At 34.6% G+C, this 124,761-nt stretch overlaps 6 protein-coding genes and 1 long non-coding RNA gene across 15 annotated transcripts in view; 3 read left to right on the forward strand and 4 right to left on the reverse strand.

Annotated features, from left to right (window-relative positions):
• Positions 1-16,271: 16,271 nt before the first annotated feature.
• Positions 16,272-17,496, forward strand: LOC108553504 (uncharacterized). Its single transcript, XM_017908427.1, has 4 exons — positions 16,272-16,467; positions 16,543-16,761; positions 17,171-17,261; positions 17,319-17,496. The coding sequence occupies exons 1-4, from the start codon at positions 16,272-16,274 to the stop codon at positions 17,494-17,496; spliced, it is 684 nt and encodes a 227-aa protein (XP_017763916.1).
• A 1,232-nt stretch (positions 17,497-18,728) lies between these two features.
• kkv (hyaluronan synthase-like protein kkv) lies at positions 18,729-73,787 on the reverse strand. Of its 4 annotated transcripts, XM_017908455.1 has the most exons (24): positions 73,583-73,787; positions 73,128-73,228; positions 72,187-72,918; positions 47,809-47,925; positions 46,343-46,587; positions 42,674-42,967; positions 41,291-41,500; positions 40,266-40,610; positions 38,018-38,409; positions 35,571-35,838; positions 34,969-35,231; positions 34,229-34,439; positions 33,872-34,119; positions 33,175-33,367; positions 32,458-32,612; positions 32,052-32,357; positions 29,011-29,258; positions 27,567-27,879; positions 26,686-26,862; positions 25,925-26,101; positions 21,812-21,979; positions 20,811-21,039; positions 19,915-20,193; positions 18,729-19,103 (listed from the first exon to the last, which is right to left on the reverse strand). In XM_017908455.1, the coding sequence occupies exons 4-24, from the start codon at positions 47,922-47,924 to the stop codon at positions 19,021-19,023; spliced, it is 4,920 nt and encodes a 1,639-aa protein (XP_017763944.1). In that variant the 5' UTR covers position 47,925; positions 72,187-72,918; positions 73,128-73,228; positions 73,583-73,787; the 3' UTR covers positions 18,729-19,020. The 4 variants fall into 4 exon arrangements, with proteins under 4 accessions (XP_017763944.1, XP_017763941.1, XP_017763942.1 ...); XM_017908452.1 differs by lacking the exons at positions 25,925-26,101; positions 32,052-32,357 and adding an exon at positions 31,187-31,492 and having other exon boundaries at positions 73,583-73,785; XM_017908453.1 differs by lacking the exons at positions 25,925-26,101; positions 32,052-32,357 and adding an exon at positions 31,187-31,492 and having other exon boundaries at positions 72,187-73,019; positions 73,583-73,785.
• A 10,007-nt stretch (positions 73,788-83,794) lies between these two features.
• Positions 83,795-94,256, forward strand: LOC108553510 (sterol O-acyltransferase 1). Its single transcript, XM_017908438.1, has 9 exons — positions 83,795-84,354; positions 85,142-85,215; positions 85,854-85,981; positions 88,058-88,228; positions 88,776-88,924; positions 89,021-89,160; positions 90,373-90,536; positions 92,105-92,378; positions 93,416-94,256. Exons 1-9 carry the CDS (start codon positions 84,273-84,275, stop codon positions 93,857-93,859), a joined length of 1,626 nt encoding a protein of 541 aa, XP_017763927.1. The 5' UTR covers positions 83,795-84,272; the 3' UTR covers positions 93,860-94,256.
• Positions 94,257-99,815: 5,559 nt separating this feature from the next.
• On the reverse strand, positions 99,816-106,506 carry MED1 (Mediator complex subunit 1). 2 transcript variants are annotated; one of them, XM_017908463.1, is made up of 8 exons: positions 106,273-106,506; positions 105,889-106,034; positions 105,686-105,819; positions 105,466-105,604; positions 105,167-105,386; positions 104,862-105,087; positions 104,551-104,782; positions 99,816-104,478 (listed from the first exon to the last, which is right to left on the reverse strand). In XM_017908463.1, the coding sequence occupies exons 1-8, from the start codon at positions 106,301-106,303 to the stop codon at positions 100,150-100,152; spliced, it is 5,457 nt and encodes a 1,818-aa protein (XP_017763952.1). In that variant the 5' UTR covers positions 106,304-106,506; the 3' UTR covers positions 99,816-100,149. The 2 variants fall into 2 exon arrangements, with proteins under 2 accessions (XP_017763952.1, XP_017763953.1); XM_017908464.1 differs by lacking the exons at positions 105,889-106,034; positions 106,273-106,506 and having other exon boundaries at positions 105,466-105,575; positions 105,686-105,757.
• A 1,579-nt stretch (positions 106,507-108,085) lies between these two features.
• Positions 108,086-116,939, reverse strand: dysf (neuronal PAS domain protein dysfusion). Of its 5 annotated transcripts, none has more exons than XM_017908457.1 (9): positions 116,873-116,939; positions 116,177-116,358; positions 110,791-110,852; positions 110,610-110,699; positions 110,246-110,422; positions 109,832-110,016; positions 109,632-109,738; positions 109,279-109,432; positions 108,086-109,046 (listed from the first exon to the last, which is right to left on the reverse strand). In XM_017908457.1, the coding sequence occupies exons 1-9, from the start codon at positions 116,881-116,883 to the stop codon at positions 108,122-108,124; spliced, it is 1,893 nt and encodes a 630-aa protein (XP_017763946.1). In that variant the 5' UTR covers positions 116,884-116,939; the 3' UTR covers positions 108,086-108,121. The 5 variants fall into 5 exon arrangements, with proteins under 5 accessions (XP_017763946.1, XP_017763951.1, XP_017763947.1 ...); XM_017908462.1 differs by having other exon boundaries at positions 116,177-116,353; positions 116,873-116,892; XM_017908458.1 differs by lacking the exons at positions 116,177-116,358; positions 116,873-116,939 and adding an exon at positions 112,072-112,388.
• Positions 115,258-116,258, forward strand: LOC108553525 (uncharacterized). Its single transcript, XR_001890638.1, has 4 exons — positions 115,258-115,312; positions 115,447-115,671; positions 115,913-116,065; positions 116,158-116,258. It is a non-coding gene; the product is annotated as an uncharacterized LOC108553525 (long non-coding RNA).
• Positions 116,940-121,963: 5,024 nt separating the features above from the next.
• The window catches only part of Cp190 (centrosome-associated zinc finger protein CP190), a 4,450-nt gene continuing 1,652 nt past the window's right edge, over positions 121,964-124,761 (reverse strand). The window contains exons 4-6 of the mRNA XM_017908456.1: positions 124,537-124,676; positions 124,175-124,435; positions 121,964-123,968 (exon numbers count right to left, since the gene is read on the reverse strand). Of these exons, the coding sequence (XP_017763945.1) occupies positions 121,964-123,968; positions 124,175-124,435; positions 124,537-124,676 (2,406 nt within the window). The remainder of the gene's footprint in view (positions 123,969-124,174; positions 124,436-124,536; positions 124,677-124,761) is intronic.

Raw genomic sequence — 124,761 nt, forward strand, 5'->3', positions numbered from 1 at the left:
GGAACGAGTGGCAAGCAAACCCTTTCCGTCATCATACCCTTGGAGTACTTTCCAAGAGATTTGCCCTTCAAGACGTTCAAACAGATCCTCGTTGTACCTCTATCCTCTGCTTCTTGCTCCTTCATCTCATCGTGAGGAGGCTGAGTGATCTTCGTTATACTAGTCTGATGCTTTGGTTCAGCTATTGTCACTTCCCGAATGTCTATGGTTGTTCTCTCCGTGGGTGGTAGCTGCGAGAAAGATGGCGTCGAGTGAGTCGACTCTTCGAAGTACGGTTCCGTGGACCAGGTGATCTCTTCACCCTTGGCCAATCTCTCTTCCATCTCGCTCATCTTCTTCTCGAATTCCTCCTTATCCTTCTGAAGCTTCTTCTCTCTTTCCAGTAGCACGTTCTCTTCCTTCTGCACCTTTTTCTCCTTCTCGGAGAACTCTTTCTCTAGGTTTCTGACTTCCTTTTCAAGATGATCCTTCGTTGCCATCATCGAAGTCACTGTATTTATAGACTTTGTTCTATCGACGTCTGTCATGAGATACGCAGGTTTGACACTAGGTGTGGTTTCGCGAAGAAGTGGTGATTTCTCAGTGACGTGTTCATCTTTCGCTGGAGTCGCGGTTCCAGGGGTAATTTTCTGCCTCTTTTGCTTATCTAGGATCTCGCGTATTCGTTTGCCTTTCTCGTACCGCCATTTCTTCTCTTCCATATCGAGTTCCTTTGCCTTCTCGCGAATCTCTTCCTGGACAACATCCAGCTCCTCGAGCTTCTCCTCTAATTCCACTTTCATCTCGCGGTGACGAATATCCTTCTGTATTTTATCAGTTGTAGGTTTTATGCTAAGTGTGGTTAGTTCGGGTGAGTAGGTGACTTTAGTGGTAATTTCTCTAGGTCTCGTTATGTTTCTTTCGAAGTAATCCAGAGGCAAGTACTCAGTGGTGAATTTAGGAGTGGCGGGTAGAGTGTACGTGAACGTAGTGAAATTAGTGATTTCCTTCGTTGTACTGACTGTCGATGTTTCTTCTTTCAAGGGTGTTTCCAAGGTTGTTTTTATAGTTGTTTCATTCTCTTTCTTGTATGGTGAAGTTAACGTCGTAGATTCAATTTTGGGTATGGTCACAGATGGAGTGGTAATGGTTAAATCTTCCTTGAAGATTGTCACTTCTATTCTAATAACTTCTTTCGTGGTTGTCTTGATTGTTGACGTTGTGATATTTTCTTCGGTGTAGTCATACCAGATAGGTGTTTCTCCTTCTCCTTCTTCTTCTTCTTCTTCCTCTTTTTCGTATTCGTAGTCGTGCATTGTAATTGTTTCATAAATTTCTTCTTTGATTGTCGTAGTAATTCGCTTAGTCGAGGTAATAGTTTCTATAGTAGTCACTGTAGGAGCAACTATAGAAGTAACTGTGGGAGAAACTGTGGTGACTTCAATAATTTCGATAGGTGAAGTAACGTTTTCGATCGTAGTCGATGCAGTTGATATTGTTGGTGTAGTGGATTTAGTTGATTCAGTAGTTGCTACAGTTGTCGATTCAGTTGTAGATTCTGTCGTCGACTTTGGAGCTTCAGTCACGGGATAAGGGGTGGTAATATTAACTTCCCAAATAACTATCGCTGTTGTTGTTTCTGTTGTTTCAGGCAGTGCAGGTGATTCAGTTATTGTGGCAGTAGTAGGGAATGGAGTAGTAACATATTCTGTTGTGACAGTGGTAAACATGGATTCGGTAGTTTCCATAGTTGTCGATTCCTCCTCTGCATAGTCATAATATATTAAATGTTCCGTGGTAATTACTTCTTCGTATTCTTCATAAAATGGAGTAGTCTCTACCTCACTGATCATTTCAGTTTTTATGGTGAATTCGGTAGGCGGTTTTATGGATGTTGTAGTTACTTTGAATACTGTGGTTTCCAAAGTGGTTGGAACTCTTGTCAAAATCATAGGCGGAAATGGTGGAAAGGTATGAGTCACTTCGAATTCTGCAGTTATAGTTGAAATCGTTACATCGATTAAAAATATATCGATTGTTGTATTCCAGACTTCAGTTGTTGCTGCTGTGAGTTCAGTTGTAATATACGGAGTTTCCACTGACGTACTTTCAGTTGTAAATAATGGGGAAATAACTTCAGTTTTGGAAGTTGCAGACTCAGTAGTTTCGACGGATATGTTGGTGGGTGAAGTTTCTGTTGTTGTAATTGTAAATTCCGTTGTAGATTCCGGGAATTCAGTAGTGATAGGAAGGGTTTCTGTAGTGACATTTGTAACTTCTGGCGAAGTAACTTCAACCAGTATAGAGAACGTTGTTTCCATTCCTTTAGTGGTTACACTGGTTGGTATTACTTTGGTTGTTGTAACTGAGGATTCAGTAGTTTCAGTGGTAATAATAGGACTTTCGGTAGTGATATTCGTAACTTCAATCAGAACAGAGAACGTTGTTTCCGTTGTTTCAGTAGTTACACTGGTTGGTATTACTTCGGTTGTTGAAACTGTTGACTCAGTGGTTTCAGTGGTAACAATAGGACTTTCCGTAGTGATATTCGTAACTTCGATTATTGGCGAAGTAACTTCAATCAGTACGGAGAACATGGTTTCCATTGTTTCAGTTGTTACAATGGTGGGCAGTACTTCGGTTGTTGTAACTGGGGATTCAGTAGTTTCAGTGGTAATAATAGGACTTTCGGTAGTGATATTCGTAACCTCAATTTGGACAGAGAATGTTGTTTCCGTTGTTTCAGTTGTTACAATGGTGGGCAGTACTTCGGTTGTTGTAACTGGGGATTCAGTAGTTTCAGTGGTAATAATAGGACTTTCGGTAGTGATATTCGTAACCTCAATTTGGACAGAGAATGTTGTTTCCGTTGTTTCAGTTGTTACAATGGTGGGCAGTACTTCGGTTGTTGTAACTGGGGATTCAGTAGTTTCAGTGGTAATAATAGGACTTTCGGTAGTGATATTCGTAACCTCAATTTGGACAGAGAATGTTGTTTCCGTTGTGGCCGTTGTTACATATGTTGGCATTACTTCGGTTGTAGTAACTGATGATTCAGTTGTTTCAGTGGTAATAATAGGGCTTTCGGTAGTGATATTCGCAATTTCAATCAGTACAGAAAATGTTGTTTCCGTTGTTTCAGTTGTTACAATCGTTGGCACTACTTCGGTTGTAGTAACTGATGATTCAGTTGTTTCAGTAATAATAATAGGACTTTCGGTAGTGATGTTCGCAATTTCAATCAGTACAGAGAATGTTGTTTCCGTTGTTTCAGTTGTTACAATCGTTGGCACTACTTCGGTTGTAGTAACTGGTGATTCAGTAGTTTCAGTGGTAATAGTCAGACTTTCCGTTGTGAAATTCGTAACTTCGGTAATTGGCGAAGTGACTTCAATCAATACAGAGAACGTTGTTTCCGTTGTTTCAGTTGTTACAATCATTGGCACTACTTCGGTTGTAGTAACTGGTGATTCAGTAGTTTCAGTGGTAATAATAAGACTTTCCGTTGTGAAATTCGTAACTTCGGTAATTGGCGAAGTGACTTCAATCACTACAGAGAACGTTGTTTCCGTTGTTTCAGTGGTCACACTGGTTGATATTACTTCGGCTGTTGAAACTGTTAACTCAGTGGTTTCAGTGGCAACAATAGGACTTTCCGTAGTGATATTCGTAACTTCGATTATTGGCGAAGTAACTTCAATCAGTACAGAGAATGTTGTTTCCGTTGTTTCAGTTGTTACAATCGTTGGCACTACTTCGGTTGTAGTAACTGATAATTCAGTTGTTTCAGTGGTAATAATAGGACTTTCGGTAGTGATATTCGTAACTTCAATCAGTACAGAGGACGTTGTTTCCGTTGTGGCAGCTGTTAAAATGGTTGGCAGTACTTCGGTTATTGTAAGTGGTGATTCAGTAGTTTCAGTGGTAATAATAGGACTTTCGGTAGTGATATTCGTAACTTCAATCAGTACAGAGGACGTTGTTTCCGTTGTGGCAGCTGTTAAAATGGTTGGCAGTACTTCGGTTATTGTAAGTGGTGATTCAGTAGTTTCAGTGGTAATAATAAGACTTTCCATAGTGAAATTCGTAATTTCGGTAATTGGCGAAGTAACTTCAATCAATACAGAGAACGTTGTCTCCGTTGTTTCAGTTGTTACAATGGTGGGCAGTAGTTCGGTTGTTGTAACTGTGGATTCAGTAGTTTCAGTGGTAATAATAGGACTTTCCGTAGTAATATTCGTAACTTCAAAGGTTGGCGAAGTAATTTCATGTAGTACTGTTGTCGATATAATCGTCGATTTTGAAATCTATGGATTCAGTAGTTTCAGTGGTAATAATAGGACTTTCGGTAGTAATATTCGTAACTTCAAAGGTTGGCGAAGTAATTTCATGTAGTACTGTTGTCGATATAATCGTCGATTTTGAAATCTCAGTCACGCGATAAGGTGTGGTAATATTAACATCCCAAGTAACAACTGTCGCTGTTGCAGTTTTTGTTGTTTTTGGAATTGAAGGCGATTCGGTTGTTGTAACAAAAGTTGGGAATCGAGCAGTAACATATGGTGCTGTGACACTGGTAAATATTGATTCGGTAGTTTCTTTAGTTGTCGTTTCCACCTCTACATAGTCGTAATATATTAAATGCTCCGTGGTAATTTCTTCTTCGTATTCTTCGTAAAATGGAATAGTCTCTACTTCACTGAACATTTCAGTTTCTGCGGTGAATTCGATAAGCGGTCTTATGGATGTTGTAGTTACTTTGAATACTGTGGTTGCAAAAGTGGTTGGAACTGTTGTCCAAATTATAGGCGGAAATGGTGTAGAGGTACGAATCACTTCAGCAGTTATAGTTGAAATCGTAACACCGGTTAAAAATATATCGATTGTTGTATTCCAGATTTCAGGTGTTGTTGCTGGGGTTTCAGTTGTAAGATATGGAGTCTCCACTGTTGTACTTTCAGTAGTAAATAACGGAGAAGTGATTTCAATTTCGGTAGTTGCAACTTCGGTGGTTTCAGGAGTTGTTCTGATGTACGTAGTTTCTATTGTTGTGATTGTAAATTCCGTTGTAGATTCTGGAACTTCAGTAATGATACTCGGGATCTCTATAGTGATATTTGTAACTTCTGGCGAAGTAACTTCGATTAGCACAGAGAATGTTGTTTCTGTTGTTGCAGTAGTTGCAATGGTTGGTACTGTTTCTGTTGTTGTAACTGTGTGTACAATAGATTCCATAGTAATAATTGAAGTTTCTGTAGTAATATTTGTAATTGCCGTGGCTGGTGAAGTAATTTCAAGTAAGGCAGGGACAGTTGTTTCAGTTGTAACGGTAACTGGAACTATCTTTGTTGTTATTGTTGTAAATTCTGTGGTTTCAGTAGTAATTATTGGACTTTCCGTAGTGATATTTGTAACTTTAACCGTTGGTGAAGTAACTTCAGTTACTACAGAGAGCGTTATTCCCATTGTTTCAGCAGTTACGATGGTTGATATTGTTTCTGTTGTTGTAACTAATGATTCAGTAGTTTCCGTGGTAATAATTGAAGGCTCCGTAGTGATATTCGTAACTTTGACAGTTGATGAAGTAATTTCAATCAAGGGAGAGAGCGTTGTTTCAGTTGTAACAGTAACTGGAACTATTTTTGTTGTTTCTGGTGCAGTTTCCGTGGTAATAATTGTACTTTCTGTAGTAGTATTCGTGACTTTAACCATTGGTGAAGTAATTTCAGTTACTACGGAGGACGTTATTTCCCTTGTTTCAGTAGTTACGATGGTTAGTATTGTTTCTGTTGTTGTTACTACTGATTCAGTAGTTTCAGTGGTAATAATTGACGGTTCCGTAGTGATATTCGTAACTATAACCGTTGGTGAAGTAACTTCAGTTACTACAGAGGGTGTTATTTCTGTTGTTTCAGTAGTTACGATGGTTGATATTGTTTCCGTTGTTGTTACTAGTGATTCAGTAGTTTCAGTGGTAATAATTGACGGTTGCGTAGTGATATTGGTAACTTTGATGGTTGGTGAAGTAATTTCAATCAAGGGAGAGAGAGTTGTTTCAGTTGTAACAGTAACTGGAACCATTTTTGTTGTTTCTGTTGCAGTTTCCGTGGTGATAATTGAACTTTCCGTAGTGATATTTGCAACTTTAACTGTTGGTGAAGTAACTTCAGTTACTACTGAGGGCGTTATTTCCGTTGTTTCAGTAATTACGATGGTTGGTATTGTTTCTGTTGTTGTTACTAGTAATTCAGTAGTTTCCGTGGTAATAATTGGACTTTCCATAGTGATATTCGTAACTTTTACCGTTGGTGAAGTAACTTCAGTTACTACAGAGGGCGTTATTTCTGTTGTTTCAGTAGTTACGATGGTTGATATTGTTTCCGTTGCTGTTACTAGTGATTCAGTAGTTTCAGTGGTAAGAATTGAAGGTTCCGTAGTGATATTGGTAACTTTGATGGTTGGTGAAGTAATTTCAATCAAGGGAGAGAGGGTTGTTTCAGTTGTAACAGTAAATGGAACCATTTTTGTTGTTTCTGTTGCAGTTTCCGTGGTGATAATTGGACCTTCCATAGTGATACTTGTAACTGTAACTGTTGGTGAAGTAACTTCCGTTACTATAGAGGACGTTATTTCTGTTGTTTCAGTAATTACGATGGTTGATATTGTTTCCGTTGCTGTGACTAGTGATTCAGTAGTTTCAGTGGTAATAATTGAAGGTTCCGTAGTGATATTGGTAACTTTGATGGTTGGTGAAGTAATTTCAATCAAGGGAGAGAGAGTTGTTTCAGTTGTAACAATAACTGGGACCATTTTTGTTGTTTCTGTTGCAGTTTCCGTGGTGATAATTGAACTTTCCGTAGTGATATTTGCAACAGAGGGCGTTATTTCCGTTGTTTCAGTAGTTACGATGGTTGGTATTGTTTCTGTTGTTACTAGTGATTCAGTAGTTTCAGTGCTAATAATTGAAGGTTCCGTAGTGACATTCGTAACTTCGACGGTTGTTGAAGCAATTTCAATCAAAGGAGAGGAGGTTGTTATGGATGTTTTGGTTGTAACAGTAACTGGAACTATCTTTGTTGTGATAGTTGTTTCTATTGTGGGTACAATTGATGCTGTTTCTGCTGTTGTGACACTTGTTACAGTACTGACATATAGGGTTTCTGTAGTGATATTTGTAATTTCAACAAACGGTGATGCAATTATAATTACAGGGGTAGGTGTTTTAATTATTTCAGATGTGACAGCAATGGAAACTCTTTCTGTTGTTTCAGTTGTTTCCGTTGTAGGCACAATTGTTCTTGTTTTCGTTGTGATTACTGTGGTTTCCGTTGTCTCCGTAATGATATATGGAGTTTCAGTAGTAATATTTGTAATTTCAACGCTCGGTGATGTAACTTCAATTACAGGAGATATAGTTGTTCTGCTCGTTTCAGTTGCGAAGGTGATCGGTACTGTCTCTGTGGTTTCAGTGGTTTCAGTCGCAACAGAGATTGTAATTGTTGGTTTTGTCATTTCCGTAGTAGTGATGGTTGGTGTCGTTACAGGTGTAATCATCATCAATGATTTGGTAGTTCTAGTTGTTATATGTGTTGTTTCTGTCGTAATATTTGTAACTTCAACTATTGGTGAAGTAACTTCAATCTCCGAAGTGGCTATCGTTTCTGTTGTTTCCGTTGTGACAATACTTGGAATTATTTCTGATGTCACAATTGTTTCTGTTGCAATATAGGTTGGGGCTATTACTGTTACTGTTACAACTGTTGATTCGGTTGCTTTGGTAGTCATATACGGAGTTTCTGTTGTAATATTTGTGATTTCAGTGATAGGTGATGTAATTTCAGTCACAGGGGACACAGTTGTTTCGGTTGTTTCAGGTGTGATGGTAACTGACACTGTCCCTGCTGTTACAGCTGTTTCAGTTGTTACAGTGATTGGTATTATTTCTGTTGTAAGAGTGATTGGTGTTGTTATTGTGGTTACAACTGTCGATTCGGTGGCCTTAGTAGTGACATACGGAGTTTCTGTTGTAATATTTGCAACTTCAATTGTAGTTAAGGGAAACGTGATTCTAGCTACAGGAGAGACAATTGTTTCCATTGTTTCTGTTGTGGTAGTAACCGATGCAATCTCTGTTGTTATTATTGTTTGGGTTGTTTCAGTTCTGACTGTTAATGGTACTATTCCTGTTGTTACAATTGTTTCTGTTGTAATAACTGTGGGCGTGGTTGATATTGATGGAATTGTTGATTCTGTTATTTCAGTAGTGACATATGGTATTTTTGTAGTAATGTTTGTAACTTCAGTGATAGGTGACGTAACTTTTATCACAGGAAACACAGTCGTTTCGGTTGTTTCAGTTGTTTCAGTGGTTACAGTAAATGGTTTTATCTTTGTTGTAATAGTGGTTGGTGTTGTTGCTGTTATAACTGTTGATTCGGTTGTTTTAGTAGTAATATGAGGAGTTTCTGTTGTAACATTTATAACTTCAATGGTAGGCAAAGGGAACGTAATTCTAGCCACAGGAGAGACAATTGTTTCAGTTCGAATTATGAGCGGAACTGTCTCTGTTGTTAATGTTGTTTCGATTGCTTCTGTTGTAGTAGTAATCGGTACAGTCTCTGTTGTTATTATTGTTTCGGTTGTTTCAGTTGTGACTGTTAATGGCACTATTCCTGTTGTTACAATTATTGTATATACTGTTGTAATAACAGTAGGCGTTGTTGTTATTGTTGGAATTGCTGATTCTGTTGTTTCAGTAGTGATATATGGTGCTCTGGTAGTAACGTTTGTAACTTCGACGATAGGTGATGTAATTTCTGTCATTGCACTGGAAGTTGCTTTTGTTGTTTCTGTAGTTACAATTGGTGGTGTTGTTTCTGTTGTTACAACTGTAAAAATAGTTGTTTCAGTAGTAGTAGATGGTGTCTCCATGATTGTAGTAATAATTTCTGTTGTTGTTTCTTTTGTTTCTCTGATTACATAAATTGGCACTGACACAGTAGTCAGAACTGTAAATTCGGTTGTATATTCTATGGTTTCAGTTGTAATAGCTGGTGTTTCACTCGTAGCTTTTGACATTTCGGTGGGAGATGTGCTTAATGTTTCTTCTGTTTCCTTGGTAGACGGCATAATTGTTATAGTAATATTTTCCGCGGTGATTGGTGAAGTGGTGATACTCTCAGTCGTGGTAAATGCCTCTGTCGTAAATTCGGAGATTGTTTCTGTGATTATTGGCATTTCTATTACGGGAGTAATACTTTCAGTCGTGACTTCAAATATAGTTATTTCAGATACAGTTTCCGTTGTTAATGTTGTCGGAATCGATGTACTTATGAGCTCAGATGTAAGTTCCGTGAGTGTAAACACTGCAAATTCAATTAAAATTTCAGAAGCATGCCCTTTAAATAATGTTCAAATAAAGAAGATTCAGTATCAAATATACCAGAAATCATTTCAGTGGGCGTAATTATTTCGACGTCTGTTACTGTTGTTGCCATTGTAGTCGGAAAAGTTGTAGATGCAATTTTAGGAGGAATTCTTGTGGTAGTTGTAACAAATTCAATACTTGCAGTAGACTCTGTAACTGATGCTGTTGTATTAGGCTCAACAGTTGTAACGATAGGGGTCACTGCTGTGAACGGCCAAATTGTTGTTGACGATACAGTTAATTCTTCTGTGGTGGTTCCGATTGTGGTTACTATTGGCAACATTGCAGAGATCGTTGTTGCAAGAAAAGTAATAGTAGAGAAAGATGTTTCAGTAGTTGTTATAAAGAATTCTGCAGTTGGTAATGTCGTTAATCCCAAAGTATAAGCTTCACTCATTGTTGGTGTAAATACTGCAATAGTGGTAAGCATTTCCGTTATAAAAGATGTTATATTTGTTGTTGTTACAGGCATTTCAATTATAGTGGCTACAGCAGTTGTTGTAGTGGGTAATACAGAAGTCGTTGTACCAATTGGAATAACTGAGGTGGCGTAAATGGATTCAGATACAGTTGTGTGCACCTCAATAGTTGCTAATTTCTCAGTTGTTGCTTCGAAACTCGTGGTTATTAGCGCTATAGTGGTTGTTGTAAAAGGCATTATGGTTGTAACAACAGGAAATTCGCTTGTGACAAGCAGTGTTGTTGTTCTCACTATCGCTATCTCTTCTGTGGTGGTCATATTTGTCGCCATCGACTCTGATACTGTACTTGTAGTTGTAGTGGGAAGGATAGTAGAGGTATACGTTGTTTCGGATACAGTTGTATAGATTTCCGTAGTTGTGAATTTTCGAGTTGCTTCGATGCTTGTAGTGACTAACTCCGTGGTAGCTGTTGTAACAGGCACTGTAGTTGTAGTGACGGGTACTGCTGTCGTTGTCATTACCGTTGTCACTTCTGTGGTTGTGATATTGGTTGCTGTTGTTTCTGGTACTGTAATCATACTTGTAGTGGAAAGGGTAGTAGAGGTATACGTTGTTTCGGATACAGTTGTATAGATTGCCGTAGTTGTGAATTTTTCAGTTGCTGCTTCGATGCTTGTTGTGACTAACTCCGTGGTGGCTGTTGTAACAGGCACTGTAGTTATGGTGATAGGTAATGCGGTTGTTACAGGTACTGTTGTAGTTGTCATTACCGTTGTTTCTTCTGTGGTTGTGATATTGGTTGCTGTTGTTTCTGGTACTGTACTTGTAGTTGTAGTGGGCAGGGTAGTAGAGGTATACGTTACTTCGGATACAGCTGTATAGATTGATGCAGTTGTGGATTTTTCAGTTGTTGTTTCGATGCTTGTTGTGACTAACTCCGTGGTGGCTGTTGTAACAGGCACTGTCGTTATAGTGACAGGTAATGCGGTTGTTACAGGTATTGTTGTAGTTGTCATTACCGTTGTTCCTTCTGTGGTTGTGATATTGGTTGCTGTTGTTTCTGGCACTGTACTTGCAGTTGTAGTGGGCAGGGTAGTAGAGGTATACGTTGTTTCGGATACAGTTGTATAGACTTCCGTAGTTGTGAATTTTTCAGTTGTTTCGGTGCTTGTAGTGACTAACTCCGTGGTGGCTGATGTAACAGGCACTGTAGTTATGGTGATAGGTAATGCGGTTGTTACAGGTATTGTTGTAGTTGTCATTACCGTTGTTTCTTCTGTGGTTGTGATATTGGTTGCTGTTGTTTCTGGTACTGTACTTGCAGTTGTAGTGGGCAGGGTAGTAGTGGTATACGTTGTTTCGGATACAGTTGTATAGATTTCCGTAGTTGTGAATTTTTCAGTTGTTTCGGTGCTTGTAGTGACTAACTCCGTGGTGGCTGATGTAACAGGCACTGTAGTTATGGTGATAGGTAATGCGGTTGTTACAGGTATTGTTGTAGTTGTCATTACCGTTGTTTCTTCTGTGGTTGTGATATTGGTTGCTGTTGTTTCTGGTACTGTACTTGCAGTTGTAGTGGGCAGGGTAGTAGTGGTATACGTTGTTTCGGATACAGTTGTATAGATTTCTGTAGTTGTGAATTTTTCAGTTGTTTCGGTGCTTGTAGTGACTAACTCCATGGTGGCTGTTGTAACAGGCACTGTAAATGTAGTGACGGATAACGCGGTTGTTGTCATTACCGTTGGCCCTTCTGTGGTTGTGATATTAGTTGCAGTTGTTTCTGGTACTGTAATCACAGTTGTAGTGCGAAGGGCTGTAGAGGTATACGTTGTTTCGGTTATAGTTGTATAGATTGATGCACTTGTGGATTTTTCAGTTGTTGTTTCGATGCTTGTTGTGACTAACTCCGTGGTGGCTGTTTTAACAGGCACTTTAGTTATGGTGATAGGTAATGCGGTTGTTACAGGTACTGCTGTAGTTGTCATTATCGTTGTTTCTTCTGTGGTTGTGATATTGGTTGCTGTTGTTTCTGGTACTGTACTTGCAGTTGTAGTTGACAGGGTAGTAGAGGTATACGTTTTTTCGGAAACAGTTGTATAGATTGCCATAGTTGTGAATTTTTCAGTTGTTGTTTCGATGCTTGTAGTGACTAACTCCATGGTGGCTGTTGTAACAGGCACTGTAAATGTAGTGACGGATAACGCGGTTGTTGTCATTACCGTTGGCCCTTCTGTGGTTGTGACATTGGTTGCTGTTGTTTCTGGTACTGTAATCACAGTTGTAGTGCGAAGGGCTGTAGAGGTATACGTTGTTTCGGATACAGTTGTATAGATTGCCATAGTTGTGAATTTTTCAGTTGTTGTTTCGATGCTTGTTGTGACTAACTCCGTGGTGGCTGTTTTAACAGGCACTTTAGTTATGGTGATAGGTAATGCGGTAGTTACAGGTACTGCTGTCGTTGTCATTACCGTTGTTTCTTCTGTGGTGATTACATTGGTTGTTGTTGTTTCTGGTACTGTAATCACAGTTGTAGTGGGAAGGGTAGTAGTGGTATACGTTGTTTCGGATACAGTTGTATAAATTGCCGTAGTTGTGAATTTTTCAGTTGTTGTTTCGATGCTTGTTGTGACTAACTCCGTGGTGGCTGTTGTAACAGGCACTGTAGTTGTGGTGATAGGTAATGCGGTTGTTACAGGTACTGTTGTAGTTGTCATTATCGTTGTTTCTTCTGTGGTTGTGATATTGGTTGCTGTTGTTTCTGGTACTGTACTTGCAGTTGTAGTGGGAATGGTAGTAGAAGTATACGTTGTTTCAGACACAGTTATGGAGATTGTCGTAGTCGTCAGTTTCTCCGTTGAACAGTTGTAGCGGGAATGGTGGTAGAAGTATACGTTGTTTCAGACACAGTTATGGAGATTGTCGTAGTCGTCAGTTTCTCCGTTGTTGTTTCGACAGTCGTAGTACCTAACTCTGTAGTGGTTGTTGCATGAGTCACTATAGTTGCAGTAGTAGGTAATTCGGTTGTATTAGGAGTTGATGCTGTTGTGATGGTCACAATGGTTCTTGTTTGTGGTATTATACTTATCGTTGTAGTGGGAAAGGCTGTTATTGTATATGTCGTTACGGATGTAGTTGTGTACATCTCCGTAGTTGTCTGTTCCTCCGTTGTTGTTTCGACAGTTCTAGGGACTAACTCTGTAGTCGTTGTTATAACAGGAGGAGTTGTTGTGTCGGATGCTTCTGTTGTGATCGGCGTCGTTATTGCTTTCATTGTTGTCAGTTCCACTGTAGTGGATTCAGTTGTGCTTGTTGTAGGTAACAGTGTACTTGTTGTAATAGAGTGAAGAGGAGTAGTGGTATAGATCGTTCCAGATATAGTTGTATAGATCTCCGTAGTTGTTAATTCCCCATTTATGGTTGCGTTACTTACTGTCAATATCTCCGTAGTGGTTTCGACACTTGTTAGCTCTAACTCCGTAATAGTTTCGATCCTTTTTGTCATTAACTCTATAGTGACTGTTGTAGCAGGAGTTACTGTGGTTGTCGCAATTGATGTCTCTGGTGTTTTCTCTTTCGTAGTTGCCTCTGTGGTTGTTGTGGTTGGTAATGTTGTACTTATCGTTGTTGTGGAATGAATATAAGTGGTATATTTGGTTTCAGTTTTATTAGTATACTGCTCTATGGTTGTCATCTCCTCAGGTGTAATTCCTGTAGGTGAAGCGACTAACACCATAATAGTTGTTGCTGCAGGCATTATAGTTGTAGTTAGAGGCGCTTCTTTTGTAACCAGTGGCATTGTTATGTATGTTGTTTCAGCGTGAGTAATCGTCTGCATTGTCGTTTCAACAGTCGGTATTTTAGTTACAGTTGTTTCTTGCAGTATAGTTCTGAATGTAGTTAATAATGGTGTTGTGGTTGCTGTAATTATTGTTATTGTTGTTGACGGGATTTGCGTTGTTGCTTCTGGCTGTGTGGTTCCGGTTCTCGTAGTTTCTTGTGTTGTTTGTTTCATGCTAGTTGTTAATGTTGTAGTGGTAACAGTTGTCTGAAACATTGTTGTTTTTCGTTCCGGTGTTGTTTCTGGCCACGTCATTTTTTCAGATGTTTTCGCTGCTGTCGCAGTCGTTAACATTGTAGTAACGAAAGTCGTAGGTATTGGCGTTGTAGTTTTTATCGTAGTTTCAGGCGATTTTGTTGTGACAGTCGTTATTTTCTCTGTTGTTGTTCTCACAATAGTTAATGGTATCATCGTTGTTGTAGTGGTAGCAGTCGTAGCTATTGACCTTTCCGTTGATGTTTCCGTTGTTGTCCGAAGCAATGTTGTTGCGATTGACGTTATCTTTTCTGTTGTAACTGTAGTTGCGGTTATAATAAAAGAAAGTGTCGTTCCACCTATTGTTGTGGTTACACTAAATGGAGTAGCAGCTTCAGCAGATGTTATTTCTGTTAGAATTGTACGATATGGTGTATTTTGCCTAGGTGCTTCTGCTCGAGTTATCGCCATTGTTCCGATATGTTCGTCGTATTCATACCAACCAGTGTGTTTTATAGTTGGTTCTGTTGTATATTCATCATATTCCTCTATATATTGTTTTTCATATTGTTTATCACGAAATGTTTGTAATTCTTCAGTGACATCTTCTCCCATATCTTCAGTTTCTTTCATGATACTTGAAGTCACAGTGGTCATTCTTTGTTGCTGATCCAACCAGCTCAGTGTTGTTTGTAATACGTCTATTTCACTTTGATATTCTGTATTGTAAGTTAATTGAGATTCGATATCCGGTATTTCAGTTGTTTCCAGCAGTTTAAGTACATTCAAATACGCAGTTGCTTCTCTTTCAAAAGGGTCTGTAATTACTTCATATTTGTCTCTTTTATTTCTAATATTCCTTTTTCTCCGTTTCTTAACGAAAGCAGTCGTTTTCTTAAGACCTAAATTCAATCTCAGTATCCGATGCATATCTAAACTTTGACTTATAGAAGATGAAGTAGGTTCATTGGTGATTAGTCCTTCGTGCGATACTTCTACCAACTTCGTCAATAAAAACGTTTCATTCCACTGATCTTGCAGTCTGAAGTTTTCATCCACCGTTGAGCTTTCATTCGACTTTCTTCGTTTGCCACGAAAAAACGAGTGCAACGATCTCCACGCTCTTTTCGACTTCTCGCGTTCGTGTCTTAAATTCGATTGATAATTAATCGATTTTAGGTTCCTGATTAGTCGATGCTGCGGCTTGCTATAAGTACTTATGGATGAAAAATCGGCGCAAAAGCGGCGAGGATGAATATAATCTGTGAAAGGATAAGGATAACTGACTTCATGATCCCTCATAGGAACAGACTTCGATTTGTACCGTGCCTCTTCGATATTTACTAAATCTAAATCGTTCTCAGAGATCCGAACGAGATTCTCTTCCACTGAACTGCTATTCTGTAAAACTATCTTTCTCCTCCACTGTTCGAATATCGCTGACAAGTCGGTGCATCCTGCTCGATACGATTTTACATTCTCGTTATTTACCATAATACCTTCTTGCGACTTTTTCACTGTTTCCGTAGTATAAAAATTAACATTCTATAATACACAACATTACTTAGTGATAGCAAGGAATCAACGGTGACTGTAACGGTAGTCTTCAACAGCGATTGCCAATTGGTTATGTTTCCGACACGAAGGACATGGTCGGTACCGAAAATGTCTTTTGTCGAATATCAATGGCAACGCTTTTGGACAATGCTCGCTATTTGTACTTACAGCTGTATATTCCATTATAGTTCTATTAGTACTGTTAAAGTGAACTGGATAGTTATCAATGTTCTCACTGACGTTGACAGTTGCACGAACGTTCTCTGCTGCTATTACCATGTGCATCGCAATCAACTTACAAATCACAATGAGAAATTTATTTTGCATAGCGTCATATCAAGTACGTTCATTGATATTTTCCCATTTCTCGAACGCATTCATATCAATTCTGTCGCGAATCATCGTGTCAAACGAACTGTTACGCCGACGTATCTCGTCTTGCTGCAGTTCGACCGACTATCGATAACTATCGATTTGCATATAGGTTAACTTTGTTGAATACGTGTCTTCGATGTATCGATATACCTTCAAACATCGTTATATTCGCCTCGTTGCATACCAGTCACGTTAAAGTCACGTATTAAACATTTATCTCCGCGAAAATCACGTTATTTCAGCGGTGAGCACAATGGAGATTAATTTTGAGGCTAGGTACGGAAACAAAAGCGACGATTATTTTCAAACGATTTAGTCTGACGTTATCGATTAATGTCGATTCGATGACATTGATCGCAGATAATTATCCTTGGTTATTGTTATTATTCGACAATTCAGAATAGTTTTAAATACCTGAACGATATTGTATATCCACATATTCAATCGCAGACGCGATAAATATAGTAAAATCGATCCCATGATTTTGGAATCCATTTTCTCCTGCACAAATTTAACTCTGACATGCGGATCCTCTATTTATATCCTGGTGAAACACTCTTATGCACGACACTCCAGGTTCTTTACCCATCTCACGTATGCCTGTATCGGGATCGCGATGATTGGGTCCCGATCCCTGATCGTCCTGGCGTACAAACTCTTCTTCAAGGAGTATCGTAAGTGGATCTCAAGTGGATTAAAAGTGAACCGGTTTCGAGGCTTGTCTCGCCACGAGAATCCTTATTTTCCAGCGTTCGATCCGGTCATGATGGAGTTCGAGGAGGAGAAGAGTAAGGGAAGACTGAATGTTTTAGACGAGATCCTGAGGACATTGAGCATGGCCGGCTTAATTTATTCCCTGTATTCTTGTCACGGGTATTACGTGCTAGGTGTCTGTGTTGTAACTACCTTGTCAATTTTAGACGCGATCAAACTGCATAGGACGAGGAGACAGTCTGAGGTATTTCTGAGCTGTTGCGTGAAATTTTTTCGTCAATTCTTAACTGTCAGGAATCGAAAAACATCACGTATAAATTAATTAACTCGATTATTCTCGTCACTTGGAAACTATAAAATAATAAATAGGAAATTATTGTGATACAAGGCTCTTCGGGAATATAAAATAATATAAATATTGAAGTACATAATATTTTAATATTTAATATAAATATTGAAATGTTTAATATTTTAATATTTAATATAAATATTCAAATATGTATGTAATAAAATTGGTAGCATCGTTTAATTTTGTCACTCTGATAAAGAAGATTGCTATGAATTCAGTTGCACGTTTAAATATCGAAATGAAGTTTTAAGACAATTTTTCTTTTTTTTTTCAGGAAATTAATATTCAAGGTTTCGTCGATTATATTTCACGAGGTTCGCGTTTCGAGTCACCGTCCCAATCGAAGCCACTCTACGACACAAAGCTGAATATTTTCAGTTGGGCGATTATCAGTGGATGGTTCGCGTAAGTTCGTCTTTAATGGTAAATTAATTGCAGTTGGTCAGACTTTGCGATATTCAGGTACGCGGTAGGTAACAATTACGCGGTAGTAGCGAATTATCCTTTGCTTCTGGCAAACTGGGCCCTATCTCCTGAGGGATTTTATCAAGGATGGACTGTACGTCGCAGCATTAACGATTACTTGATGGCGAGTTACGTTATGTGCATGACAGAAGCCCTGCGACAAACTGACACGTGAAAATTTCTGATTATTTTACACGTGTGTACACTCTTCTCAATCACTTTAAATACAATTAATAAAATTGTATTGCACGTATTACACTATCTGACAATATTTTTTAGAATCGAGGTTCCATTTGTTACAAGATAATCTCACACTTAGTGTCAAGATAAAATAATTTTTGATTATTTATTTCCTCGTTTTAATTTAGTATTATAATTATTTAATCGCCTCATTGAAAATGCATATAAATAATAAATCAAGCACGCAGAAGAAATAAAGAAAAATCAAAGAAGAGTACGAAATTAATCGAATCGTGTGTTCAAAATTTATTTCCGACTCTCAAATCTTCGACTATGAGAATCTATGTAATTAATAAAATAGATACAGAAGAATAGAAATAAATAGAAATCTTGGAGCAGCATAAAAATGCTCGAGTTAAGTATTTTAAATTAATTTTCAATTTTCAAGTGTCCGATTTTAATATTCAAAATTCATTCTCGACATATAGATCTTCGAATAAAGATCTGTGTAATCCTCAAATACAGCGGAGAAGTAAGGAAAGATGAGAGAAGAAGAGAAACTAAGCCGAGTGAATGCAGAATTGGCTGCTGGTGGTTCGAACTTTATTTCGTTTCCAACCAATGCGATTTTTCTTTACAGGCTTATCCTTACATGTACGCACGCGGTATGTACAAAAATTTGTATATCTATTAAATACAATACGTATATTTATATAAACGGCGGTATCACGTTTACAAGAGTAGAAGGAATGTAAGCGTCGTCGCTGTGATTACTGTGTCACACGTGAGTGATAACGTATGTATACCGATTGACACGACACGAGTTAACAGGGCTATTACGTTCGATTAACACCCAGAGAATTCGATTCACTATTCTGTGGGACCGTGCATCGTCTTACGGCAGTAGCTGCATCGGGTAATATCGCTATTCACCGGTCAGTTCATTTTCCTTAAACATCTAATCACGAGTAAAAAAAAGGAAAGAAGAAGAGAGAAAAAGAAAGAAAAACGAAAGATAAAGATAAAAACGTTTCCTCCTCAGGACTGTCTTTAACCCGTAGAATTTTGAAGGCCCTCGCGTCCATCTTGGTACTATAATATATAATATTTATTACACGATAACGCAATAACCTTCGTTGCGTGTATTTCTTTTTTACTTTTCTTATTTTTTTTCTTTTCTTTTTTTGTGGAGTAATATTTATTACACGATAACCTTCGTTGCGTGTATTTCTTTTTTACTTTTCTTATTTTTTTTCTTTTCTTTTTTTGTGGTCGAGTTTAGAGAAGAAAGGAATATTTTCTATCTTCTTTTCTGTTTCGCATAATAAATAAATAGGGAGTTTAAAGACGGCCCTGTTCCAGTTCACTTCGTCATAAATTAGTCTACTCGAAGGCAGTCTTTTCGTACTTTTCTATTCGCTCTTACATCGTATGTAATCGAATAATTAATAGGTAATTGCTAGAGGTTGCGCTAGTGAGCGCGATGGTATTCAAATGGAATCTTCACTAGGATCGAGTTTTAGTGTCTACCAGAGAAGCTGTGGCCGTTGATGTCTTCGTTCCTGATTCTCGTGGATCCTCCAAAATGGCCATAATGTTCATCTGGAAAGATCAAAGAGAAGTCTCTCAAGTTTCAGGTCGATTAATAAAATGTTCTTGCTATTAATTGTTAGATTATCTTACTTGGTTAGTATCGATGGTTTCAAAATAGAAAGGATATGTAGTAACTTGTAGGAAGATATTAGAGTGTTAAATGAATGCGCGAAATAATTAATGAAATAAGTAGTTTATTTCTTTTATGTTAATTTTAAATTTAGCGAATATTTAATAATTTCAAATATAATCGTGGTTTAATAATTGAAATTATAATAAATATGTTTAATACAAAAGAAATAATATTTCATAATTTTAAATTTAGTGAATATTTAATAATTTAAAATATAATCGTGGTCTAATAATTTAAAGTATAATAAATATGTTTAATACAAAGAAAATAATATTTCATAATTTTAAATATAATATTGAATTAATTAAATATAATATTGAAATCTGATAACTTAAAACATTCTTAACATACCTAACAAAAAGGAAATTAATATTTTATATTTCTGAATATAATTGAAACCTAGTAATTAATATTTAATAATTTTAAACATAGTTAATATTCAACACCGACAACTTCATTCAACATTGAGCAATTTTAATTCTTTCTAAATTGTTAGTAATGATTAAAATATTATTAAAAAAGGAAATATGTATATTTGTTATTGCAATAAATAATTTTAAAAAGTGACATAATTATCTCTCGATAACCAATCACTACTTGATTTAGTACTTTTGCAAGGATCGTGCACATTCGTGAGAATTTTTTTAGTCAAATGTTTGCGTTCGATTGTTTGAATTTAGGACGTACTCTGTCCTAAATTGTGAAGTCTGAGGCTACTTCCGGTGTTTTCGTCCGGTTCGTAGGCAGAATTCGTGTGGCCCCCATGATTATCGAATACATCTTTGACTGAAATCTGACTGCTCCTAGAGGGACGACCCTGTATTCCCAAAGGATTGCCAGCCACACCGAAGATGTTATTCGCTCCTAAGGTTTGCATCTGCGATTTTCGCCTCAGTGCAATCCTACGATCCTCGAATGCTTTGAAAGCCTTTGCAGAGCATCTAGTTGACATGTTCCTTGGCAGATCTAAGAATAGCGACATCAATTCGTCGATGAATGTTCCCTTATATCGAGATACTTTCGGAATTTTATTAACGTTCAGCATAATATATATTTTAAAATTATTGGGAATTATAAAAATATTAGGTTATCCTAATATTTGGAAAACAATTAAATAGTTAGTAAATAAAATAACGTAAATCGAGAATGGCAAAAGTAGAGTAAGAAAAATAAATAAAATAAAGTAAACTAAGTGAAATAAATAAAATAAACAAAAACGAAATAAATAAATATAAGTAAAATAAATAATTAAATTTAAATTAATTGTACATTTTATAATTATTCATCATCTTTCTACTAAACTTCCAAAGTCTTCTGCATAAGAGAATACTATGCTAAGCTTCATTGTTTAAAACTCAGCTTTTACAAAATGTATATCACTCAATGCAATCTTACTAAATTACTATAATTATTAAAAAAAGATTGAGAAAATGTACGATTTTCAACGTGTTTTAACATTTTATGTAATTTTGTTCTTATAGATCATAATGGTTGCTAAATTTTGGAAAATTTATCCGCACGAATTTCATCAATTTTATCAATTTCATGACGATGCAAAAATATCGTGGAAACGTTTTACATACCATTACCATTGGACAATCTGCTAAATCGTTGCCTGAAGGCGACATCAAGTGTATTGATTGCCTGCGTTTTTCTACGGCTCTTTTCGAGGTTCCTTATGGTTTTTCTCCTTCCTGGACCGCTACCACTACCCTCCTCGTAGTCACCCTCCATACCGTGTAATCTTTGCAAATCCCTGGCAATTTCCACCGCATGCTTAGACAATAACGCTTCCTCTGACAAATCCTTTGCCTGGAGAATTAAACGTACAAAGTTAGAAATCAATCGCGTCAAATCTCTATTTAAAAATTTTAATTATCTTCATAATCTAGAATCCCTGTTCCACCCCTGACACTATGAAAGTAAAAGCAATGAAATGAAATAACAGACTAAGGATAAGTAAAAATAGAATAGCAAAAACGAGGAAGAATAAAATAGTAGAAACAAGTAAAATTAAAAATAACAAAAATAGGTGAAATAATTAAAATATCTACAATTTTAATATGTACTCTGCATTTAAATCTCCACTGTCTTATAAGAGATGAAACAATTACGAACCCAAAACTCATAAAGAATTAAATAGCTCATTAACACGTTAAGTACCACGCTGGTCCTCAGGAACTGGCCCAAACTAGGACCAAAAGGTGCTAATTTTTGGTATTAAATTCTTGGCCATTTTTTGACCTAACGTTTGGGAATTCCTGTTATAATAATTAGTACAGTATCTCCGAGTTTTATGAACACTTCGCCGAATCTGGGCTTGAACAGAACAGCAAACAAAATGGACTGGACACTTAACGTGTTAATTACAATAATCATGACCAATTACGAAATTTGTGAAACTAAGTGAAAAATTTGAAAGAAAGAAATTTTTCCCTCATTTCGTACTATGATATATTTATTATTCACACCATGAGTCTATATAAAGATATTGATGTAAAAATATTGATTTCAAATAACACGTGACAGTCTTAGGGAAGTCGAACTTCGGTGAACGTGACCAGGAATGTCTATTGACACGTACCTTCCTACAACAGTACCAATCCAAGCTGGTGCTGGCTAAAATATGAGCGAACGTTCCAAATCGATGGAACAGCATCGCGGTGAATTGAATAACCAATATCAACGCAAAGAAGAACACAAACACCAGACCGATTGGCTCTAGCTGTAGGTACTCCTTCGTGATGTGTACCTACAAGACATGTTCATCGTTAAAAAAGAATTGCCAATAAATGAAGCATGGTACGAGCCGAAATATAAATGGAGGCGTAGGAAGGGAACACGTAAAATAGTTTGCGGTCTTTGTTATTTTTCTCATTGTTACCTCACTACGAAATGAAACACATACTTTCTACCCTTTGGGTAAAAATACCTTATTATATAGAATTCTCTACTCTTATATGTATATTAAATAATTATTAAATAATTAAAGTGGCAATTATATGACAGTCATTGTTGTAACTATCGACGTTAACGTAGTGAAATAACAATTTCTTTCCTGATCGTACTAAAGACAGTTTTCAGAAAATAGTATAATATTATGAAATTTTGTGGTTTAACCCTTTGTGATTTAACAGATCGAATACATCATATCTTTTAAATAGAGTAAAATTGTGTGTTGAAGTGTTATGTATGTATATATATGTATAAAATGTTAGGTAAAAGGTATTTTGTAATTTATGATATTGTTAAAGAATAATAGGAATTTTTTGAAAATATTCGATCTAGAAAGTAAAAGGGGTTATCACTCTTGGGGTAACTTTCGATCGCAAAGGGTTGGTCAAATTTTAGATAAACAATAATCCAGATTTTTTTGTCAGTATGATTAATAGATCGAAATTGATCTTTTATTTTAACCCTTCATGTGCAAACCAGAGAAATTCGTGTCCTATCGAGTCTAAATTATTTGTCTTCGAATTTGTTTAACTATATTTAAATATATTTTAATAAAACATTTGTTAAAATTTTGATCGCGATTTTATTTGGAATATCTAAGTGTTTCAACACTAGAACTACCAAGAAGATCAGAACAATTTCCTCCAGACATTTAATTCTTGTAATTTTTTAAAACACAGCTATTTTTAATAAAATTAAATGTATCTTCTCTTTAACATGCAAACATGATTATACATAGCTATTTATTTTCGTCATATTATCTTCAGTAGCTATTTATCTCTATTTAACTACTCGCTGTAGATCAGTAGCTCTAGTATTAAACAATTATTCGTTAAAAAACATACAGGACACAAATTTGCATAATTCTCTGGTTATAGAAAAAAAAAATCGCGTGTCACATTTTCAAAAATCTTAATATTTTCATTAACTGGCATACAAAGTATACTATTTACATATTTGCCAAAAAAAGAAGTGGATGAAGCACATTTAATACGTTCAAAAAATTATGAAATTTAATAGTATACTAAAGATAGAAAATTCGGAATTTTAATAAATATCTGGAAAGTGAAAATATGTAACACACGACGTTCTTCTTTACGAGCACGGAATTAGGGTAGGGAAAAGACGTTTCCACGATAAGGGCTAAACGAAACTGGTCGTTGATACGATCAGGAGAACCGCAGAAAACACACATATCGTAAAACAAGTCTAGACACATATACATATATAAGCCACCGTTTAGTTACATTGACGGTAACTCGTTAGTGGTGCTCCTCTGCTGCCATACCTAGCAGTGCGTTATCAGAATTAGACACATGAGAGACGTGAAACGGAAACCTGTGTAATAATTCCTCCCTCGTTCCTATTCAACCAGGTGAGCGTAAAAACGGGCCCTCGGGGTGCTTTCTCGGCTATTTCGTGGTTTGTAAACCGTGCACGTGCTACTGTTCGTCGAACAACAAGAACTAAGTTTCTAATACGAATCTGTGCTCGACCACGAGAGAGCCAAAAAGTGCATAGAAGCCAAGAGAACGTCGAGTAATCATAGAGAAAGTCGAAGGAATTTCTTGCTGAATAGAAGCTATAATTTTTATTATAATTTTCATTATATAAGTGTATTATAATAACAGAAGATGAGATTCCAAATTTCGAATATGTAAAGATAACTAGAATAAATATTAAGTATATTTCTTTTTTATTAAAAAAATTACAATTTCAGATTTTTTGATTTTAAATATTTTAAAATATTAATAGCAAATTAAGTTAGATTGATCTTGTTTATGCTAATGGGAGTTATCATTTCAGAGTTTGTTTCTTTGAATATTTAGAAATTAATAGTACATTTAAAATGACGAATATTTAAAAATAAATGGGTACTTTGAATTAGCAAATGTTTAAAAGTTAATAAAAGATTTAAGATAATAAACGTTTAGGAACGATTAATAAATTTAATACAGTAATTGTTCAAAAATAAATAAATTTTAAACCAATCTTTTTAAAATCCGATCTAATAAATCGTAAGATTCCGGATTTCAGTTTCGCTTTTATGCAACATCTCGATTCGCCCTCAACCCAATTTTCCAAAATTATTTACACAGCCTTAAATTGCCATTCGGATTATTGGTCACAAATTACAAAAATTCCTCGCTCGTTCTCCAGACCTCGGCAACGTTAATCGACAAATATCGTTGTTAGTTAAGGTGAAGACTGGTGTGAGCGATCACGCTTAACGACCACAATATCGTTTTACTTTTTAAAAAAGAAACAACAGATCAAGGGAAGAAGGAACGAGGAAGGATTGTGGGATTTTAATTAACAAGGCGATCGATGTTATTTGAGCTAACTAGTTTCTAGTCAGTTGCCTGGTTCCGCCCCAAGTTTTCCATTCGTTCCGGGAGTACCTGTGCAAACATGTTAATGGTAACTCGCCACGTGCTCATGATCCACGTTATTGACAAAACACAGACATGTCCCAGCAAGTGCAACATTATCACCGGGTACCATTTTCCAGCGTGCTCCGATGCTCACTATTACTGCGATCCTTTTCTCCGTGTACTAACCGTGTCCTGATTTTTAGCAATTTCCTTGAAGCTTTTAGATAAGGTAATTCTTAAGATGATCGAAAACTGAACAATATGGTGATATAAAAATATCCAATTTGGTTAAATTTAGTTGACAGTAAGGGACATTTTAGTTTGACACTAGAAGTACTAAATAAACTATGTATCTAAATATAATAATATAATAAATATAAGTATAAAATATAACAAAAATAAATTACTACAAATATTATTAATTTAGTAAATTAATATTAATATTAATAATAGCAAAAGTAATATTAATGGAAATAAATATAAAAAGGGAACATTTTGAATAAAAATTTAAGATATTAATTTTTCCAAAAGTAAATTTTCCAATTAATTTTTCCTCACCCTTTCGATAACTACAGAAATGAGAAATGATATATGTTTTCGTTTTCTATAATTTAGTAATTCTAATGCCAAGAGGGAGAGAGAGAGAGAGGGGTCTAGTAGAAGTCTCTCCTCGGTAATTTCATATTGCCTCAATTAGGTAAATTAATGTAACGATATAACGCATTATCTCTTACCAAACTAAGACGTATAAATACTCGATGTTAGTAACAACAAAGATAACAGATTAGATCACACACGCGAAACAGTGGGCTCGGAAATTGCTAAAAATCTAAACGTACAGAAGAAGCAACTCGGGCAGCAAACTCTCTATGCCTAGAATCTGATCTAAAAGGCAAAGGGTACTAATAAATCTCGCAATCGCAAGCTCGATTCTATGATATCTAAACGAAAGCTCTAAACCGACGATGTCTCTCCGCTACGTGATCCATCTATAGCAAATTTCTAGAAGAGCGACACTCAGAAAAAGGAATCTTTCGTATAACTCGCTCGATGATCCGTGGAAAACGAAGGATCCACGCTCGAATATCTCGATCTGACGATTCAACAGGCCCTCCTGTTCCTCTGTAACATTACGTTCACGCGCGAGACCGATCAATTTTGATTCATTGCCGCCATAAAATCGCGCAAATTCTTCACATAATGAAACGAACGTAAACGACGACGTGAGATGGAAAAAAAAATAAAAAAAAAAATGAAAGAAAGAATAGGAAAATTGAGAACGAGCAACGGAGCACACGGAGGTGTTAGTCTCCCGAGGCATCAGTGAGACAGCATCTCTGTTTTTCGTTTGGAACACTAGCAGGTACCTCCGAGGTCTCTTCAATGAAGGTGATATTCGTCTTGACGCCGAGTGGCCAGACAACGTGCAGCTGATCTTTGTTCAGCTGCAGCAAGAATACGATCAGAACGAACAACGCATTGAACATAAAAAACGCGAACACGCTCTTGTTCCGCAGCTCGATTAGGTCACCGGCAATGCGAGCCTATGGTGGGCGAGTGATGAGAGAGAAAAGAAAAAAAGAAAACATAGATTAGCAAACATATGAAGAAAAATACGCTCCGTCCGGTCGATCGTTGATCCGTCGGCTCCTTTCGAGTGGGATCCTCTGCGAGATCGTGTAGTCCTTTAGAGGTCTAGCGCTCTTTGGAGGTCTAGAAAGCGACTGGATAAGCGACGAAAGGGGAACGCGAGAAAGGTGCAACGAGATTTTTCACTGCAAAACCATTTCAATGCTTAGACTTCTACCTGATGCTGAAATTCTTATTGATCAATTTCGTTCGTGTTTACGTTGGTGTCTTTCATCGTCTTCTCGGGTTAGACGTCTCTTTTAGGTATAGATTCTTTAGCATTTGAAACGTTTTGCCGAGGAGAAGCCAGACAATCACATGGACGAGTCGACTAAGTGGATAGACTCTGCTTGTTTTTCTCTTTTTAAATGTCTGTTCACATTTTTCTTTCTTTTTTTTTTTTTTTTTTTTTTTTTTTTTTTTTTGTTCTTTTTGTTTTGGGCAGGTGGGACGAGATCAAAGGAGCGGGACAACTCGACGTGGACGGAGCGGTCTTTACCTCCTGCGAGCGCTCGTCAAAGGTGATGTTCGTCTTGATACCGAAAGGCCACTTCACGTGCAACAAATTTTTGTTTAATTGCAGCAGAAAGACGATCAGGACGAAGAGGGCGTTCATCATAAAAAACGCGAAAACGCTCTGGTCACGTAGGTCCTTTAGATCTTTGGCGATTCGGGCCTGACGTAAGTAGCATGGATCGATTATTTTTATTCTGGGACTTGCAAAAGTAGCTTGCGTTAATTTCTTATTTTATCCGCGAAATGATCGGCTGGCAAATATTTTTGCATCTTTTTCTTTCATATTTCGCTGAAGCGTAAAAATTTCGACAAATTTTGTAAAAGCTACTTTACATGACACGCGAAGTTACTGTTACTCTTTGAAAATACTGTAAAGAATACTTGATGGAGAATTTGGAAAGCGTTTGCAAGAGATAGTTCCATTTTGATTCGAGAAAGTTACATAATCAAACTGTTTCGAAAAATTGGAAATGAAAACTATACTTTTCGGTTGTAAAACGTATTATACTTTCACACGAGAGAAACAAGTTTCCAATTACCTGGCAAAATAAACAAAATTGAATTAATAAATATATCGTTTATTCGATTAACAATACTAAAAAAAATGAATCGACGACTAAAATAATTTGCATAAATTACTTTAAATAATCATCTTTTATTATCGAATAATTACTAGTATTTAGGAACTTCGAGCAATTTTAAAATGAAACAAATTTGTCATTCGAGATTTTCAAAAGTATCGTGAATCTATGTTTAATTGAATTTTTAAATTAAAAAAATAAAAATAAAATAAAGATTCTTTTTAAATTCAAAGAGACAAGTGTGAAAGCTACGAATTGCAACATGCGAGTTCAAACCTCTTACCTTTTCTGCCTGGTCCTCGTCTATAGGGTACAGATACATATCCAACAGATCTTTCCAGAATTGCTCCTCCTGCAGGGATAATACTTCGATCTCTCCTTTCTTCAGCCCTTCGTCGCTCAGCCAATATGGCCTGCTGAGGAAGCCGCTACCCTCGCGATTGCCTGCGGAATTTTGACTGGTCACCGTTTCCGCGTCGCTGTGAGAATCGCTATTCTTCGCAGGATTCTCGTTAATGGGGTCCAAGTGATCTCCTGCCCGTGAGCCTGCAGATGATACGCGACGACGACTCGCCACTCCATGGGGATCTGCAACTCTGGATCAGAAATTCGGATCGAATTAACACTAGAACTGGCAATCTACGTTGTGTATCTCGATATACAAGTAAGAATAATTAAGGTGGTATGACGAAAATTAATAGGTACAGTCGATTATAGAAGTATTAGACTTGGACAATGATGTCCCAGATTTTTGTAAATGAAACAGACTTGTTGGATTTAGACTTTGAAAATGAATGATAAATAAAATAAACGAGTGAAATAGTGAAAAGAAATAGGTATAGTTATTAAGAAGAAAGAAAGAGAGAGAGAGAGAGTGAGAGAGAGATTGAAAAATTAATTAGAGGTACGTTATAAGAAAAATTGGAGGCCAAGTGACAAAATTTTAAATAAAAAATTAAATTATATAACATATATAATATTTTATATTAATATTATTAATTATAACATACTTCCAATAATTATAAAAATAAAAAGTCCGAGATTTGGTCATTTCGACTACCTTGGTAAAAACGTATCCTCGTTATCGTTGGAGAGATCTCGTTATGTAACGAGTGTCTCGTGTTTCTATAAACGAATGGAATGTCGTGCAATCATTGTGACAACATTTTTCCCGGTTTGGCGCGATCGAACCAGGAAATGCATGACATTTGAAACTCGATTTCACATGAAGTATGCGCAACCAGTCGGTCGGGTGCATTTTAGCCATTTCAAGGAGTAAAAGTAGGAATTTGCGACTATCTTTAAATGTCTACTTGATTATGGAGAGTGAAATTAATTAGTAAAGTTTTATTTTGGAGAATTTCATTGGATTTCACGTGTTCCTAAATATCATGGAAACTTAATTGACGATATGAAATTTTTCAAAGTAATTGATAATTTGTTTGAGCACAAATTATGCATTTCAGGAATGTGTCTTAGGAATTACATATTTAAGTCTCTCAAAAGCCATTGGATAATTAAAAAGAAAGTATTACTAAAAGAAATATCAAATGTTAATATTATTATTAATAAATTATGAGTATTATGATATAATTAGTATTAAAGCATCTAATTAGAAAAACGAAGAGAAAAATATTATGCTCTATGCTTTGAGTTCATTGGCTAAATAATTTGTGAAATTAATTAAGAAATGCTTGAATTTTAAGGAGAATAAAAATTGACCAAACCTTTCGATGACTTCCAGACGTTTGTTCACAATTTCCAAAGACTCAGCAATGGCGACCAATTGTTGTTTCTCATTGGAGGTTTGTCCATGAGTGCAAAACATGCATTTGAACAACCCTGCCAAGGAAATTTCTATCGATCCTTCGTCGTCGTCGTTCGAACCTACGCCATTTTGAAGAAATCCTAGCAAAGACTTCTGCTTTGCCTTCCGTTTCGCTTCCTCGGCTTCCTTTTTCTCTTGTTCGAGTTCCTAGCGATTTAGCGAGAAAAGTGTGAAATATATTTATTTTAATTTCGATCATATGTACATTAAGCGATAAGAAAATATTTCTAGAACTAGGCGCAAAGCTCTTAATATCAAGAAGCTTCCCATTTGTGGTTACTGTAACTATTTGGGCACATGAAAGTTAAAATTCGTTGAAAAATAAAATTACATGCGTATAAATTTAATAAGGAATTCTATATGTATATTTTTTGGAAATTAATTTATATATGAATAATAAATATGTAAATGTGAACCATGTAGTTACAGTAAGCACTGCTTCTAAATAAAGTATGAAAGGCAGTACCAAGTGCGTCAAGAAATTATTCAGTGCATATGCTGCTAATTTATTAGTTACAATTATTATTGCATCTAGAGACGTGATACTAAATATTGTCAAATTTGGTACCTTGAAATAACTATCTTAGAGTAACAACCACCAGAATGTCGATAAACACATGTACATTTTAATTCATTATATGGAAAATATAAAAATTAATTCGTACAACCAAAACTAATCAGATTATTAAAAATAATAATTGATTAGCTTCCTCTATTCTTGAAGAATTTTTCGCTAGGCTATTTCCATGACAGATACCGTTCTCACAGGATCTAATTCAGTAATCCCGAGTGAACACGCATACACGTAATGCATTTAGTCGAATCGAGTGGATTTAATCGCATGGTTTAGTCGATTGATGTAGCTACCACTTACCCACCACTTATCTCAAGATAAATTACATCGATCGAATAGGGATTTAGGCGAGTATAGGTGTCAGCTACAGGAGCTTAGCGTTCCATATGAGAATGACATGAATTCACCAATCCCGTAATCGGAAGCACCTCGATCGTTTATTAATTTATTTTTCATCATTTTACAGTTATCACGATACGAAAATTGAAGTCTCAGAGAGTTTTCAACAATTTTCTTCTTTTTCCCTTTAAATAAATAAAACATAAGGTAGTGATTTGAGAAAATTTTAAAGAAAGCAATTGAACTAGATTTTTCCCTATGTAACTATATTACTACCAACTTCGTCGAATATCAAATTATCAATAGATTCGATTAAATTATCAACAGGTTAGATCGAATCAATGCATTACGAGTGCTTTACAAAGGAAATATACCAAATTAATTCTTTCCCAACTAAAAAAATTCGTACCTCTATTCCCTACATCTTACGCAGGAATGAAATACACTGTCGGAAGTAATTAATTATGAATTTAATTATCAATAGACTCCCTTCCGATATTGTTCTTAGAGTTTATTTCAAGGTACCTTTTATTAACCCTCTCGCTACGAGAAAGTATATCCTTCAATATCAAATACATATTTAATCACTAGCTAAAAATGTATATACACTTATTGACAAAGGATTAAGAATTTTTGTAAATTTGTTATTTTCTGTAATACGTCTATTAAAATTAAAAATAAACAATAAACAATAATTTCCACTCGAACACCTTGTGTTCTCATTGGAGGCCTACTTAAGCCTACCTTTAATTCTACTCTACCAGAAGGTAAATAATACACAAAGATTCACAAATCATTGATTTATACCTAAACGATACCATAAAGAATGTCATCGATTTTCAAAGCTTCGAATTCCTACATACCTACAGGATAACAAGCCGTCAAGTAGCAAAAATAAAAAATTATTTCGACAAACCGACGTATCGCAGTAAATTTTGCTTAAAAATGACCGATGCATACCAAATATGATGGAATTAATACATTAACCACGTAAATATTCGTGTTCATATTTCTATCCCTTCTCTTACCTGTCCCCCGTCCCAAAAATACTTTCAGGTACCGTAGCGAAAGGGTTAATGGCTCTCATAGGAAGAGCAAAGAAGAAGAAGAGGAAGAAGAGATTAAAGAATCGATTAGTCGGTTAAGAAGTGGAGATAATTACCAGAGGAGTTTTCTTTTTCACCACCTCTCTCGTGCCCCATGTAATGTCATTTAGATTAGCGATGGAATAAATGACAAGCAGCACGTACATCGATGGGACGGTGATGAAGTATATGAGGCTGTATAATAGACAGTACAACTCCGCGGGATGCATTAACCCGGTTATTGCCACCTGGCCTATTAGTAACATTAGAAACATCGTAGTCGGCGACAACACACCATCTGCGGAGATGCTAATCGCTGTCCCAACGACCACGGCGATCATCACCATACCGTACACGGTGCTGATCAGGCCTGCCACAAAAACCTACCACACCATTGTTAATTTCAGCTGTTATTAGTGACCGCGTGTGCGCGTGTGTCTATATGCGTGTGGTAATTTTCGGTTTTAGATACGTGTAAAAGGATTGATACGTTGAGGATATTGGAGTAAAAATTTCGAGCATTGGGGTCATAGCTAAACTGTGATAAATATATCACAGATGTATTTGACGTATTAGAGGTATTGTAGATCAAAGAGTTGTAAATTATTGTTCAATTATTGGTATTATTAATTATTATCAACGTATCCTCGACGTATCACATTCATAGCACGTATCCTCTGCAAACAAGTTAGAACGTACACCTGCAGACGAAGAAGCTGTATTCCTGCTCGTTTATGAAATCAAACAAAGCACTCGTCATCCAAAAGGATCCTTCCGGATATACGCGATTTACCACCACCACGTGTTCCCTATCCAACGACGTCATGATAAATTTACAGCCCCTCGAAAGTGACAAGCCTAGATTTAGCCAAGTGTCCTTCCCTTACTTTCAGAGGCAAATAAGTGTCAATTGAAAGCGATATGGAGGACTTTCTAACGAACCTTTTTGGTCTTTTTCACTTGGACCTCACGAGTTCCCCACGAGACGACGTTCAGGTTTATAATCGAATAGAGGATAAGGAGGAGGTACATAGACGGGATGGATAGGAGATAAATGATACCAGGGACGATACACCAAAACTCTTGAGGGTGCAAACAGGCAGCTATGAAGAAGGAACTGGACAGGGATATCAAGAATATGGCCGAGGGTGAACCGATACCGTCCTCTCCAAGTTGGAGGGCTGTACCTACGATCACGGCCATCATTATCATTGCGTATCCTGTCGAGAGTATCTGCGCGCACAGAAGCTGGAAGACAAGGACAAGAAAACAGAAACAAAATTGCTGGAACAGTGAAAGCTACGAGGGATTTTACAAGCTGAATCGTATCAGTGTTGGATCGACTTACCTGAATGTTCGCTTTACAAGTAAAACATACGATCATGAAGAGCAGAATAGGGATAATGTTATAGTAGAAGCTGGTCCAGTTGTCGATCTTGAAAGCTGCCACGAAGGCACCCACCAACATGAGGAAAATCGTACCTGGTCCTAAGATGGTCCCACCTGGAAAGATGTCGAAGGTTTGTCAGATTTATTTCTATTGTTCTAAGTTGTTTTCAGGATGATTTTATGAACCTTGTGAAGATCGAGAGAAAGATGGAAGGATAAGAAAAATATAGCTTAACCTAGTTTTTAAATTAATCCTCGTTTTCAAATTCTAAAATTCTCAGAGAAGCTGGACTATACTCTTGAATTGTTCTTTTATATTATTTATCTCTATCTATGGCCTGTGTTGTCACTCAAACTTTCAAATATCTCACTTAACACTCAAATGTCAGATATCAATGTGGCTGTCAAGTTTGATAGTGATCTCATTCTTAACAGTTGCTTGAAAGTAAGTAAGTTGCTTCGAGCAAAAATTCTCAATCCTTCTCTATTAAATGATCACCATAAACTTAGGCCATCTCAAGACCTGTTTAGCTTAGGACAAGAGACATCTATGCAATACTCACTCTGTTACAATAAATTATGGAAGATCAAATCATGGAAGTGATATATGTAGAAATTGTTACAAGAGTAATAAGAGAATAATGGTACAACAGTATTTAAAAAATGTACCACGTACCCATGAGCAAGATCTGATAAGAGATATAAGGCAGAGAAATATTATCGTTGATTTTAATCGTTCGTTTCGCGTCCATGAGAAGATCCATAATGTTTGCTATGGTAGAGGGTACCCATCGACGGCGTTGGTTGTAAAATTCATTGAAGCCTTCAGGTGCGTGGGTGTAGGCATCACTAGCTGCTGAATATTCTACCTGCAACATCAACGACACAGTTAAAATTATAAATAAAAGATACTGCAAAATATTAATTATTATCAAGCCTTAATTAAAAATTCAACCAATATTCTTTCATATACATCTACAAAATTATTATTACTCAGAGAAATTCGAATTAAATTAATAAAAAATATATTCGAACAAATTCGAGTATAAAGATCTATGCATTAATACTTCTCATAATTCTCATAATGTCTAACCTTGTCCAAGAATCTGTTTCAAAATCTACTACACTATAGTATGTAAAAATATCAAATATAATTATATTCCCAATTAAAATTAGATATATATGGAAAATATACAAAAGCTTGATTTAATGTTCATTTATCTGAAGAACTTGCATTACCCAAAATACCGTAATTCATGAAAAGAAGTTAGAAATAATACCTCGTACCAGTTAACTTCATTATCTCGTAACGTTGTTATATATTTCTACGTTTAATGAGATTCGACGACTCAAAGACCTTTCTCAGCACTCACCCTGTAACCACGTTGCAGAAGAAGCGTACATAGCCATCGATCCTCTCCTTGATCGTACTGAACATAATGCCTGGCCTCGTCGGATCTCGTCGTGTACTTCTTCATCACGTTGTCGTCCATCAAAGCTTTTCCTCTGAAGAGTGAAAAGCACCCGGGACTACAAAGTACACAACCAATCATGTGTTCGGTTGCCTTTTGAAGCCAGTGACCGATGGCGTACTCGAACATCTGATACCACACCATAGGACCTAATATCGTAAAGAAGGGATATTATTCCTCGAGAAAAAGTATTATCCATAAATTCCGAGCATGATCGCATTTTTACTGCCGGGTCGGGGGTGGTTTCGCGAGACCTACCTGAACCGACTGGATGGATGCGACCGCAAGCTGCGCCGAGGTTCTTGTTCTTCTTCATCAAATCCACGAGTAGTTTCACAGCGGCTGGTTGGAAGTCGATGTCACCATCGAGAGTCAGCAAATAGGTATTCTCCGCGATCACTTCCTTGCGGTCGACGCTAATTGGCAGCTCCATTAACCGATGTCCCAACAAATAGTACATGTACATGACCTGTGAAAGAACGAGTTAAAAATGTCTACTTATTTGTTATAAAATTCGCGTAAAATTTCTAATCCTTAGCACTTGATTTGACAAGCAATTACTCGATACATGTATGAAGTGTCAATAAACTTAAGAACCCTAGGTGTAAAAGGGCTATGAAAGAGAAAAGCAGTGATAGCGAGTAGGAAAGATGAAAATCAGGTGGGTCTGTAATATTTTCAGCGATTAAAAGGGTGAGGGGATTTCTAAAGAAAAAATTATAAAAAGAGAGGGAGAGATCCTGTCAAGATGACAGCATTGTGTCGAGCTTGGTAGCGAGAGGTTAGAGGAAGTGGTGATGAAAATTGTTTGGAGTTGCCTTTGTCTTTATATTAAACACATATACTCGTCACTCTTCAACCAACCGCTTTCTTTATATAACCTTATTTCAATAATAGTATATTTCAATAATAGTAGTTACTACATGTATCACATATATGTACACATACGAGTGCAAAGTAGAATTATAATATTTCTAATTTCGAGATAAAATCCCTACCTGACTCCAACGTTTTCGGTGACGAATCTTGCTCTTATCCTTCAAATGGGCGATCATCTTCGTTTTCCCAGGTAGAGTCCAAACTAATCGTCCTCCATACGGTGTCGAGTATTTCTTCGGTGCTCTGACGTGCATTCGCGTTTGATGGACGTCCGATGCAGCCTCGTCCAGAGTGCCCACCAGCAGTTTCACGAACCTGTTCACTTGCGACTCGTTGTTATCGTGATCCGATATCTCGAAGGCGTCATCGAAAAAGATGTGAGCTGTGTGGACAGAATTAAACGTCGTATTAACATAATAAAATTAGAACCAACATCCTGGTATACTATAAAACGTCAGCGTTAGTTGTTGCACAAATGGCTTCCAATCTTTTAGGACTCTAATTCTAGGATTTTAACTTAGGACTCTAACTCGCCTTTATTACAAGCATTCACTAAAGATACAGATCAAACTTAATTTTTCCCTCGCTATTCAATCGTCATTTTGTTCCCAATTATTCAGCAATATTACGATCTTTCACGACGGAAAGAGGGAGAAGCGAAAACGAGCTTTGGTCGGTACTGCGCGACTCAAGGGACCTTATAGGTTAGGTCTGCACTTACTCTCGAATTCATAGTAGTCCGGATCGACAACCTTGAGGTACTTCTGGGCGACACGTCGTGCACATTGATCCTCATCCAGCCGCAGGATACTTTTCAAGAATTCCATCATTTCTTCCTTGTTCTCGTGCCACATGGTCGCGCAGGCATATATCCTGGTTACATGATCGCTACTCTTTACAGCCGACGGGGGTGTAGTCGAGCCGTCCGTTTGCTCGTAGATGGTCTCATAATCCCCGTCTCCCTTTTCTTTCTCTATCTCCGCCAGATCCTGTCCAACAAAAATACCGCTTACTATCTCATGCAAACGATCGTGATTTCAAAGTCACTCGAGACTAGAACCTCCTTCGAGGGTTCGACGCGACGTCTCGAGGGTCGAGAAGAATTGCGATTCGACTTTTGATAATTTTAATGAGATTTTAACGAGTGCAGGATATTTTTAGTATTTAAGAGTGTTAGATCAGAGAGAATTGTATGTTAGAATTATAAGATAGTTCTTAGTCTTTAGACTGACAATGAGTTATAGTCAAGTTGTATTAATATCAGTGATAGATTGCTAAATTAGCCTTAGAATTATAATAAGCTCATTCATTTGCTTTTAATTATACATTATTGTTTATGATAATTAGAGATGGATTTGTGTCTGTATTGTGTTATGTTGTTTTTGTGTGTTCCTTTTCTATTCTGTCCCCTCTTTTTGTACTCTACATAATAAACAGCAATGTAAATATATTTATACTGTATAATACCATTGAATAAAAATCAGGCTATAGAGTAAAAATTGCATTCTAATAAATTATTGTAAGTCAGTATAATAATACGATTTAAATCCATGTGTGATGTATGATTGAACGTGAGTAAAAGTTGAAAATTGAAGATAGAAAATGACGATCATATATCGGTAATATATGAATTCGTATTATTGTAGGAATTTTTATAACATATTTCTGGAAGTAAATGATTTATTATTGGATCTAGCTTAACCCTATATTACTTAGAGTAGAACATTCTCGATATCCAATATGAGCTGGAACAATCTCTTATTACTGCTGCAAATAGATAGGACGTAGTCGAAGACAGGTTCACGATTCGAAGCGTCAGATAAAATGGTAAAAGGATTGTTTATGTCACGAGCACCTGTGGAAAATCGATTCTTGCCTTCTAAATAAACTCGTTCTACAGAATTCTGTTGTTTAGCACGTTTATGTAGGACAGAAATAGAATTTCGTAGATATCTTCTATCCAGAATCAAATCGCATAATTTTTCCTTTCAAAGGGAGAAACTTAATGGAAAACAAACAATTATGCACAACTGTTTCTATACAACGTACAACTTAATATTGTCCTTATGTTTTTGTTATATTTTATCATATTTTTGGAACTTTATATGTTATCTTAAAAATGAAACTACTTACGTTCTCTTTGAAGAATTAAAAAGTCAGATCTGAATTTAACTTAATTCTTGTTTTAAACCGTCGAATATATTAGTCATTCTTACGTACTATCTGTTCACAAGTATAAATCTTATGTAAAATCTCACCTATAAAAATATTATCACATTTTTATATCAGACGAAGCTGATATCCAGAGTAATACATTTTCCTATTTCGAATTCATGAAACTGAACAGTTATTTTCAACGAGGGTACGAAGAGAATCCGTACGATTCTATTTAAAGAGACATCCAGCACTGTTTTAGGGTTCGTGACGAAGGTTGACGAAAAGTGGTCCTGGACAATAAGGATGGGGAAATAAGAAGCTAAAAGTACACTTTGCCCTAAACTCGGTACTAAATTCATCAAGGAAGTTACTTAGTAGACCTTTCTCTCAATGAAGAGACATTAAATGCCGAGATAAGAGATTTACTCGAAGAAAATAAGGGTCAGTCGAGAAGAGACTCCAGCAGGAACAAAAACTAACAGAGAAGTGACAATATAAACGCAGAAGACCTTAATAGCTAAAGCACCCACTGAGAAACTCAAAATAATCGAAATATAATCCAAAATTATTTTTTTTAAACACTTTCTGCAATTAATTAACATAAATTTGAACAAAGGTGATTATCCTGACTCGCACTAGTAAAATGGTTACTAGCAAAGCTTAAAAGATTGAAAGAAATTAAACTAGTAATTTTATGGTGATCATGAAATGGGAAATTACAAGATTCTGTAAACGAGATAGAAAAATTACAGATACTCTTTTTAAAAAATATCAGTAGCCTTCATCTGTGAAAAAATTAAAATCCGATATTTTCTGACTCTAACCAAAGCAAAAATATAGTTATTATAGTTGCATGGACCACCCTGTATAAGCTTGTACAGACCAAAGTATAAGCTGTTTCGAGTTCTGCAAGGGTGAACTATTAAACGTGTCGGGGGACAACTACCCCTAACTACCTAAACTCTGAACATCGTTGCGTTAAGGGGTTTGAAGTCGTTCAAAACTGGTTACCTCGACTTTCACCTCCGGTTGGTCATCCCTCTTCCTGTTTAGGCCCATCGACTGATCGATCAGGAGTGAGTTGTACATGGGTACGACGAACAGCTTCTCCGTGGAAGCCAGACGTTCGCATTTCGGTGTCCACACGTGCAGGGTAATCCAAGTTTGCGACAGCAACCACAGCAGCCACACCCAGGCATATTGCTGCGACACGAAGTCGTTGAGGAAGTGCAATGGCGGCGACTCGTAGAATAGATAATCCGGAATGGTCCCGTGAAATATGCAAGGATCGCCGTTCCTCAGGCCACAGGCAGCGATCAATAGAGAGATCGACACTGGAATCGTCAGATTTACCGGGAACGCGTAGCTGAAACCTTGTATCAAGATCTTGCACGCGAATTTACCTGGAACAGACGAGAATTTTTGTTTAGGTATGTTTACTACACGTTTATCTTTTGTTCTTAATTTTGTCTGGTTTCGTGTTCGAGGATTTATAATATCCTGAAGATCGCTGAGTCTTCCTTGGTAATGTTCTTTCAAGGATTTCTTTTGAAGAAGGAATTTTAAAATTCGATATGATTTTGAAGAAGCTTTGCATCGACAAGACTGTGATTTTATTCAATTCATTAGTTAACCAAAAAGCCTTTGATTCTCTAATTCTTTTTGTAAGTTTGGGGAGTAATTTGAGATTCGAAAATTTATTCTTTGTCGAAGATAGGTTTTTGATTAAAATTTTTAATTGTACTGACGTTTTCGACTAATATCGTGGTGAGCTAATAATTTTACATAAATGGAAGGATCAGAACTTATTGGATTAATACATTATATTTAAATTTTTCATCGTTGTAATGGAATCGTACAAAACGAATATTAAAAATCATTTTTGTGTATATATATTTTTAGAGTAAAGTTCTGTTGCAGAATAATTACTATTTATAATCTTCTATGTACACAGCCAGGAAAATTATTTTTCAAAGTATTTATTTGGTGACAAACGTAGAATATAAAATGATTTGATTTATATACCTTATTCGATAAAAATTTCTGTTTCTAATTTATCATTAAATTTTCAATATTCCTTAATTTATATTAATTTGGGAATTAAAAATACTACGAATGGGTATCTGAAAGATTCAAATGACCTAGATTTCGTTATGTAAGATACTGATTCAAACGATGCCAAGCGATAATCAATCACCCTTATAAATCGCGCATAAATCTATGATCTAACAATCGCGAAGAAACGGAGGAAGTGTGTCACTCGTCGCGTAAGCCTTCTATGCTAAATTCCATACGAACGGTCTTGTGAATAAATAATAGCGGACGGTGAACTTATTGGTATTCACCCTACCAATGCGCTCGATATTAAGCCGGCATACGTTGAAACAGAAACGAAATCCTATTTCCAATGGACTCCGTACACTGTCGTCTCTTTCAGCTCATAGCAGTGGTTTGAATCAGCCATAAACGTAATAAGATACTCGAGTTCTAAAATATATCGATTTCTATTTGTTTATGTCAATAATTCATCGATCTCCGTTGATTCGACATGTTAATAAATAATTTCGTATCAATTAAATCCGATTTAATTTCGAAACATTGATAAATCTGAGTAAACTATACATTAACGATTAAAAACAAATATTAATAGAATTAATTTCAAAACTATAATAAAATTTTAATTAATATATATAATATATACTCATTCATATTTTATTTCTATTAAAAAAATTAATTATTTGAATATATAAAATATAATTGTATTTTTTTTAACAATCCTATAGTGGAAAAATTGTAAATTATTTAATATAGCATTTTTAGAACACTGTTTTTTGACATATCTTTGTAGAAAGTAAGGTTAACCCTTTGCACTCGGCGATTTCTTCATCACAGAAAAATAGTAATTGCCATAAAGTCGAGGATATTTTTAATAAAACGGTAAATAAGAAATCGTATGCAAATTAAGATGGAATTATTTTACTTCGATATTCCACGCATCTTTGAGTAATTTTTGATTTGATATATTAATTAACACCGATGTTTAGAATGTGATTAAATGGCAACTGAGAGACGCCTCTCGAATGCAAAGGGTTAAATAGAATTTGTGTCAAATTATTGTACGAATACCTTTTACTGACCGATATGTATTTATTTCCTGCTCGAATAATCGGTTCTACCGATACCAATATGAGAGTCAATGTTAACCTAGTAAATATCTATCTTTTCTTACAAGGGGAATGCTCCTTTGCAAAGTACTTACCGAATATGTACGTGAAGTAAGCACCGAATATTTGCAGCAGTAAAACATATATAGGAGTGTGGACGTCTGATAGTACAGGTGTTCTGTCGCTGATTTCCAAGATGTCTGCGGTGTCAGTGGTCCTGCTAGTGGCATCCAGTCTTACCGTCGATACCATGATGGTGTGGCTGCCGAAAGCGTCGCTCAGCATGGTAAATAAATGGCCAACAGTTTCGCCTTTTATATATAATATCAGCAAAGTGCTGATAAAGAATGCCACGATTTTCCAAAGCGATATAAACATGTAAGTGAAGTATCTCGTCACCCGCAATTCTTTCTTCACCCTTGCCAGAGATTTAACGAATCCTAATGGCAGGAACAGAAATCATTTTGACTAATGAATTACTCCTTTTATTAACACTAGAATTGCCACAATCTAGTTAAAATGACTGGTCTTGAAATTTTCCTTTTTGCAGTTACTACAAAATATTTAATTTTTTAGATTTTAATTTCAAAAAGTTTTTAAAAAATTAGGATTGACTCGTATCGAGATAGAACTGTAATTAATATACATACTCAGCTTCATCGTACCACTAAAATTACTATCTTGTATGTTTCCTTAGATTTAGAAACCAATTAAAGATTGGTAATTCTAGTGTTAATATTATATAATAATAACATAATATGTTAATATTATAGTGATAACAATCAAATAGTATTTTTGGACGAAGGCTTTACTAAGAAGAAAAAGAAAATGGTTGAAAGAGAGTATTAACTAAACGGATTGAAATCCCTGAAGAGACCAAAGATTTCATATCCAGAGAAAGAAGAAACGAAGTTTCTTCTGGGTTTTCGAAATAAATATTTGAAATACCCTCGTGACCATTTATTCCTCAGAAAATATCGTGTCTGCGTGTCACTCGAGGTGCTCCTAAGACTTTGATAGCTTTCCCGATCGAATTCCTCTATCATCGCGAGTATTCCTTATTCCTTTCACGCTCAAAGACAGTTTCTTAATGGCTTCTCGCCGATATCGTGATACTCACCGATCGGACTCTGCATCGAAACATAATTTTCCCACCAGCCGCACGAAACCATGAACAAAGATGGCGGTATGAGCCATAAGGAGGGCCGGGAACTGTTCAACAATGGCCAAAGGAAGAAACTTGTTCCCTGAGCGACGAGTGCAGCAACATCGATCAGCACCAAAACAAATCTCTTCGATTCGTCTTTGTTCTTGTTGCGGGAGAGCAACCCTTGAAAGAAACGAAAGTAGCCTTTATCTCGATTCAATAAGAATTACCTTTACATCGATAGCTCCAGCCGATTGACGTCTTCGTTTAACGAAGGATATCTCCTCGAACCTGAATCTGTAGCTGTGATCAATACTTAAATTTATTTCACAGTTTCCACATGTATGAAATAGTGTATTAAACGAAATTGAAATTATCGTGAAAGATGATTTTGGGAAAATAAAAGATTATTCTTTTTTTGTAATATACGTAATTTAGAGAAGAGGTTAGGAAAACTTGGTTAGGAAGACTTGGATTTCTTTTTTCTTCGAGATATTTCAAGGAAGATTACATTTTCAATTTTTATATAATTTGAAAGTGTTTTATAAGTGTGTTAAAATAAATTGGACCTTTTTTAAGGCGATTCAAAATTATTACTAAATTATAACTGCAAAGCGAAGAAAAAATTGAGCAGAACTGAGGATAGTTTCTTTAACTTTCAAGCAGATAATCGACAGATGGAAACCATTCGCTTATGACACGAGAACAGATCGGTATACTTTAGCAACAAAGTGGGGTCAACGCGGCACCGCAATGTACTTTCAAAATGCCTTATCCAATTGATTACAGTACTCGCCTACTCGACCATTTGCACGCTCCATCCACGATCTACTTTGAACTTTAAATACCAACTGAAAAAATCGTCTCTCCGATTGAAACCGTTGAAATTTACAATTCAGAAAAATTATACACCACGGTCTGTCGTTGAACTTTAAATATCACCTAAAATATGATCTCTTTGATTCCAATTTACAGGAAATATATCTCCCTATTCGTAATTTAATATTGAACTTTAAATATCAAGCGAAAAAATCATCCTCTTAATTTAACCTATATTCCAATTTTCAATATAAAATAATTACACGCTCTTGAGCTTTAAATATCAATTCAAAGGGTCACAATATGTTCTATTTAATTTTCGATTTTCGGTGTTTCGAAATATTTTTATTTCGAAACAGATTGACCCAGTTTTAACTCAAGTTACTCACGCAAACTTTCGATCAATCCAAACCTCGTTTCACGTATAGTCAAATCTAGTTCTGCGAATTATGTAACAAACATCCAGTTCTACTGGTACCAAAGCATAGCAACTAATTAAAGATTGAAGTTCAGAAATAGTTGGATAAGATCTCTTACCTAATAACCCAGGTACGAAGCACACGCAATTGGTTAGCATCGCACCTTTGACCACGTCCAGGTCGGGGAGCACTGCCATGAACATCAGAGCCAGGCCGACCACGTGGAAGGTCTCCATGAGGAAGACGAGCAGGAAGTGAGAAGCAGGTGGTTTCTTCCAAGACTTGAAAATGCATATCCTAATACTGCGGATCAGGGTGCCGAATTCCGGTACCGCGAACGCTATTATGATGCACCAGATCCACGCTATCCTCTCTTCTTCTGGTAATGATACTACGAATTGCTTTTCCCGGCCTGTAACAACGAGATACGTTGACAAAGTGTCTATTGGGATGATATTGACAGTGGAATATGGCAGAATATGGAGTCCACTATTTCATACTTCAATTTTTTTCCTTACATATCTAATTATCTTGAAAAATTTTGAGGATGCATTACACTGAAGAAATAGTCTATTGAAATTATTGACAGGGATGAAGATATTCGGAATTTAGGTTTTTAATTATAATTGTGACCTATTTGCTCTATTCCTTTTAACTTTGTTGCCTTTTTAAATGATAAAGAAGCTAGACGGTGTATGCTTTTATATTCTAGGAAGAAAAGTCTTCTAAATTTCTAAAAATCAAACTAACAACGAAATACGTTCATGGAGTGTCCATTAAACTGATATTGACACTGGAATATGGTAGAATATGGAGTCCACTATTTCATACTTCAATATTTTTTTCTTACTTCTATAACTATCTTGAAGAATGTCAAGAATCTGTTACAATACATTGATGAAATAGTCTATTGAAATTATTCACAGAGATGAAGATATTCTGAATTTAGGTTTCTAATTGTAATTGGGACTTATATACTCTAGTCCATCTAAATTTGTTGCCTTTTTGGATCATGAAGCAACTAAACCACGAATATTTTAATATCCTAAGAAGGAAAACCATCTAAACTTCTCAAAATCAAAGTAATAAGCCGGTTACCACTCGAATCTCGTAAATCTTGTCTCAAAAAATAAATTAAAAGAAAGTATTTCATTCTTCCTTGCTGATATACATATCTCATCACCTCTCCTGAGACAGGTAATCCTCTGCAAACAGCAAAGACTACCTCTCGAATGGCAGAGCGGATTTCTATACACAAAAGCAACGTTTCCGTCAGAAGAAGTCATCTACGTTTGCGTCAGAACATTAGGAATACACTTTTTTTAATTACTTTCGTTATCTAGGATCGAACGATTTTCTACCAGCGGGCCCAGGCACGCAGTACACTTCAACCTGGTTTCACGTACTTTCTCTCCTTTGCCTGCACCGCGGGTATATATCGCGAAAAAACTCCGTCGTAACTATGTTGAGAGCACGATCCACTTTTTACGTTGCTCCAGGTCGGTTTCCATGAATGTTGTATCAAAACATGGCACGGAAGTACGATGAGACGCCGTCGCGATTTTGCAAGGTTGACGCTGCGCGACTCGATGGCTTCATGCAGGATACCCCTTGGATTATATGGGCTACATGGTGGCTTTGGGACGACGCGAGGTAAACAAAATGAAATTATCCTGAATTTCGAGTGATATACCACTACTGATCCTTATCCTTTTCTATTTCTTTTCTTCCTGAGCTAACAAGGAGAACTCCTCTCTAACACTGTCCTCACGCCCTATACACCCTTACGCATTCATTCTCTTTCATTTTAATTCTTAACCTTCAAGAACAAACCTAACCTTTCTCAATCGTAAATAGTCCTTCTTTTATAACGCCTTGCCCAAGATCCAAGGACTCGGTAACACAGCTCTAAATATTAAGGGTAGTTTTTAAGGATAACTAGGGAAAGCGAGGGACAATCCTTTTCCCAGGGTTGTTCGTAAAACGAGAAGTGAATAGGAGTCATGAAAATAGTCGTATAAAGTTATTTTGCATTGTCTTTTACAAGGAAAAATTCCAACTAAATCATTGACCCGAAGGACTTGCACTCTTCTTGTAAGCTGGAGGCTTGATTAAGAAGATCTAACTAGTAGATCCGATTGATCAGCTGTTCCTAATTTATTAGACTTTTTGGAGATGTAAATTTACTGGTTTGTTTAAAGTTATTAACCCTTTGATTCCTAAAGGTGCTTAGAAATCTTGCGCTTGTGATACTGGGGGCGCCTAAAGGCGATCAAAAATTATGTTTGCTGCTAAATTTTAAGTATATACAGTAACCATTTAATGCGGAATACAAAGAAATGAACAATGTTGTTTTAATACAGTGGAATATAGTGTTTTAATTATTATTTAAAAATACAATAATTTCTTAGAAATGCACACCTAACGAAAAATTTCATCGTTCTTAATGCACATCGTAAATGGATTCCTACCGTATGGTACGTTTTAAAGTCTGCCGAAGTCAAAGGGTTAATAGAAATGTTTAACGATGTCGAATACCTGATTTGTATGGAGCATAACAAGGGAAGGTATTTAGATTTTTAAATATAAGGAAGGAAAGAAGAGAAATACTGTAATACTATCGTACCGCGGATTTAGCTCATTATTTCAAGCAACCAGATCTTATTCCGTATCAAATGTTGAAACCAATGAATACATTTGGACTGCAATTCACAGAAAATTCAAATACAAACACTACATGATTGTGGAGACAAAGCGTCCATCGAGTGCTCGATTCAAACGCAAATGCGGTTGAGGATTGCAACCGTGGGTAGTAAACTGTGTATTCCAACGTTGGTGCTATTTAAGCGGATGTAAGTAAAAGGGAAAAATAGGAGAGAAAATAATTCGCTGTTTAGTTGAGAGTCCGAAGTTGTAATTTACAACAATCTGAGGCGGAGATTTCGTCAGTTTTATATCGGTGTAATACCTTTTTGCGCGAAGGAGGAAAACATATTTTTGTTCATTTAATTAGGGAATTGAGAAATGGTAACCTGAGCAATGGTAAATAAGAATGGAAATAATATTCAGCTTCTTTGATATTGGAATATAATTATCTAGTAATTTCGGTATGAAAAATTTTATTTCAATAGAAAATATTAATAATGTATTTAAAATAAGAAAATAATAGACAAAGCTAAAGACTAAGTTTACATTCACTTCTTTACTTTAATTTGAAATATAGAATCTAATAATTTATGCAAAGAAAATTGGATTCCAATATACATTATAAATAATATAAGCAAGTATCAAATATAATGTATCAACTAGGAAATAAAACAATATAGAAAAATTGCTATAGAGGGTTAAGTTGTGTAATAAGTATAACAATCTGTACTAAATTATTATATGGTATAATACAGGTAGTACTAGCTTCCAATGTATACATAAGTAAGATTTGCCAATATATTACAATATATTACAATATATTACAATATATACTACAATAACCAAAAACTCAAACACATGAAAATACAGGTAACCCGATATAAACCATCAACGAGCAAATAAAAAAAAATGAAAAATATAGTGTGAAATAATGCCTAATAGATTCACGTTAACTACATGTTAATCTTCTCATCTGACAGCATGAAAAGGTGGAAAAACAGGATAATAAAGCAAAGGAAAACATAGATAACGGGAAAACGCCTGAGGCCAGCAGAGGCGCCACAAGTTGTTCAAGAACTAATTAGAGATAAAATCGTTCAACGATAGCTATGGTATGCACGAAAGTTCAACGATCACTCACCTAACTGCCTGTTGCAGTAATTGATCGTTCGGTTGGCTTTCAGCTGTGATGTCATAAATAAAATCGTTCCTTTGGCAACAACACCGCTTCCTAGCACTATCACGAAAACTAACAGGTACACAACCATCTTCGTTATCTGTACCGTCACCTCCAGGCATCTTTGATTCGCCATCGAGCCGGAATCGATCTTCGGCGGTGGGTTCCGGAACACGTCCCATCCTTTCGTTTCCACGACAGTTCTCTGACTGGAAAAAGGAAAACAAAGGCGCATAATCGAATTAAGAAGCTCGAGTCCGTGAACGATCAATGACGTCCATTTATTCGCAGCCATTGATTTACGACTTTCGAAAGTGTTTACACAGACCTTTTTCAGGATTCAACTTTAAATTGTTTTTGAATGGATAATCAAAAATTCTGCATTCAGGGTTTGAATTATGTTACGTGGTTTTTCTTCTAAAACACGAATAATCTATTTTGAAATATTTTCTATTAATACATTTCTTTTTTTTTTTTTATGCTTTTATTTATTTTAATATTATTATGATTTATTGATATTATGCATAATTTAATATTACAACAGAAATTAGGGAGAATAATATGTATGCAAAATACGTTAATAATTAATTAATATGAAAGAATATAACAGTATCCACGTATGTGAGTGATATATGGTAAAAGAATACAAATTTTGTATGTTTTAATTGAATGTTGTTAAATTTGAAGGTACTTGAAAATTTTATCGTTATGTACCATTTAATTAAAAATAAATTGCAACGACCATGAGTTTATTCTTTGTGCATAACAGTAGAAAATACCTATTAATAATTCTTTTCAGAGAGATGAAAGATAATCGTTTCAACTATATCCCCATATTTCACATGAAAATAATCCATACTTTAACATCCATATATCCACGTGAATCCCTAAAATCATTTTCTAAAACGTATAATAATATTTTGGTAATTTTATAATACAAAATTTTATAATACAATTTTACGTATAACAATATTTTAATAATATTTTTTGTAATTTTAATCGTAACTCGTTAACGAGTATCGCGATTAATTGTCAAATCGATAATAAAAGGAATTTCTGACTTTTTGAAATTCGCGTTAATATACAGTCTAACAATGAAACCATATAAACGCAGAAATTAATTTGAACTGTAAGCGATGTAAAATGAAAAAAAAAAATCTGTTATTATGCACGAAACGTTAATAAAATCTCTACCGTGAAAATCGAATTCTATTGACTGCATAGCTGCAAAATTCCACTGAAATGTGTTTTGAAAGAGGACCAAACCAAAGGCAGAATTTACGATTTATCGCGGAATGCGAGGAGGTTCGGTCTCGTCCACAGAACGAAAGCAAACCTCGTTAGCTCGGATCCTCCTCTGTTAAAAATAACAGGCAACAACGTTTGCGAATACCATGGTATTGCTTAGCAAAGACACGTATGCCACATACCTGTCGCCATAGTCCTGTGTCAATGGAGTACTCTCGCCGTCCGAAAAATCGTCAGCGTCGGCCACTCCTCCGCCTCCTGGTAGCATTCCATTTGTTATCTGATTATTTTTTGACATCCTGCCAATCAGAAATATTTCATTTAGTAAAATCTTCCTTGAAAAATAATATTTAATAATATTTATAGCGTTAAATTTATGTTTATAATAATATTTATTATTATTATTCTAAATTATTAATTTTGAGCATCACGATGTGAGTACCAGGACTCTTTAATTATAAATATACTAAAAAATGTGAAAATAGTATACTTTTGTAACTTTTATTCGTCGATGATCTTTGTTTTATTATTTAAATAATTTGAATCTGTTAATTTTGAATGGCACGTTGGTAAATAATTATTATGAGTTCATTGGTTGAATAATTAGAGTAATTATTGTTAAATGTCAAAGTGGGAAATTTTTGGGAACCAAATATGTGAAAATAATATGGCTTGTATCGACGATGATTTTTGTTTCGCTATTCGAGTAATTGGAATCTACCAGCTTCGAATGTTGCATGGAAAATAATAATTAGAAAGTTAGGAAAGGAATAATAATTCTAAGTATCGCAATATGCACATTTTTGGGTGCAAAAATGTGAAACTAGGTCTCGACGAAAGTGTTACGCTTTTTATTCACCAATGACTTTCATTTCACGATTCAAGTATAACTTTGCGAGTTAAATAATCCTAATTTATTGATCTTAAATAATATAACATAAATAATCATAATATGGAAGTTTTCTATACCAAAAAGTATGAGATCAATTTGCGAGAAAAACAACGCAATTTTTGTTCACCAATGACTTTCGTTTTACCGTTTAAATAGTAATTGGAACATTAAATAATCGAAACTAATTGAAAAATTATAACCATAATTTATTAATTTTTGGTTTAATAATATAATACCTTTACTTTATCTTTGCCTTCAATAATATGGAAAATATTAATAATTGAAAATATAATAATTTTTATTTCTCAAAGACCTTTACCTCGCGATTTAAATAATTGGCGCCCATTAACTTCGAATATCACGTAAAAATACAAATTTTTAAGCAAATACCAAATTTCTTATTCATTAAGGTTGCCGAAATAAAGTAATCTCGATTTTTCTAATTTCAATTCACACAGTTTTACCTTGAAATATCAAAACGAAGCATCGTTTCAGCCACTATAGATACTTAACGTTATTTGTCACTCGTAGGAAATGACGGTGTAATTTCTGATTATTCACCTGGTCGACTGAAGCCCTATGCTAACATAACTTTGCTGTCTTAAACGTCTTCGTTTGTATGAATAATTCCACGTGAAATGTAACACTGGGCTGCTTTGAATAATAACAAGCGCACTAGGAAGTGTGAACTGTACTTCAAAAATTGCTTTCTACATATTAGAAAGGTTGAGCCAACGGATACTCACTGCAGTACTGGTAATTTACCAATTTAGAGCGAGAGTTAGCCGACCACCTCGAACACCTGCGCAAACTTTTACGTACCACATTTTCGACTATTCAAATCAGCGTTTGGGCACGAGGTATCATTACCAATCATAAATCAAACGAGTAGTCTCCTCTGTCTGTTAAAGTTTCGTTTAGATTACGAGACGCGCGTGTTCCTGGATCATCATCAGTGAAACGATATGGTACGAGGATCCACAATTTTTCTCGCGTTGCTCATAAAAATGATCTAATAATACCTGGATGCTGTATTAAAGCAACATTGCTTGTCCAGTCTGATTTAATTACTATTTTAATTATTTAATTCTATTTATTTTATAAATAAATCGGGAATAATCACAGATGATAGATGATTCCATAACGAAATCAATAATGATTAATAATAATCGGTAATAATAAGAATTTTTAATTTCAATGGTAGTAATTAGAAATAATTATTAATAATACGAATTATAGGAATAATTATTGATTATTATCGATAACAAAATTAATAACGATCACATAATTTCTTTGTCGTGACGAAAAATCGGCAAATGATAGATCAATCTCTATCTCTATACTGAAATTCAATATCGACACTTGAATTACTAGTAATAAATAACTACAAGTTGCATGTATAGTTATTTTCTGTCCATGAAATTTAAAGAGAAAGTTAAATTTTATCAGAAACAGCTACAAGTTTCGAATAATTATGAAAATAAAATATCTGAGACAACTTATTTTGACTCATTTGACAGTTTCAATGTTAAACGATGCAAGGTTTCGCGCAATACACGACGAGTGTAAAAGTACCTTGAATTTGACAAATTCTTCTGGTACTCGCACGGTAAAAGGAACTCGAGGAATTTATCAAAGCCTGAACAGGGCAGCGTACCTAACAGTGCGCATACTCTTGGGTAAAAATCAAAGCAGGGATTATACAGCAACAACTGTTCTATGGAAACGGGAAAAGATAAAGAAAGCGTGCATGTAGAGCACGCGTATTAAAGAAAGTTGGCCAATGAAAAGAAACCGCGCCGCGTAACGATGGAAAGAAAAAAGGGAAAAAAGTGGGCATTCTTGGTGAAACGAGCGAATTATCGTCCCAGGCTATCTGAAGCGATGTAAATATCGAGTATTATCGGGATAAACATGGACGATGAGGTAAACGTCGTGTAACGGATCAGTTGCTAGCTGACTTTCTATATTTTCCGCCATGTTCCGCGAGTCACCGTCTGTGGGCTCGGTTAGGATCGCGTTTTCGCGGGAAAAATCGCTATGAAAATCGGTCCGCGTCGAGTTATGCGAGTCGAGGCACACTTGCGAAATCGATCCCGTCAGGCTAATTACTGATTCATCGAAACTGGAATAAACAGTTGCTGGTTTCTGTAACTATCCGCTGTATTACTTCGATGGAATGTATCGCTCGCATTGATGTTTGACTTGTTACGGAATCGTGTTCGTTAGTAGAGTGGTTATGTGTGATATCGGTGAGAGAATGTAGAATTGAACCGTTCAAGGAACGAGTGCTGTTGTTTCGAGATTTATTAATACTGATCTATTTAATATCATTTAATACGGATTTATCAATACCGAGACTATAAATTTCTAATGTGCAAATAAATATAATATGTTAAATGTTGATTGTAATAATTGAAGGGTAATTAATAATAGATGAAGCATTGATCGAAGTATAATGAAAGTAAGTATATATGTGTCGATGATTACAAAATGGTCGTTGAATATTTTGTCTCTCGAAGTATTTAAATTTCACGCCTTAAATATGTTATAAATTAGAAAAATTAATTAGGACAAATTATTTTGCTACAGGTAATTTTATTTTGTCGTAGTGTAAGCGAATAGCAGTGCAAAACTTTAAATCTGTAATTTAGATCACTATGTGTAACTATAATTACTATGTGGGTGAAAGTCAATGTTCATTTTGTCGGATGCAGTTGCACATCTTTACTAATTGCAGAAGTGAAGTGTCTAAAATTAATTATTTTTAGAACTAGTATGATAATTCTAGTATTAAGACTGCAAGAAGTAGAAACACTATCATTAGCGAGACCAATGTACAATTATTAGAACTAGCATCGTGTAATGTGTACCTAAATGTATTATACCTACGTAGGTTATTACAATTAAAACGGTGTAATGAAAATAAAGATATAAATAAAGTATAAATAATTACGTTCCCATCTCGATGAAAATTAATATCGATTTTCTCTAAGGTAATTACACTCGTCCGTATCTTCAATAAATGCGAGAACAAAGAATATTCACAACCCGCCATTTTGTCCGGATCTTCAATTCCAGGTAAATGATAGGTAAACGAATAAGCAACTCCTCAAACGAAACTTTTACCATTTAAATCGAGCACAAGCGATAGTAAATACATTAAATGTATAACGAATACCCTCGAGGATATTCTTTGAACCGAAATGAAGAAAGATCCAATCTAAAACATTCTCAAACGCTAATAAATAATGAAATTTTCTTAGCTGAAATAAAGTATCGCGTAAAATTCGACCACACCTAACCTTAAAACTTAACCTTAAAACTAGAACTACCAACCCAGTCAAAATGACTGGTTCCAGAATTTTCCTTTTTGCAATCACCGAACACATACACCTGCTTTAAGAATAAAATTGGTATCAACTCGTATTAAGAAAGAACTGTAACCAATATATTCACTCATGTTCCTCATACCTCCAGAAATTACTATAATCTGTGCACGTTATAGTTAGGTACCCATTAAAGATCGGTAGTTCTAGTGTTAATCCAAACCATAAAACCAAAAAGAACCTAAACTATGCTCAAGTACCTACTAACAAATGCACTAGTTAATAAGAATGGAGAATCATACAGCAACGAGTACACTCGTAAACGTCTGCCAAACCGAAACAAATCAGAACCCAATCCGAGTCTTTTTCAAACACCGACAAGTATATCAACTAACAGCCAACACACTCTCACAGCGCCAAGTAACACTCGTAACAATAACCAGCCATTACGAAAGAAACATACGATCCAAACATTCAATCCATCCACCCACTGCACCTAAAAATACCCATGCTCCAACGCGTTCGTTGCGACCCGGACCTATCCATCCACCAGAACCTCGGACCCCCCTCCGAACATCCTAGTACCACACCTCACCCTGGATAAACTTCTAATCGACACCTTTCTTTCCCATGCTTTTCTACTCTATTCCCATTTCTGGATCTTAAATATTCAATCTCGATTCGTGGAATCGCACGCAAATTGTATACTTCCTTCTTCCTAACTCTCGTCACGAGCCAGCAACAGTGGCACATATGTTACCGAAATGGCGCGGAATACCGTGTCACACGTGGTTTAACAAGTGTACCCTGCGATGCAGCACAGCTTGGACGGATCTAATTATCGGCTAGCAGAGAAGGCAGCGGCTATTAAGAGGCGAAATAGGGCAGAATGAAGAAAAGAAGCGGAGGAGGCGGGGGCGACGCTCGTGCCCCTCGCGGTCGTTCGTGGTGTTTCAATCTCGCACGGACAACGCGAAGGCGGAGGCGTATCTTTGTTCGTGGAGGTCTGGGCTTTCTGGTTCCTGGACACTGAAAGTGAAAGGGAACGAACCGTGAAAGATAACATAGCAAGGACGTCCACTGCAACTCGCCGTGTCGGTTGCTGCCCTCGAGGCACGTCACGGATTCGTTCGTTCCTCGGTCTAACCCCCTCGACGCCGCTCACCATGATCCTCGAGAACACTCTTGTTCGCCGTCTCCATGCTCGTTCTGCCTCACCCTGCTCCGGCCTGCCTGTTTTCCGCCATCCTCCTTTCAGGGTTGTCGATCGAGGCCTTCTTTCCGATCCTTTTAATGTTATTTCAGTCTATTTTACCTGGACTATCGTATCTAGGTACCACGATTATGGGAGTTATGGAAGACCGATTATTCGGAAAGTAGAATATCAGTCAGGAGTCACTGTGTATATCTAAATTGGAAAATTGGAAATAATCGCGAGTTAGAGAAGTTGGGACATCTAACTATCAAGGAGTGAGACGATTGTTCTATCTGTCTATCTCGTTGACAGATCTAATCGTAGGTGTTGTAATCATTTTGACCAATATAGATCTGTTAGAATCGAAAATCTATGTAAAGCAACTCACTTCCATTTTGACTAATTAGTCATGTTAGTTCCTTCGGGAGACACCTTCCGAGTTATGTACAGTACCCAAAGTCGAGGACTATTGTGACATAATAGAGCGACTACTCGCTAATCTTGTCGTGTTTAGTTTGTGCAACATAGGATAGTAGTTATGATTTATTCTGAGCATCGAAGATCCTAATTAGATGAATTACGATGGTGGATAGATTGATCTATTTTCGTTCTTAGGAGCTAAAGATCTATTTTCGATCTCTGCTGTCCTGATTGGTCTAGGATCTGAGAGCAGTGGTCATGGATCGTTGACCGTCATTTATCGAGTGTTTCGAGTTACGATGCTAGATAGGTTGATTTATTTCCATTCTCAGGAATCGAGAAGAATTTCGATTGTTTCAGTCGATTAGGTCTTTGAGAGCAGCGGAGTTATGGGTGATGGAATATCGATGGAGTTTTCGAGGATTTTCTTTGTTCCAAGTTGCCTGGGTTTCGCGTCGGTCTTTTTCTGCTTCTCGTGAAAGGTCGTTCTTGCAACTCCGATGTGGTTCCTTGTGCTACTAGCGCAGGTGTTTTGAACATCTCGTGGTCTTTTTTATCTTCTCACAAATTTTTCAAATTCTTTCGGAATACTTAGAAAAGTATATCTTATATGAAATAAAAATTGGTCTTTGTTCTTTAAATTATGAACATTTGTGTGTCTAAAATAACAGATTTTCTATATTCCTCTATTATTTATCATTCTAAATGGTAACAAACAATTATAAAATTCTTAATCAGTGCAGAACTAACTGAAGGAACGATTAACTAATGACTCTAGTACCTTTTGCTAAAAATTTTGAAGTTTCAGCTGTGCTAACACCGGCTATCAATCATGCCTATTACTAACAACGTAATAGTGTAATGTACAAATAACAGAGGCTTCTAGTTCCTCTTCCTAGCAGAGATCACCTCCAATTTATCACTGAGCTAACAATCTGCCGTTTAACCAATGGCCATCCTTCTAACCGTCTTATTCCAGTTTCCAACCCCATAATTCTTAGCTGCGGTCGCTGATCGTTGATTAATGTTCAGAGCGAATGAAACAGTTTTGCCGTGGCTAATATAGAATTCGCGTGTTCAAATAAACGAAACGTTGAGCAACGAATAAAATCGTGTAACAGTACGTTGATTCGGGTTTGTTTCCTAAAGGAAATGCAACTTATGGAACCAGATACATACACGTTTCCGTGGGAATATTTCTTCTGTACTCTGCCTCTGGAGGAAGAATCGTCCACGATATTTGAAATATTTGAGATATTTGAGATATATTTGGAAGATGGAGGAACAAAAGTTTTCGAGGACACCTGACATTTATTTTTCTACTTTTCATCTCTATTTCTCTATTTTTCTACTTTTCTTCTCTATTTCTCTATTTCTATACTTTGCTGCTCTATTTCTCTGTTTTCCTATTTTTCTTCTCTATTCCTCTATTTTTATACTTTGCTTCTCTATTTTTCTATTTTCCTGCTTTTCTCCTCTATTTCCCTATTTTCCAACTTTTCTTCTCTATTTCTCTATTTTTCTACTTTTCTTCCCTATTTCTCTATTTTTCTACTTTTCCTCTTTATTTCCCTATTATTCTATTTTTCTTCTCTATTTCCCTATTTTCCTAATTTTCTCCTCTATTTCTCTATTTTCCTACTTTTCTCCTCTATTTCTCTATTTTCCTATCTTTCCTCTCTGTTTCCCTATTTTTCTACTTTTCTTCCCTATTTCTCTATTTTTCTACTTTATATGTATATCGTGCGACTTTATGTTACTAGTGATGGAATAAATAGGGAGGTCAGTGGGAGGAAAAATGAGAAAGGAGAATAGATTTTCCGTTCACGGAAGAAATATGTAAATTAAGATTGAAATTAAATTTGATATGGTAAGCGAGACGCCTATCCTTAGAGGCAAGAAATTTTTAAATTCCTTTTGGAATGTCCCTCTGTCGAAGCTGAGACGCGAATTGCAGCGAGTGCGCATACTTATTAGCGAATCTACATATTTGCACGAGGTGCCTTTTGCAAAACGTGCTGCATTTATACGGTAACCGGCGAATGCATGGTGTTATTATTATATTCAGTGCTGGCACACTTTGGTGAAAGTGTATTAACAGATGTGCACCGTCATGAGAGCTTAATGGGCAAGTAATTTTATACGAATGCGTAATTTATATCGAATGCAAGTAACTGGGAAAGTAACTTAGCTAGAGTGTAACTTACAATTAGTTCTGAGTAAGTGAAGTTAGAGAAAAGTTGTGAAAAGAAAGTAACATAGTTCTTTCCAAAAAGAGAAATAATATATATATGTATCAATAAATTATGAATAATTTAGTTCTATTCTTCATACGTAATTGTAATATAAATTTTTTAATTATAAAATTAAACACAAATGAATAAATAATTTATGGTAGTGTAAATAAATATCCATTTAATTGATATTTTATGCAGGTACCAATCTTCATCTTTGGAAAACTATTAAGATGAAGATTACTACTTGCATTCATTTCGATTACATTTCATATTATAGTATAACCTGTAACACAGATTACAAAAGAAAGCACATAACAGGACGATAAAGTCGTCAAAGAGTGTATTATTTATCTTCAACTATAATTTTCCTCCAACTTCACTTAGGGTATAGATGTAGCCTGACCCAATTGCTAGAATCACTCTGAGCAACTATTACAGTAATCACATAGCAATTGCAGATAAATAGCATGATAGTTAACAGTATAGCCAGTTCAATAATAAATAGCACAAAATACGAACCATCTTAAACATTAAATATTCCCAACCAAACAACGCTTCTCCAATTTTGTTTCAAATATAAATATAGCCAGTGCAAATTCTACATAACCACCATAGCAATCGCGCGGCAATTACAAAATAAATAGCACAAAATACGAACCATCTTTAAACCTCTCCGAGCCCTAAAATATTCCCAACTACATAATATTTCTCCAATTTCATCTGCAACGCGAAGTAACCTAACTCGCAAACAGTTACTACCAGCTGTATCAGCATCACGGTAATTACAATTACAATGAAATAACATAACAGCAAAAACTGAAAAGCAAACAGCGCGAAACCAAATACCAGAATGTCAACATTGCCCCAAACCCATCAAGCTAGCGACCTCTGCGAACCGCCGAAAGAAACGAATCCTCGGCGCGGGAATTTTAAACGTCAATAGAACCGTCGTTAATGCGAGACACCTGAACCAATAAAAAAAGAACATAATGGACATGTGCAATTGAATTTAACAGCTTCCACGAGTTATCAGATTATCCTTTAGAGTCTCCATTTCGGTATCGAGGAACAGTCCTCAACCTGGCGAGAATCTCTATGGAGAGTCCCAAGGGAGGTGTGGAAAAATACGAGGGAGCGTTCGCGTGGAGCTTATCAAGCTTCGTACGGTCTATTCTTCGTGTATTTTATTTCGATCATAAGTTAGGCTCGTATGCATAAATGTCAGGCAGGCATGAGCGTAGAAACACCGTGAGCCTGTGCGCGGGCTCCGCGATTATGGCGCGTGTCTCTACTCCCTAGGCTACCACTTTTCGACGTTCTAAGGCCGTTGTCCTATGAGTCATTGTCCACCATGGAATTGTTCCCCTCTGTGCTTTAACCCCAGTGACGGCCCAGAGGATCTCGCCGGACCACGTTGGCCTCGCGACCACTTGTCTCTATATTTAACGAGGAATTCAACAGGCGGGTATATGCTTCTAGATGCGCAAACTTTCCGTTTCTCGACTACCTACTTCGAATGCTATTCGGTCACGGAGTCTCCTTTTTTGGTCGCTCGGTGTGTGCGTTGTGTAGAAAGGAACGTGGTGAGAGTGAACGAGTTGGGTAGATATGGTACTGCTAGAGGTAAATAGGAAGTTGGATAGGCATGGCTTAGGTAATGGAGGAGCGTGTGGTTTTAAGGTTGTGATTTTCGCAGATGTAAGTGCAGTTTCTAGGCAGTCAGACGGGATGCTGTGGAAGATCAGCCGAGAGATTTGGCTTTGAAGAGAATAGCGTTGCTTGGGTTAGGTTTGGTTATTGAAGATAAATCGTTGAGCATGGAAGGAGTAGAGTGGATTTATGGATTTTGCTTTGGAAACGATTAAAGTAGATTTTTGTTGATTTTCAGCTGATCTTAAATGTACCTTTTGGGAGAAATTTTGGAAGTAAATGTTTCAGTATATGAGTGCACTAAATAACTTAATTGGTGCATCGACAAATTTTCAAAACTATTCATTGATGATATTAATACTTGAATTAAATATATCTGAATATATTATATACAGATAACAATAATTAAAGTATTACGATGAAAATAATTAATAATTAAATATATGTAAATACAATTATATCTCAATAAAGACCAATATTAATTTTACTAACCTGAAAGTTTGAAAATAATCATTCTAAATTTTGCTATTAATTTATTGCTTGCATATATATAGTATATGAAATTTAAATATGTACAGAGTAATATTAAACACTACAATTTTTGTAAATAATAATGCAAGAAAAAAATAATTTAAATGTTCAAATAATTAAATTTCTTTCTTAAAATTAAACAAATTAAACAATATAAAGCTTTTTCCATTTTTCGTATTTAAAAAAATATTAATAGATTTACACTGAAACTGGAAATATTACTGTACTAATCGTAAATTTATATTCCTAATCTACCACAACCACTTCCTTTAGAATTGATATACATGCAGATTTGTAATCATACGAAGATTAACTGCCCAACAGAGATTATCTCAATTATTTATCTTCCAAACATTCCTCTCTTATATAGGAATTTTAATTGATTTTCTTAATTTCAACAACAAGTAAACTGATTCAATTTTAAACAATTATTATTGTTATTATGCATATAATTAATTTTGGATGCCTATTATCGCTGTATAACCTCGAGATTGTCAAAGTACTAACAATAAATGCGCTATAATTTAGGATAATCCCCGACAGAAGTATTTAATTCGTTTATTATGCTTAAAACGCGACATTCATGAAAATTTTATTATTTTTACGTATATTCCTACTTTTGTTTCTTTCTTGCTCAGTTTCTTCAAGAATGGAAGAAATTCACGACAGGAATATAAAGCCGGTCTTCAAAAATTCCGCCTTCATATTTATCCTTGATCTCGTCCTTTCGTACCGTTGAACCTTTTATTTTTTTATTTTATCTCCATATTTGAAAAAGACCACAATATTTCTGCCCAGCAGGGAATAATAAATTTGCTCGTGAATGTTTCCCGGCAAAAATATGTAAGATTAATAAACTCCCGTACAGTTCGGCATAAAATCGACATTTTCACCTCTCTTTACCGATATTCGCAGCGTTTTTCCAACCTCGATGAACTGCGATTTTAATAAACTAAAACAACGAACTCGCCCATGTTTTCAAGCCAAATATTTGAACGAGGCAATATTAAATTGTGAGCCTGAAATTTAATAACAACTATACAAATATTTCCTACAACGTGACTAAAAAGTTCTGTATATATATCCACGAAAAATATTATCAAAATTTTATTCCTCGAAATTTATACATATTTTCAAAAATAGAGATCGTAAATAGAGATCGTCGAAAGAAAATAATGAAAATTACAATATCCAGGTAAATATTAAATTACAATAAATACGAGACAGAAAATGCAAAATCGGGTGATCCACTTTTCCCAAATCACGTGATGCGTTGTTCAAAAATTTCGAGTCGAATGTAACATTTTCCGACGATTTCTCCAAAAGCGTTCGCCTAACTGTTCCCATCTGCTCCTCGATTCTTTCGACGCTCATCACTGTCCCAATTTTTGTCCTCGACTGGTCTCGATGTCGAGGCCGCTAGATTTCGTTTCGAATTCCTATACTTTTATGTCTAATGTGCTATAATTCGCTGATTTCTCTTTCGCGATCGAGATGACGTCTTCGAGAGGATCGTTTGCCGATAGGAATATGATTAATCGAGGAATGTTCCACCAGTGATTGATACTGAGTGTTTCGAATCGGTTACCAAGTATGCTAGCGCAAGTCATACGATTATTCGACAGAAGGAAATAACGGTAACGCTTCCTTGTAGCTGTGACACCGATGACAGCGATTTAAATGTCGCGCTACACCTACCGATCGGATCCAACGCGTTCAATGCCGTTTTACAAGCGTGTCGGAGTACGGCATGTTTCTCGTGACTGTAGTAATCCTTTGGATAGAGGATAAAATAAAATTGATCAATTTTAATAAAATAGAATGTAAAAATCTTCCTCCGATTTGTTGTTAAACTGTATATTTTTAATTCATTTTTATACTATTTTTAATATTTTGTATAGGATTCTGTATATGGTTCTTGATTGTATTTTTGATTTGGTTAAATTTTGAGGGAATTTTTTGATGCATCGAAATCAAACGAAATATGTCTTTATTTTTGCTTAATTGATTTTCATTAATTGTTTTTTCATTTTTATATTTTCTGTTGTGTCTTTGATTTAATATTCTAAAAGTCTACTAATTTATTTAAAATTAATATTGGATTTAGACTCAAATGTTAAAATTACTAATCGTGATGAAAAATTGATCATATTTTTGATTTTGTAGAAATAAAAGTCATGGTGGAAAGAAAGGTCAAATTTTAGGGGAATTTTTTGACGTATAGAAATCAAACGAAATATGTTTTTAATTTTACTCAATTGATTATTAATAATTGTTTCTTGATTTAATATTCTACAAGTCTACCAATTTATTTAAAATTAATATTGGATTTAGACTGAAATGTTAAAATAATGGTGAAAAATTGATCGTATTTTTGATTTTGTAGAGATGAAAATTGTGGTAGAAAAAAGATAAAATTTTATGGGAATTTTTTGACGTATAGAAATCAAATGAAATATGTTTTTATTTTTGTTTAATTGATTTTCAATAATGGTTTCTTGATTTTATATTTTCTGTTACGTCTCCAATTTTATATTCTACGAGCCTACTAATTTATTTAAAATTTATGTTGGATTTGGACTCAGATATTTTCGAATGTTTGCTGAAATTACTAATCGTGATGAAAAAATAAATAAAAATTCATATCCTAAAACTAGTTTTCCGAATTTAAATTTTTAAATCGTAATAATTATTCTTTATCAGTATGCTTTTGATAGAATCTTCAACTTGATACTTTATAAGTCTAAAGAGAGTACAATATGCATGAGACTCTGACTTACAGTTAGATCTGTGATGCAAATCCTTATGAACGATTAATAGAATTACCAATCGCGATAAAAAGGAGCACAAAAAATTTCATCTGACCTGATGTGTTACACATTTTCATTTTTTCTTAGCTGACATTTAATTAAATCTTGAATACTCATTACAGTTTAATATTGTCTTAGTCATAAGTCTTGGCTCAATAATTTCGCGTTACGCATGAACTACTAGCTTAATTGTGAAATGCAAATTAAAAATCGCGAAGTTTTCGTAACAATTCGTGTGAATTGTATGAAATTATCGAAGTACAATTATCACAGGTTAAATAGTTCATGGAGCATACCTGTAAATATTCTTTTATTTTTCCAATTATTTTAATACTACAGAAGGTATTAAAAGATTTTTATATCTCATGCTACACGTTTCTTCGTTCGAGTCTGAACATCGTTTAAGTCATCGTGCATTCAAATTATAGTTATTTCGAATATCGTAAATTTACTTTCAAGAATACACTTTGCTCCTTATAAAACCGAAACAGAAAAGATTTTGGGACATTTAAGTTAGCGATTAGAGTGGCCAATGTGCTTTAATCCCGATATTAGATCCCATGCTCTGATCCAGCGAATGAAATAAACTTTACAGGATTACAGTGGCCAAGTAATTATTTCGAGGCGAATTTTACGACTACCATAAAACTCGTTTCGAGTTCCGGTCTCCATTTTTATTCGTCCTCGAGATTAAAAGCTGTCTCGATAATTCGACTCTTTTAGTGTTGACCGCGAGAGAATGTTTCCTTTCCATTTAATTAATCAAATTTTATTCGAACGAATTTTGCCAAATAAATAAAATTTGGAAGAAATAGTTACTTGAACTGGATAATTAAATTAGGATGCTCAATAGAGAATAAATAATCTCAAAAAGATACTAATAAGAATAATCACAGTGTCTCGTAAGAATATTCTCTGTTTATTCGATTAATAAAATTTTAATCAAACAAAATAAATAAAATTTCAGAGAAATAACTATTGGAACTCAATATTTAAATTCGAGAAGCCTACATTTCTTACACATATTAATAATTATAAAATCCTAATACTGTGATAGATACCAATAAAATACTAATAAAAATAACATACAAAAATAACAACAGTGTCTCATAAGAATGTTTCCTATTTATTCGATTAATAAAATTTTAATCAAACGAAATAAATAAAATTTCCGAGAAATAATTATTGGAACTCGATATTTAAATTCGAGAAGCCTACATTTCTTATACATATTAATAATTATAAAACCCTAGTACTGTGATAGATGATCATACGAGTATATATAACACAATATATCGTTATATATATTAATATCGATAACAATATCGTAATAATAACATTACTATTAAAAATAACGCTATAATAATTAAAGAAACATGAATATTGCAAGAAACGTATGCTTTCTACCAAGCAAGGTACAAATGATCTCAAAGAACATTAGTAAAAATCTGCACGATGCTTCAAAAAGTACCCAAAACATTCTCAAAAATGGACATTCGATTTCGATACACTTTCCATATGTTCCTCCACACTCCTCCACAATTTCCACACGACAATTACATCTCCCACACAACTAGAACTCCCACCACGATTCCAACATATGGATCAACGTAGAACGATCAAGACACTCCTCCATCTCCCTAAAGACTCTCCCCAAGCATCACCATCCATGCATTACCCAATCCAAACCAATTCAAACGCTCCCTCCTGACAAAGCACCCCACGAAAACTACCCTAAACTGTCCACGTTCACGCAACTCTCGCGTCAAGTCTGACGCGTGGGAAGAACTCACGTGACGATCGTGATCCGGGAAATGGAACAGGCATGGACCCTTCTGTCCCATAGATCGGCAATAGGGAGACGAGGAACGATCGCACGAAACTGGAGGAATTTGAGCGCGGGAATGAATCACGGGACGAAGAAAAGGGAGACAGTTTCACTGAAGAACGCGAGACTAGGGAGAAAGGAATGACCTTGCCATGGAGGATATTTCGAATCGATTCGACGGGAGAGCACGTACAAAGACGCGCGCCGCGATTAACCGGTTCCAAGCGTCGTGATTTCTTTGTGAATCAACAGTTTTCCCGCGTATCCGGCAGCCCGCTTCCTCCTTCGCGGCCTAGCCTCCACGATGGGTTACTGTGTCTCTAGGCAGCACGCGTGATTCCCACGCGACGTGTGATTCACTTGACTTTGTCATCTTCGATCGCTTTCTTAACACGCCAGCTGCTGGAAAGTTGCCTGCCCGTGGAAAAGCTGAACGCGGGAAAAACGCCAAGTCCGATGAGTTGGTTTGCAGGCCTCGTTCTGTTTTTAAGGGATAGAGGACGTGGGTGTGCGGGATCTGCAAGTGACGAGTGGATAAGTGGGTCCTTTTGCGGATTTCTGCTGTTTGTGAGAGAGAGTTAGGTGAATCAGTAGAATGGTTGCGATTTTTATGACTTGTAAATTGTATAAGATAGGTGAAGAGGTATTAATGTTCATGGTTGAATTATGTAGAAGTTTGGTGGATTGATGGCTTATTTGGGATTTGTCTCTTGGAAGTTGTATGAGATAGGTGAGAAATATTAGCGTTTATGGTTGAATGACAAAGACATTAGGTAGATTGGTGGATTATTCGAGATCTGTGACCTGGAAATTGTGTGAATTTAGTGAGAAGTACTTGTATTTATGATGGAATGATGTAGAAGTTAGGTGGATTGATGGCTTATTTGGGGTTTGTCATATAGAAATTGTGCGAAATAGGTGAGAAGTATTTGTGTTTACGGTGGAATGACATAGATGTTAGGTGAATTGATGGATTATTTGGGATTTATGACTCAGAAATTGTATAAGATACGTGAGAAGTATTTGGGTTTATGGTGGAATGATGAAGATATTAGGTGCTTTGGTGAATTGTTTGAGATTTGTCACTTGGAAAGTGTAGTAAGATGAATTGCGTGCGATAGCTGAAGAAATATTGTTATTTGTGGTGAAATGACACAGTTGTCAGAGATGTTTGAAGGATGTTAGGATGATTAGGATGTTAAGATGTAGGGGATAAGAGAGATGTTCCATTGATGGGGTCGTAGGTCTATTACAGAGCCAAAGGTTCTGGTACAAGATCTGAAAGTGCTACTCTGAGATGAAATGCAGAAGTTGTAAGGAAATGTAGCTTTAAGTGATTCAAGAGACAAAGAGCCTAGCATAATAGGTAAAATTCTATTACGAGATCCAAAGTTCTGTCAGAGAAGTCAACAATCCTCTCCCTGGAGCCAAAGAGCACGTTACTAGATCTAAAGGTTATTTCTCAAGAACCAGAAGCAGTATTACAAAGAATGAAAGTTCTATGTCAAAAGCTGAGAGTTATATCAAATGATTTTAAAAATCTAAATCTCGAGAGCCAAACATTAACTTCGACAGCCCAAAAGCAAAACTCCTATTATAAGATCCAAAAGATCTATCACAAAATCTAAAAATCTACTAAAAAATTGAAAGTCCTATTGCAATAACCGAAAATTCCATCCCATTATATATATATATAATTTTATTCGTTATAAAGATTAAAAACGTATTCTCATTAGAAGATATTGACTTTAAGTGACTCCAAAGATAAAAAGTAATTTGTTAATTATATATCAAGCATAAATACTTTTATCTGATTATCTTTATAATTTATAAATTACTATTTTCATTCACGATATACAATTTTGGATGTCTACTATGATTCACTGTATTTCTTTTTTCGTGGCCTTTCTCCGACTTTTTAAGCCGCGAGTAATTTGACTTGAGACGTGCCGTGAGTAAATATAGTCGTGAGTGTAGATACTAATCCAATGCAACAGCGGTAATAGCGTAATCTATTATTGGATTGCACGTCAAACACTCGTTGTTTAACCGTGAGAAAGTAAAGATTCCTCTCTTTGTATTTGTTTCCGATGTCGTATAATTTCATAAATAAATCGCGAATCTGTTTTTTATATGCCATCCAAATAAAATTTTTAACGAAAGTCGGATTAAGATGTTAATAATTAAAAATTTTTATTTTTAATTTAAATTTAGTTAAAATTAAAAGAACAAAGGAAATTTGATAATTAGAATTGCTCGCATATATTCCGGTTAAATATGACTAATTTCTGTAAAATCCTTTGTTTTATAATTCTAATCAAATGTATCGCATCATCCTCTATATCGGTCTATCTTTACCTTATCGATGTATTTATCTATAAATCTATTCGATTTCATTTTTTCCTTCGGTAATCATTTTTACCGAGTAATATCTACCACTTCGCATTTCTATAGTTTCCATAGAATTCAAACTGGCTTTTAATGATAATGATGACACAGAGAATCGTATGAATGACACGTTTAATAGACGGCATATGGTATCGGAATTTATGAAATTTTCACGAGTCATCGTTCGATTTCGATTAATAACGCGCTTAGAAATGAAGGATTAGCCATATACTTGCTTGCCCGATTTAATTTATCGATATCTAATGACGATCTTATGCGATCATGACCCGTTAATGGCCTATATCGAATCAATTCATCAAAATTACCATTGAATTCCACCATGTCAGAAAATTGGAACTCCCAAAGTCGAGAAGTATTCACTTTGTCAGGAATATTATACACAAAAATGTGTATCCCATTTAATAAATAAATAGATAGAAAATAAATAATGAAATTACAAAAATTATTGTGCAAAGAAATATTGCACCCTATGGAATTTCGAGATATCGTTGTTCAAGTTAATGTTTGAAGATACTGAAAGGCGAATCAGTAAGAATGATTAACACCATCGAAGTTAATTCTTTGATTCCTTAAAATTAAAATTAAAAATGTAAATACTCGCGTAACTCGGTAGTAGAATTAAAAAATATTCGACAAATGGTGCTAATTGCTTTGGAATTTCTCAATGACTCATACACTTCCAATCGTTAAAGTATTTCCACATTAGCAACTTTTTCAAAATTAACTTTCTCGTAACAAAATTAAATTTTTCTTCATTTAGAACGTCGTGACGAATTTATCCAAATTACCAAAGATCAAATATCTTCCCGAATAATTAATAATTATTAACTAATTCGTTAATCAATTTACTAAATAATTTCTCGAATAATTAATCAATTAAATGTTCAACAATAATAAAATAATTTATGTTAGAAAGGAAGGGATTTTCTAATTTTTATTATTAGAAAGGAATGTTAGAAATTAAAGAAGTTTTTTGTTCATTTTTCCAATATAACCTTCTCTATCGAATACCTGCACGGAGTATCTGTGAGGATGAATAATAGAAAGATAATAACGTCAGCCGATACACGATATTGCAGTGAACGTTAGATCGAAGCAACTTTAGAAGATCATTGAAATGTCTGACGAGAGTATCGATACACACTCGCAAAAAATGGATCGTATTTCGTTCAAGTAACTCCAGGTAATTAAATGCGATTTTTTTGCGAATAGTAATACCATAAAAACTAATGACTTTCAATGACGACAACCGATTGTTTAGACTTAAGGAGTAAACAGAGTGAAATCAATTATAATTACAACAGTGATCACTTAATACTACTAGTATACCTACTAGCAATGTATACATAAATGTTACACATGTATATCATTTAATTGAAATGATGGAAATAATTATATTCCTAACTGCATAAAAATTGTTATCAGTGTTATCAAAAGTAGCTGCATGCTTTGAATAATTACGAAAAGAAAATTCAATGAATTCCATATTTCACTCTCTATGGTCTTGATATACAAAGAATCAGGAAAGGAAAATTTATAATACAAGGGAATCATAAACATCAATAAAGTAGTAAACAATTTAAATTTATCATCGAGTTAATAACTAATCAGACGTCTCGGAAATAGTCAGAAGTCTCTAATAAAATTATTCTTACCCCAAGAAATTAATTTTATAACAAAATTATAATAAATCGATATCTTAGAAGCACCATCTGTAAAAATTTCGAATAAGACTGTGCCTTATTCCAAAAAATTGAAATCTATTATAAGAAAAATCGTGAATTAAAAAATTTGAAAGTACCATATAGATCGAATTAAATCCCAAACTATCAATCTTCATAGCCCCATAACATATATGCATTTGTCAACAGCTGTATCATTTAAAAAATAGAAAACGAATGAATCTATGATAAAAAACCATAAATGCCAGCAAGAAGATTGCAAAATTGCGATTAATAAATCACCCAAAAGTGTGCCAAAAAATGATAATAAATAACATATACGGAAGTCTCGGATAAAATTATAATATATCTCGTTCCAAAAAATTAGGGTATCGAAAGACAAGCATGAGAGACTCGAAAGAAACAAAAATTATCGTATGTTTGCCATAGGAATATCAAGAAACGCGAGTAAAGATCGAAGTTTCGTAAGACATACAACAAATCCAGCGATATGAATAATTCAGAACTGAAGGAGATGCTCGCTTCAATCGTATCTACGATATTTCTTAGATCTAATAACCGCGAATCTACGACAAAAGTTGCATTGAATCGCGATATGCATCGTCGTTATTGATTACAGTTCCCTCGATAAGTGATAACCTTCATCCGCTCTGTTTGCGCTATTTTATTTGCCGCATCTACGATAAAGATCGCTACGCATATGGGTCAGTGTTTGTGATAATCACCTCAGAAAAACACTGGAAAGGGAAAATGACTTTTATCAGAAGGGAAAATTAGCGAAATGTTATCTACAGCGATCGTATCGACAACGTTCTGTTCTTCGCCCACCGCCATTTTTAATCGCCCTTGAACTATGATTGCTCGATAATCGCGAGGAGATAATCCAGGTTTAACCACAAAGGAAAGCTTCTTCATTGACGAGATAAGGAATTTTTTCAAGATTTAGCTCTATTCAAGAAATATACTAAGAATCGTTTCTTTGTATGCATCGAGTAATCTAGGTTTTAGATCCAGATACATTCATTGGTCTAGTTTAGTTCTTTGTACTAGATATTTTTTATTTTAGGGAAACAAAAATTCCAAACTTTTGTATTGCAAAGTTCGAAACATTTTTTACTTTAATGTGGAAATAAGTTACGTATAAATTAATATACCAAACTGTTTTATCGAAATATCTGATATTTTAAATTTTGAAGTGACCCTTTACACTGGAAAAACGTTTTCATTTTTATATTTAATAATTTTTATTTTAATAATTTTAATTTTAATTTTATATCGGCTATCATTTATAGTTATTTATTTATAGCGTAACCAATGAAGGACTTCGTTCCCTTTATTAGAACCACTTTCTATATTTTCCAGATAGAACAATCAGTAATCGATTTAACTAATTATGTATCGAAGAATTCATCTCTTTAGACGATAATTTCATTGAAATGATGTATATCGATATTATTTTTAGATCCTTAATGATAGGTTCAATAATTGTTCTCAGTTATCTGTCTCCCTCAATTATCTATCGGAGTAAAAAGAAAACTCAGATGAGAATGATGGTATTTATGATGATTCATAAATACTGTCATACATCGTTCACATGTTACCATTTCGTGAAGCACGATCAGATATTTGGTCTTAGATAGCATCGACTACCTTCGAGGGAAGTATCAAAGGTCAGGGCAAGACTGGAAGATGCACGGTGCTGCAGGTTCGTGTTTCAGATCCGAAAACGTAGGAGTCATTGCGACAGTTCTTAGAATATAGAGCTATGTGGACAAATATGAGGATTACTGTATATGGAACGATCGAACAGCGTTTGATCGAGCGAGTGAAGCATGAACGAAGAATAGTTGGGCTAGAGTGGATGCTCTTTATGCTTCAGGTATCCGCACGAACAAGGATGCACAACCACTTGTGGATTTAGGTATGTACATAGAATAAGTAGCATATCGGGTGAAAGTGGTAGGGTAATAGAAAGAGAAGGAAGATATGCATGCATGACCAATAATTTGAAATGACAGACACCACTGACAAACCATCCAAAGACACTTCAAAGTAAAACTCATCCAAGTAACTCGAAAACTACTAATTCAACTTGGAACAATATCAGAACTATGTTTCACATAAATTTTCTATTAAAATCGACAAAATTAAGGGTTAAGAGGCACTGTCTAAAGACACTTCAGAGCAAAACTACTTGTCCAAGTAACTCGACAGCTACTGTAATTTAAATCATCATCAGAAGAATATTCCACAAAAATTCTCTATTAAAATTGACAATATTAAGGATTAAAAGGTACTGTTTAAAGACACTTCAGAGCAAAACTCATCCAAGTAACTCGAAAACTACTAATACAACTTGGACCAACATCAGAACTATGTTCCATAAAAATTCTCTATTAAAATTGGCAAAATTAATAATTATTATAATTATTATAATTAAATAAATAAATTTATTATAATTAAAAATTGCATTTTGGCAAAATATTCATCGACAATACAAGACATAATTCATTCAACTTGCTCAACAACTACTGTCCCCCAAACTATGTCCCCCAAAAATTAACTATAAAAATCGACGAAATTAAAAGATGAGACATCGACAAATCACTGTACACATGAACACAATACCAAGACAAAATCATCCCTCCGAGTTATCCCACAGCTACTCTGAACCTCCATCAGCATCAATAGCTCCTTCCACGAAGATTGCCTACCAAAATCACCAAAATTAGGAACTTGGGATCACCCTGTCGATGAGAAGGGAAAGTAGCCACTTTCCTGCTAATTATGCAATCGAAAACACATCATCGATCACGCAACGTGCCGCGATCAAAGAGTCGGAGAAGTACAGCGCGCTTTCTAAGCGATCTCCTGGATCCTCGGCCAATTAGCCTCTCGGGACAGGGGGAAAAAAGAAGGCGAATAATCAACGAAAGCGAGAAGGGAACGAGAGGGAGAGAAACGATGTCAGAAACGCGTCAGACCGTCCTATAAATATCTAATTTCCACCACACGCCCTCGCGTCTATTTTGCAATGCTGTTATGCGCTCGCTTGTTGTCTTGCAAAATGATCAATGAAATCTCAATCGCGAGTTCTGACACAGAAATCACGCATTCCCATAATTAGGCGGCGTACTAGAGGACGAGAGGAACCACGTTGTTTCCTACTTTTTACGGTCACTTTTGCGATACTTGAATCAGCGTAAGGCTACCACATTTATAATACATTTTAATATTACATTTTAATACATAACAATACATTTCCGCATTTTAGAATTTTGTAAAATTTTACGTAGTAAAGGAATTTCAGATTCGTTAGAAATTTATTGCCTCTTTGATAGTTGGATATTGGAAAAGATTATTTTTAATATTTAAAGGTACCTTTTTGGAAATTTAATATTAAAAATAGGATTCTAAAATCTATATATTGAAAAAATTGTATGTAAGTATTAAAATCTCATAAATATCTAAATATCTGAATACCTGGATATCAGAATAATTAAATATATAAGAATGAAAAGAAATACTGAAATCCAAGTATTCGAAAAATAATAAATTATAATAATATATTATACCTGTGTATTACAAAATTATAAATTTCTAAATACCTAAATACCTAAATATCTCCATACCTAAATATCTAAATATTTAAATATCAAAACATCTAAATGACTCAATAATTTAAGATTTTATTATTTCTACAATATCTATTCGTTCCATAATAATTAGGGTAATCGGAGAATTGGCTGCGTTTTCTGATATAAAGACAAGAATAATATGTGACACCTGTGGTTTTCCCCTGGTTTCATAATTTCGTGACTGGGGAACAGGAACTGTTCCTGGTTTCTTAATTGAGAAGACTAATCGATCGTTAAATATCAAATCTCATATTTACAGGAGTTAAAATGCAGTTTCTTATAAATTTCAATTTGCATTTTTATACGTTTTTCTAAAATTGGAATATCAAACAGCAAACAATGGAGATACAATAACTTAATTTTTATCACGGAATTACAGGAATGACTTGCTTCTTGAATATTTAAAAGTCAGATGTTTCATACCACATGCTTACAGGAAGAAGTTAACCATAAATTTCTCAAGAAGGAGTCTTTCCATCCAAGAATAAACTCTTTTGTAGTTTTTCTCTGAAATTCCAGATTACTAAAACTCCTGTATTATAAACCGATATTTCATCTACGACTAATTTCCCACAGAATAAAAAATTATATTTGAATACAATTATTCTCTTTCTAAGAAAATAGTACTCGAGTCTTAGGAACTGCTACGTATAAAAATTCGCAATATTTATTCGTCTTTAATATTAAAATTATTAAATCAAGGAGAACGTTGAATTTTAAATATTTTATTGTCCTGAATTTACTAAAAACGAACAGCTGCCTTTAGCAAAACAAACTTTCATTCAGGAAGAAGTATAATTCCACAAACCTACCTATTTTCATCGCACTGTCTTAATTACTCTCGTCTATTTATAGAATATTTATCTACATATGATAGATCGTTAATCCTATTGTTAATAAACTACGTTAACACTAAACCTGCCATTTATAGTGTATTCTCAAACATAAAAGAATAATATAAAGAATGAAAAATAGATACCATCTACTTACATTAAATTTATTAGCAACCCAAATACTAATTATAATATTTAGTAAATATTAATTAGTCACCCTAATACTAATAACCCAAATTAATCCTAGAATCATCGATCTATTATCAATAACAAAAGAAGATAAGAATTAAACAGAAATAATAAAAATAAATAGTTATATATATAACCAATGTTTATATACATGACAAGAAAGTCAAAGTCCTAAAACCCACAATTTTAACAACTTTCATAATTTCTAATCCCACTAGCATAACCCAAACGAAATTTTTCACTCAAATCCCAAAACAATAGCAATCTCTATATCAAAAACGACTCTTGCCACCTGTTTTTTATTATTTTAAATAACAAAATATCCCAATAATTAAAATTCAAACTCACTCAAATTCAAAAGCGACTAGTTGTCCATAAATATAACACGATGAACATTCACTGATTCGACAAAAACCACTGAAAGATATCAAAGTACTCTCTGTCTCCTCTGAAAAGTCAGTAAAATCAACGGTCTCAAATTTTTTGCACGGACCCTTCAATCAGCGAAAACCCGGTCCGGAGCCAGCCAGAGATGAACACGGGGAAAAAACTCATTATCCATAATTCATTTGTTGAGCAGCGTTCATCGCCTCCTACCGGGGACCATAAATCCCTAGATGTACAATAGAAAGTCAACAGTCACGCCGGAGAAACGTTGCTCGAATGAAGGAAACGGGTCACGTACCCTACCCTAGGGGCCACACGATTTCGTGCCGATCGGAATTCGCGTGTCCCGCCACTCGGCCCGAGGATGCTCCTCGCATCTGCCACGAAAACTCGGCAGAAGCGTGTCCAGAGGGAAAAGAGCGGCTAGTCGATTCGTGTGCCGAAAACATCACCGATCCCACACTTTCTCCGCGCCTGGTTCGACGGAAAAACGAGCACAGAAAATCACGTATGTACGCGTATGTACGTACCTGCCAGACGAAAGTGAAACCTGCCGCAGACACCGATTGGACCGTTCCGTCCAACAGGATCAGTGGACACGCCGTCTGCCGATCGGCCAACCGATGCTTATGACAGTCTCGTTCTTCTCTACCACCTAGACTGGTCCTGGTACATACGTAGTACACCTGGGTCGCGCGTAGACACTATTTGGACGACGGGAAAACACCATTCACCATCCGGACGTGTCGCCGAGTTAGGTCGATCACCGATCACCGGCCACGGGACCACGGGACCATTTTCGCGTGCATACGCACGCAAGAGAACGGGTGTACGCTGAGCAGAATCGTTCGGAGGCGGTCGACGACCAAGGATCTTCGTAATCGGCCCAGGTGAAAGCCGTTTAGGTGAGCGGCGAGCGAGCGACTGGCTTAGCCACGATCTACCAGAGGTACCAGAAGCGATTCAGGATCCCCGCTCGCCTCTCCTCTCGCCACTATAACTTTCACGACACACACGGCTAGAGAGCGGGTCTCTCTTTCTCTCTTTCCTTCCTCTCACGATTTTTCTTCGCCCCTCTACGCCACCCTCCCCCCCGACCAACCAAACCGTGAGTCCAGAGCCGCTGTCCCTTCGACGATTTTTGATGTCAAAGCTGGTTCACCGGATCGCCACACCAGGGGAACAATGGCCGATCTAATGCTCGGAATTCAGGCCTCTTGCGAAATAGAGCGGGAGTTGCTTGTTGGGGGGTTCTTCGGTTCCTTGTCAGAGAGAAAATCGGGGGTTTCAGGTGTTTTGGGGAGCTTTCGGTGTTTTAGGGGTCTCCAAGAGGTCTTAGGCTAGTGGACCATTAATTGGTAGACTTGAGGAATTTTATGTGAAGAGGAGGTGATAGTTTGAGTCAGTATTAGGTATACCAAGTCTACTTACGTAATTTAATTTAAGCGTAGTAATTTAGAATTTAGCTTACCCGAGGAGTCAGAGTGACTTGTTCTTGGGATTGTTGAAAATGTGCCACTGCTTCTGGCCAAGGCAAGGTTGTAGAGTGAATTTGCTGAATGGAACTGCCATCTGAAATTATTCGTGTTCGTTAGTATTCGTTTGCTGTGTGGAAAAATTTGTTAAACAAATGGAGTTTGTAACCATAACGCGTGACATTTATAAACACGATATAGAATCCAAAGCTTATAATTACTAATATCAATTAATCTTTGAAATTTTATTGCCTTTGATACTAAATAAATTTTATTTGAAATATTCTTTCCTTATCAAATAGTTCACCGATATTTTCTCGATGACAGAGTTAAATGACTCATCATGCACGTATCTATTTTCGTCGTAATTAATTTTGCAATAATCGTTAACTATTTATTCGATTAATAAGTTATTCAATTTCATCGAATTTTAATTAAAATCTTTAATTACTTTTTAAATTTTGTATATTACTAAACTATATATATATTGTTTTTATAAATCCTGCGTATATATAGTGAGGTTTGGACACGCATTACGAGTCGATGATTCTAATATTAAGAAACGCTCGCGTCGAGGTTCTTTTCTCAACTATATTCTTGCGAAATTGCAAGTGTGACGTCGAAGAAATGCATCGACGGAAATCGAAACGAGTGGAACGTTTCCCCTGCACTGGCTGACCCTCTATCAACGTCCTTTTATTCGCGTCAGCCACACTATCATAACCGTAAGATGCTATCGTTATCGAAATTTTTAATCGATCGTTGATACGTTTGCACGTCAGGTACGCGCGAATTGAGTAATCCCACTCTAGCTAACGATAGAAAATTGATAGTTCGCATTAACGAGAAAAGATAAATACCTGCTAAGGATCAAACGACAGGAAATAGATAGGAAAACTTGGTAGAGACGTGGCTCGTAGTCTAGATATATCTTTTGGACCACTATTAAGTCAGTTCGACCGTTATCTCGATAAATTTGCATATTCATCTAATAAACGTCGACAGCCCATAATTACCAAGGAAAAATCGCTTTAAAATATTTTTAAATTATTTCAGAGGAAAATTGCAAAAATGAACGTGGAATTATTTTGGAAGAAAATAGTAAGAACAGGCAGGTAGAAGAATCTGAGGAAGAAATGACAAAAATGACAAAACTGATAGAGGATTGGAAGGAATAACAGAGGGAGGGAATAGTAACATGATTAAAAGTATAATAAAAGATTCGGCAAATTTGAATTTTCAGATGTAATAGGTCAGCAGTTGAAACTAAAAGCTAACGTCGAACACACTAGATGATGAAGTTGAAGAATAGAATCTGAAAAAACTTTTAATCAGTTTGCCGATTATATCGTACCATTACATTATAATGTACCTCTCGCTATAATAGATATTAATAATATATAATACAATAGAATATAGAAGAAAAATAAATTATAGCATACACAACAGATAACAATATTTACAGAATGATTATAGAAACGAGGAAACAAATGCAAAAACAACAAAGGAAGAAAAGAAGAAATAATATTATAGTTGATAATTAAACCTAAATAACCAATTCTAAACATTTTATTAAAAATCCTGTCTCTTGATACAAGACTTTTTTTATAATATATACATAATTAATTTTTTAATATAGATCTCTTCTTATCGCATTCTTTCTAACATTCCTATAGAGCTGATCATCTGACTGACAGAGTGACGAGTCATCCCAGGTTGAATTTCAACAGAATGTAGGAAATATTACAAAATCTGCACCAGAAGTTGATAAATACGATGTAAAAAGGTTGGAAAGGAAATGACAAACATAATTAAAATAATAGATGAAGAGAAGCAGAGAAGAAATGACACAAAATTTGAATCAGAATTCGATAGGTATAATACAGTTGAAGGTAAAGGCTAACTTCAAATTGGATAAGGAACTGGAAAGGGGAAAAAGAAAAGTGGTAATAGGAAAATGTGAAAGCTGGGAACAAAAAGAAAATACCAAAGGCGTAATTAATTGCGCGTGCAACGAAGGCGCCTGTTTAAATTGCACTCGACCTGAACTGTACACCTTCGCTAATCCTAAGTGTTGCAGTTGTCCAGAAGGTCGTGTTTGAACATCATAGGGAGATCGGTGTGCAGAGATATCTGTTTTATTTGAACAGATGGTTTGATTGAGGATATTTAATGAACATATCTGCGTCAGATATTGTTTTAATAGTTCAGATATTATTATGCATTTAAGTATTATTCTTGAATATTATTAAATATTATTTAAACATTATTTAAACAAGTATAATTTTTAAATATTTTTGAATATTATCTAAACAATAATTTTATATATTATTAGGTATTTATTTAGATATTATTTAGGGAAGCCCGATTTTTAGGTATTATTTAAGTATTATTTTTAGATACTTATTTTATTAATATCGATGGTACATAACATATCAAATATTATTTTAACATGTCATTAACGTTGTCACTGTTTCGTGAATTGTCATTTTTTGATCAAAGTTCCGATTGTTTTCCTCTTTCTCCTCGATCGAATATGAGTAGAATCAGTAATTAATAGAAAAGTTAGCAGGTGTCATAAGAGTTGTTGGTACACTGTTAAACACAAGATTTATTACAATGATGTGAACCAAGGATACCGTTTACCGTCGAGAGGTGCGCATTCATTCACTTGCAGCTCTCATTATCGACTTTTAACAAGTCTTTACAATGTCTTTGCCGCTGATGTAAAATTATTTGATCTTCACTTAGTAGAATTTAAAAATCTTCTCAGCTCGCGGATATGAAAGAAGTTGAAATTCTGGTATAAAATAGAACTTTCTTCCTTACTTTCTTTAATGTAAATAACGAATATACTTTAATATTATATATTTCTTCTTCAATTTTTGTAAGATAAGTATTATATCTCGAATTTTTGTAATTTCTAATTCATAATCTCGAATTTTTAATTAAACATCGTATTAAATATTATATATGTACTATATACATATTAAATTATTAAATACATTTTCGAATTCTATATTTATACCTTATTTCCTCCTAATATAAAAATTCTAGCACAATTTAGATTCGAATGCTTTCCTTTCATACGTTGCACATGTTCTACGAGGCATTGACATCTCCAATCTTCTAAAAATGTCCACTGTGTGCGAAAGTAACAAAGAATAAGATCCTAATTTTGGAGTTAGGGAAAAACTGAATATTTACTCATTCCAAAAATCTAATAAATCAATTAACAATCATTAAAGTCTAAGTCTAATTGCAAGTAATATTATGAATAATATAAAAATTAGAATATTTAATATATACTAGGTTCATATTTTAGCACATACTTTAGTATATTTTTCAAATAAGGAAAAACATTTTTTGGTCGAGTGAAAATATCATGAAATATAGAATTAATTTATAGGACACGTATTTTCTTTTTTTTAAATTATCACAACAAACGTTCTAAAATTAAAAGTTCTCCAATATGGCGTCACAGTAATATCTTCCGTGTAACCACGCTTCATTATGCCTTGATTCGCCAACAGATGGCAGAACATTATCAACATGACCGTAGCACGGCAAGTGTTTACGATATTATCTGTCACTCGCTTCTGTTTATTCCTGTTCTTCATAAACCATTGATTCAATGTATCATATATATCAGTATTTGCATAATTATTACATATTTTATTTAAGTATTATCAAAGAACCAAAATGACTTTTTCACTTCACTTTTTCTCGTTTCAGACATTTTATTTTCGTAATTACTGAAAATGTGTACCCTCTAAACTGAAGTTAATTGGAACATAATTTTATATATATATGTATTTATTTATTTTCACTCTAGTGTAAATTTTCTATTTAATTTTCCCGTTTCGTTGTTTTCGAACTGAAAATATATTCCTGATAATACGTAGCAAATATTTCCAAGCAAACATACATTGTTGATACTGATTTTTAAAATTGCAATAATGTATATAATATCTGTATCAATGAAACAATAAATTATTCGTATTTTCTTGTCATAAATGTCACACTTCATTTTGTTGTAAGTATATACTGGTTTTATTTTTATTAGATAATTTTTGTATGTCGCAATTAAATTTCCTTCGATGTTATTAATCGTATTCTTTGATAATGAAACTATTGTCATATCAATTGTCATATCTTTTGCGTGAAAATAACGTTGCCAAAAGTATTAAAGATATGCAGTATATTTATTTCTTTTTCTGTTAGCATCCGTAGTCAATGATAAGTATTGTCGTTTCATTAAAAATAATTCATATTATCAATACTCTTACGATATATCCTTTGCTACATTCTTACAATTGATTTGAAATGACGAATGACTTTTAAATTGCTTTAAAAATAGAAGGCAAAGAAATAGCATTTTTTATTTTCGTCTTATTTTTGTCTGCATTGTTTCGATATTCAAATTAGTTCATGGTAAGTTCAATTCTGGTGTATATCACATCGTTTAAAGTTCCATTTATCGATACCCACTGTTCATCTTTACATGTTATCCAAAATTAATCCCTATTCAGCTTTATTTCTTGCTACAATAAATAAATAAATAAATAAATAAAACGAAGACAACCTGTATAATCTAAAATTAATAACAAATATTATTCAGCCACTAATTTTTCCTAGTTTCCTGTCCAGTTTTCTTTCTCAGTTTCCTTAAACTCCATTTCTCTTTACAAGAAAAAATAAAATGGCAAAGAGTTTTTCAATTAAAATTAAATTAATAGAGTAATAATTATTTTACCATTGATCTTAATTATTTAAAATTTAAAATAAATCTACATACTATTATATACATAATATTATAAATCTAATATTACATCATATACCTAACCATTCTTTAAAAATTACAGGGGAAAATAAAATAAAAATAATTCAAATTATATTAAATTAATAGTAATCATCTCTAGTCTTTTTATTAGCCACTGATCACCCTTAGCTTACCCAAAACTTAATCATTCTTAAAATTTTCCTTAAAGAAATAAATCGTGAAAGAACTCTATGATATAAACTAATATTATAAGAAATATTGTAGTATGTTTATGATATGGAAAGTGAAAGTGTCGTGGAAAAGATACGTGAAAAGTTGCAGCGAGATAAAGCGAGCGAAAAATGGTCAGATAACTCGATGGTCTCGAGTCGATCGTTTACTCTTGCAATGAATAATAACAAACAGAAACTTTAGTATAGAATCTCGAGCATAAATCTGCTTAATATTTACACTTAAAGACAGAGTAGCTACGATCACCAGAGGGTTTTATTATAGAGACGGCAGATATTGCAGCCATTATTCCCATTGTTAGCCTGTTATCTTTTCTATGGGAGTCGTGAAGAGGCGTAGGAAGAGAAGGACAGATTAATTCCGGTGTTACGATCCATCCAGTGGGTAAAAAGCTTATAATTTATCGTAATTGCAATTTTTACACGCTCCTTTCCTGGTTATGATAAATTAAAAATTAAAATAACGAACAAATTAGAAGAAGATCATTATCATTATCCATTTCTTTTGGCTTCTCGAACGAAAGAATTCTAAGGATTCTGCGTTTCCATTTTTCCGCTTTGCTCTTTCCTGGAACTGAAATAAAATTTGCGTAATCTAGGGTACGTGCTTCCTTTCTCCTGGTTTATAAGTCGTAATTTATCTTTTTATTACTTGAAATAACATGGCCAATAGCTTCGCTTTCGTTTTCTTGGATACTTCCTTCCTTAGTTGGTACTCCAAATTTTAATGAGACTATAGAGTATTGTCTTTAGTCTGAGGAAAAATGTTATAAATAAATAAATAAATAAATTCGAGGAATATTTATATATCTTGTAACTTCTTATTAATCGATTGAGGATAATTGAGTAATTTCAATGCAAATGCAAATTGGTATAGTATATAGTACTGGTATAGTATAGCCATATAGTATTGGTATAGTATAGCCATATAGTATTGGTATAGTATATTGGTATAGTATTGATTGGCATAGCCCTAGTATAGGTGGAAAGAAGTTAAAAATAAATATATTTGAAGAAAGTTTATGTTATATATTTCCTATGCTTTTTCTTGACCAATCCACGTTAATTGATCAATTTTAACTATACAGCTTCTGTTATGGCGATTAAATCAGTTTCTAGCTGAAACTGGCTAACAAATGAGGTTAGCTTGGATTTCATTCAGTCTCCGTTTCGTATCACGTTATCATTTAATGAACTGTGTAATTTGTGTGAACAAACGACTGTGCTTGCTACGAATAATAAATATCGGTTCACGTGTCGGTAGAAAGATAATCGGTTCAACGATACCCACGATTGTTTTCGTCTTTCGGAAAAATTGAAGTCCCTTTATCAATTGGATCAATTCTGCCGGCCACACTGATTTTTCAAATCGATCGACTTTATCGAACGAAAAGGGGAAATTTATTTTAAATATATAAAAAATATACAAATTTAAAAAAATTAAACGATCGATATGTAAGAAAATTAAATTCTTTGGCACTAAAATTTGGAAATATTCAAAAAGCGGAATTAATCAGTGTGACCTGCAAACCATGCATATAATTGATGATCATTGAAAGTATATAATTACCAGTGAAGAGATATTCAATTAATTCGAAAATTTGGCTGATTTTACAAATGGAATTAATTTTATATAATTAATTTCACCTTGTTTCGTTGCTAATCTTCTGGATTAAATTAAATTTAGCTTCAATTAAAATACGTGTAACTCGAAAGCTTATTAGTAGATACACTTAAAATGACCCTAACCCGTGATGTATATACTTACAAACAGTCGTCGATTTATGTGATCTTTAGCCTAAACTAGAATCGTCTCGAGAAAGTAATAATTATTCTAATTAATGTAAAAGTGATAAAAAACGTAAATCATATTGACGAAATAAAAATATAAAATTTGATATACATATTGCAATTTGTAATTCGCAACTTCTTGTTATTCTTTTAATGAAAATAATAATTATTCTAATTAATGTAGAAATTATGAAAAACGTAAATCATAACGGTAAAATAAAAATATAGAATTTGATATACATATTGCAATTTGTAATTCGCAATTTTTTGTTATTCTTTTAATGAAATATTCAGTATTTACCGATTATTTCTCGATGTTATCGGTAATGTTATGCTGGCATATCGTTCTCGTGTAATTGTACAATCTGTTTATTGACTGGCTCAATTCTCGAATCGTGAATTAGCATTGACATCGATATCAAAACGATATTCTGCTTATGTGATTTCGCATAAATGTGTTCGTATAAGTGTTTTCATCGAGTTACTAAACACAAGAAAATTGCAATTACGTACATGAATAAATATACTTAGGTATTATAATTATATATCTGGAAATATCCAGGTATAAATATAAATATGATACGTGCAAGGTTTTCGTGCCAAATTTATCCAGCATTTCTTTATTTTTCAAACGGTGAGTATCTGAAAAAAACGTATTTAGTCAATACGATTGAAAATAAAATTTGTTTTAATTACATTAATTTTTATCAACTGGATACTCGAGTGAAAAGTTTAGAGTGGCATTTTTGTGTGCTTCTTTTCCATCAAATTCCTCTTTAATTCTAGAGCTATCGACCTGAAATATAATATAATTATATAGATATAATATAATACATAATTAATAATAATTATTATCTCAAGTAATGCAGTATAATATGATTATATTAATTATTAGGAATATTTAATTAAGTATAACATACCTTGCATTATAATTTAATTCTGAAAAATGTTGCAAGAAAAGAATAATAATGAAAGTGACATAATAAAAATAAAAAGAAATTAGACATTTATTTGAACATAGACCAATATTAATTTTGTCAAAAAAGGCTATGTATGTAAATAACTCCTCTGGTTCTACTATTAATCCCTAAAATTATAATTTAATTCTGAAAAATAATGCAAGTAAAGTATTTAATTTCAGTTAACCGCTATACCTTTGTTCCATTCGCGATAAAATTATACAAAAATCTTCGAATTTCTTCAAATTTTGCGAATGTTAATACTAAATCTACCACGACTCAAATGACCATTTTCAAATTTATTACTTAATATTCCACATTCAATTTTATCTTTTTGGTCACTTGACAGCGTGATTTCACTGTCAGTATACATCCAATTAATTCTTCCATATTTTGTCTTACTCCATTTATTTTAACATTCTTCTTTCTCTTTCGAATCCAAATGATCCATCAGTCATTCGATCGATCGTGGTCAGATAAGTGTTAAAACACATTAAATATAATTTTCTGCAGCATACATTTCCAATAATCTACGAGAACCTAAATTATACTCATTATCCTAGTGCAAAGGGTTATTAACACTATACCTACCAGGGCCGAAATGACCATTTCAAAACCCCCATTGAAAATTCTGCATTTGATTTACAACTACTCGATATTTATTCCAATATTCGTATAATCAATTTTCCAATGAATTTCTTATTTTATTTTATTATTTTAAGGTTCTATTTCTTTCTCATTCCCCGATCATTTGACCGTGGTGGGGTCAGTATTAAACTTAACGGAACGTAATAAAATCTAAGTCTCGAAACCGCTTCGTCAAATCCAAGAATCTAATCTAGAAAAGCAGAACATGCCTGGAATGTGCCAAGAATCCTCCATCCGAAGGTAGCAACTCTCTCAGATCTCCGAATCTCAGCTGCATATTTGCACGTTTAGGTGTCCGATTCGGCTGCTTGCACTCGGGAGACGGCGAAACGAGCAAAAGTGCAGTCGAGTCGCAAATCGCTGCTGCAATTGCTGGATCAGAAGAGACGAGCGTGTAGACCGGGTACGTGTGCACTCGCACGCAAATTAATGCAGTATAATATGATTATATTAATTATTAGGAATATTTAATTAAGTATAACATACCTTGCATTATAATTTAATTCTGAAAAATGTTGCAAGAAAAGAATAATAATGAAAGTGACATAATAAAAATAAAAAGAAATTAGACATTTATTTGAACATAGACCAATATTAATTTTGTCAAAAAAGGCTATGTATGTAAATAACTCCTCTGGTTCTACTATTAATCCCTAAAATTATAATTTAATTCTGAAAAATAATGCAAGTAAAGTATTTAATTTCAGTTAACCGCTATACCTTTGTTCCATTCGCGATAAAATTATACAAAAATCTTCGAATTTCTTCAAATTTTGCGAATGTTAATACTAAATCTACCACGACTCAAATGACCATTTTCAAATTTATTACTTAATATTCCACATTCAATTTTATCTTTTTGGTCACTTGACAGCGTGATTTCACTGTCAGTATACATCCAATTAATTCTTCCATATTTTGTCTTACTCCATTTATTTTAACATTCTTCTTTCTCTTTCGAATCCAAATGATCCATCAGTCATTCGATCGATCGTGGTCAGATAAGTGTTAAAACACATTAAATATAATTTTCTGCAGCATACATTTCCAATAATCTACGAGAACCTAAATTATACTCATTATCCTAGTGCAAAGGGTTATTAACACTATACCTACCAGGGCCGAAATGACCATTTCAAAACCCCCATTGAAAATTCTGCATTTGATTTACAACTACTCGATATTTATTCCAATATTCGTATAATCAATTTTCCAATGAATTTCTTATTTTATTTTATTATTTTAAGGTTCTATTTCTTTCTCATTCCCCGATCATTTGACCGTGGTGGGGTCAGTATTAAACTTAACGGAACGTAATAAAATCTAAGTCTCGAAACCGCTTCGTCAAATCCAAGAATCTAATCTAGAAAAGCAGAACATGCCTGGAATGTGCCAAGAATCCTCCATCCGAAGGTAGCAACTCTCTCAGATCTCCGAATCTCAGCTGCATATTTGCACGTTTAGGTGTCCGATTCGGCTGCTTGCACTCGGGAGACGGCGAAACGAGCAAAAGTGCAGTCGAGTCGCAAATCGCTGCTGCAATTGCTGGATCAGAAGAGACGAGCGTGTAGACCGGGTACGTGTGCACTCGCACGCAACGAGCCAAAGGACGATACTCCGCGGCTGAGTTAACCGCGGCGCGATCAGCTGAAAAATTCGATAAGCCCTGAAACGACCGACTGTTTCTACTCTTGCCTGTCAGGTCGATGGATCAGTAGCTGTTCGTGCTTCGCGCAGCGTAAACGCTGCTTCTCTATCTTCTCACGTCCAGTCCACTCGTCTTTCAGCTGTCGCCTTCGTTGCATTTAGTCGTCGAATTGTCATCGTCGACGAATTTTTCAAAATTGACTAGCTTGCGTATAGTTGTTGAGAAGTTTCAACTGAGTTTAAATCGAATCGATTGGTTTTTCAAGTTTCGTTGCTGAGTTGAGTTGGATTTTGAATCATCGTTGCTGATTTGAAACTAAATCGATTGGTTTTTGAATTTCTTGCTGTTGAGTTGCGTTGAGTTGGATTTGGAATCATCGTTGCTGAATTGAGTTGGATTTCGAATTATCGTTGCTGAGTTAAGTTGAATTTTGAAGTATCGTTGCTAATTTTATATTGATTCGATTGCCTTTTGAATTTCTTGTTGCTGAGTTGAGTTGAGTTGGGTTGGATTTTAAATTTTTGTTGCTGAGTTGAGATAGATTGTGAATCATCGTTCTCGTTGAGTAAAATCTTAAAACGATTTATTCAAAAATTTATTTAATTACCAATAATCATCGGCATTAAACGTCAAAGCGATCCATCAAAAATTCGTGCTACTGGAAAAATAATTTAATTTGAAACCCTCGAATCATGTGCAAATCTTCGTAATTCTTCATCAATTTTCCAAACAATTTGTTTGTAAACGCCAATTGCAAAAACTCTGTCTCCTAACTATCGACATCGAATCGACCGTGACAAAAATCCTCGAAGTCGAACCAAACGATTCGTAGCAGAAGAAAAAGACAAAGTAAATAAAAGAAGTTATTCCGGTCGAGCCGAGTGTCTTCGATCTTGGTCTCGTCAGTCAGACGGTTTCGAGCTGTCTGTTCAAACGTCGGGTTACTCGGTGTAAATTATCGTACCATTTCTCGGCTGAATTCCCACCGATGGTATTTTTATGAAATCCCCATGGAATTGGGGTTCGTCGAGGTTTATTGAATACCAGATGACGGATCGTTGAACGAGTGACGAGAATACAGGATGGAGCAAGAAACCGTGACCGTGGAGCAACTCGCCCCGAACGAGAATGCCAATGAGACTATGGGGGATCCAAGGAAACAAGGTACGTGCTGAATCGATCTTATGTCGACATTGATATCGCTACCCTTAAAGGGAAAACTTTTATCCTGACCAATAAGAATCAGTTCTCGAAGTTTCTTTCTTTTTCCCTGTGAGAAAGGGAATGATTATGGTAGACACGAAGTATAATGGAAATGAAGCTTCCAGACAATTATTCAAAATTCGGTTATATTAGCGTGAAATAATTATTTATCGTGGACAATAAGGATTGATTGCCGAAATTTTTATTTTAAAAGAAAGCTAATGGTCATAGTAGATAGAATAAAATATGATTAGAAAGAAACTCCGAAATAATTATTAAAAATTTAGTTATTGTAAAATAATCTTTTTGTACGAGCAATGAAGATTAATTAAAAAAATTTTCGATAGATAGAGTAAAATATAAGCAAAATGTAGCTTCGAAACAATTATTTAATAATTGTTTATTTGTAACTAATAAAAATTAATTCCTGAATTTCTTTTTAAGAAGGAAATGAATTTTTATTTATATTGGACAGTCATTCGATAATTGTTTTGTATAAAATAATTGTTTATAGTGCTTAATAAGAATCAATTGCAGAATTGTTTTAGCAAGGAAGCGAATTTTTATATTTATCGAACAATTATTTAATAATTGTTTATCGTGACCAGTAAGAATTAATTCCTGAATCTTTCTTGTTGAAAAAGAAGCAATTATGGTAGATAGAATGAAGAATAATCGAAATGAAGCATGGAATATATTGGAAAGAAAGCTTGTTCTTTGTTATAAGAAAAGTATCGTGTTTTTCCAGGAATAAGGTTCATGGAGCCTAAAAAAAATGAGATACGTGATATGATCACGAACAAATTGCAGCAACAATTCCAGGTGAGAAAAATTGAATTATGATGAATGGACTTAAATACAATATAATTGATTTATATTAATTTGCAATCAGTACTAATTATAATACACTTTTTCATACTAAAATTATCAGCCTTTTTGTATTAAAATATAATTAATAATAATAAGTGTTATGATAGCAGTAAATAAAAGTTAACATTAACTTTGCCAAAAGCAACTGCACATTTTCAGTAATTAACAGTTGAAGAAATCTGAAAATAATCATTTCAACCATTTAATAATTCTATCATTAATATATCCTTTAAGGAATTTTGAGAGCAAGTGAACTTTTTTAATTTTTTAAAAATCAAATAAATCTTCTAATTCTTATTTACGCTAATTTTCGTAATTAATTCGTTATGGACAGTCTAATGAACGTAAAAATTAATTCATTTTATACTAATCAAAATGGTGTTAGATTTTCTTATCACCGAATCATTTTGACTGACAATGAGTAAATAAGATTGACCAATAATCGACATACACGGTTATTTTTCCATCTGTGTCTGTCATGAAGTCATTAAACGATAAATTGGGAACATTATTCGTGCGAATTGATCAATTGCTTGACACGATGGGACAAACAAAAAGGTATCAGCTAAATATTGTTGCTTTTTCTGTAGGAAATCAGGCAAGATATTCTGGAGGTTGTTAACATCCAAATAAACGACATGATATCGGAAATAGCTGAGAAAATGGCATCCAGCGAGTTGAAAGATCTGGTTGACTCAGAGAAATACTCCAACAGAACGTAATTATACAATCACTCATAAACCTTGATATTACATACTCCTATCCTCGCGTTACTTTCGATTTATACCGCTATGTTTTATGCTAAAGTTTATGCTAGCTCCGGTTATCTGTTTCTAAGAAAGGGATGACTACGATCATAGAAATTTTATTTCATTTTTATTATTCACTACGATATTTCGTCTTCCTCTTTTCAATGAGTATTCAACTTTATTTTGCGAAGTTTAAACTTAGAATATTCTTACTAAAAAAAAAAATTAATAATATTAGGAAATTTGTGTTCGATAAAGTTAATTACGAAGTCACAAATTTAAAATTTTCCAAAAATTCTGATATCAAAAAAACAAAAATATAATTTGCAATGAACTTTTTAATTTAATTTAATTACGAATTGGAAGAAAGAAAATTAAATATTATTTAAATTGAATTAAATTTCAAAACTTTTTAACGAGAATGTTCTGTTACATACGAATTCAAAGGATTCGAATTTTAAATTGATTAAATCGAATTTAATACCAGAGAATTTAATATTAAACAATTTAATTACTATCACGAGTGCAAAAATTAAAAATTTGATACGAAGAAATTTTCTACATTTGGAGGATTAATTTTGTACTTAATTCTTCGAATTCGAAGAATGGATGTATCAATTCTAATTCTGTTTCAATTGCGTAAATTTTAAAGAAACTAAAAAATTGTTTAATCGATCGCGTTTTAAGTTAGTGTGCACACCGACGAGAACAAAATTTATTTGAACGATACCGAATGACGAAGGGAGCAAAATAATTCTTCTTAAGCAATATAGGTAGCAATCTTTGGATGAGTAATTCTCACGAACGTTTGGCTCTAAAGCAAACCTGACACGAAGAACGTTCGAGTACACGCGCACTTAACCGCTTTGACCCGATTCAACGAACCTATTCTAATGTAAACGTATTCTAATATGCAAAAAACAATAACATCGACAAAAAGAAAAAATTGTCGAAGAGTGAAGAACAGGACCTTCATAAATATTTTTAAAATATTCTACAATTAAATATTCTTCGATTATTTATATAAATACAGATAATTAAATCCGTTAAGTTTAACATTTTAATAATTAATTTGCAATCTTGATAAATACTCAAAAATAGATTTCAACGTTTGCAGAAATTATTAAGTTAATGAAATTAAAAAATTGGAGGTGTAATCCTGTAATATAAAAAATCATAGTAACACTTGAAGTTTTGAAAAATATAATTATCTGTTTAATTTAAGTAGCTATTTAATATTATATAGGTAATACAATGTTTAAAAGAATATTATAAATTGCGTTTTCGGAGATTAATGGGATAAAAGAATTAAGAGATAGACGATAAAATTATATTTCCTCCTGTTATCATAATTTTGTATATGTGTTATGAACGCACGATAAAAGTCAGAAAGTTGTGATACGTTGTTCGTGAGTGCACGTGCACTCGAGTAGCAAAATTGTTTTCGATTTTCAACTAGCTCTACCATTTAAATTCATTTTTATTTCACGAGATATTATTTGATTTTAAATATTAATTTTTATTCCATAGTATTTCAATTTTATTTTTCATTTTATTTTTAACACTATCCTATTTTAATGCGATATAAATCATCTGCCAACAAATAAAATCGAACCTCGTATTAACAACAAAATTGAAACAACTTCTGACACCATATTGATACAATAATTCGCGTTAGAGTAAATTAAAAAACATAAAAATCAACAATGTCGTAAATATATTTTTATCGCAGAATTTTTATTGCATAAAATACTACTCAATTTTAAATATTAATTTTTCTTCCATCCTATTTCAATTTCTCTTTTCTTTCTTGACACTGCCCTACTTTAATTCAATGTAAATCACCTAACAAATAAAATTAAACCTCATATTAATAACAAAATTGGAACAATTTCTAGTACACCATATTGATAGAATAATTCGCGTTAGAGCAAATTAAAAGATATAAAAATCAACGATGTGGTAAATACATTTTTATCGCGGATAAATTAACGTTGAAGATAATTATTTATACACTGATTAATCTCCTTCGTTACTTTCCATAGGAAGCCAACAAGAGGAAACACTTTGCCAACGAAGCAATTTCTCCAGAGAAATTCTCTATTAACCGATCTGTACGAGATCAAACATATTCGCACAATTTATAACCTCATCGTGTCAACACTGATAATTCTTTTAATACACACAGCTGTGTACGATATTCGACACACTGGCTCGTAAGTACACACATACTTGTCGCAACAATCTATCTATATATCGTCATCAAATTTGCTAAAATTGATAACCACCTAAACAATTATTCAAAAAGATTTATAAAATCAGCGTTTGGAAGATAAGACACAAAAATTATATTTATTAAAAATGGAAAGATAAAAGACTTTAACCTCTTCAGAAATACTGGCACATGTGTGTATATAAATTTTTTTTTTTAATTATGATTATTATAAGTGAAAAGAAAATTAGTATCATAATTGGAAAACTGTTCACCATATAGAATCCCTTAACAATAAAATAAAAATTTGGTCGAATATCATTGCTAATAAATTCTACTTTATAAGCACTGCTTTGAAATTATTTTAACGTTAAAATGATTAAATTTTTTCCAATTTCCAAAAGATTCGTCCCTGAAGAGGTTAAGGATATAAATATTCGATTTGGAAATATTTCAGGATATCTTATTTTATTTGAGAAGATAAAATATTTAGGAACCTTCGACTAACTGTATTATGATTGGATGTAATTGAGCATAATTCGTTCTTTCAGACCTAATCTCGGCATCGACACAGTGATGATTGGCTTTGCCAAGTTTCCAGTGGTGCTTTATGTCTGGTGCTTGATGAAGCTTTCAGTTCTAGGAGTTTATACTGCTTTCTGTCTTTGGGCCACTCGTCGTCTCGAGTATTCTCCTCAATGTAAGTCGATTTCGATTAGCTTCTTCGCGTCTGGAGGTGAGCTATGAAATTCTAATAGACCTCGAGATGTTGACCCCGATGAATTCGTTCTTGCAGCGGTGTCTAGAAAAATTTGGGACTATTCGTGGTTGGCAGCCATCATCCTCTATCAGGCGCTGTTATTCGTTCTGCCTACCAAAGCTGTGCTTGACAACCACTTGCCATTAGCTTCTACTATGATCATCCTTATGGAGCAAGTGAGTATCTCTGTAAATAATATCGATGAGGAATATTGCGTGATTAACACTGAAATTAATGATAGCATTAGCATAAATTAATGAAAATAACTGACACTGAATAAAATTTTGATTTCTGCAGTTACACAAAATGTATAGGGATATTTTAAGGAAATTAATATTGGCTTCTATTTATTTATTTTTATTGAATCATTTTAATGATCGTTGTCTGTGTATAGTGTGTCTATGTATAGGATTTAGGTCGGTTCTAAAAATTACAAACGGAAATATGATAATTGATGTTCACTTTCATTTTTATCCTGTTGTCGACATAGACGACTTGTAAAAGATACCGTTTTGGATTATCGTATTAAAGCAATGAGAAAATTATGGATTATGTACATTACTCGGCTTAGCTGCGATTAACTTCACTCAGACGTAAATTGCTAGTCTGCTGAAACTTTTGGATCGGGGTAAATTAAGATCAAATTAGAGAAAGATGAATGAAACTCTCGTTGAAGATGTTAAAGTAAAGGATTTTCATAGGAGAATAAATTATTATTATTATAAATTAATAAATTTACTATAAATTAATTGAAAGTTTATCTGGAACCAGAAAAAGATTGGTGATAAAAAGTTTATCATTAAATAAAAAAGATACGAAGTTATTTAAATTGAAATTGTATAAGTTATCATTAAATGAGAATTCTAAAATTCTAAGATTCTAAGATTCTAAGATTCTAAAATTCTAAAATTCTAAAATTCTGAGATTTTAAGATTCCAAAATTAATAATTCTAAAATCTTAAGATTCTAAAATTCTAAAATTCTAAAATACTGGGATTCTAAGATTCCAAAACAAATAATTATAAAATCTTAAGATTCTAAAATTCTGAGATTCTAAGATTCCAAAATTAATAATTTAAAAATTAAAAAATTCTAAGATTCTAAAATTCTAAAATTCTGAAATTCTGAAATTCTAAGATTCTAAGATTCTAAAATTCTGAGATTCTAAGATTCTACGGTTCTAAAATTCTAAAATTCTAAAATTCTAAGAGTTTAAGATTTCCGAATTTTTAAACTCCAAAATTCTAAAACTCTACAACTCTAAAATTCTAAAATTCTTAATTTATTCTCGTTTCTTTGCTTTCTGTCGACAACGTTTATTCTGAAATAGATCTTGCGAATTAATGGTAAAAAAGTGATCTCTAAACGCTTCTTTTTACATTTCTTAGATCCGATTAGTGATGAAGACTCATGCCTTCGTTAGAAGCGTGGCACCAAGATTTTTGTCGTACAAACCCCATTCAGACACATCACCACCACAGCCTCCTGGCTTCTCCCAATATCTCTATTTCCTGTTTGCACCGACTCTGATTTACCAAGACAGATACCCTAGGTAAGTCTAAAACGCTATATCAAAACTCGAAATTTGTAACTTTTTTAAATAAAATATCTACACAGTGGTCCACATTGGTCAGCTGATTCAAAATATTTTTGTTCTATATGACATGGTTCAAGGAGAATTCTAAAATAATTATACTAAATTTTGTATCAATTCTTTTTCCTAGAGTATTCAGAAAATCACCTTTAGCTTTTTATACTAAACCTAAAATTATTTTATATTTCACCTTTCAGACAATACCGATTATGACATGAATTCGACAAGTATCATAACAATTCTTTTTATTCAAATCAAAGAAACATTGTAAAATTTATTTTTAACCTTAATTTATCTTTCTGATATTTTTATTCAATTTCGTTTTAGAGATATTTATCTTGACTAAAAAGCTGAAGATATTTCTTCGAATTATATTATATAATATTAAACAAAAAAATGTTTTACTGTATCTAACAACGTAATAATCTAAGCTGATCATGTTTCGTGCTCTACTCTGTATAATATTTTCTTTTATATCTGTACATTTATATCTAAAATATATTCGCATATCTATACTTAATAAATAATCTTATTTACATCTATTATCCTATCTTGTCAAAATGATAAATCAAATCAAGACACGTATAACGACATAAAGAAATATTATATCTTTCGAGATATCATTTTAACATTCATTACTGTGTTTATAAAGATGTTGGATTATATTACTCAATAATTTTCTCTCTCCCCCTCTCTCTCTGTTTAAATATCTCTCGAGATAATACAAATGGTATTTTTGTATTATTAATGACATTAAGCTAGATATTATCAATGTTTTAAGCACTCTATTAAAAAGAACATCAGTATTTTGCTATTTTCGTAACATTTCCATTCGTTCTTATCCTTCTGTACAAGATAAAGATTCAAAATATCGAAAGATACGATCGAAGACGTACATGTAGACATAATCAGAGTCGTATTTATTTATAAACATCTCAATCTCGTATTATATACTTTACTTCGTTATATAGATACATAAATAAAATATCCATTTCAAAAATAATTTATTAAATAATCGAATAGAATAGAAAGTAAAGAAAATATAATAGAATATAATTTATAAAGAATCGAATTTTGCTTAACTTATTCGGAAAAATTTTCTTGAAATTATTATTCAATCAAAAAGAGGATTTCTGAAAATAAATAAATAACAAATGTACAAACAAATAACAAATTCAGAGTGAAATTCTAACAAATTTTCGGATCCTAAATCTTCGATCTAAGTTACTTTAAACTACACCAAACTCGAATCATCGTGATTTATAAATACAAAGAGAGGCAGCCATATTGAACGAACCAAGGAAATTATGGTCACTTAAGTGCACGTGTACTTAATGGTACACAGTCTTTAACGAATACATTTCGTTTTGTGTGTTAGATGTACTCTTATACTCTTTATACTCTTATATAATCATATTCTTTGTCGTTATATTTGGATGTTAAAAATTTCGAAAATAATATGCAATGTAATTTTATTCTATTTTACTTATTTATAAAATACTCTAAGCTTGTATTGCATTGTTTAGAGCGCAGAGGATTCGATGGAACATCGTTCTGACTAATTTCATTGAAGTACTAACGATCATCTTCTTCGTGGCACTTCTCTACGAGCGATTATTGTACCCGAACTTTCGGGATTTTGGAAAACAACCTATAGAGTGGGGAACCCTGACGCTTAATATTCTGAGCTCGATGCTACCCGGAATTCTTATGTTCCTTTGTGGCTTTTATCTTCTCCTACACTCCTGGATGAACGCCTTCGCTGAACTGTTGCGATTTGCTGACAAAATGTTTTACCAAGTAAGCTTAAATTTAATATAACTCATAATTCTCACTAATTTCTTCTTAAATCAAAGTTGATAAAATAAATAAAACTTCCTTTTATTTATCTATCCCCAGAATTAAACGTTTAATAAATTTAACATTTGAAATAAAATAAATATAACATTCTATAGGATCTTATCGTTCCCTAATTAAATGTAACGAAAGTAAAAATTAATATATATTTTTTTAATTAAAAATTATCCTCCCAATTGCTATAATAGGCAGTCATTAGGGAAACATACTTATTTAAAATTATGATACAAAGAAAACACAAGACTCGTTTAACTCCATTAAGTTAATTATTATTAATAACTCGCTTCATAATTAGTTCCAGTTATATATTTAACAAATGAGCGTTTAAATTAAAAAAGTATATGAAAGTTTACAGAGGGACAAATAACAGCCCATGGTAAAAGTTTTATACACACTTGTACAATGCTAGCCAACTTTCACTTGATACATACCTACCCAATTAAAACCTCATTCAAGTTTTGAAGCGAGCAAGTTACCAAATAATTCCTTCCTGCAAAAGCTAATTTCCAAAACGATCTGTAAACCAAAAAATTCCTATTCTTTAACCATTCACCTCAATTACCATATAACCATCCTCCCACTATACTATAACACGTAATAACACGTAGAAAAATTTCACCATTGATTAACCATCAACGTCACAGCCACTCACAGCTGCCAAAGATTGCCTCAGCCTATGACACATGCTACAAACAAAACACTGGCAACAAAAAGCGAGCACATCCTCCAAATTCCATTTCTCAAAACCACACAGCAAACCATAAACGCTCTGAGAATGAGAAAAATTCCTCAGCTTCCTGTCATCGAAGTCGTTGCTCGAGTCCTCTCTACGTGGCTATTTCATCACAGCATCTTCCAATCTGTGGAGACACGTATCACGACTTTCATACCGTTCTATAGAACGTTTATCGCCTCAAGGACTCGCGTCATACCCAGTTCGATGACGAAACGCAGGTTATATCACTCTGATCGAATTGCAGGATTGGTGGAACTCGATCTGCTACAGCACCTACTATCGCACCTGGAACATCGTGGTCCACGACTGGCTGTACACCTACATCTACAAAGACATGTACGAGATCGTGACGCCCAGGAACAAGAAGCTATCTGTCTGCGTGGTCTTCGCTGTTTCGTCTATCATCCACGAGTACATAATCAGCTTCGCCACCGGCTTCTTCTATCCTGTGCTACTGTTCTTGTTCGGTGGGCTAGGGCTGATCGTGGTATTCGTATTGAAATCGGCAGGGAACGTGTTCCTCTGGTTCAGCCTGAGCGTAGGCAACGGAGTGATAGTCAGCCTGTACTGCATGGAGTATTACGCCAGGATCAACTGTCCACAGACTCGTGGCGATTTCTGGGACCTCGTGATCCCGAGGACTTGGTCGTGTGTCTACAATGAGGAAGGATTGAGAGAAGCACTGTGAAAGCCACGTTTGTGTTTGACACGAATAGAAAGTTTCAGTTGTGGGTACCTCTGTATACTTGTATGCATGACGGGAAGCATTGGCGTGGATCGGGGAAGCTGATCCATGCAAGCATTCGTGTATATCAAAGTGTATGCTCGATACTCCAAGGTCGTTTAAAGAATCTAGATTTAAATCACTAAGGAATGGTCGTTGTTAGTGTGGCGAATATCGGAAATGTTTGGAAAGGAAGTTTGGAGATTGGAATACTCACTGCGAACAGTATTTCGGTCTGATAGGTAGGCTAGTAGACGAATTCGGTACGTTTCTATGAGTAAGACAATCGAAGAGTACTCGTCTGTTATGTATATGATATTAAAATAAGTCAGATTTATGAATTATGCGAAACGAGAGGATGCAAGCGGAAAATAACATATTTTGATAAACGAGAAAAAATATTTAATTTATTTTATAAAATATCCGCTAAAGAAGAGACTTAAGTTTTTAAGGATTTCGAAGAAATTCCAGAAATTTTGATATAAGGATAAGAGAATAATCAGAAAAATATTGTAATAATAAATGATACGAAGATATAGTAATTTTCTAAAAGAAAATAATAATTTCCTGTGTTAGGTATCAATGTATAGATACATTAAGTAGTGAAATAAACAATTATTATTTATTTTCTCATTTTCTTCTACCCTAATTATAATTCTATAATTTGGATAACAATAATAATTGAAATTATAATAATTACAATAAAGTAGTGTCACAAAAAATAAGAATTTAATTACATTTCCATTTAAATAAAAGTCAAAGTTAATTTCACCACAATTAGCTGAATACTTCGAATAACTCCAAAAATCGAAAACTTTTAAAATAATAATTCTCATTACTTTCGTAATTTTAGAATTAAATTGAATTCGAGGAAACGTGGATGACAATTATTTTCAAACCCTTTAAGTACCAATATATCCAATAATCTTCGTGTAACCTACAGCTAGAAGATATTGGTTCTTCGAGTTAAATTTTGAGTGAAAATTTGCTATACCATCGAGTTCAGTGACACAGGGAGTGTAATTTTCAAGAGACGAAGGCACCAGTGGAATCTGTCATTCCGGAAGAGTGACATGCACTATCAAAGCTAGTGTCACTGCAGCCAATAACAATAGAGGCATTATATTTTTGCACTGATATATTGCTCCGTGAGATGATAGGTCAAGTCTAAACCCCTCATTGTTCAATTCTCCTCTCTCTTGCCGAAAATAATCTTACTTTATTATAACATAAATAATCATAATCATAAAATACGCGACAAAATCGTGTCTTTTGAATTTTTAACTTAGACCACTTTCATAATTACTGACACATTTCAAAAAATAAATTAACGTACTACTTTAATACTAATAATAAGATTAAAGAAACAAATTAAATTATATATCTAAAATAAAAATTATAGTACAATTATAACATAATTACGGTAATTAACCCCTTACCCTACGATTTAAGTCCCAATGGCACGTTTCATAATCAGCAACAGAGTCGGTCATATGTGTAGCCATTTTATCCGAACTCAAGTGATGAATAACACATAATGTACACAGGAAGACATCGGTGAGAACTAACCACGAACCTGACCTATGGTGTTTACATTGGACTCCATCTGCAAACCACAGCTGTCAACCATAATACTCGTGTTTGACCCGATTTTCTTACGAGTCTCACACGATATTGTGGGCGAAGGGGTTAAATAAAAATGATAGTGAAAATTGGAAAAGTTAATTGGTATATTTTTATACTATACTCTATAACAAGTTGGTCTTTGAATATATAGACTGAATTATAAATATCGAACTTAAGTTCGAGTGAGAGAGATCTGAGTTTCATGACAAGATTAGTATCATTCCTGTGTGATTGGGTTCTAAGATGATTCTTTGGTGACTTCCTGCATTGGTCTCTTAGAATTCTAACGATCGAGCTTTGGAAAATTAATTCTATCGTTCGTGTAGACGTAAAAATCCTTTGAACACATTGATAAGTCCCCACTGAATTAAGAGTTGACAAGCGATCACGTTTGTTATTAACATTCTCTGTGAAGGTGCGTTTCTAGGTCGACGAGGAAAGAAGTATGACATTTTCCTTTCCGAAATCTATTCTGGATTTTCAAAAATAATGACAATAATTGATGAAGGATCTATTGATAAAGGATATTCTCTTTACTGCTGACTAAACGCTCAACACATGGTTTTTATTATCAAGGCTTACATACGTGTCCCGAGGTTTCCAGCGTGTATTCGAAGACACTCGTCGTCGATAAAGATAATTATATATACTTTATAATCATATGTATATATCTTCTTCTTCTCTATACAGGTCGATGCTTAAATGTACATACACGCGCTAATACAGTTACATTTATACACAGGTTCCATCATAGATTTGTATCTCCATTTCTTCTTTCTTCTTCCGCATATACGTATCATAGAGAAATAAACATATCCCGTGAGTTCCATAAAATTCTTCCAAGTCACACGCGGCGTCTTCACGGTGCATTGTTACATTATATCTGAAATTTTATAGTCGCTGCGTCTTCGGTTTTCCAACCGGAAATTCATCCACCTCCGAGGAAAGTGAAAACGTTCCAATTTGTAAACCGGAGGAATTTTAATAGCAAACGTTACAAAATGGGGATTGCCCGGATTTAAAAAAGGTATATATAACAGCGCGCGAAAGTGTGCAATAGTACAAGGCTTAATAATTCGCTTATCGTCTCTATCGAAAATAGAAGACAAAAGATTTCAAACATTCAAAGCTAAGATTCAATTGTTATTTTCTTTCCCTTTTTTTCTTTCACAACTGACGCGCAGTCTGGCAGATCGTGACGCGAAATATTCGTAATTCGAACGAAGAAAGGATAAACCTAACGTAGAAAATATTCTTCCATGGAGTAGAAAACGGGGTTCGTTCCTTGCACGGGTTCAAATAAATAATTATAAAAGATAATCGTGGCTAACCGTTTCTCTTGTTTCTTCCTATTTCTTCTTCCCTCCATTTTTGCCTTCGGTTCGCGTCGTCGATCCAATTTAATTTCGACATTCGTCAGCTATTCGTCGCATATCTTCCATTTTCTCCTTTATTACAGCACCGTTTACGCAACGTAAACGCGTTCTAGTTCTATGTACACCATCGTGAGTATTGAAAAAATAAACCATATTCTTCCCTCGGGAGCACCGGACAATTTCCTCTTCAAGAAACGTATCCTCCATCTCGCCACCATTTTCGCAACTTCATCCAGTCGAGCGATATATTGTCAACGATACGGTACTCCCGCTTGAAAATACAATTTTCGTGGAATTTACACGTGGAAAGTGATCGCACGTCGTTACGTTCATTCATTTCTTAACCATCCATCACTCTGACTCTCACTTTTCCTCTAATATTTCTTAATCATCGGCAACAGACGTATAACTCGCTTATTTTATTCATATAACTTCCGCGTCTGTTCTAAATCTTTGATTTAAACATCGAACAAACACGTCGGTCGACACTTCGACGTTTATTCGATCCTTAAACCTAAACACATTTGCCTAATTTGTACAAAGACAACGCGTCCATTTCCTTAAGACCAGAACTGCAATCCTTTGGTGAACACAAGCGTTATATTCTCGGCTTCGAGAGGCTCGAATTACGTTCACGCTGTATAAATACTATTACCGACAGAACCTACATGAAACGCGGCATTAAATTCGAATGGAGAAGAGCATGCGACAATTTAGAAATCAATCCAAACCTCCCGTTCACTCGGTAGTTCCGCGAAGTGATCGGCGCCATATTGGAACTAGATGGCGCTAGTAGGAAGCATCGAAACGCAAAGGATTAGAGCTCCATCTTGGAAAATCTCCGTTTCTCTTTCCTTCTTTTCCTTTTACCTCTACTTGGCACTTGGTACCTACTATCTTTTCTCTACCGTTTACTTCCCGCGATTCATTTTCTCCATCACGTTTAGCTAAGACACTGAGGACACTGCGAGAATTGTCGGGTTGAGGAAGTAATCGATCCCAGTGAAATCTGTGAAATTGTTCGCAAAGAACCTTCAATAAGCTCGGCGTGTTTTTATCCTTCTCATAATTTCCATCATTGCGACGTGTCCTCCGATGCTTCGATCGTTCCATCATTTACTTTCATGCGAAATCCCAATCATCCTAAAATATCTCTTCCTCGCGGAACGAAACATCCTGATAAACGAGACTCCCGCGGTTACGATGGTTCTCGCAAAGTTGCATTATTATAAAATTGATACGCGATTATTGATCTTCGATGCATTGGGAAACGTTCGATTTTTTCAATTTTTTTTCTCCTTTTTCTCCTTTTTTTTTTAATGAATATTCGCGCGGTTGCTCGAAACGTGGAAATAACTTTTGCGATATCGAAGCACTGATTTTCTTCGTTGTACATCGCCGAAGAACACTGGTACGAGAAAGGAGCGAGTACAAGAACAGGAAGGTAAGGATAAAGGACTCGATAATTGGCTATATAGTCTCCCTTTCTCACGTCGGCTTTCGGCTTCTCGTCGAACGAAATTTCCCCATATCCATGGTGTTCCCAAAATGGCATGTCCCACGTGACAAGATTTATTCCAATACCGATATAAAATTATGATTTTTGAAATATCTTTCTCGTCCGATCAGTAAAGATCTCGGGCACGTGAGATACACCAGTCAAGGAACACCCTATATATTAAATACCGTATGCCCATTCCACGGTGCCCTTATAAATATTGTCCAACATGGATTTCTATCGAAAATAACTCGTTATGTACTTGTCTATATTGTACCTTACATGTCGCGACCATTTGCTATATCTCTCACTCTTTCGCACATACACACGCACTCTTTTTCTCTTTCTTAGAAATCTATAAACAATCATTTTATTGCTAGCCTCGAGTCCTCCTATCACGGCATACGAATTTTATTTATAATAATAAATCACTTTAATACACGCAGCTTGAATATTAGCTTTGCGTCTCTGCAAGGAATCTTTACTCCAAGTTCCTCGTTTCAATTTCTTCCATTTTTTTTTTTTCTTTTTTTGAGTTTCTTCCTTTTTTTACGCGTATAAGAAAATTGAACTGGCTGAAGATTCGCATACGGAGACGAAAACCAGGTTTATATTCGGCAGGACATTTCAGGAGAAGTGAAAAGTCTCAACAATATACAGGGTGTCCCTCCAAAACCCATCGAGTGCTCGCCTAAACGCGTAACGTGCTGGAAAATATATTTCAGAACATACATGTACTTTTATCACTTGTAAACTCGCGATAATAAATTTGCTAGCTTGGATTATCTCGTAAAGACGTTTCCATGATTGATTCAAAGGAAAGATATATATATTTTGTATGAAAGTGTATATATAAATTAATATTATTTACAAAGATATAGAAAAATATATTTTTTCTTGTACGTTGGATATCGATGAAATTCGTAACAGGCCTGGTCAATCGGTATCGTTCCACGAGTAGCAGAAACCTTCGATCTTTCGTGGCTTACAGATAAGATGAAACGATATTTAACAAAAGAAATTAAATATCAGAACGATCTATATTCTTTACTCGCGGCTCTTAAACCTATATCAACAAAGTATTCGTTTCGTTTCGCGATTACTTAATTTTAATACGTTAATTTTAATATAATCAGTATCATAAGTATCATACTGTAAAAGAACATAGCGATTGGACAGGCCTGTTCAATATCGCTAATCAATGCCTACACTGATACTAATATTCTTCGCAACTGCTATCAATTTAATGGAAACATGTTCTCATTGTCTCTAACACTGTGCTAAAGAAATATCTTTGTAAATAACACGCATTCACATAAACATTCAAATACAAATCCACTCGTCTTTGATTAAAATCCATCAGAAACAAGATTTAATAAACTCCAACAACCCTATTACCATTATCTCTCCCTTTCGCCGACTCTTCATTGCAAAACAATTTTCCTTTCACATCTCTAAACTCGGTGCGGAACAAGGGACCACAGAGAACCGAGAAGCTACCATAAAATTCGCGCGAATTCCCAAGAATCACCCGATAAATCATTCCCTTTGCTAATGTTTCGCGAACTGGAGGATCGCCAACAAACTCGAGGACAATTCCAGTCTGTGCACTACGATACAAGTTCGAGAAAGAACGGTCGAACGTGGAGCACAGCGGAGCAGGGCCGGCTAATTCAACAGCAGCTAGTCAGCCAGCCTTTCAGGACACCCTGTGCCAGTTGCAGCTAAAATTAAATCTAGAGTTTCAGTAACCTTCATTTGCCCATTCCCACCAGCGCTTCGTCCATCAGCTCGTCGTCGGTGATACACGGCGAGGCGGAATGAGGCGAGGGTGGGATAACCCTCGGCGAGGGTGCAGGGCTTTTCACGATGTGCACACTCACGGAAGGACTCGCTGGGAAGGCAGGCGGAGGAGGTGGTGGCGTGTTTCTGCGCACCGAGGCCGCCTGGGTCATGGCCCTCTCGGGGATGCTGGTGAAATTCAGACTCTTGGCCACGTCTTTCGGCGTGGAAAAGTCCAGCAGCATCTCGGCGGCCTCCTGAGACGTTGTCGTCGGTATCTCCGTGCCAGCAGTCTTCATTGTGCTCGACGAACCTTCCGAAGACACCGTTGTGCCCAATGAAGACGAAGAGGAAGATCCTCCGGAAGACGAAACTTGCGGTGGTTGCGGTTGCTGTTGCTGCGATTGTTGCTGTGGCTGTGCTGTCTGCTGTTGAGATTGCTGCTGCTGCTGTTGAGGTGGTTGAGGCTGCTGTTGCTGCTGCGACTGCTGCGGCTGTTGCTGCTTCTTCTCGTCGGATTTGTACTTTGTCATCGTGGCGTCTACTGGTTTAATGCTCAAGTTTAAACTCTCCGCGCTTCCGTTACCTGAGCTTGTGGTGGCAGTTCCGTTTCCGCTAGTTATGGTGCCTGTTGTCATCATAGTAGGGTACACGGATTTACTGGTAGGTTGAGCATCGGATCCTTTTGGTAGAACGGCCATTACTGGGCCACTGGCAGTGGAGTCGTCTTTGCCAACGGCGGTAGAATTCAAGCTGCTACTCAGAAATTGCGTATTACTCCTACTCATCGACAACTCTTTGTCGCGGGACTCGTTCTCGGCTGATTGCACTGAGAGATTCGTAAGGATGTCCATATCGTGCGAGCTACTGCTAGATAAAGCGGGAAGCAGAAGGTTACTTGCACTATCTGTACCGAGATTTATTACCGAGGCTGAACTTGTCATGGAGAGATTGTCAGGCTTCGTTTGTACATGATCCCTTCTACTCTGGCTCGATTGATCCTCCGACGTTGCCTTGGAAGTGGTGCTCGACGTGTTCGATAGCGTTTGCAGTTTCCCCTGTTCTGACGTCTGCTTCGTCGTGAGATTGTCCAACGTTTTGCCACTGTCCGGAAGCATCGACATCTTCTCCGATTTCTTGTCCCCGGAGTCTGCGTTAGCCCTAGCGGATAATTTAGGTATCTGAAATTTAGTGTCCAGTTGCTTTATGAGACCTTCCACGACCAATTGCGGTGGTAGATTCGACAGGTTCATGGAAGCGTGAGAAGCCAATATCTTGAACGCTCTTTCGCTCTCGCTCTCCTCCCGCAATCCCGATGGACTCGACTTCCTGGTATCCCCAATTCCTTTCGAAGGAAATATGCTTTTATCGCCGGACTTGGACAATCGCGATTTATCACGATTTCGACTAAGATCCGTTACACCGGAGCTAGCTGTCTTCGGAGAACTCGAGGAAGATTTGGAGGACATGACATTTTTGGAAAGCAGACCACTGCTACTACTGCTACCAACGCTGATTCCACCAGCACCATTACCACTTCCAGAATTCGATCCTGAGATAGACTTCAAGGCAGATAACATCTTCTGTCCTAGCAGAGTCGTTTTGTTGCCGCTACTACTGCCAGAACCGGAAGAAGAGGAACCTGACAACTTTGGGGATGTTTGAGACGGCGGTTTCTTCGACGCGGGACCAGAGCTTACTCCTGGCTTCAGACCGGTATGAGTTTTTGGAGAACCATTACCAGACATAGTTGCCGACGACGTGGACGAACTGGAAGACGTTCCAGTCGCGACGGACGCAGAGGATGAAGACAATTTGAGGTTTGTACCAGACTTGGAATCTTTTGTGCGAGTTTTGTTAATCGTTATCTTCATTCCATCGGAACTATGCTTTACCATATACTCTGCGGGATTTTTCGTATCCATGGATGAATTTTTGCTGATACATTTCCCCTCTGCTGTTTTATTCGATGAACTTCCAACGCTTCTCTCTTTCTGACCACTTGAGTTGCCACTTCCGCCGGTCGTCGACTTCGTTCCACCGTTCCCACCGTCGTCCGTGCAATGTTGAGCGTTCTTCAGCTTATCGATAACAGCGCTCAACGAGCCCTTTCTGTTCCTCGCCTGCTGTTGAGCGATAGCCGACTTACCAAGTTCTGAATTGCCGGACGGTGGTGTGCTACCACCGCTACTCGGCAATGTAGATTGCGTTTCCCCGCTAGGAATTAATTCCAGTTGCTTTAACTTACCACTGGAGGACTTGGTTTTGGGACTCTGATGGCCGCTTGATCCACCGAAAGCTAACGATGACGTCTTTCTCTCCTTCTCGCGATTGGAGTCTTTGCTTGACAACGAAGAGGAAGATTTTATTTTTGATTGTCCAGAATCGGCAGTTTTGCTGGAAGGTGAATTCGCCGCGGATTTCAGCGCAGACATGCTCGGTTTGCCAGTGCTTGCTGAACTCCCGTGCTTGGGTGACGAGGTGCCATGTTTCGGGCTCACACTCGCAGGTACTGGCGTATGTTTCGGGCTACTGCTATAGACCGGAGAGTGCTTTGGACTTTGTACTGGCTTGTTTGTTGACTGTTTCAACGTAGGACTGGACTTACCTACGAGAGCAAGTGGGCTGGTATGTGTCGGAGAGGGGCTAAATTTTCGTGACGTCGTCGCCGGTGATGATGGTCGTGAACTCAAATTTGGTGGCGATTCAGTCGGTTTAATGCTCACCGAGACTGGTTTCGATAATGGGTCCTGCTTAGATGGTATTTTATCTGGCGGTGGTCCCATAGGACTATCTTCTCTTTTACGCTTACGTCTCTTTTCTAACTTTCCCTTATCCTCCGTCGACTTTCCTTTCGAACTTTTGCGCTCTCTTCGTTCATCCGTCAAACTTTTTGACTGTGTCGGGCCAGCTATCGGGGTAATAGTGATAGAGCTTGGTAATGTGGTTTGTGGAGACGACGCTATCGGTATTATTTCAATGCCTGGCCTCCTTTCCAAACCCATCCCCGTAAGTACAGAGTTATAGTTCGTAGTCTGGCCCAAACTACTGCTTGAAATTGGCGTTATACTTACTGATGGAGGCACCAAACTTTTGTTCTCCTCAAATATAATCGGACTCTTTTTCTCTTCTCTCTTTCTCGATTTGCGATCACGTTTAATTAACTCTTCGACATCTTGCAATTCGTGAACTTCCGTTATCTCGCTCTCGTTGTCGATATCATAATCAGAGCTCTTATCCGTTCCTAAGATATCCGTTGGATCCAAATTAGAAAAGTCTAAACCACTGGCTAAACTAGTAGCTGAAGTTGGCGTGGATGTTCTCGTTTCGTTTAAATTTTCTCTGCCACCAGTTGGTGTACCGAGTGGGGTCGAATCTGAACTGGAACTTTCCAACAATATTTCAGTACTCTCGTCTCCCTTTCTTTTGGGACTTCGCCAAATACCATCTGGAGTTTTCCTCTTACGCGTTTTTTTTGTGCGTTCGTTGATTGGATTGGACATGGAGTTTTTTGCCTGTCCAAGTAACGCTCCTAATTGCAATGGATTCAACATAGCAGTAGTCGTGGTATCGGATTGGCCGGAATACGACGGAAAACCGATACTATTCTCCGTTCCGGCATCTAAAAAAGACTGCTGCTGCTGCTGTTGTTGTTGCTGCTGTTGTTGCTGTTGCGATGACTGTTGCCTCCCCATCGTTCCATTCCCATTATTTAAACCAGGTTCTTGTTTGATTTTCGTTTCTCCATTGGTAAAGTCAGGCATTCCAGAATTATTCTGACTATTCTGATCTTTGCCGGAACCAATATTTACATTATAGTTTCCATTTCCGCTATTCAGATTGTTCATCGTACTCAAAGAATCGCGACTCTCCCACGATTTCATGAGAATTCTCATTGTTAAAGGTATACTTAAACACTTCTGTAATACTTTTCCAGTCAGATCTGACGTTTGTTCCGTATTAGTTATACTTATGCCATACAATTTGCACTTTAGCGCGGAGATATCCGTCAAATCTAGCTCCGCCGTTGCCATTGTCTCCTCAAAAGGATGCTCCAAACTTACCGATATGTGTTGCCACGATAAAGCACTCACTTCAAATATAGTTGCATGTTCTGGATCTTGCAGAGCTATAGGTCTAACGCAAGTAGCAATTAAAGTATTAAAGAGCGCTTGCTGACGCAAGTAAACCAAGATTTGTGGGACGTGTGCCGGATGAGTGAAAGGAATACTACACACTAACACACCTTCCATATTTTTGTTCTCCGTCATGAAGTAACAATGTTGTTGATCTGGCAAAGTCTGTAACAAAAAGTAGCATTTGTAATGATAAAGATTTCAACAATTAATTATCATATAGAATAATTTACATACAACATAAAGTCTTCTGTTATTCCGACAATCCAGTTGTCCTTTGCTGGCATGCTGAACGATCAAACTAAGTAACGGATGAGGAGCAGATATATCTCCGCATTCCAATTCCGTTACTTTTTGTATCCTACGTACTAGTTCCATGCACATAGGCATTTTTTTAGCTAGCTTCAATACAAAGCATGCAGGTAATACCGACGAATTTGTACCAGTTAACGGAGCATAAGACGGGGTACTAGAAAATATTAACTATCAGTTAGAAATCAATGAATAAAATAGATGCAATATATGTTCTTTTATAAAAGATTATAAACCTTTTTCCTGTAGGACTTCTATTTACAGTTATGATACTAGATGTAGGCAACTTGTGAGCAGTCGAACCTTCTATACAAACTGTAACGGAATGACCGATCTTCCGTTTTATAACTATGTCTGAACTCAATGCATCATAAGTAAGATTCTCCAGGTCTATTAAATCATAAGGAGAAACAAAATATGTTAATTTCATCGCGTGACCTCCTCTTCTTCGCTCAAGAATTCCTAAAGTAAAAGACCATTTCATTACCATGAAAATTATCTTCTTAGTTTCATAAAGATAAATATAAATTTCGATACTAACCAACTGGGCTTTTGTGAACAAGATTAAAAGGTTCTTTTATAAAAGTTTGCAATTGAGCTAAAATACCCAGGTCAGCCTCCAGTGACTGTAAAGCACTAAATGCTTTACATTTTACTTTCTTATCAGCATTTAATTGATATATTGAAGCTAAACCTTCTAATTGTACTGTAAAATCAAGAAAGTCTCCCCGCGACAAACAAGACACCAATACATCACAGCTCTGTAAAATTTTCATTAAGAATTATATAAAACCATGTATTTAAAGAGTCATTATCTTATAAAAATTGGAAATTTGATACCTGCTGTTCATTCTTTCCTTCGTGATGAATTTTAACATCTTTAACTACACCTGTTGGCTCCAAAAGAACCTCCAAAAAGAACATATCTGATGAGATAAACAACTCTGTACCTGGTGGACCAGACATCATAAACTTTAAGCTGTAATCCAATCACAACAGAAATATTGACTAAATTATCTAATTTTGTTCATTCTAGAATAAATAATTTATAACTATTTACCCCAATTGTCTTGTTAAACTTTCCAAACGTTCTACCATGGATTGTAAAGAGGTCACTTTTATGGAATGTTGCAAAGTATCCAAACATTTTTGTAGTTGACTTTTTTCAGCACTATCTATTGCAAATCTTTTATCCTATTAAACATAATTTGAAAATCAATACTTATACAAATGTTATTTGTCAATATATTACAAGTTACTTACCAGCATAGCCATCCGTAAATTTTTGGCAGTTTCCACCAAGGATTTGAATGTAGAAGCTTTAGAACGTAATTTTTCAATAAGTAATTCCATCTGCCACTCTTTTCCTTTATCCATCCCTGAACCACCAGTGGCAGAAGGTTGCCCACCTATATTATAAAATTTATACAATACAGTGCATAAATTTTCATAATCATATATAGTTATGCCATTAGAGAGGCAATTAATTTTTTGTATGTGTACGAATAAATTTACATCGAAATATCACTCAACAGCATTTAAATTTCTAAGAATGATTTCTATGAATATTTTAATCATCAAATAAGATATTTCAAAATAAAATAAAATTACATAAATTACATTAAATAAATTATAAATTACACTCACTAAGGGGCTTTTGTCCGTTCGCAACATCCATGTATTCCGTGATGGATCACACGGATGTTGAATCTACGCGTATATCGATATACGTTTACTATTATAATATCACAACAACATTACTATATGCTACATTGTGACAGGAGCTGTTATTTTCACCTAACCCACGTTTGATCACTTAACTGCTCCTAACCTTCACGCACAATATACTAACTATACTTAGAAGCCATACGTTTCTACGTATAGGCGTTTTCATCCATAGTATGCCTCAAGAAGGGGAATTCCACAACGCTTTATTAAGACCCACTCTTTTACACCCCCTATAGTTACATTTTACAAATTAATATTTATTAGAATTTTCAATGCCTTTTAGATAAAGAATAAGTTATACTCGGTGATTAATTGCATTTCTTTCAAAGTAGAAATTTGTTTCTTAACTCGATATGAACATAATGAATATTGCATAACTACAAAATTTCTAGGACTAACGTATAATACGGAAATTGTACTTCTATATAATTTATTATATTTATGTAATATTATACAGCTAATGCAAGTGAGCAAAATTATAACAATATAAATAATATGTTATAATGAAAATTATTTCAGTTATAATTTAAATGTATTACTTTTAAAGCGTCATATTTGAATGCGTTTGAGAACGAGATTTAAGCCTTAACTTAAACGTAATAGTAACGACATCTAGTAGTACGTTGCAGAAAGTAAAAGATTTTCCCACCAATTTAGCTATGGAAATTTAGAGACTCGAAATATGTATATATGTATAATTAGTTATAATCGATTTAAGCCGATTATTTAACATAAAATTTCTGTTAAACTAGTCAAACTAAAAACAATTCAAACGAATAAAAATCAAAATTATAAATTGAAAGTACAAAGCAAAATAATTATCATCGATTAATCATTGATCAAAAGAAGAAAGAATATTTTTTCTTTACTTACGTATGTAGAGATATTTAATATCATTTAAATTAAAAGCCTGTTATGTACGTATTAATGTAACATATAAAACTAAAATAAGGGATACTAGTTGTAGTTTAATAACTCCAATTAACATTGAAAATATTCTTTATTCGTGGACATCCTTTTTATTCGAACTTCGGCTAAAACTTATGCAAATAACTTCATTATTAATTATTAAATTATAAACTTTGCCAAGATACTAATAACGCTACTACATAAAAATGTCCACCATTCAAAAATGTTACATAAAAATAATTTCTAAAAAGCTGTATTTCAACATTTTTTCTAAAATTTCTCTTATAAAATTTTTAGTTAAAGTACTTTTTTTTACCGCTAAGAAGTTAGGTACTTTTGCACTCTTGCGATCGATATTTACTACGTATATTGCAAAATTTCCATGTCTACCTTGTATCATTTATTACCCTAATACTTTATGGCATCTTACCCATAAATCTATATTACCAGCAAGCGGAATTCATTTAATACTGATAGCTTTTCAATCCACCGAAAACAACTGTTTTTAATAAAAATTGCGAATCTATTATAATGTTGCACCAACATTCAATTTTTATTCTAATTAAAGAATAGTCTAATAAAAAATCAACTCCAATCTTGTATGATATCAGTCAATCTTTAAATCTCTCAATATTGTTATATTAGGAACTAATTTAACGGATCGACTGTCACCAATTCAAAATTGAATCTTTTTTGAAATTTTGTGCAGATACTTCTAAACTAGCCTTCAACTGGTCTACACTAGCTTTCATCATACTCACAGACTGGAACTCTCAAACTTACAAAGTTATACCTACTTAAAGAAAAAAAAATATTTGCCTATCTAACTGCAAAGCACCAATTCAACAAGTGCACAGTCTTATTTAGGAAAGTCTTTAGAATCATTCATGGACTGGCCCTTTTTTCGTGGTAACTGCAACGTAATAGGTTGAACATCCTGGACTTTTCTGGGTCCCTGATTCGAACTACGAAACGTGATTTTCAAATTAGGCACATGTTGCTCAGCCGCCCAATCGAAATTAAAAATCGGTGTTTCTGGATGTAGCTCAGAGTCCGGAGTGTCGACCGGTGTGGTTGGTGTTGCTACATACGGGCTAAGTTCCTGATGAACGACATCTGGTACCCTCTGTAGAGTATCGGACCAGACTGGATTTGAATTCCAGTGTTCCATAGACAACTCTGAAGGATCAACTGTAGATCCTGTAGCTGTAGACGCCGACAGCGCTTTACCCGGAAGTCGTTTATGGCTACTATTCCTCTCGTTACAACAATACTCCTTATCTAAGTCTGTGATGTAATACTTGGGTGACAACGTGTCTACATTATATTGACCGTGACACTGGATAAACTTGGCGCGATAACCGCTTAGATTCAATGAATTTTTATGGTGCACTTTGTACCTATCAGTGAATTGACCAAGCGCATAATGACCATGTTGTATATTCACGTGCACGTTTCTGTTTTCATGTTCGCTACTGCTGATCGACATGTCAACTGGTTCTGCATCCTCTCGCGGGTTCCTTGTTGCGTAATCCTTTAATTGTGGTTTTGACGAATTATGTGGATCTTGTTCTGAATTTCGTATATCAGGAGAGTGTTGCGTATCGTTGTTATGTGCATGGGATAACGAACGAGTATAATCCTGTTGCTGACTACTTTGACTCCCGGTAGCGTATGGCACACTGCGGTTTTGACTCCCGGAGCAGATGGTATAAGTAAATTTAGTTTGAGATGAATACTGGTACAACCAAGAACTTGAGCGCATTACTTCTGCTTCCCTGTCACTGTAATAATATATTACATCGGACATACTTCTCATTATTTTATTATTTTTATTTTATTTATAATTATTATTTTCTTTATTCCAGCATTAGTTGATTAATTTACAAAAACATAAATGGGCATTTTCTAAACAATGTTTAACATTCTATTTAACGAATAAGAAATCGTTACTATGTTTAATTAGAAAACAAGATAAAAATATTCGAAATGAAATTTATAAATATGGAAACGCACCTCAAAACTTGATTCGTGCACACAATGATAGGATGTTGACATTCTTCGGAAGTATCTTTGACTTGTAAAACGCAGTGTACCCAGAACCAGCGTCCGGAACGGCTTTGCAGTCTCAACAATGCGGTTGCAGACCGTTCTTGATCAGATTGAATAACTGAAACAACCGTGAATAATATCAAAGCTTTCAAATGTTTTAAATGTTAAAACGTTTCATTTAGTTTTTAAATCAGTTTCCGTTTTATCCGTGATGTTTAAGCAGTACAAAGATACATTAACCTTTTTCTTACAAATCCATCACTTCCAATTAAAAACAAAGTTGCAAATTTAATTATTTAAAATTTCTATGAACGTACCAGTTTGATGTTTACAATATGCTGTTCGTATTGAGTCCCAGTGTAACAAATTATACCATGACATATTTACTAATTCGTTACGTGTGTACTCCAAATGGCTTTCAGCTCTGTAAATAAATAAAACAAGATATTTATCTCCATATTTCAGGACTGTTTTAACATTTTATCTTTTCCAATAATTGAAAAAAAAAAAACATTACGTTTTATCGATATGCAGATATTTCATATCCATAGAGTGAATGGTGGTGAAAATATTTGTTGCACCCTGCACGATACTTTCTCTAGTTTCCGGCAAAACAACAGGTGTACACGAAGCAAGGAAAACAAACTCATTTCGATTACAAACAGGAACGAAAGGTAAAAAATGACCTTCAACTAAAACCACCTATAAAAGAATAACGATAGAACTAAACGCACAAATAATATATACACTATAAAGAAGATAATATTAATAACGAAAAAAACAAATAATTGGAATATATAATTTCTAGGATAACATAAAATAAAAAGAGTACAAAATGTTCTTAATCGACATTCTATAAGACATGAAAGAAGCTCGCTAGATATATGTAAATAAGTGGTATTACATTGTCTCGGTTAAACGTAAAATTTACCTTCTGGTCGCCAAAACGAAGCTGCCTCCGAGAATTTCTGGATACGTTGATCCGACAAAGAAACAATCTTCTATCGCTTGGAATTGGACTATTTCTAGATAATTGATTTTGTACAACCATGTGATCTTGCTTGTCTATTACGTCGTAAACACTATCTCCGTGGATAAGCAAATCCTCCTAAAATACATTGTACAATGTAGAACATTGAATTAAATTCAATTCCAATGATAAAATGTATCGCAATTTTATATATTTCTACTGCAACTGATAAAACACCTAAAACCAATATTTTTTTTACATTTGCTTTAGTGAATTCTTAATGTAATCGATTACCATAATTGTTGTGTCTTTGCAATTACTTTACCATAGAGTGTCCAAGATATTCCGCTGCATTTTCCGATATATACAACAGTTTCCCTTGCTGGGTCATCATCATTATAAATCCGGACATGGCCTGAAAAATTGCATGCATTGTATGGCCAACATTTGTACCGTAGCAACTAACGGTCAAAAATACAATGCGATATCATGATAAACAATATTACTTTTGAAAATCCAATGTTAGGGGTCGGGATATTTGAAGAGTCGGACGGACAGTTTTTCAAGGCTGAAACAGGAAAAAAAGACACAATCAGTGGATTAATCCAAATTCAATAATTAATTTACTACGAAAAATTTTGACACGATTATATTTATACGAAAATTGTTAGAAACCAAATTCAATTTAATACAGAAATCAATTTTATTTTATTATCGATTTTATTCATTTTCATTAAATAAGGAATTACGCATAATATTTTTGTCATGCAATATTAATCCCTCTGAATATTAATAGCGTATACACATGTAAAAATCTTTTAATCGAATTTAAAATTAGATAGATAACACTAATAGAATCGTCGGATTAAAAACGTTCATGATTCTTGTACAATACGTTATAAAATTTAAACTTCACATATGGTAGCATAAAATTGTTACGATGTTCATGAATAGTCTATAAAACAGATATTTGGATGGTATTTCTAGGATCTTATCGTTAGTACACTTTTTATTATCCATAAATATTTCAACTTAAGGCTTTTCTAGATTAGATCCTCTTTATCTCAATAACAATAAAATAATTTTACGGGCAACATCTTGTACGTAGACAAAGGACAAGAAGAAAAGTAATAAATAAAAATTAAATAACAATACTTCGATAACAATGTCGACGTAAAGAGAAAGACAAGAATCGAATATCTTCTCCATTTTTATGCTACGTATTACATATCATTGATCACGCATTATAAGCGATTTTAATTTTTAAGTTCCAGGCTTTTAAAACATGATGTTGCAAAAATTATAAAGTATTTATTTACATGGTAATCATATATATTGAATTTATTATTAATTACTTATTTTCAATGGTATCGTGTTTTTGAAAAGCGACATTACAAAATCGTAAGATATTTATCCATATATGTATGTACGCGTTCAATTTCTTATTCAGCATCTCTATAAATATTCACAAATGAAATAAAAAATTTCTAATTTTTTAGATAGATAGATATATATATATAAAAAATTGGATAGAAAACGAGACATTCTAACTAAATAATCACTAAAACAAAAAAAGAACTAAAGTTATATATATATACAACTAGTTATATTAATAAAACAAATTCCAAAACATTCACCTACTTGGAGTAATAAATTCAAAAAACATAAATCGCCAATAAAAAATCCTAAATCGAAATTCATCGATAATTACAATTATGTGCATAAAATGAGCCTCTGAAGCAACTATAGGAAATTTCTTCCTAGCATACCTCGCGTATTTCACTTACCTGCATTCCTACCATTCCAAACTAATTTTAACTTCTCCATCAAACCAGCCATCCAATATCCCACAAAAGTTCCCATAACCATGGCACCAAAACTATTAAGAGCACATCGCCATCGAGCAACTCGAAAATAATAAATTTCCAAACATCTGTTGCCTATAAAATATCCATCTACTACCCAAATATCTATTACCCATAATCCTTCTCAATTGTCAGCGAAATATATCGACTACGATAATAAAGATACACAAAACGAATTTTCCTGTCTTAACCAAATATAGAATTTCATTTTTCTCCGTTAAAATATTTATTCTCCGATTAACGATCATCGCGGTAAAAAGCATGAGCATAACCAATGAAACGTTCGAACGAAAGAGTAACGGCGGAAAATTCGTTCGATCTATGCGTTTTCCAACGTTGTTCTGCAGGGGGGAAAAGGGGGGAAAGAGCCGGGGAAAGAAAAAAGGAGCGAGAAAGAGGAGAGGGAAAGAAGCGTATGCTAATGCAGCACGGCTACGTTTACAAACGGCGCTACACGGGACTATAGTATCGAATACTGTGAAACAATGAGTATGTAGGAGAGAAAGAAAGAACGACGGAGAGCGGAGAGACGATACAGAGGGAGTATGGGTTACAGGAGCGTGAGAGTGTTGTTGCAAAGGCCGACAGGTCAGCGGATCACCCGGAACTCGCGCTTAGACTCCGCTGAGTTTGAATGTACGCCGATCTTACCTTCTTGCCTTACCTACCTCCCTACCTTTTACCTATATATTACTCTCTACGCTTGCACAACGGAGATGCCCGAAGTTTTTGATGCTCGAACGACCGTTTAATATTCTTGTCAAACGGTCGATTCTCACTGCTGCGAAATTTGATCGATATTACGCATTAGGTATACCAACTTCCCTAGGGGAACTACTTATCGATATATCGTGTCACTCGATCGTGTCGATTGCGTCGTTCCGTAAAATGTTTGCAAACTTTGAGGTTAACGTAATGTCTGGCTTTAAATTGAGAAGCAGTTGGAATTTGGTACGTTTTAAATATACCTCGATGGATTATCGATGATGCAATTTTGTCATTTTCTTTGCAGAATTATTGATTGGTATATTTGACTGGTATATATCGACAGAGTAAGTATTAGAAGTATGAAGGAATTTTTCAAATATTTCACACAGGATGATTACTAATGTTTTAAACGTGAATCGATAGTATACATGAGTTTGTACGATCTGTGTTCGGAAAGTGGAGGTGTGTACAAATAAACAGGGACCTTCAAGAACTTTCTACGAGTATGTAGCTTTTTGTAACTTGATAAAGACGATCTGGTCTTGCATTTTTAACGATATTTATTGTGAAGAAATTGTCTGAAATGTAATAAAAGAATGGTATAACTGTGAAATTATGGAGATGCAAAGGGTAAATAATTATTTAGATTATTTACAATTGTATTCGAGGAATCGATTATAAATAATATTAAACGATATAATTTTACTAACACGATAGTTACAATTTAATGATCCAGGTAATTAATAATTTATCGTTTTAAACTTCATTTTGTTATAAATATCTTTTTGTAATATATTATCGAATGATGTTTTGTTTGTTCTTTAATATTATATTAACATGTTCATAATTTATTATTTTAACATTAATGATTGAAAATAAGTAGTAAATGGTATCCATATTAATACATCGTAATATACCGTATATATTAGTATACAGATTGCAGATATGTAAACCATCAAAATTGATACGAATATTCCATTTATTAATTAATTTATAATATTGATATTATTTAAATTAACTTATACCATTAATCTAAATTATATTATTCGATACGAAACACACTCGTAATTTGTGCTTAATATAATTATAATTTATTTAAAATATTCCATTCCATAATTGTGAAATAAATACAGAAACATTTTCTTTGACTCTTATTCTTCCAATTTCTCAATTTTCAAAATTGACTCTAGTAATCGATACTACTATTTTAATCGTTACAATTATCTATTATCTGCTACTTCGAAGTAATTAATAAAGTTACCGATATTTTGATATTGGTTTTCGTAGTGACGTACAAGTCCACTAGAAGATGGAGAATGTAAAAATTAAAACGACGAGCGTCTCGCCATGAAACAAAGGCATAGCGTTCACTGTGCAGCAAGTATACGCAAAAGCATTCGCAAATTTTGAACTTTGCTTTACTTTAACTTTACTTTATAATAATTGAAACATTGGCTTCGAATGTTTTCGATATATTATTATGATCTCAGCTATTTTATACACAATTAAATCTTTCGTTAATGAAAATTATACCTTCCAAACAGAAAGCAGATTTTTCTCAGCGTATCTTCGCAATTCCAATCCAGTCTTTGTTCCACTTATTACATAATAACAAGAATATCAAAAAATCACAAATATCGTATACGTATAAAATAAAATGTTTTCAAAAAAGATCTCGTATTGCAGTGAGTAAATTTAAAAAAATAAATTTTGGTTTTAGCGCATTAGATAAATTAGAAAAATAAATATTTATTTAACGTTATACTACACCTGACAAAAATCTATTTTGAATATTACCTTGAATATTCGTAAGTTCATATTTCTTAAGTTAGTTATGATAAGGCTGGAAAATAAAATTATCTATACGCGATAACGATTATTACAATGTGTAGACATTACTTTTTTATTTTATACTATGAATTCAGTTTAATCTATTTATTAAGAACAATAATTTAATTTAATTTATTTATTAAAAATACTATGATATGTTCCTACACAGATTGTATGCTGCACTTTATGGCTCAGGTACTCGTGATTTATAACGGTTTATAAAGTGCTCGATAATGTTATGCACAGTGAAGATTGAATATGCAAGATCTCCATTTTCAATGACATTCAATTCTTAACTCAAAAAGATGAAAACAGAAAATCTTCGTTTATATAACATACTGTTATTGATTAGGAATGCAATTACTACAACTTCAAGCAATATTTACTCGCATAATTAATTATTTTCCAAAGTGTCACTTAAGTTGCATATGGAAAACACTAACAGTTAAACTGCAAGTATAAAAATTACTTTTGTAAATTTTTCTTATATCTGTTTAGATGTAAATTGCATTACAACAATATTGCATTTAATCCTACGTGCTACTAAATTGATTAAAACTTTTTATCAAGGTTGAAGTAGTATGGATATCCGATATGACCGCAATATGTGTCGTTATAAATATTGGTAAATATTTTTTATCTGTAATTAATTTGAATTATTTATAAAGCTATCATTTCACATATGTGAAAAATTATGAGTATTTTAAATACCGATAATTCAGTTAAGTATAGTAGACTAACTATTAATTTTACTTTCAGCTGTGTTCAAATATGAAAACTCGTAAGATATCACTAAATACTGGGTAAATATTCGATTGTAGTTTCCTAAAAGTTACAAGAACCACTGAGAACATGAAGTAACTTATGCGATAATCAGAAATGAACCATGCGCCGTTCTTCTGACTCACGTTGCGTGTATTCGACAAATTATTAAACTAAACAAACCAATTACCCCATGCTAGATATTTCTTTCTACTTCTAATGGTACGCCTTAACTTTCTCATACCGATGGAAAATGTTTTCACGGTGATAATAATTGTACTGATTGTTTATGAACATCTACCAGATTATTTTATACGAAATATTTTTATACTACATTAAAATTAGCTAAAATAAAGACGTAACATTGTAGAAATGATTAGAACAAAATGGAAACTCAAATTGCGATATGATTACGATACTGGTTATAAATAATAAAATAAATCAACTGTATTTGTTTTCGCAGCATAGAGGCATCCGGAATCAAAAATGGCGGTTACCAAGCACTGTTTAAAAAATTGAGTATCACGAAAACATAGTCACCCATGTAGTAATAACCATCGATCTTAATGGATTAACTAGATACTAAGATAATCGACTCGATGAGAAGAAACGTAAGGTATCAGTGTAGTTTTACAATAAAGATATCAATAACACGTACCTAAAAATCTGGACTTTCAAATTTATGAAGATTTTTCGTCTTTTGATTAGATTTATTTGCAATGCTTACCTTGTTGAAAGTAATTGGCTTTTCGAAGAAATACGCAGACCAAGGCCATAAGCTGTAGCTGGGAAAGTCTCTGACGGGTTGAGGGCGGTAATGGCAGTAAATCACGTAAGTTGGCGATTTCGGCATTTATCAGGTCCCTTCGAAGTTTGCTGGCACCTTTCGTTGATTTGCTCGCATCTATCCTTCAAGCACACACGGATGTTACCGATACGCTATACTTTGCGGGACAGTTGAATCTACTTGCGAAACTGACGCGCGTTGTACACACATTTTTACTACTTTTAAAATGTTCGTTGCAGATAACGACGCTTACATGTGAGGATTATTTAAACGCGAGAATGAAACTTACACTAATATCTATAAACTTATATGAATTTCATATTCTTAATCCTTTTTCTTTATCATACAGTGCAACTTAACCAGTTGCAATTCTAAAAGAAATTACCAATGGAAATGAATACAACGCTGTGTAGGAGAGGAAGAGTAAAACTTGTATCCCGCCGATCAGTCAAAATATCAAACGTCAAAATACTGAGCCAATCGAATTTCCACGGTGTGGCGAACGTCACCGTCGGAGGCGCTTAACGAAAGGGGTAGAAATCACGATCGACGGTCAATGCTCGAAAGATAAGTAGTATTCGCGACGCGTTAAACATATCATTCGACACGTCGATCACGTGACCGAACATTACTTACCGATTGAACATATTTCGGTGACCAGGAGGACATTAGTAGCGGATCACTTGTAGACGACGAACGAGACATCCGGGTCGGCAGGTTCTCGCAAAACTGCAGCTACGATCTAACATCCGGGTCATAACGCGCTACTACACTGAACACGTGGATACTGGCGGAGGCTGGTTCTCCTACCTTCTCACCTCCGCAGCCCCCCTTTTTCTCCTTTGCCGCCACCACCACCGCCACCCACCTTTACCTCCCTTTCCGTCCACCTCGAACATAGCCGTCCTGCTCTCGCAAACAACAGGTATGATAATCTCTTCCCTGTTTCGCTGTTTATATTCCTTAGTCGCTCCCACTCGTCGATTTATCTCACTCGTTTATTCCCTTTCTCCACTTTTTCGCTCGCTCGCACCTTTACCCCATGCTGCTACCACGGTCACGATCGAGCAGTCGTGTCCCTCTACCACCGCCATCATCGCCATCCTCGCCACCACCACCGGCTACTGGTTGCGTTTCCTGTACATGCGGTTTTGCCCGAATCATTTGCGCAAAGTCCCGCCTCGAGAACTTTTCGGTACTGGCTCTGAGCGCGCGCTGGTGTACCATCGAGCTCGGGTGAGGTTGGGATTTTCGGAGCGGAGCTAACGTTTCGAACAAGGTAAACGTTAGAATAGTAACTGGTAGCTCGTTTGAATATATAACTATATTTTCTTCTCGTGGATTGCAGGTAACTTCAGATTCTTTTGGGTAACTTGCTTGAAACTAAGAAAATATGAGACACGAGGGCTGTCAAACGAAAAGTATCGTTAAATTTTTAGAGAGAAGAAAGTGAAGACATGTTTTATTTTGCTTCTTTTAATTATTTTTTACTTACTTTTCATAACGGATAAATTTTTATAGATTGATTATAATGCAAAGTGAGATATTTCAATGCTACTACTTTTTACTTTGACAATAACAATTTGTTAACTAAAGAAAACAATAAAATTACCTTGCATTTTTTTCTTAGATAAATTCATTGCTTTATTATATGTTCTTTTTTCAAATATCTTATATTTCCTGTTTAAAATATTGTTTTACAAGATTATTGGCATCAGAGGCAGCTTTGTGTCAACCATTAATGATTACATTATGGTAAATTATTGATCGAACGAATCTTCTTCCTTTCTTAGAATATTAATACTTATTTATACTGAATTTATCTTTATTTTGATAATGTTGGATAATTTTATTATCACCTATTTTTCGATCTGAATTGTATAAAGATATTTCTTGACACTCATTTTTTTTCTTTTACTGCAGATTGTTTTACTGCATATAAATTGAAGTAGTACATTGTATTTTACTTTCTTATCTTACTTTATAAGCATATTTCTTGCAAAAAATTACGCTGCTCGAAATAATTGGAGTAGCACTCTGTTGACTTCAGTAACGAATGAACTTATTTTATTCTATAATTTAGAAATATGATCCCTTAATTATTTTGAGCAGCATACATAAAAGTACGATAAATATCGATCTTTATATTAATTGGTTCATTCGACGGTCAACAATCACTCTTGAGCTTAAAATTATATTTAGAAAGAAATATCGAGCCGCGAAATTTCTGAATTATACATAACATATTTAGCATGATATTTAAGTAATTATTCTATATCTATTTTTTAAATTATAGACGGTTCAACTTGTTATCTTTTAGTCACATTATCGAAGATATCTATAATTTAAAAAATTTTCGGAAAAAAATACATGAAATTATATTCAATTATAATTTATAAATATAATTTATCTGAACGTAACTATTTTATTCAATTTCACAAAATAAAATATTCAAGTAACATAAATTTGATATATATATATTTTACGAACTAATTTTTTAGACCGTCAATAAATTAAAAAATCGATGTCCACGAAAATGATCACATTAAGAATCATATTACCTTTATCTCAGAAATTTCTCGTTTTATCGTATAATTAATTAAGAATGTTTACGGAAGCACCCTGTAGATTTCCATACTTCGAATAACTAAATTATAAACAAAGTAGTAAGGGAATCTTATACATAAAAGATACGCTTACGTGTATTGCATAACTTATTGATAAATTTATTGATATCGAAATTTAATTAAAACTATTTTCACGTAATCGTCAACTATTTGTAAAAATATTCCGTGAAAAAGATTTCAATATCATATGAAGTAGTTGCTTATAATTTTACAATGGCCGTAACCGAACTATAGCAGTTAGCTTCTTCTATTTTGCCTGCATTCTAGGTCTAATTTTTTTTTGTTTCACCAGTCTTTCTTCCCTTATTTGTAATAATCAGAGATCCAAAGACGAAACGATTTAAATCAACTTTTGGTCGATTTTACATACAAAATTTGCACTAATGTTAAATATTCGATACGATCGAACTCGTTAATGTACCCTAACATAATTTCATTACTTAATTTCCAAACGGCTTAAATATTAAAATCGTGAATACATTATATAGCACAGTTGCTCAACTTGATCTATAATCTACTAGTTTTTATTAAGTGAAGTCGTATTTCGTTCGAAATGAAAAAGATGGAAATTTGTTAAAGTCGTCGCAGGACCATTGCAAGTTTAACATTTTCGTGCAATGGAAGCCAACAATGAAAAGCTTGTTTAACAAAATTTGTACGATGTAAAGATTGCTTTCTTGATCATGAAAACGAGCATTCTGAAAATGATACTTAAAATAAAATTACTTTTTAACAATTTAATAAAGCCTCTTCAATGAACCAATATAAGATCGAAACGAATAATGGCGAATTAAATAAACGAATAAAATGATATTTCTTAAACTAAAAATTCCTACGTGTCTTGAAACATTTGGGCCTTAATTTTCCGTTTAGTTTTGTTACTCTGAAAGTACTGAAACAAAAGATAATTATTAGACCATATTATTATGACAATGAAGTTATATGAAAATTTCACTACGTATATTTCAGATAAAATTCTTCGACGTTACAATTTACTAACCGTGAGTAAATTGTGTTAAATAAGAACTTACAAATTACGTATTGGCGGACTATAAATCAGTGTTTTCAATGATCCATGCATATAGAGAATGAGGCACTTAATACGCGCACCGTAATTAATGCTTCTTCTCGGCAAAATAATTGTCCCCGCAAAAATTGTAAACCTTCGCATTATAACGAATAGACGTTTTTTAAAGTAGAAGAAATTTATCGCGTGTATGAAATTTATCACATTTCCAAGTTAAAAATAAAATGATTCTTTATTTCTTAATTTCTTATTTTCCTCGAATTTTCTTAACTTCAAATGATTTTTGTTTACTTATAGATACAAAATTTATAAAAGAATCCCTTTCGACTTTACTGGTTTCTATCATACACGTTTATTCTTTTTATCGGTACAAAGAATTCTATATTTTCATATAAATAAGTGAAGAAAGTGTCATTTGAAGTCAGACATACATACGTACGTACGTGGAACTGAATAACTAAAGATAAATTTACGTGTTTGATTGATGCCAAAATTAAACGCGCGTGTTAAAAATACAAATATTTCTAGCATATTGTAATATATTTTTACTATTTTATTGTGATTCGTATGAACATCTATTATTCGTCAAATCTTACAAAATCAAGTACCCTTATTTATACATAATAGCTTGGAACGTAACAACCCTAAATAGCATTCTCATAAACTTTTATTGAATTCAACATAATATTGCTATTTCATGGTATTATGCTGAAGAAGTGAATAAGTGCTGACTATTTATGAGAAAGAGATTTGATTAAATAAAACGCGTTAAGTGACTCACACTGTACATGTACAAGACATTTCGTTTGACTTCGTTACTAAAAATATATTTGTTTTGTATTCTGAGTTCTGAATATATTTTGCTTTATATTTCTTAATATGAAAAGAACATCGTGCATTTAATTGTAAACGACGTATAATATAAATAACATAACTTTCTATATATAACAAATTTGATTTCGAGATTGTTTGGAATTCTTGATCGATGCTTGATCGATCCTTTTCGACACGGGCATATACTTTTGTGCAAAATACTGCAAACAATATAGCAAATGTGACTGGTGTACGTATCAAATTTTACATACGTATAAATTAATGATTGAATGTTTTAATCGCATTATTCAAACTCTTGTAGAAAATTAGAAATATTTGATACTATATACCCTAAAAATTTCAAGATTGCAAATAATGAAATAAATAATAAAACATAACATTTGATAAAAGCGAAGAAATTATTTCTCTTTTCTTTGTGTTAACCCCGACAAAAAAGTGTATTAGTGATCTTGAAATAATGAAAGCAATGTTTGATAATATTATAATTATCAATAGCGTTTAATTGACCACGATTTTTATTTCGGTATGACTTTCGCCCGAACATAAAAGTAAATACTTCATGTATTAAAATCACATGAATCAGTTCGCACACATAATATTTATTGAAGTATATAACTATTTATTTTTTATACCAATTATCATGATTAATTATCGAACCCAATGTTATAGTGTCTCAAAAAAATTCCCGGAAAAGATGCAGTACTTTCAATCTCTTTATTTTTAAATATTTGCATTGAACATGTGCAGTTAGCAATTAATCAGAAAATCGACACTTGTGCCTTTTCTTCCCTTGCATTTCACTGCCATACGTTTGTATAACTGTATATTAAAGAAATTGAAAGTTACTATTATATAGAAACTAAGAAAAGTTTATAAACAACCCTTTCTCTCCCCCCTTCCCCTTGCAGATGTGATCAAATTATATACTTCTAAGCTGTATATACAATTATGTGTATTCTAGAATAGAAATTAAAGTTAAAATCAATTTGCACAAATTAATTGAAACATTACTTTGCTATAGTTTCATTCAATGATAATAAATTCTCTAAAAATAAAATAGTTCATTCACGTCATTTCCTTTACGTCTGTATATATAACGACTTTCAATCATCTACTATACAGAAAACGAACGAAGAAGCAGAATGAAATGCAATCAAAACACGCTATTTTGTTAGTCATAGACACTGATGAAACGTAAAAGGTGACAAGCCAATATAATAATAATAATATTATTATTATTTATGATTCAGCTAATTCTCTACTGTCCTCATCCCATTCAGCAAAGCCTCTCGTTTTATCTTGTTTGACCTTCTTTTCCACGTCTTGCTCTCCCTCGACATGTTCTTCTTCAATAATCATAACTGATTCCTGTGATTCGCCTACACTATTACTTTGTTCGCTGCATTGCTCATCATACTCCACTATTTCTGTCTGTTCTTCCACATATTGTATAACTTCCTCTACCTGATCAGAACTGCATTCCTCTAATATTTCAGACTGTTCAACTTGCATTTCCTCCTCCAACACTTTTTCTTCAACTTCCTCAACCACTTCCTCTACTATTTCTTCAGTCTCTTCAGTAAGTTCTCCCGACTGATAATTCTCGTACGATTGCCGTTCCACTTCTTCGTTTTCGCGAATGTAAACGATCATACCATCCTCCGTACCTTGCATCACGATCTGCTCATTATTGGTAATGTTTAACTGCTGTGGTTGTTGCTGTTGCTCATTTTCCTGTTGCTGATAGTTTTCATTATCGATTAGCATAATCATGTGCTGACCATCGAGCTCGTGCGTATTGTATGTCATTTCATGTGAAATATTATTTAACTGCATACCCGGTACGACATACTCCGACACGTTCGAAGACACTTCTTGAGATTCCGATGGAACGCTATCTCCAACACCTAGGGAAGCCGCTATACCACTAGCAACGTGACTCAATGCTTCTGCTTCTGAAGAAGGTTCTAGCGTAAGCGGTGGCATAGATACTGCCGTTTCGCAATCCCGAAGATCCTTATGCACGCAATCAAGATGAACTTGTAAGTTCGTAGCGCGTACAAAAACTTTACCACAATGAGGACAACGGTGACCCTTCTCTTTTCCATCAGGTAGATTTCCATGACCTGTGTTAATTTCGTGAGTCGTCAACTCAGTGACGTCTTTGAAAGTTTGTGAACACTGCATACATTGAATCTCCTCGACTGTCGACGAATGTTGACGCGATGTCGGTCGATGATTATGATTGATCTGATGTCTAACCAAAAGTGTCTCCGAAAGTGCTACATAAGAACATGCTTGACACTTTGGAAAACACATACTTTTTGGAGGAGGTACATTGTGTTTCGTGTACAGATGATACATCAAAATGTTTCGTTTTGTAGCTTTATAGCCACAGTGCTCACAAACTCGAGGATCGAACTTCTCTTCATGTACATCCTGCATATGTCTCCTATACATATAGTAATTTGTATATTCCTCATCTAAATCACACTTATTACATTTCCAAGGTCCAGTCTCACCACCATCTACACTTCCGTTACTTTTTGACTCGGTTTCCTCGCTATTATTACTTGACATCAAGTGATCAGATTTCAAAACTACATATGAAACTTTTGTTTTGCAGGCTGAGTTACTGTCCGAAGATTTTGCTTCTTTCTGCATAATTTTCAAACGTATATTCTTGTTATTTTTTACTAAATGAGGATATTTCTTCAGTACTTCTCGAATGATTTTTGCATGATTGTTAATGGAATCTTCTGAGTTCGTTCTATAAGATGATTTGCCCTTTTCCATATTCTCTTTTTCTTCGAGGTCAAATCGCACTCTCTTGGATGGCGAAGGTTGTGTGTCTTGACCCCTTTGAAAACATCTACTCACAGACCAATCGTCATCGGAATTCATTTCTTTCAGACTTTTCTCGTTTGTATGACCTTCGTCTTCTTCATCTTCAGTCGTGTCATTTTTACTGTCTCTATCTGGGGAACATTTACCACTAGGCGAACTGTCTCTTTTATATTTGTCTGGCGCTTGAACGATAGGTTTTGTATTATACGTAATATCGTCGAACGACGAAAATACGCCAAGTGCAAACTCTTCAGCTTCAGGGAGATCAAATCGGGAAGGTCCAGGAGTCACCTCTGTAGGCCTATTTGTCGATGGCATCCCATGGAATGTTCTCATTTCATAATTAAGTGATGGCATAGTTTGTGGTGTATCTAATTTTCTTTTCCAAATAGGAAGCCTAAAAAAGAAAAATAAAAAAAACATTTTTTAGATATGTAACTTATATATATCAATAACAAATTATTTTATACCGTTGGAATTCAGAGTGATTATTTTTGCTAATTTATGTCATTTGCATGTAACCTTTTATTAGAGGAAAAGTTTATTCTATATAAATGTTATATGTACTCAATCTTTAATTTACATGAAAAGTTATATACTTACTTTCTGCCTGGTAATGGCTGACTTGAAAGTCCTGAAGACGAAGTGGATGTTGTTATTGGTTTTGTGCTAGATGTTGAAGGTTTTGAAACTGCTATTACTGGCCGTGTATTGCACTTCATTGATTGTTCATTTTGCAAAGAAGCAGTGTTAAATTGTGCATCAAGTAATTTAGTTAAAACAGCCATGTTCATTTTCTGTGCCGTACGATACAAAGCATGTTGTTCAGAAGTCCAATACTCTAATTGGCCAGTGTACATAAAACTAGAAAATATAATATATAAGTATATTATGAATATATCATTCTTTAAACATTATAAAAATATTAGAAATATAACTACTATATAGACAGTGTTAAAATTCACCTTATAATTGACTTGACACATTCATATGGCATATCTGGTGGCATAATGATTATACCATCAAAATTTTCATCCTTTTCTTTTTGCTCACGTTCAAGTTGCATAAAATAATCTGTGCATGTTGTAATAACTAAACGGTGAGCCTAAAATATCAATAAGAAATTTAGTAATTATAGTAAATATACTAAAATAGTGAAGCACATTTAATTAATATAATTTATAATTTTT

Source organism: Eufriesea mexicana, unplaced genomic scaffold (assembly GCF_001483705.2).
Source record: "Eufriesea mexicana isolate 0111107269 unplaced genomic scaffold, ASM148370v2 scaffold10819, whole genome shotgun sequence".
Taxonomy (NCBI): Eukaryota; Metazoa; Arthropoda; class Insecta; order Hymenoptera; family Apidae; genus Eufriesea; species Eufriesea mexicana.

Excerpts from the sequence above, each read along its gene's own strand:
- LOC108553504 (XM_017908427.1), top strand. The coding sequence starts at position 16,272 with ATGATTTTGGAATCCATTTTCTCCTGCACAAATTTAACTCTGACATGC. Across the intron at positions 16,468-16,542 it reads ACTCTTCTTCAAGGAGTATC|CGTTCGATCCGGTCATGATG; the intron begins GTAAGTGGATCT and ends CTTATTTTCCAG. Across the intron at positions 17,262-17,318 it reads ATTATCAGTGGATGGTTCGC|GTACGCGGTAGGTAACAATT; the intron begins GTAAGTTCGTCT and ends TGCGATATTCAG.
- kkv (XM_017908455.1), bottom strand. The coding sequence starts at position 47,924 with ATGTCAAAAAATAATCAGATAACAAATGGAATGCTACCAGGAGGCGGA. Across the intron at positions 38,410-40,265 it reads TTACTTCACGTACATATTCG|GTAAATTCGCGTGCAAGATC; the intron begins GTAAGTACTTTG and ends CGTCTGTTCCAG. Across the intron at positions 33,368-33,871 it reads TTCTGCAACGTGGTTACAGG|GTAGAATATTCAGCAGCTAG; the intron begins GTGAGTGCTGAG and ends TTGATGTTGCAG.
- LOC108553510 (XM_017908438.1), top strand. The coding sequence starts at position 84,273 with ATGGAGCAAGAAACCGTGACCGTGGAGCAACTCGCCCCGAACGAGAAT. Across the intron at positions 84,355-85,141 it reads GGGGGATCCAAGGAAACAAG|GAATAAGGTTCATGGAGCCT; the intron begins GTACGTGCTGAA and ends GTGTTTTTCCAG. Across the intron at positions 90,537-92,104 it reads TACCAAGACAGATACCCTAG|AGCGCAGAGGATTCGATGGA; the intron begins GTAAGTCTAAAA and ends TGCATTGTTTAG.
- MED1 (XM_017908463.1), bottom strand. The coding sequence starts at position 106,303 with ATGGATGTTGCGAACGGACAAAAGCCCCTTA. Across the intron at positions 104,783-104,861 it reads AGAAGTCCTACAGGAAAAAG|TACCCCGTCTTATGCTCCGT; the intron begins GTTTATAATCTT and ends AATATTTTCTAG. Across the intron at positions 104,479-104,550 it reads ATAACAGAAGACTTTATGTT|ACTTTGCCAGATCAACAACA; the intron begins GTATGTAAATTA and ends TTTTTGTTACAG.
- dysf (XM_017908457.1), bottom strand. Across the intron at positions 110,853-116,176 it reads AGCCAATTACTTTCAACAAG|CCTTGAAAAACTGTCCGTCC; the intron begins GTAAGCATTGCA and ends TTCCTGTTTCAG. Across the intron at positions 110,700-110,790 it reads CTAACATTGGATTTTCAAAA|GCCATGTCCGGATTTATAAT; the intron begins GTAATATTGTTT and ends GCAATTTTTCAG.